Source organism: Oncorhynchus mykiss, chromosome 5, assembly GCF_013265735.2.
Source record: "Oncorhynchus mykiss isolate Arlee chromosome 5, USDA_OmykA_1.1, whole genome shotgun sequence".
NCBI classification, from domain to species: Eukaryota; Metazoa; Chordata; class Actinopteri; order Salmoniformes; family Salmonidae; genus Oncorhynchus; species Oncorhynchus mykiss.
The window spans coordinates 62,444,734-62,566,629 of NC_048569.1; the positions used below are offsets into that span (position 1 = coordinate 62,444,734).

The 121,896-nt window shown below is 42.3% G+C and overlaps 5 protein-coding genes across 7 annotated transcripts in view; all 5 read left to right on the forward strand.

The window, feature by feature from the left end:
- LOC100301654 (follistatin-like 3 glycoprotein) overlaps nt 1–5,027 on the forward strand; it is a 5,086-nt gene extending 59 nt beyond the window's left edge. Inside the window, 5 exon segments of the mRNA NM_001160487.1 lie at nt 1–17; nt 1,525–1,710; nt 4,234–4,449; nt 4,582–4,809; nt 4,975–5,027. The exon segment at nt 1–17 is cut by the window's left edge and continues 59 nt beyond it. Of these exon segments, the coding sequence (NP_001153959.1) occupies nt 1–17; nt 1,525–1,710; nt 4,234–4,449; nt 4,582–4,809; nt 4,975–5,027 (700 nt within the window).
- An 18,502-nt stretch (nt 5,028–23,529) lies between these two features.
- Nucleotides 23,530–29,412, forward strand: LOC110524267 (E3 ubiquitin-protein ligase RNF126). Its single transcript, XM_021603757.2, has 10 exons — nt 23,530–23,597; nt 23,851–24,025; nt 25,218–25,276; nt 25,467–25,527; nt 25,748–25,986; nt 26,806–26,874; nt 27,015–27,084; nt 27,244–27,337; nt 27,491–27,606; nt 27,834–29,412. The coding sequence occupies exons 2-10, from the start codon at nt 23,951–23,953 to the stop codon at nt 27,987–27,989; spliced, it is 939 nt and encodes a 312-aa protein (XP_021459432.2). The 5' UTR covers nt 23,530–23,597; nt 23,851–23,950; the 3' UTR covers nt 27,990–29,412.
- A 2,728-nt stretch (nt 29,413–32,140) lies between these two features.
- bsg (basigin) lies at nt 32,141–46,059 on the forward strand. Of its 2 annotated transcripts, none has more exons than XM_021603758.2 (8): nt 32,141–32,431; nt 40,621–40,789; nt 41,563–41,651; nt 41,844–41,986; nt 42,246–42,519; nt 44,002–44,026; nt 44,616–44,683; nt 44,826–46,059. In XM_021603758.2, exons 1-7 carry the CDS (start codon nt 32,368–32,370, stop codon nt 44,668–44,670), a joined length of 819 nt encoding a protein of 272 aa, XP_021459433.2. In that variant the 5' UTR covers nt 32,141–32,367; the 3' UTR covers nt 44,671–44,683; nt 44,826–46,059. The 2 variants fall into 2 exon arrangements, with proteins under 2 accessions (XP_021459433.2, XP_036833916.1); XM_036978021.1 differs by having other exon boundaries at nt 44,014–44,026.
- LOC110524269 (basigin) lies at nt 35,052–40,614 on the forward strand. Its single transcript, XM_021603759.2, has 2 exons — nt 35,052–38,308; nt 38,980–40,614. Exon 2 carries the CDS (start codon nt 39,009–39,011, stop codon nt 39,474–39,476), a length of 468 nt encoding a protein of 155 aa, XP_021459434.2. The 5' UTR covers nt 35,052–38,308; nt 38,980–39,008; the 3' UTR covers nt 39,477–40,614.
- Nucleotides 46,060–48,422: 2,363 nt separating the features above from the next.
- Nucleotides 48,423–115,818, forward strand: hcn2 (hyperpolarization activated cyclic nucleotide-gated potassium channel 2). Of its 2 annotated transcripts, XM_021601253.2 has the most exons (8): nt 48,423–49,529; nt 54,940–55,363; nt 57,989–58,150; nt 72,670–72,888; nt 98,601–98,747; nt 100,272–100,512; nt 102,412–102,576; nt 114,226–115,818. In XM_021601253.2, the coding sequence occupies exons 1-8, from the start codon at nt 48,643–48,645 to the stop codon at nt 115,200–115,202; spliced, it is 3,222 nt and encodes a 1,073-aa protein (XP_021456928.2). In that variant the 5' UTR covers nt 48,423–48,642; the 3' UTR covers nt 115,203–115,818.
- The last annotated feature ends 6,078 nt before the right edge of the window (nt 115,819–121,896 follow it).

The window sequence follows — 121,896 nt, forward strand, 5'->3', positions numbered from 1 at the left end:
AAGTTACCATGTAAATGGTGAGTAAAAGCTTTTCAAATGTATTTTCTAATAAATTATGTTTTATACATTATGATTCATTATGAACGTTTTTCTAAAAAAATAATAGTCTATGTTTAAACGTTATTCAAAGTTTTGTATCATTCAAAATTGATAGTAAAACAATGTATAATGAAAACAAACCAACTAAAGCCATAGTTTTGCTCGCTTGATACTGAGAATTCTGTATTTACAGAGTGCAGGTGCACATGGTGTTACTACAGCTTAATAATAATGTATGTATTACATACAGTTAGGTACTTCATCACTGGTTGGAATTAGTATACAGAACTGCATTTATGGATTCCAAAGTCATTTTAATGTCTCATTTTGGCTACTATTATTTTTTAAACAATATGAGAGATGTGTAAGTGATGAGTTCTAAAACCTATAAACAAAACTCTATGACAGTGCAACAGCAGGTCTCTATTCTCCTGTCTGAATTGGTGTATTAAATGCTGGTAAATTGTATTGTGTGTGGAGAGAGAGGTCAGCCAGGTCTGACTATGACTGGTCTGGTCCATTCAGCCCACTTTGATGTAGAGTAGACAGAGTCCTGAATATTGTACAAGTGGGCTCTGGCTCTGAAGTCAACTGAAGTGGGCTATTTGTATTTTCTGGAGGCCATTGTATACATTCAATTATAAACTGGGTGATTCGAGCACTGAATGTTGATTGGCTATCAGACCGTATACCATGGGTATGACAAAACATTTATTTTTAAGGCTCTAATTACATTGGTAACCAGTTTATAATAGCAATAAGGCACCTCTGTGGTTTATGATAAATATATATTAACATTTTTGGGGTTTGTTACTTTCACCCATTTTTCTCCCCATTTTCGTGGTATCCAGTTGGTAGTTACAGTCTTGTCTCATTGCTGCAACTCCCGTACGAAATTGGGAGAGAAAATGTTGAGAGCCGTGCATCCTCCGAAACACAACCCAACCAAGGTTCTTGACACAATGCTCACTTAACCCAGAATTCAGCCGCACCAATGTGTCGGAGGAAACACCGTGTACCTGGCGACCGTGTCAGCGTGCACTGCGCCCGGCCCACCACAGGAGTCACTAGTGTGCGATAGGACAAGGACATCCCTGGCGGCCAAACCCTCCTCTAACCCGGACTACCCTGGGCCAATTGTGCACCACCCCATGGGTCTCCCAGTCATGGCTGGCTGCGACAGAGCCTGGACTCAAACCCAGATTCTCTAGTGGCACAGCTAGCACTGCGATGCAGTGCCTTAGACCACTTAGACCACACTTGGGAGGCCTGGGGTTTGTGATGGCCAATATACCACGTGGTTGTGCAGAAAAACGGCCCTTAGCCATGGTATATTGGCCATATTCCACACCTCCCTGGGCCTTATTGCTTAAGTATGTCTACTTTAAGTATGTCAATCATGTGAAGTCATGTATGTCATGTATGTCAAGTATGTATGAAAAAATCCAACTAGACGTGTTTTTGTGTTTGTTGTGGTGTGTTCAGCGGGGATGTGCTGGCTGCAGCAGAGCCAGGAGCAGCGCTGTGACATGGTGCTGATGCGTGGGGTCAGCAGGGAGGAATGCTGCGCCGGGGGCCGTCTAGACACGGCCTGGTCCAACACCAGTCTGCCCATCAATGAGGTCAGCCTGCTGGGCTTCCTGGGAATCGTGTCCTGCAAACTCTGCAAAGGTAACTGCACACTACAGTTCCCACAATGACCTGCTGTGAACCAACTGTGTCAAAATGACAACATCAGTCAACCCTATCATCAATGAGGGTGTTTGGCTTTTTCTCAGACTATTTGACCTAAAAGTAGATGCTGATTTATTTTGATTATGATTCCCTACTATCACAGTCCTTGACGCTTTACCATTTTATTGCAAGCCACCATCCCAGGCAGTGTCCTAAAGGTACTTCAGACAAGTTAGGTTTGGTTTAAGCTTCTTCATATGGTCCCCCCTTGTTGTCAGCCTCTGACAAAGAAGTGGCGAAATGTAAGATTGGGTGCAGGTCTTCATTTGTCATTGTGGGGAAAACGTAGTCACTGAGAAGCAGTGGCCGATCTGAAATGAGAAACAGCTGCTCACATGTAGCACCAAAACCTTAACTTTGCGTTCCTCTCAAAACATTTTTCATACTGCCACATTTCATTTAGATGTGTTGGAGCCTATTTGGATGAATAAGAGATAGATCATATTTAATTCATAGCAACATAACTGGCAATGAATGAAGCAAAGAAGTTTAGGGCCCACATTTGAGTATAGCTCCAAATGGAAGCTCATATGGCCATAACCAGATCACCTGTCTTCTTCTTGGGATAACTTTGATCCAAATGGAATTTCCAAGCTAAGTTGATTTCCAGAGGTCTCTTATAAGTTTTTTGAAAACTTAGCTGTGGATCGGGGCCAGGCGTTCCATCTAACTCTGTCCAGCTGTCTTGAGTCGCTCCCACTATTGGAAGCCTTGGCCAGGTATCCAGGTTCACTCAAGGATATTTATTCCTGTTTTTAGGAACTAAGGCACCTGAACATGTGCATGTGATCTCTGGTCAGGGTATAGATTATTATTTTAAGCCATGTGAGAATGATTAGTATCAGCAAAGCTGAAGCCAAATACCAATTGCTACCAAATACCAATTGAATCGTAGATTCAAAATGCAGAAGCATCCCTGCCAACTAGTGTATGATGGATCATGTTTTTCTCTTTCAATGGAGATTAAGTCTATTCCAGCATGCTGTTTATTACCAAAACGGTATGAGCCAAATCAACAGCAGCATTAGAATGACATGTCAGCATAAGGAAACAATGAAAGGTTCTCATTAATAACATGACGCTTCAATGATAAGTGAATGAACTCAAGTGATCCAGAATGAGAAGCAGACAAGTTATAAAAGACAAGCTATAAAATTCAATCATTTAGCTGCATTTGTATCTCTCCATCGAGAGGCTGGTCTAGCACAATGGAATTGTTCACTAATATATCTCCTCAAAGTCGCAGCGCAAGTGAATGACATTGAAAAAATTGAATAAATGGGAAATAACCTTCCTCCTCCTCCCTCCTCTAATTCACTCTGCATGAATTATTTCCCAATGCTGGCTGGGACACAGGCCTGGTTTGCCTCCCCTCAGAGAAAAAAAAACACATTCCTGTTTACCACAGGAGAAATGTCTGCCACATGCCCAGACGTCTGTTCCTCATAATGTGGAGCACTATTTGGATCATTAGTCCAACTGAAAGAACAAAACTACAGCATCAATGTACATGTGATACTGTGGGGAAGTGCTGTTCTATTATCATACTGTAGCACTCCCTGTTAGACTCAGACTGAACCTCCACAGTGGGTCCTCTTGGGGCTACTGATTTCCAGTGGTTCAAAGCATTCCTGGGTGTTGACTAGAACTCCATGACTGGCCTATCTGTCTATCTGTATTGATTTGTGAAAATGTATAAAATCATAACCGGCTGCCAATAAAGCCGGACCAAAACACAACAGAAAAAGGGAACTGCTTGGATTCCCTGGAAGGGAGGGGGACAAATCTAATACTTGTGTGAGAATCCCAGAGGTAGCAGAGTTGGCCTCTTTGGAGATGGAGAATAACAGGATATTAAAGCAAGTGCTCGCGGAGAAAGGAAATAAAGTCCTGCTTTTTTACAGGATCTCAGGGATCAGGGCCGAACATCACTCTGTATCAGGATCAAACAGGTCCCGAGAAGCCTGTTGAAAAGTGACGATGGTATCTGTGTTGTTTTAGGGTTACAGTACTAGGAGACTTCCTATTGACCTGGCTGGGCCTTGGACAGTCTACTAGTGTCCGTTTAGCCTGCGTTTCCTCGTGCCACATCTGTCAGCCTGTAAACCCCAGTGACAGGCCTTTGAACTGGCTCGGTCTGCTCGAACACCCCTCCATCCATCTATGAGACTTAGCCCATTGCAGGGATCCATTCCACTGTCATGGAAACAGGCACAACCTCAGACACATTCCTACAGACTAGACATCCTCGAGCATGACCATAAACAAAATATGTGTTTATTGCAAATGTTTTGCTGGATGAATCATGCTGCGGTGAAGGCAACATTTTTCATCCATTTTATTCTGTTCTGTGGAGAATGAATCTTGAGCATCAGATGATCTGGATCACTTGATGACAGAACATTGAATGTAAGTTAACGCTTTGACAATAATACTGACTTTCTACTCTATGTTGGGCAGAGACCTGTGATGGTGTGAAATGCGGCCCAGGGAAGGTGTGTAAGATGATGGTTGGACGTCCTCAGTGTGTGTGTTCTCCTGACTGCACTAACATCTCCATAAAGCATGCTGTGTGTGGGAGCGATGGGAAGTCCTACCGTGATGAGTGTGCTCTGCTGATGGCCCGCTGTAAGGGCCACCCTGATCTGGAGGTCATGTACCAGGGAGAATGCAAAAGTGAGGACACCTGTGCTTCGAACAAGTTATCTTGCATATGTCAGCAGTTTGGTTATTTCAAGTACTCATTGTGCTACTGAAGCAATATTACACACAATATCGGATACAAATATGTGTCCATGTTCTGTCCAGAGTCGTGCTCCAACGTGGTGTGCCCGGGTACCCACACCTGTGTGACGGACCAGACTAACAGTGCCCACTGTGTCATGTGCCGCATGACCCCCTGCCCAATACCGCTGAAGTCCGAGTTGCCTATCTGTGGCAATGACAACATCACCTACCCGAGCGCCTGCCACCTCCGCAGAGCCACCTGCTTTCTGGGGCGCTCCATAGGAGTGCGTCACTATGGCAACTGCTCTAGTAAGTCCCCTTACCTTTCCTGATCTGTCAACACAGCCTAAGTATAGAAATGAATAAACAACCTCAATTAATTTTCTAGTGACTTTTTTAGATGTTTAGTACTTTGCATTGATTTGGCATGTGTTGGCTGTGCTTGATATTTTTGTCTTGGGTTCTCTCTCTCAGGTGTTCCGAGGAACAGTCTGGATTTGGAGGGCAGTGAGGAGAATTCACTCTAGAGGGACAGTTCTGGTGTGGTCCACCTGGTACTACAGTCCACCTGGTAAGAAGATTTCCAAGAGATCACCTTCGATAGGTTGTTGTCCCGCTGTTCACTCCCCAAGCTCTGATTGATGTTGACATCTTTTTTTACAATCACCTATCCCCTCCATCTCTACCACCTGTACATAGAATGACGATACATTTGATGTGGGAGAACCTGCTGGAAGAAACCATTTTTCTTCCAAAAGGAAACCAATACTGTATTTGTTGATGCATGCAATGTATGTTAAATGGGATGATTTGCTCGTAAAACTGTGGAAACAGATGAAAGGCGTATATCTTAAAAAATAAATATCTAGTCGACTTTGAGTAGAGGAAGATATGTGTATATTGTAAATAAATACCACTACTATTTATTGGAGAAGGTATCAAATCTGTTATATTTATGTTTTTACTCTGTATACAAATCCATATATCCATAGGTCAGCTTTTACAAAAAAATGTATTTATTGTATTTTTTTTCCAGATGTACATGTATTTCAATGGCCACTGACATTCTTTAATTTCATAGAGTTTTTTTTATTTTTGTGTTTTTTCATATCCCTAAATGAAGTGCATTAGTCCCCTAAAAGCAACATGGCAAGCAACCTCAATATGTTTGGTTACTGGATACCACATTTAGTATATGTCAATCATGTGAAGTCATGTATGTCAAGTATGTTTCAGTCTTTGTTTGGAGGTGAGGGAAGACTCAGCCAAAACAAAGTATACAGCATGTCTCCTCTTGCTCTGCCTACACAGAGTATGATACTGTTTACGCTGGAGCCCAATCAAAACTCTGAGCCACCCGCTGATTGCTGAAATTAAAAGTTTAGTTCTGTCTGCAGCAGTTTTATTAGGCTGTTTGTTTGACACCAAGCCTTTACAATACCTCCACTGTTGAAGTCTTGGCTTTGTTTATTTCATATGTTTGTAGGTCATACGAGTTCAATATAATGCCATTCGGGTTGTTGAATACACCATAACAGTGGAACTGAAAAATCGGACAAATGTTGTTAGCCTTATCAAATTGAAAACAGAATCAAATTTGTCTGGGAATGCCAAATGACCTCAAGTTAACTCACCGGATACCCAGACTTTGCAGCTGAATATATCTGTTCAATGTTGAAATACTGTCAACCATTTGAACCAAATGGGCAGAGAGCTATTTGTAAATAGCTATTGGTTATTGTAATGTGAGTGAATAGTACTTCCCATTTATCTAGATGATTTAATTGATTTTGGGATAAAAAATAAATAAATACATACTGTTGTTGAACAATTAAAGTACTTTATTGTAAATACAACTCCATTTCATGTACATGTACCAGTGTACCTACTGTGAAATTTAAATGATCAATGTATCTTCTTATTTTTGTATTTTTGTATTCTCAACATAAACTATACTATTTGTCATGAGGCCTCTTTCATTTCTGGTGCGACTTAAATTCAGCACAAATGAGTAACACCTGTTACACAAGTCAGAATTGTCTCATTGGCAATGACAAGGAGTGGAATGTTAGCTAAAGAAAATGGTACTCAGGCTATGGTCTCTCTGGTTTAGTGTATCATTCCAGAAAGGCTTTGTCCTACCCTCTGTTATTGACTCTCTGCATGCATAGTAATTACCATTCTATATGTAATGTTTACATGCCTTTTGCTAGTCTAAAAATACACACAATAGTAAAGAAATGTATCAATGGCAGTCATTGCAAGCCTCATGTGGCTGCGTGACAAGCTTATATGCACAGCATCTATCACTTACTACTAAAAGGAGGTCGCCTTTCATGATTATGAACTGTGGTGAACTGTCCACGTTAACTACCCTCACAGAAGAGCAGCAGGTGGGCTAGAGTGATGGACGGCTTTTACTATGCTGCAGCCTCTGTGCGTGCAATGGCCCTGGCGCCTGACAGCCCACTGACAGGCCTCAGAGGAGAGGAGAGGAGACCAGAGGAGAGGGGCGGTGGAGCATCAAAGCAGGGGGACAGGCCCCCGTTTCCTGTCCCTGTGGAGCCTCCTCTGGAGGGGAGGAGGTGGGTGAGGTGAGAGACAGAGGGCCACTGACTGACTCACTTTTCTGTATGAAATACCTTCCTTGTTTTCCTTACTCTGACTGAGAGCCACTCCTGGACCGACTGGGCCAGCATCTGGTTTAACTTTGGGAGATGTTTATATTCTGATCCAAGCACCCTTTTATTACATTGGGAAAGGACTTAAATGTTTGCTCGAACGGGCAATAACAATGCCATCGAAAAGTGGTTGTTTTTCTGATATGCATGCATCTTATTTCTTGTTCTACAATTCCTCTGCTCTAAATTATGTTCTTTCATTTTCTGTTTTCTAATGAAATGATACGGTATCAGATGGCATAGCGGGAAGAATGTGTGACGCTGCTAACCCATTCCATTTTGCCTAGTTTACTGAGTTCTGGTACAAACTTTAATGGCCTGATGATCTTGTCATCAGCAACCAAGACCTGACCTCAATGTGATCCAATGGCATGCACCACTCAATAATGCCAGCTCAGTTTTTCATATAGTGATAATTGGCATATAAAAGTTTTTTCCACAGGCTATTCTATATTACAGTTAAGTGCCAAAGGGCCTAAAATTGAAGGAATTTAAAGTAAAGTTTAATTATGGAGAGAGCATGGGGAAATGTAAACGCTTTAAGGAGGTGGTTTCCAGACCGTTTTGGGGATGTGACCCATCTAAAGCCTTTTCAATGCCTTGTGACCCACCCAATAAACAAAACCAATGTTTCTGGCACCAATCTAGAATAAACTGTGACCCAAAGGAATATCTGTGACCAAATAGTAGAACAGAAAACAAATTTATTGTCAATTAGTTGAAAAATAAATGTTTTTCAGCCTCTCCCAACACTTGAGATACCAGAGGAGGCTGGTGGGAGGAGATATAGAAGGACGGGCAATGGCTGGATTGGAATTAATGGAACGGTATCAAACACATCTAACATATGAAAACCACAGTTCCATTCCAGACATTACAATGAGCCTGTCCTCCTATAGCTCGTCCCACCAGCCTCCACTGCCGGACACACACACACGTCGAGAGGCACAGGGTCAGCAGCAGTACAGTGCCCCTGGATTGAGAGCAATTGTGGGGGGTTAAGTGTCTTGCTCAAGGGCACAACGGCAGGAAATGGTACATGGGATCAGAGACCAGCAGCCTTCCAGCTGCCAGTTCACATTCATTCACATAATTGTGTTGCCCGGCCTGGGGCTTGCGATTCGTAGCACACCATGATCACATACTCCACAGAGCAATCTGTTTTCTTCACATAAGGGGCTGTTCTGAAGGCCACTTCCTGAATGGAGGGAGTGGGACTGAGTGTGTAATCCTGCTGTAGATGATGCGTCATGCAAATCCGTGGGTTTTCCCAGAACACACTGCTCTGTTGCTCTGAATCTAACAGATGCACATGGCACAAATCCCTCTGTCAGAAGCTCCAACTGAAACTTTCAAACAAACACTTGTAGCAACTAAGTGTACACACTCAAGTTTGAGAGCTGTTGGGTCCATCCATTTTGATCATACACAAGTCCTCATAGCTCTTTCTCCATGCCTATTTTTGTGTTTTTCGTCGTCATGGTGCGTCATTTCCTACAGTCGACTGACAACTTCCAGTAAGTTACGCCCAAAAGTTTGATCGACATAGACGTCTTGACAAAAACATGCTGGAGCTCGCAAAGAGACCACCCACTCTCCACATCACACCACTTGATTTTAAACAGCCCCAACCCCACAGCTGAAACTAATTGATATACAGTGTCTTCGGAAAGTATTCAGACCCCTTGACGTTTTCCACATTTTGTTACATTGCAGCCCTATTCTAAAATGTATTCAATAAAAATGATTCCTCAGCAATCTACACAGAATAACCCATAATAACAAAGAAAAAACTGGTTTTTAGACATTTTTACATAAGTATTCAGACCCTTTGCTATGAGACTCGAAATTGAGCTCAGGTGCATCCTGTTTCCATTGATCATCCTTGAGATGTTTCTACAACTTGATTGGAGTCCACCTGTGGTAAATTCAATTGTTTGGACATGATTTGGAAAGGCACACACCTGTCTATATAAGGCCCCCCAGTTGACAGTGCATGTCAGAGTAAAAACCAAGCCATGAGGTCGAAGGAATTGTCCGTACAGCCCCGAGACAGGATTGTGTCGAGGCACAATTTCTGCAGCATTAAAGGTCCCCAATAACACAGTGACCTCCATCCTTTTTAAATGGAAGACATTTGGAACCATCAAGACTCTTCCTAGAGCTGGCCAAACTGAGCAATCGAGGGAGAAGGGCCTTGGTCAGGGAGGGGACAAAGAGCCCGATGGTCACTCTGACAGAGCTCTAGAGTTCCTCTGTGGAGATGTGAGAACCTTTCAGAAAGACAACCATCTCTGCAGCACTCCACCAATCAGGCCTTTATGGTAGAGTGGCCAGCCGGAAGCCACTCCTCAGTAAAAGGCACATGACAGCCTGCTTGGAGTTTGCCAAAAGGCACCAAAAAACTATCAGACAATGAGAAACAAGATTCTCTGGTCTGATGAAACCAAGATTGAACTCTTTGGCCTGAATGCCAAGCGTCACGTCTGGAGGAAACCTGGCACCATCCCTACGGTGAAGCATGATGGTGGCAGCATCATGCAGTAGGGATGTTTTTCAGCGGCAGGGACTGGGAGACTAGTCAGGATAGAGGAAAAGATGAATAGATCAAAGTACAGAGAGATCCTTGATTAAAACCTGCTCCAGAGCGCTCAGGACCTCAAACTGGGGCGAAGGTTCACCTTCCAACAGGACAACGACTCTAAGCACAGAGCTAAGGCAATGCAGAAGAGGCTTTGGGACAAGTCTCTTCATGTACTTGAGTGGCCCAGCCAGAGCCTGGACTTGAACCCGATCTAACATCTCTGGAGAGACCTGAAAGTAGCTGTGCAGCGACGCTCCCCATCCAACCTGACAGAGCTTGAGAGGATCTGCAGAGAAGAATGGGAGAAACTCCCCTAATACAGGTGTGCCAAGCTTGTAGCATCATACCCAAGACTTGATGCTGTAATCACTGCCAAAGGTGCTTCAACAAAGTATTGAGTAAAGGGTCTGAATACTTATGTAAATGTGATGTTTCAGGTTTTTATAAATTTACAAACCAGTTTTTGCTTTGTTAAAATATTGAGGGAACCTAATAAAATAGTCAAATATAATTTCTGTGCCTTAATAAATATATAAAATATGACCTTTTTGAATTAGTAACATAGTAGACAACTATTTTAGTATGTGATGAACACCTGTCTTTGAGTCTGTTTGCAATTGGCTTCAAGTACAGCAAGATATGTACCCTTTGACTCCATCATTACATTGTCAACATAAACTTGTCATCCACTGTGCCACCACTAGGCTAACATATCACTCCACCTGCACCATTAAACACCAGCAGTGCCCTGTTAGCAATTGAGGGCCATGCTTTCAATTGCGGGGGGATAATCAGACCATCAAGACAAGAGATCAACAGATTTGGGAAGTTGCGCAAAAAAGTTAATTGTCCCCAATTATGCAACTTTTCTTTTCCTGGATGCGTCTACTGGGACAGCCTGACCCCTGACCCCTGACTGTGTCTGTGTGTGGTCTGATTAAGTCAGTGGAGACGGCAGCTGGATTTGCTGGAGTGTGATTATTAGCGAAATATTACAGCTGTGACAAACAACCACTTAATTGTTTGGTCTAGGAATGGGATAGGATTATTGTTGATTGACCCTCTGCACCCTGTGATGACAAGGTCACTGATTGAACCCAGGTGCGGGCACAGGTTGAATGCGTCATTGGGGGAAGTTATGTTAACTGAATGTTCCCAGTCTTACCCAAAGTCAACTTACGCAACTGAGTAGATCTGTACATATGTTGTTTCTTACACCATCAGCAACATCACTGCCCTACATTCGGTGGGCTAATTTAGACACAGGTAGAAACTATTTTATAAACGTTGGCTCAAGAGAGGGCCAAAATGCCTGCATATTTGTCATAGATAGTTGGTTGTATTCATTCACAGAAGTCATGCATAACCTTTTGACAAGTGTACATTCAGCAGCATAAATTTACGTTTCGAAGATACAAGCAAACAGTGATAATGTATATCAACTTGATAGATTAACCACAAGGACCCAACTAGATAGCAAAAGTAACTGCAGAGAATTCCCTTCTCATCAGAAGGGAACAATGTACCCCCAGTGAACTCCTGTGGCCATATGGAATCTATTTCCTCTGACTATTACACACATCTCTGCAACAGACTTATGGTGAGGGAGTTCTAGACTGGAGGACTGCCTGCCTGCCTGCCTGCCTGCTTGCCTCTGCCCTGATAACATCTGTCCCGGCTCAGTGCAGGAGCGTGTCGACAATAACAGTCTGACGCACTAGCCCCACTATGTATCTCCTCCACCATCTACAGTACCAGTCAAAAGTTTGGACACTCCTAATCATTGAAGGGTTTTTATTTATTTGAACTATTTTCTACATTGTGGAATAATAGTGAAGAAATCAAAACTATGAAATAAACATATGGAATCATGTAGTAACCAAAAAAAGTGTTAAACAAATCAAAATATATTTTAGATGTTAGATTCTTCAAAGTAGCCACCCTTTGCCTTGATGACAGCTTTGCGCACATATGTATTAGTTCATAGTTTTGATGTCTTCACTATCATTCCACATTGTAGAAAATAGTCACAAGAAAGAAAAACCCTTGAATGCGTAGGTGAGTCCAAAGTTTTGACTGGTACTGTATATTGTTGTTGCTCTTTTGGAAATTGTATTGTTTTCACCTCACTCAGCCTTTTGACACATACTGTAGGCTGTGTCTAACACAGTGGACAAAATAAAGTTCTTAAATGGTTCTTCCTTAGCACTTGAGGTTCCTTGGAGAACTCTTGCCCAATAAGGAACCTTGATATGGCATCTACAGTTCTTCAGAAATTCTAAAAGGTCTTTGAAATGTATGGAAACCTGCAGATGTGTCCCTTTCATAGCACATAGCAAATTGGCCAGTGTTAAGGAGTGTTGATTTTTCCATGTAACATTTCTAGTGTTGATTCAGGAGTTAAATTAACACCGTAAAGAGTTAAATCAACACTCTTTGCTGTAAAATAACCCCAGTGTTGGTATTAATTCAACCAAAACCACGCCCAACATTAGCAGACTTCCCAGCATGCTCTATTGCAGGTAGATTTTTTTAATTGTTTGTTTCAATATCAGTGGCGATTTTAGTATGTGGGGCAAAAAAAAATAATAGATGCATTCCAGCATGTCACTACACAACACAACACTGAACAATTCATTAATTCCACTATAACGGTGACAAGCGGTGCCCACAAACTGTTAGGGCCGACATAAAGCGGCTACACCTGGCTATCAGTGCAGCCTCCTCTTGCAGCGAAAAAGTTCATTCAGCCTCATTTACTGCCTTTTTAAAAACCATAGCTGATATGGCTGACTTGCTTAAATTAATATGGTTTCTACTGACTTCTTGTGGATTTGTGTAACTCGATAAAAAACATTTTCTCCTTCAATAATAATGAATGCCGACATGAGTTTTGACTCTTGAACCATATACAAACATGATTACATTTATGTTCAGTAGATTCATAATGTTTGTTCTTATATCATTAACACTAAGCTCTAATTATAAGTAAGTGCAAGAAAACGAGCTGCGAAGAGTTAGGCCTTCGTTCAGCACCTTCAAAATGGACACAGACAGAGATTCAGGTAGGTGTTAGTTCAGATAAATTCAGCAGATGCTGAGGCGTTAATTTTACTCTTCTTTAAGTCACCAGAGAGAGAGAGAGCGAGAGAGACGCGGTTAGCCTACTATTTGAAGTATTTTATTAGGCCTATGTGGTCTAAAAAGGAAGGAAAATACAATCACAAGGATCCACTTTATAGAGAATAGGCTTATACCGAAGCACAGACAGCACATTGCGCAAACAAAATAATCCTTGCAATATCAACTGGAATTACATGGGTCTGTAACTGAACTTTCACTGGAAAACATGGTTACAGACCCAAAAACATTATAATATCACCTCCTCGTGGAGAAAAGCCCCACCTGCCCTGAATGACGGGTTGCCACTGTTCAATATCTATGTCTAGGCATGTACATTGATTGATTAATTAATCTTATTCTACACAAATATAAAGAGCATCATTTTTTTGAAACTAGTCCAATCTGACGGCGTTTAGACAGGCAGCTCAATTCTGATATTTTTTCCACTAATTGGTCTTTTGACCAATCACATCAGATCTTTTCACATCAGCTCTTCTACAGAGCTGATCTGATTGGTCAAAAGACTAATTTGTGAAAAAAAGATCCGAATTGGTCTGCCTGTCTAAACACAGCGTAAATTAGTTGGACTTATTGCACCCGTTAGTTACTTAAATGGTTATTCCAGTTTAGATGCTTTAGGTAGTCTCATATCTTAGTCTTCCCAACCATGGCAGTCATTCTGAATGCAGGTTGAGGGTGAAGATCTGAACTCTGGCTGGATTCCAATAGGAATTACACTTCACTTTGCAAGCCAACATAACATGACTTGCAGGCCCGATGTGGCCTAAAACCTATGAATTTCAGGCCACTGAATATGAGTAAAACTAGGCCATTATGTAAGGCTGTATTAAATATTGTAAGTAAATGATTGTCTTAAATTATTTTATTTTGATGATTACATATTCACCTAGGATATAATGGTGAAGGCCACAGAACTGAATCTGAATGACTACAAAAGCAATGTCTCTGTCACTAGCAAACAGAGTCATGGGTGGTACTGCTAACTATAAAATTCACTCCGAAAAGGCAACCTGGGAAATATGCAAATAGGGATCTGAATCTGTCTGCTGTGGCCCTCTGCCACCGTTCCTCACCATGGTGACCTGATTCCAAGATTAGGGATGGAGGCACACTTTGTGTTCACACTCATGTCTTAGACATGTCCAGGGAAGACTGTAATAATGTGTTAGTGAATCAATGAGTCATAAAGTCACTCTCAAACTACCATGATATCAAGATCTCTTGGGTATTGCAACAGCATGTGCAGAGAGTGACTAAGATCAAATTTACTATGACAGAGAAGATTGGATTTTTGTTGCTAATTGTGCACACATGTTATTGCAGACCACACTGACGTCTATATTTCCTTAGCTGTATAATGATGTAATTGCCAAAGCTAATGGACTATTGCAGTGTGGCCAGTGTGTATGACACAGAGTCTAGTCACACAATGGAAAACACTGGATGAGCTGAGAAAAGAGAAGATCTCATGGCCTGGAATTAGTTTGGCAGACAATCCACACTGCCTAACCTGTGTTTAAGTGGCACTTTAATTTATGTGTTGAGGAGTTTTATGTCTGTCTTGACTTGTTGGGCACAACTCTTTCCTTAACTACTGACATATTTCAACTCTGGGACTCACTTCTGGGATTTTACAGTGTGATGCTCAGCTCTTGTGACGCATGGCTACCGCCAGCATGTGTAGGAGAGGGATCTTGTTCAGTGGGAGCAAAAATAAGTGACGCATGCATGACTAAGAGGGCCAGGAAATGTGCTACTGCTGTGTGTCTAGGTATTCGGGGACCGAGAGGAACTGTGCAGGGCATTCCCTGCTGGAGTGTCTGGAACAACTCTTTGGGGTGACAGTCGTCCTACCAGCATGCCCGGGACAATGGCTGCCAATACACAAAATATTTTTCTGTTCCTCTGACTGTACCAGCGATGCTGTTCCTAAAGGACCTGTCTGGCGATTTCTATTACCATCTGTACTTAGATAAATGGCATAGAAACACACGTAAAGTACACTGCTGCCCTATGTGCCTTTAGAAAGTATTCAAACCACTTTACTTTTTCCACATGTTGATACGTTACAGCATTATTGTAAAATGGATTCAACAAATAAAAATCCACAGCAATCTACACAGAATACCCCATCATGACAAAGTAAAAACAGGTTTTTAGACATTTTTGCAAAGGTATTAAGTATTAAAATTAAAAACTGAAAACCATTATTTACATAGAGTTGAACTCAGATTCACAATTACTGACATTTAATCCTAGTAAAAATTCCCTGTCTTAGTTCAGTTAGGATCACCACTTTATTTTAAGAATGTGAAATGTCAGAAAAATAGTAGAGAGAATGATTTATTTCAACTTTTATTTCTTTCATTACATTCCCAGGGGGTCAGAAGTTTAAATAAACTCAATTAGTATTTGGTAGCATTGCCGTTAAATTGTTTAACTTGGGGCAAATGTTTCGGGTAACCTTCCACAAGCTTCCCACAATAAGTTGGTTGAATTTTGGCCCATTCCTCCTGACAGAGCTGGTGTATCTGAGTCAGGTTTGTAGGCCTCCTTGGTCGCACACACCTTTTCAGTTCTGCCCACACATTTTCTATAGGATTGAGGTCAGGGCTTTGTGATGGCCACTCCAATACCTTGACTTTGTTGTTCTTAAGCCATTTTGCCACAACTTTGGAAGTATGCTTGGGGTTATTGTCCATTTGGAAGACCCATTTGGAAGTCCGAAGCTTTAACTTCTTGACTGATATCTTGAGATCTTGCTTCAATTATATCCACATAATTTTCTTTCCTCATGATGCCATCCCTCCTGCAGCAAAGCACCCCCACAACATGATTCTGCCACCCCCATGCTTCACGGTTGGGATGGTGTTCTTCGGCTTGCAAGCCTCCCACTTTTTCCTCCAAAAATAACGATGGTCATTATGGCCTAACAGTTCTATTTTTGTTTCATCAGACCAGAGGACATTTCTCCAAAAGTACAATCTTTTTTGGTTTTGGAGCAGTGGCTTCTTCCTTGCTGAGCGGCCTTTCAGGTTATTTTGATATAGGACTCGTTTTAATGTGGATATAGATACTTTTGTACCTGTTTCCTCCAGCATCTTCACAAGGTCCTTTGCTGTTGTTCTGGGATTGATTTGCAAATATCGCACCAAAGTACGTTCTGTCTAGGAGACAGAACTCGTCTTCTTCCTGAGCGGTATGACAGGTCTGTGGTCCCATGGTGTTTGTACTTGCGTACTATTGTTTGTACAGATGAACGTGGTACCTTCAGGCGTTTGGAAATTGCTCCCAAGGATGAACCAGACTTGTGGAGGTTTACAATTTTTTTCCTGAGGTCTTGGCTGATTTCTTTTGATTTTCCCATGATGTCAAGCAAAGAGGCACTAAGTTTGAAGGTAGGCCTTGAAATACATCCACAGGTACACCTCCAAATCACTCAAATTATGTCAATAAGCCTATCAGAAGATTCTAAAGCCATGACATCATTTTCTGCAATTTTCTAAGCTGTTTAACGGCACAGTCAACTTAGTGTATGTAAACTTCTGACCCACTGGAATTGTGATACAGTGAATTAGAAGTGAAATTATCTGTCTGTTAACAATTGTTGGAAAAATTACTTGTGTCATGCACAAAGTAGATGTCCTAACCGACTTGCCAAAACTATAGTTTGTTAACAAGAAATGTGTGGAGTGGTTGAAAGCAATGACTTAATGACTCCAACCTAAGTGTATGTCAACTTCTGACTTCAACTGTAAGTATTCAGACCTTTTGCTATAAGACTCGAAATTGAACTCAGGTGCATCCTGTTTCCATTGATCATCCTTGAGATGTTTCTACGAATTGATTGGAGTCCACCTGTGGTAAATTCAATTGATTGGACATGATTTGGAAAGGCACACAACTTTCTATATAAGGTCCCGCAGCTGACAGTGCATGTCAGAGCAAAAACCAAGCCGTGAGGTCGAAGGAATTGTCCATAGAGCTCTGACACAGGATTGTGTCGAGGCACAGATCTGGGGAAGGGTACCAAAATATTTCTGCAGCATTGATGGTCCCCAAGAACACAGTGGCCTCTATCATTCTTAAATGGAAGACTCTTCCTAGAGCTGGCCGCCCCGCCAAACTAAGCAATCGAGGGAGAAGGGCCTTGGTCAGGGAAGGGACCAAGAACCCGATGGTCACTCTGACAGAGGTCTAGAGTTCCTCTGTGGAGATGGGAGAACCTTCCAGAAAGACAACCATCTCTGCAGCACTCTACCAATCAGGCCTTTATGGTAGAGTGGCTAGATGGAAGCCACTACTCAGTAAAAGGCACATGACAGCCCACTTGGAGTTTGACAAAAGGCACCTAAAGGACTCTCAGACCATGAAAAACAAGATTCTCTGGTCTGATGGAACCACAATTGAACTCTTTGGCCTGAATGCCAAGCATCACATCTGGAGAAAACCAGGCACCATCACAAACACCCCCAAAGCATGATGCTGCCACCACCATGCTTCATGCATGGTGGTGGCAGCATCATGCAGTGGGGGTGTTTTTCAGAGGCAGAGACGGGTAGACTAGTAAAGATCAAGGCAGAGATGAATGGAGCAAAGTACAGAGATCCTTGATTAAAACCTGCCCCAGAGCGCACAGGACCTCAGACTGGTGCGAAGGGTCACCTTCCAACAAGACAATGACCCTAAGCACAGGGCCAAGATAACGCAGGAGTGGCTTCGGGACAAGTCTCTGAATATCCTTGAGTGGCCTGGCCAGAGCCCGGACTTTAACCCGATCAAACATATCTGGAGAGACTTGAAAATAAAGGGTCTGAATACTTACGTAAATGTCATATTTCTATTTTTTATTTTTAATAAATTAGCAAACATTTCTTAAAACCTTTTAACCTTGTTATTAAGGGGTATTATGTGTACAGTCGTGGCCAAAAGTTTTGAGAATGACACAAATATTAATTTCCACAAAGTTTACTGCTTCACTGTCTTTAGATATTTATGATGTTACTATGGAATACTGAAGTATAATTACAAGCATTTCATAAATGTCAAAGGCTTTTATTGACAATTACATGAAGTTGATGCAAAGAGTCAATATTTGCAGTGTTGACCCTTCTTTTTCAAGACCTCTGCAATCTGCCCTGGCATGCTGTCAATTAACTTCTGGGCAACATCCTGACTGATGGCAGCCCATTCTTGCATAATCAATGCTTGGAGATTGTCAGAATTTGTGGGTTTTTGTTTGTCCACCCGCCTCTTGAGGATTGACCACAAGTTCTCAATGGGATTATGGTCTGGGGAGTTTCCTGGCCATGGACCCAAAATATCGATGTTTTGTTCCCCGAGCCACTTAGTTATCACTTTTGCCTTATGCTGTAAAAGGCATTGTTCGTCACCAAACTGTTCCTGGATGGTTGGGAGAAGTTGCTCTCGGAGGATGTGTTGGTACCATTCTTTATTCATGGCTGTGTTCTTAGGCAAAATTGTGAGTGAGTCCACTCCCTTGGCTGAGAAGCAATCCCACACATACATGGTGTCAGGATGCTTTACTGTTGGCACAGGACTGATGGTAGCGCTCACCATGTCTTCTCCAGACAAACTTTTTTCCGGATGCCCCAAACAATCGGTAAGGGGATTCAGCAGAGAAAATGACTTTACCCCAGTCCTCAGCAGTCCAATCCCTGTACCTTTTGCAGAATATCAGCCTGTCCCTGATGCTTTTCCTGGAGAGAAGTGGCTTCTTTTCTGCCCTTCTTGACACCAGGCCATCCTCAAAGTCTTCGCCTCACTGTGCATGCAGATGCACTCACACCTGCCTGCTGCCATTCCTGAGCAAGCTCTGTACTGGTGGTGTCCCGATCCCGCAGCTGAATCAACTTCAGGAGTCGGTCCTGGCGCTTGCTGGACTTTCTTGGGCGCCCTGAAGCATTCTTCACAACAATTGAACCGCTCTTCTTGAAGTTCTTGATGATCCGATAAATGGTTGATTTAGGTGCAATCTTACTTGCAGCAATATCCTTGCCTGTAAAGCCCTTTTTGTGCAAAGCAATGATGACAGCACGTGTTTCCTTGCAGGAAACCATGGTTGACAGAGGAAGAACAATGATTCCAAGCACCACCCTCCTTTTGAAGCTTCCAGTCTGTTATTCGAACTCAATCAGCATGACAGACAGCCTTGTCCTCGTCAACACTCACACCTGTGTTAACGAGAAAATCACTGACATGATGTCAGCTGGTCCTTTTGTGGCAGGGCTGAAATGCAGTGGAAATGTTTTTTGGAATTCCGTTCATTTGCATGGCAAAGAGGGACTTTGTAATTAATTGCAATTCATCTGATCACTCTTCATAACATTCTGGAGTATATGCAAATTGCCATCAAACAAACTGAGGCAGCAAAAAATGAAAATTAATATTTGTGTCATTCTCAAAACTTTTGGCCACGACTATAGATTGATGACGGGAAAACAACAATTTAATACATTTTATAATAAGCCTGGAACGTTACAAAATGTAGAAAAAGTCAAGGGGTTTGAATACTTTCTGAAGGCACTGTATATATGCATGGTATCACTGGTCACTTTAATAATGGTTACTTACTAATTTACTCATTTCATATGTATATAACACTCTGACATTGCTCAACCTAATATTTATATATTAATTTCATTATTTTACTTTTAGATTTGTGTGTATTGTTGTGAATTGTTAGATACTACTGCACTGTTGGAGCTAGGAAAACAAGGATTTCACTTCACCCGCAATAACTTCTGCTATATCTGTGTATGTGACCAATAACATTTGATTTGATATATTACAGTGTTAATCCATCCCATTTACTCTAGGCCCGGGCTTCTAATAATTAACTGGTTGATGAGCTGATGCAGGTTAGTTACAACTGTGGTTAGAGCGAAAAACCTACAGGAGGGTCGCTCTCCAGGAACAGCCCTGCTCTAGGCATACACACATTTTGAGCTATTCAGCATATTTCATATTGAACTGCTGCCTGTCACCATATCTTACTTCTACATGACTCAGGGACACGCTAAAATACTTGAATGGTAAGCTCAGTTCTATTTTCAACACTTATCAATTCAATATCTCAACCCCATATTGCTTCGGTGGCATGATCAGAGGGCTCGCTCAGTCTTGCATTGTTTCCAACAGCTCACATGACCTGTCTCTGACCCTGGTCTGCTCAGTCTGCTCACAGACACTCCCCAGATTTAAGTGCAACAATGAATATTGAATTGCAGCAATGGCACACTGGGGAGCAGGGAGGCAATAGCTTACCTCAGCAACTTAGACATAGCAACCTTAGTGCTATCAGACCTCTCTATTCACAGCCCATAGAACAGAAGTGCCCCTCCAGTTCCAACAGTGATCAGACACCACAGGATACAGGACCGGAGCTGTGGACTAACTGACTGGGTTACTATGTATTTCCTATGGGCAGAACATTCCATCCACATTAAATCCTATCACTGTAAAAATGTTCTCAGTTGATAAAGAGAAGCAGTCCTTGTATTAAACTAACTAATGTGATAGAAAATATTTTAAAAGGCATAACTACCCACAGGGCTGTAAAGGCCATGACAATTTGTATATTAGGCTAGGCAATTTATACATTGTGTTTACTATGCCATTTTTCTAATTAGTTTTAAAGGTATATTGGCAATAAAATGGCAACTGTATTTAGTCCAAATCAATCAAAAGTATCCTAGTTTGGCATAATTTAATGTTGATGTATTTTATTACAAGGCTTCATTCTGGGTCTATGGCTTTAAGACTTCTGTGTTTGCAAAACCATAATGGTTTCGGTATGGTAGGAGTATGAAATAACACATCAAATCAGCCGAGCAGATTGGAGAGCTGGGATTGGCTAGAGGACAGTCAGGCGGAAACTCCTACTTACTCTCAACATGTGGTGCCAAATACTGGAGATTTGTCTCAAGGTAGCACAGTAAACTCAATACCCCTGGATGCTGGAGTGATACAGTATCTTACAAAGCTGCCAGAGCTGACCATAAATCACTGCTGTTATGGCTCTCTGGAGATAACATTAAAGCTACCTGTGAAAGAGTGAAATATTAAAGGAGAAGTATTTTTCATCTCCAAAATAAAAACAGACCTGCATAGTGCCCTGGGTCTTATCAATCAAGCTCTCCTCTTTAACATAACTATAAGACCACCTGGGCAGTGCAATCTTGAAAATGCTTTAAAATTTGATGTTTGAATTACACTGAACAAAAATATAAACGCAACATGTTAAGTGTTGGTCCCATGATTCATGAGCTGAAATAAAAGATCCCAGAAATGTTCCATTCGCACTAAAAGCTTAATTCCCTCAAATGTTGTGCACAAATTTGTTTACGTCCCTGTTAGTGGGCATTTATTCTTTGCCAAGATAATCCATCCACCAGACAGGTGTGGCATATCAAAAAGCTGATTAAACAGCATGGTCATTACACAGGTGCACCTTGTGCTGGGGGACAATGAATTGCCACTCTAAAATGTGAAATTTTATCACACAGCACAATGCCACAGTTGTCTCAAGTTTTGACTGCAGGAATGTCCACCAAGCTGTTGCCAGAAAATGTCATGTTCATTTCTCTACCATAAGCTGCCTCCAACATAGTTTTAGACATTTTGGCAGTGCGTCCAACCCGCCTCACAACCGCAGACCACGTGTATGGCGTAATGTTGGCGAGCCGTTTGCTGATGTCAATGTTGTGAACAGAGTTCCCCATGTTGGCGGTGGGGTTATGATATAAGCTATGGACAACGAACACAATTGCATTTTATCAATGGCAATTTGAATGGACAGAAATACTGTGACAAGATCATTTTGAGGCCCATTTCTATTAAGGTACAGTATATGTGACCAACAGATGGGTATCTTTATTCCCAGTCATGTGAAATCTATAGATTAGGGCCTAACGAATTGATTTAAATTGGCTGATTTCCTCATATGAACTGTAAATTCTTGAGCATAACGTTTATATTTTTGTTCAGTATATTATGTACATTGACAACAGACAAATAGATCCAAACTATCAACTTTGTATATCTAAAATATCTCTGAAACCCACAGCTTGTCAAATCCAATTATGTGTATACATAAACCCTGGAACGAGTCATGCTATGCATTGGCCAATTAGAGGCTTTGAAGCCACTGGCCGCCATATTGGTACTGCCCAGAATGAGAAGTCTTCCATAGGAGTATTTCAATAAAATGTTTCATGGACAAAATTAAGTGTATTTTAGTATTTATATGATGAATTGGGGACAGTAACCAATGATGTGTATAAACCCTGGATAACTGACAGGTGGTGCTGAATTGAAGCCACCTCGGAGCCATCTTGGTATTCCATTGTCAAAAAAGATTTTGGAAGCTATAGAAATGCATTTGTTAATGTTTACATTAGTTTTTAACACGTTTATTATATTATAGACACCTTTAATGCATACGTTTAAATGATATGCGAGCTAAACATAAATGTAATAATATATATATTTTTAAATGAGAGTACTAATGTTACTGTCCCCTCTACAACAAAAAATACTTAAAGACACATAGTTTTGTCCTTGAAATACTGTAGGATTCCATTAATTCCTGTGGAGCACTGCTCCTACTGGGCAGTGCCAATATGGCCGACCGGTAGCTTCAAAGCCTCTCAATGACCAAAACATAGAAATAGCAACCCAGGGGGTATAGACATCACTGGCAGTAACATTACTACCACAGATAGAACAATTAGGCAGATATTTCACCGGATGTATAAATGTGAAGCATCCGGCTGGCGTTTCCACTCACTACCAAATATGGTGACAAGAAGAAGCCAATTGGCCGGCAGTGGGAGAAGATGGTATGAGATGGATTTTGGCCGAGATATTGCACATTTTCTCATCGATTAAACATTTGATCTCAATACAGTTTTCTGTTCCCAAAACTACAATCTGTTACGTACAGAGTAGACTAAGTTCTGTAGATTTTACCCTTCGACATAGTTAAAAACTTGCGTTGTTTAGAAGGAATGCAAGGATGAATTGAGTTATTGCACATGCGCACTTCACAGAGTAGGCGCTCCCTACTACGACAGGCTGTGGTCTATAAAGGGTTAGTTATAAAAAATATATACTTGTTAGTAGACCTATACTGTGAATAAATGCTATATTTTTATTTTATTTGTTTATGTTCCGTTCACATAATATAATTCAAACGTATGCAGTAAGGTGTCTAATAGAATATACTTGTCAAAAACAAATGTAGACATTAATAAATGCATTTATATAGCTTCCAAAATATGGCTGCACGGTGGCTTCAATACAGAGCCCCCTGTCAGTCAGCCAGGGTTTATACACATCAATTGTAAAATCCCCCAAAATATGTAATAGAATAGACCAGCATTATCTATTTTTTGAACTGGACTCTGGATATTTTAGTATTACATAAGGTGAAAGGAAAGTTGCCAATAGGTTCTCAACTGGTCACTAAATGTTCCACAATCTTGTACATTAATATGAAGAATACTTTACCTGCTGAGGGTCAATATTTGCTGGAGATCAGCAATAAAACAATATACTTAGGACACAAAAGCGCCACCATGTGGCAATACTGCGTAGACCCGCCATCAGAAAAGTGAAATAGAACATAGCGCTTCATTATTCCCCGGAATTTCTTTAGTTATAATGTATGTTGTTCATGTTATTATTATTATTATTATTTTTAACTATCAGAAATGCATATTGGCTTAGTATTGCTTCTTACCTTATCATTATACAACAAACATCAGTGAAGCACATGAAGATGTTTTGTATTGCTAATTTACTGGAAACTAAGTGCAACGAAAATGCTAATTTAGGCCTAAATAAATATGCCATTGTTTTTCTTTAGCTACCTACTGAATAATACAGATTTAAGACATGTGATGTATTTCATTATAGCGCGTCGTACATTCACTGAGACGTGATGCCTATATTATGGTGAGCGAATGATTATTGTCCCCTTCATTTCGCCGTACATTCTCCCTCTACAACCAAAAAGATGGCAGAAGCACCTCCATGGCCCAGACAGTTTTTCTGTCACAGATGTTCGGAAGAGATCAGCCCTCGCCTCCCGGTAAGTGACGTTGACAAGAAGCAAGAAGTTAAAGACAATAGTCGTGGAGAGTAGATACATTGATGTTGGTCTTGAACGTTTGGAGTCCTTCGCATTTCTAGCTAGCTAACAGCCACTCTGGCTAGTATCTAGCTAAGCAGTACGCTAACGTGAGCTAACTAGATTGTCCATGTCTGGCAACTGACAGTTATCTAATGAGAACTAGTTAGCTAATATTTTAAGCTGGAAGGATGGTGTGTGAAATCAGAGACTCGCTATCTAGTTAACCAACTAACCTAACCGTATCTGATATGGTTTTCGGTTAAGATGGCTAGCTAATTAGCCAGCCTGTCTAGAGTTGCGTCGGTTGTAACTAGCTACTGTAACTAGCTTGGCTGTGTACGTGCTAACTAGTTTACTTAGCTAGGACATTACATGTATGCAAGATATAAATGTGACTCACATATCTAGCTAGCAAGAAATCAGACATGATGGGACAAGCACTCTTAGCCAAGGAATGCATCAGAACGTCCTTTGATATCAGTCAGCAATGCTTGGCAATGGCATGTGATGACAGTTACGTCCAGATTAGCAATGAATGATTACTAAAGGATTTCATTCAGTGTCCAAACATCCTGTAGGCCTTATGACTACATCCAGATCAGCTGCAGCAGAGGAGGATTTGTATTTAGCTGGTCGTGAGATATTGATTTAATTAACCATTCTCTCCAAGGAACAGTTTATTGTAAATATTTCCATTATGGCATTAAGGTTTTCTCTAGAAAGCGTAGACATAGGTTGGTCATTTGCTGGCATATTCCAATGCCAAATGTAAAATATTATGTCTAGTGTTGAAATGCTAGTCAGTGACAATGGCATGTTGCATTCTTTCTGTGTGTGTGTGTGCCATTCAGTTAAATCACACCAGCATAACAGTCAGGGCCTGGAACAATCTGTCATAGAATACTAAAGGTGTGTCTCACAATGAAATGTTCATCTGTAGGCTTTCCCCAGTTTGGTGCTAATGACAACTGAATTGCATACTGAAAACATTTCAAGTCCTTCCAGGATTATTTGTTGATTATGCTTGTTCTTTGAAGCTGTCCACGTTCATAGTTGAATGTAGTGAAGTAGGACTTCAATAGCTATGTGCTCAATGTGTGGTAGTGAATGTGAAAAGGACATCTAAAGTCATTGTAATATTTGTTTGCAGGATTACACATGTCCACGGTGTGAATCTGGCTTCATCGAGGAACTGCTGGAGGAAAGAAGGTTTGTTAAATGTGTGATGGCAGGCATACTGTTGACATTCTGATTAAAGATTTCAATTGATTTTGTCACTTGGCATCACAGAACTTTTCACCTATGATTACATCAATCTGGTCAAGAGGGTGTGCACAAATATAAAAACATATTTCCAAAATTGCTAACTGTTATTTTCTATGTTTCTCTTCCTGAACAGCAGTGAAAATGGGTCCACATCCACCATCTCCAGCGGTGATCAGAACCAACAGTCGTTAGAGGTTTTTGCAGCTTATTCATTCTGCTTATTGATAAACCCAGGCTAGACCATGATATTATCTTATCAAACACAAAAGCACGCCTCTGTGCATTCTGGAAAGATTCCATCAGTTGAATTTTGATGTAGTTGGGATTTCTGTTGGCTATTAACATTGAATAATACAGAAAGAACTCCAAGTAATTTATGAATGTGGCTGTATGTTAAATGTCCTTTTCTTGTAGAATGTGGACTCTTCACACATGGCTACATTCCCATCGGGTTACGGACAATTTGCTCTGGGTGTCTTTGACGACTCCTTTGATTTTGGAGCGGGGCAGGGAACAGAGGACAACCGCGACACAGAGAACCGGCGGGAACAGGAGATGGCATCAAGGCAGCGTTACGGCGCCAGGCAACCTCGCGGCCGCCATGACATCCGGGGACAGGCAGGGAGACATGAGGGAGTGCCCACTCTAGAGGGGTAAGCTCAGTGACTTGTGGGACCTTTTTAACTTTATACGTGTCAGCAGTTCCCAGTGACAAGCTTGTCTCTTTTCATCTGAGCTTTGATGATTTAAATCAAATCAAATGTATTTATATAGCCCTTCGTACATCAGCTGATATCTCAAAGTGCTGTACAGAAACCCAGCCTAAAACCCCAAACAGCAAGCAATGCAGGTGTAGAAGCACGGTGGCTAGGAAAAACTCCCTAGAAAGGCCAAAACCTAGAGAGGAACCAGGCTATGAGGGGTGGCCAGTCGTCTTCTGGCTGTGCCGGGTGGAGATTATAACAGAACATGGCCAAGATGTTCAAATGTTCATAAATGACCAGCATGGTCCAATAATAATAAGGCAGAACAGTTGAAACTGGAGCAGCAGCACGGCCAGGTGGACTGGGGACAGCAAGGAGTAATCATGTCAGGTAGTCCTGAGGCATGGTCCTAGGGCTCAGGTCCCCTGAGAGAGAGAGAAAGAAAGGGAGAATTAGAGAGAGCACACTTAAATTCACACAGGACACCGAATAGGACAGGAGAAGTACTCCAGATATAACAAACTGACCCTAGCCCCCCGACACAAACTACTGCAGCATAAATACTGGAGGCTGAGACAGGAGGGGTCAGGAGACACTGTGGCCCCATCCGAGGACACCCCCGGACAGGGCCAAACAGGAAGGATATAACACATGGCTACATTCCCATTTAGCTTGTCAACCATGTTCTATGTAAGCAATGATGAAATTAGGTTTCATTTTTGGATGCATGCAGAACATAATCATGTTTTTTTTTGTCATCTTGTGTAGAATCATTCAGCAGCTAGTGAATGGAATAATCGCCCCTACGGCAATGCCAAATATTGGTGTGGGACCCTGGTGAGTATAATTAGTCTCAGGATACTGGGATGTACTATGCCCCCTTTTTAAATACATTTTTTATGTTAAACTTTGAGGTCAGCCAACTGACTCTTTTTCTTCCATCTGACAGTTGTTTTTTTTAATATTCATTTTTATAGGGGCGTGCTCCACTCAAACCCCATGGATTATGCCTGGGGTGCCAACGGACTAGATGCAATCATTACACAGGTACGTATTGACTGTTTACCACTCACATTATTAAAGTTTCTAAATTAACCGTCAAAAAGCACACAAATGCCTGCATATTTGCATTGTGAAAATGGTTGCGTTTGGACAGCAAGATCTGCGCGGTATGAAATAAAAATGTATTTTTTATGTGTCCCTTAGTTATTAAATCAATTTGAGAACACTGGCCCTCCGCCAGCTGACAGGGACAAAATCAAGAGCCTTCCCACAATCCCAATCACACAGGAGCATGTTGGTGAGTGACCCTGAACATTAACACACATGTACAGCACAGTCAATTGCATCACCTGTGGGCTGGACTTGTTGTGGTCTTGTTCTTTTTCTACAGAAGTATAGGGTTTGGTGGTGTTTTTAAGCCATTTACATCTTGAATTTGTTTTGTTTCCAGTCTCAGGTCTAGAATGTCCAGTGTGTAAAGAAGACTACAGTGCTGGAGAAAATGTTAGGCAACTTCCATGTAATCATTTGTTTCATAATGATTGCATAATACCTTGGCTTGAACAGGTAAGACCTTCCCACTCATATACCCTTCTTTTAGTGCTATCATTGACAAAACCTATATGACCTTACCCCCCCCACATCACCTAACCACAAACATATATTGGCCCACATATATTCTCCAAGGCAAGTTAAGTGGTCAGTAAAAACTACTGGCCCTACTTTAAATTCTTGAAGATGACTGATTTATATAGTGATGTCTTCTGTGTTTGTGCCACTGTGTGCTTCCACAGCACGACACATGTCCAGTGTGCAGGAAAAGCTTGAGTGGACAGAACACCGCTATGAATCCTCCAGGTCTATCAGGGATGAACTTTGCTGCGGCCTCATCCCCTACACCCCCGTCCTCCACTTCAACCAACAACGAGAACTCAGCCAACAACTGCTAAAAAAAAACATTCTCCACCTCACACCACCCTGTGAACTGCCCTGAGTGGGTGCCAGTCTCTGGCTGTAGAGGGGAACTAAGAGCACACCCCCAGTCTCATTCTCACTTGGAGCGCTGTCTCACACTGGACTGGAGCCAGCAGGAATCCAATCAAATGAAAGTCGATGCGTTTCTTCCCCACCTGAGGCTCTCCTCAAGCCTTCAGGAATGGTGCGCCTTGCCGGGTGGTTGACCCCCTGCCTGGGGGAGAATAGGAACATTAGGGGGGGGGGGGGGGGGGTCACTCTGGAAACCTCATCATGCAACAACAGATCAAGCCAGTTAGTCCTGCATTCTGAGGGCAGACAAGGGTGGGAGGTTTTTCTGGTCTCTTACCAAGACAGAGTTGTTTTACAATGAGAGGTATATTCATTTTAATACTTTGGATGCACAGCAATTTGTGAAAAAGGATAAATATATTGCATTCACTTTTTTTTAATTTTTAAGTAGCATCCATATCTGTACAGTTGTAGGCCTCAAAATGGAACTTTCAGGAGTGGAGGAGAAAGGAGGCTAAGTATAGGATGTCTACTTGGTTTGGATTCTGCATCTTGTTTCCATGGATTGGAAACATCTTATCAAATTTTAAGTGTAAGTTTTTTTTTAAACAAAAGTACGTATGAATTTATCATTCATACTTTAAAAAAACAAACCATTTTCTCAAACAATAACAACGCTACATAAACAAAAGACCAATAAACCGATGCACACACATTTCAACCAACATCGACGACATTACACCTGTTCCCACCGCAACCATACACATGACGTATGTCTCAACCATACACATCACGTATATATCTCAACTACACTCCCCCTTCATCCCCTGGAACTTTCCAGTGCTTGTAGCACTATGCCATATGGCCTCAAATTGCACTGTTCTGATTCTTTGTAGCCCACACCTTTTTAAAATATTTAAATAATTTGATTCATCCACTGTTGTAGTGATGGAGGATAATTTTATTTCCAGTTTGAGTATAAGTATGGTCCACCTGATTTGGGTATCTCAGTTTCTTACTGACTTAAGTTGCACTGATATCATTGTTTTGCTCTTTCAATTAAGAAACAAACTACATTTGGCTTGGGGCTTTTTGGAAAATTTATTTGGATGCTGGATTGTCAAATGTTACTGAATTCCTTTAACTACAGAGGGAAAATCCATTGTAGTTAACCTTCTAGACATTCTAACTCAGCCTTTTCTTATTCAATCATACATAATCAGTGAGTTTCAGTGCATTTTTTTTTATACATGAAGTTAAATGTGAAAAAAATCACAAAATAAAATTAAGTGAAATATTGATTTGCAGATTATGTAAACCCCTGAACAAAACAATCAATTTGAAAATAAAGATGTTTTGGGTGCTACCGCTCAATATTCAAGTGAATAATTCTATATTGGTTTATTTAAATATATAAGCTTATCATAAACATGTATGGATGGACATTTAGTGCTCGGTAGTTCAAACATCTATATATTGTCCCGGAAATGATAATGCTATCAGACCAATATCTTATTACTCATGGGTTATCTAGTAGATTTCAGTCACTCAGTGTCTATTACTTATGCATTTCCTCATGACGACATGGGTTTGACACTAGGTGGGAGTGTAATACAAAATGGCTACTGTTTGTCACGCAACCCTCTGATGTGGTTGCCTGAAACAACTATTCATACAGTTTGGAATTGTAGGTAATTGTTTTGTCACCCTATATAAAACAAAGCCTTGTTGCATAATGGACATAACGATTGTTTTCAAGGGCTATAATCAACAATTGTTCTGGGACGGTGTCTCATACTCCCATTTAGAGCAATGATATAACATTTACTACCCTGAGAAGTTGTGAACTCACCAGAGGGTAATACAATGAACTCATTAATGACCAACACTGGAAATTACACACCCCTCTTTGGCAAGGTGTTTGGTTAAGGGAAATAATTGTTGTCCAGTTTTTTTTTAACTTGTGAGATCCAACAAAGGGCATGTCTTGGATAAACTTTACACAACAAATCCAGTGCCTGCTGTATTTAAGGACCAAATATTTAATTATACGGTATCTAATGTACTTTAAGTATCATTGAATATGCCTATTGTACAATACACCCAATGCAACATTGGTACCTCTCTTTTAATATGAACATCAGGAATGAGTTCATATTTTTAGCTTCTAAAACTGAGTAATTTGTAAATTTGCAAGAGTAGACATGGCAAGTCTTATAAACTTATATTTGAAGAATTGCTTGCCACGATTCTGTTTATATTATAATACAAAACAATTGCTCAAGCTGTCAGTTCCTCCAAAGAAATGTAGTGGGTCTCTAGATTCATTGCCACTGATACACCTACCTATTAAGTGAGATTTCCTGAACCACTAAGAGTAAACCATATAAATGGTTGTCTGTTATTGTGCGAGAATAACATCCATGAGTAACATGCCCCAAAAAATGGAGCATTTGCTTTGTTGTCATTTTCCGAGGGGGGTTTTGTCAAAAACCGTATGAATTCCCAATCTGGCCCTCATACCATCATGGCCTCCTAATCATCCCCAGTTTCAAACTGGCTAATTCATCCCACCTCCTTTCCCCTGTAGCTATACCCCAGGTCCTTGCAGTAAATGGGAAATTGTTCTTAGGCAATTTACCTGGTTAACTAAAATAAATGAAGAAACTGCTAACTCGATAGGCGATGTCATGGCGACGTTGGCTAGCTAAACTCATGCGCAGCAACACGTCATCGGGTCTAACTGTGGCCTTACTGAGCATGTACAGGCTGTCAACTTAAAAGCAGTGGACGTTGAACACATTTATAGCGGCAAAAAAATATATAACCATGGTATGTATGAAATGGATAATTATCTCGGGGCTCTATGCGTTCTCTGGGGAATAATGCAACTCCGTGGAAGGTCAGTTCCACTCTGCTAACGTCGTGGAACACATCTTCCACGTCGTTCATTATTTTCCACGGAACGCATAGCCAGCCCTTCGTTGATTATCCCTTCCATCTGTACTGTTTTGGGTGGATGACTATTTAGAGTTTAAATACATCGTTATCTTTACAATCTAACTACATAGGCCTATCTGTGTGATCCAAATTTCCATAGAGTAAGATTTTTTTGTTGACTCCATGTAATCACATTTGTTACAATTCCATGTTGCACAATCACAAATAATAATGAGGAAGGTTCATGGGCATTACGAAAACCAACACAAAAATACAAAACAAGTCTAGTGAATGTTAGAAAGAGCTTGGGCTAGTATCTAAATTCCTTATCATCAGGATGTTCATTCATTGGAACATGTTGGGGCGGCAGGTAGCCTAGTGGTTGGTCAATAACCAAAAGGTGCTCAGATCGTATCCCCGAGCTGACAAGGTAGAAATCTGTCATTCTGCCCCTGAACAAGGCAGTTAACCCACTGTTCCTAGGCTGTCATTGAAAATAATGATTTGTTCTTAACTGACTTGCCTAGTTAAATAAAGGTATAAAAATTGATCATGTTCAGCTTTGTGCAGAAGTGGAATTTCGATAGCAGCCGCTTTCTTGCCATCACTAGCCTGCTTCCCCCCAGTTACGCACCCCTGCACCTTGGAGGCTGCTGCCCTATACACATAGACTTGGAATTACTGGCCACTTTAATGTCTACATACTGCTTTACTTATCTTATATGTATATACTATATTCTAATATACTGTATTTTCGTCAATGCCTCTCCGACATTGCTCGATCTAATATTTATATATTTCTTAATTCCATTATTTTACTATTAGATTTGTATGTATTGTTGTAAATTGTTAGATACTATTGCACTGTTGGAGGTAAGAACACTAGCATTTCGCTACACTCGCAATAACATCTGCTAAATATGTGTATGTGACCAATACATATTGATCTTATCAACAGTAACAGAGGAGAATGCCATTTTCACGTTTCCTAGAAAAAGCATAAGTTGTCCGACTTGCTGTTGGTGCACGTGTACCTCCATCCACTTTACTCTCCTGACTTTCGTCTACATTCGGCTACTTTCACCTTTACCACTCAAACGCGCCATTTGACTCCTCAAACCCTGGCCTTATCTGCTAACGGAAGTGTGAAGAGTCTGTTTCCGCAAGCGTTCCCGGAAGTGATGCTGCGCCTCTGGGTTTAGAAACTCTGTGGTTTGGTAATCAAATCTATTTTGGTCACGCCCGAGCGTCATGTCATGTGTACGTGCTAGTTCACGACGTGACTGATTGAATTGAGGAACAAGTAGAGGACGACCAACTCGGTCGATGGTGGAGCAGAGCTAACGTATTAAAAAAAAATTGTGAAAGTATATATCTGTGGTAGAAAAGGACATCGTCGAAATGAAATATCTGTGGGGTTTAAGTGCCCTCCTCTTGTGCTTGTACCGAGCCGATGCCCTGACAGGTAATATTTTTAGCTTGCTTTCTAGCTAGTTAGACATCATACAGTCATTGAGTTAGACTAACTCGGTTGTGTGTGCCGTGCTAACTCACTGGCTTGATAGCAAACAAGCTAACGTTAGCGCTTTTCAATTATTGATTTGATATAGTGCTTTCGTAAACGTAGCTAAGACATTATTTTTTACAGTTGAATGTTTTCCCAGCGTTTTTAAACCAGTCTGCCATCGAGCTACTTTAGAAAATGGACCAGTGGCTAGCTGGCTAGGAAACAACCTTCTTTTGTAATGCGTTAGCTAAGTTGGCTAACGTTAGCTAGTATAATGGTCCCAGCGTTCCAAGCGTAGGAGCCATTGATCATTTCTCACTCTGCTTCTCGGTAGGGTTTTCAGCGGTTTGCCTCGTCCACGGTTGGCTCCATGTGAACTACAATTCCGACGCATTTAGAAACGTCTATCATCCCTTGCTAAAATGTTTTATAAACATATGCTGATATGCCACTCATATCAGCGAGGAAGACTTTCAAATAAAAAATAAACACTTAGCTACTGTAGCAGTTTTGCACAGATCCATATGCTGTGTGCCAGAAAACAAATCAATCAAAATTATGTATATAGCCCTAGTTACATCAGCTGATATATAAAGTGCTGTACAGAAACCCAGCCTAAATCACCAGCAAGCAATGCAGGTGTATAAGCACGGTGGCTAGGAAAAACTCCATAGAAAGGCTAAAACCTAGGAAGAAACCTAGAGAGGAACCAGGCCATTCCTCTTCTGGCTGTGCCGGGTGGAGATTATAAGATACCATACCATTATGATTGTTTACGATGAGCTACACTGGGGTAGGAATGCAATGTGGAGCCGGTGTAAGATATAGGTCGGAAAACGCACCTCTTTGCAGGGATGGGCTATGCCACTGTGACCCAAATTGTACTTTCATCCGTAACTGATACAGCAAGAATATTGAAATAATGCTTGTTTTCCTGTAAAACTGTCCTTCTCGTCCTCATACTAGCTAGCGTTTTGGATGGTGTTAGCCAATCAGCTCCTTTGTTCTACGTGAAGTGCCATTACACAATGGCTGCCGTGGCTACAGCTCGCTAGCATGAGAACAAGAAGTACACTTTACCAGAACTAAATACAGTTGAAGTCAGAAGTTTACATACACTTAGGTTGGAGTCATTAAAACTTGTTTCTCAACCACTCCACAAATGTCTTGTCAACAAACTATAGTTTTGGCAAGTCAGTTAGGACATCTACTTTGTGCATGACACAAGTCATTTTTCCAACAATTGTTTAGACCGGGAATTATAAGTGAAATAATCTATCACAATTCCAGTGGGTCAGAAGTTTACATACACCAAGTCGACAGTGCCTATAAACAGCTGGGAAAATTCCAGAAAATGATGTCATGGCTTTAGAAGCTTCTAATAGGTTGATTGACATAATTTGAGTCATTTGGAGGTGTACCTGTGGATGTATTTCAAGGGCTACCTTCAATCTCTGTGCCTCTTTGCTTGACATCATGGGGAAATCAGCCAAGACCCCCAGAAAAAAAAGATGGATATCCACAAGTTTAGTTCATCCTTGGGAGCAATTTCCAAACGCCTGAAGGTACCACATTCATCTATACAAACAATAGTACGCAAGTATAAACACTATGGGACAACGCAACCATCATACCGCTCAGGAAGGAGACGCGTTCTGCCTCCTAGAAATGAACGTACATTGGTGCGAAATGTGCAAATCAATCCCAGAACAACAGCAAAGGACCTTGTGAAGTCCTATATCGATAACCTATAACCTGAAAGGCTGCTCAGCAAAGTAGCCACTGAGCAAAAACCGCCATAAAGCCAGACCATGGTTTGCAACTGCACATGGGGACAACGATTGTACTTTTTGGAGGAATGTCCTCTGGTCTGCTGAAACAAAAATATAACTGTTTGGCCATAATGACCATTATGTTTGGAGGAAAGGGGGGGGGGGGGGGGCTTGCAAGCTGAAGAACACCATCCCAACCGTGAAGCAAGGGGGGTGGCAGCGTCATGTTTTGGGGGTGCTTTGCTGCAGGAGGGACTGGTGCACTTGACAAAATAGATGGCATCATGAGGATGGAAAATTATGTGGATATATTGATGTAACATCTCAAGACATCAGTCAGGAAGTTAAAGCTTGCTCGCAAATGGGTCTTCCAAATGGACAATGACCCCAAGCATACTTCCAAAGCTGTAGCAAAATGGCTTAAGGACAACAAAGTCAAGGTATTGGAGTAGCCATCACAAAGCCCTGACCTCAATCCTATAGAAGATTTGTGGGCAGAACTGAAAAAACGTGTGAGCAAGGAGGCCTGCAAACCTGACTCAGTTACACCAGCTCTGTCAGGAGGAATGGGCCAAAATTCACCCAATTTATTGTGGGAAGCTTGTGGAAGGCTACCTGAAATGTTTCACCCAAGTTAAACAATTTAAAGGCAATGCTACCAAATACACTCAATTAGTATGTAAACGTCTGACCCACTGGGAATGTGATGAAAGAAATAAAAGCAGAAATAAATCATTCTCTGTACTATTATTTTGACATTTCACATTATTAAAATAAAGTAGTGATCCTAACTGACTTATGACAGGGAAGTTTTACTAGGATTAAATGTCAGGAATTGTGAAACTGAGTTTAAATGTATTTGACTAAGGTGTATTGAAACTTCTGACTTCAACTGTATTTATATATTGTGGATAAAGGTACAGTAGCATATCCCATTCTTGCATTAAGGTAAGTTTTTCGCCCCCCGTGCAGCTCACTGAAGTGTAACGGTGGGGTATTTTCTAGCAACCATCCGATTAACTATACTTTCGACACTGTTCGATCACAGTAGATGACTTATTAGCATAGGTGGCCGTGTCTGTCTTCGGTAGCGCCAGCGCTGTAGAATGGGAATAGTATGGCAGTATGGGAACACTGACCCTTTAAAGGTGTGTAGTATTTGAACCTTTTTGTTTTTTTGAACATAATTTCTCTCTGAGATGAAAGATGGCTACTTTCCTTGTGTTTCCAAAATTTTACCGCAAGCGATGCATGCTAATATTAAGAACGAGCGTCTGGGCTTTTAACCAAACTACGCCGGCAAGAAGATACTATGTTTAGTAGAGGTGCTAAAGGTAGTTAGCATCTATGAATGGCTTCACCGGGTAGTTAATTTAAACACATTGCGGTGATCAAAATCACTGCCTTGTAACGGTTAACGCTAGGTAAAATAGTTGATTTTTTCAATTGGAACCAGCCATCATAAAAATCGTTTTATTAAATAACTTGTTTTAAATGGGCAAACTAGTGTCAACATTTACAGATGGTATCTACTAGGTAGCTAACTTGCTAATTTTTCATGTGATCCAAACCCACCTTTGGCCAAATATCATAGATGTTTTATTTTTCATAAACCAGCCAATGCAGTTGCTTTTGGCTGGTTTATGAAGAAATAAACCAAAAATATTTTTTTTTGTGTTGTATTTGTAAATTAGCAGACTAACCGGACACTTGTGTTTCAAGTCTCAGCTAGTTTTGTGTGAGAGCCAAAGCTTGTGCTTCTGGCTTGTTTTAGCTGCAGTCTTTAAACTGGTGTAGACCAGTTTGCCTGCCTGAATCATTGGACATTAACTAGCAGGTTAGCTGCTGTGTCCTATATAAAGACATCCCATTTTTAAAAAGTAGGCCTATATTTGACCTCAAATCAGGTGTAATCTTTTCTATGGAGATTAATGGCATGCAGTTGAGGTACAACATGCTACCACATTTAAATTCACACCATTTTAAATTGATTACAAATGTATGTGAATGTGTTACATGAAATGTGTCAAACAAGCAAGAAGCTTTATTTACACGATTGTTGTGGGGGTTTGTTTTTAGCGGAGACTGCAACACATTTAGATTACCTTAATCTCATTATAACATTCCGTCACAACCACTGCCTTGTCTATTTAAGATTGTGCTGACTTTCTAAGCCAGGAAGAGCCTCAAGCCATGGCAGTATATATACATTACGCAACCTTGAGTACTTAATAAAGCATTGCATGCAGCGCATGATGCACTCACAGTTAATTTAGCCAATTGAGAGTGAGGGTCCAACATTGTATTAACTTATGTTCAGTGTCAAAGAAACAAGGCAGTATGTGGATTCATTATGATGATTTCATGTGTTTTGAACCAATTAATGACACTAAAACATTCTAAGTAAGGAGCGATGGGGATGATGTATAATCTTATTGAGAGTAGATTGCTAGCTCACTTAATTTGGTGTGAAAAATGCTCAATTTTTAGGCCTAATGGTTTTGGTTAATCCTAAAAACCGTACCAAATGTTTGAAACTTGCCTCGTATTTTGCTTTTTTAAAAGCAGATTTTATAGAAAAGTCCTACACTATAACCTGCCCTATTTGCTCCAAACGATTTAAATTGGTAAACCTAACAACAAAAATATTGATTTTCGCCAGGACAGTCAGGGGAGACTGGACTTTGCATTGGGCCTTGCGAGGTCCTCCATTGACCTAGATATACAGAGTGGCATGAAAGCTTTAGAGGGCATGTCCCAGAGGACTGCAGATGCCTCTGAAGATACAGCACACAGGCAGTCCCCATGCTGGACGGGCAGTTTTCCGCTTTGGCAACTCCAGATCATTAATACAATTATATTTCTATTGCGCTCCAGCTTCGTCTTGAGCAAAACGTTGGTTGGAGAAGTAGGTTATAGAAAGCAGGCAGCCATTTTCCCTTCGGTTAAACGAGGTCAGGAAAAGCAGGTTTTGAAGCATTTCCTATGCAAATGAGCGGAGGAGTCATGAAGTACGATGGGCTCATAAAAGACCATTGATTTATGTAACAGAATATTAATACATATATGACTCAGATAAATCTTTATTGCTAGTAGCATTTGTTTCCCTGTCTGCCCCGAACAGTGTGTTCAGGATTCATGTTGGTTTGCTATTTTGATTGTGTGCCCATTTTCTGGGTGACCATTTTATGTCGGCATAATTGATCACTGGGTAGGCTAAATGCTGCATACAAACAACTGTAATGACTATGATCACTCTTTCTCTCACCTGTTGCAGGACATTTTTTGTGTTCATCTTTTATATTTTGCAGTCACATGCCTATCACACCTGCTTTTGAAATGTCCTATTTGTCCCCAGCTAACATTCACACAAAATATAAACCTAGTTGTTTACACTGAGTAGGTGGCCTGTGGAGCATGACCCTATGTAGTTAGTAAACTGTAGCACATTAACTTGACAACCACTCCAAGCAGTCAGGCTTCTGTCTTTTTGCTATGCTAGGCCGGTTAGGACTACATGTTGCCTACAGTACTGGTGAGTCACACTGATTCAGGTCAGGTCTCTTTCCCCCCTTTGCTGGTGTGTTAGGTTTGATACAAGCTAGAGTAACAACTAATTTTAGTTAGGCCTGAACGAAAGTCATATGTGAAGTCACTCTGCATTTACTTGGGTTTGTTTTGTACAGCATTTGCTATGAAGGTGACCTCTTTGTTATGGTTAAAATGATCCTGTCAGACTTAGCTAAAAGGTCACATGATTTTTAGAGCCAGAGGCAGCCGTGCCTCCAATCCACTTCACAAGTTTGACTTTGGACATGTTAATGGGTACATACTGTCTCTGGTCTTTAGGGAGCCAACTATTCAGAAAATGTCCACCTACCACCATGCCTTGTTGTCCTACTATGCAAAAATGCAATAGAGAAAGAGGGTGTGGCTCAGGCGTTGTCTGAACATGGTTGTCTTTGTTCAAGCGGCGTTACATAGGGATCCCTGAGTTTGTTCTGAAGCATTTCTCATCATTGATCTCCTGGGTTGTTTATTCAAGTGGGCCTGGATGTTGAAGGTATGCCAAGGTTTTGTTCTCCTGTGTTGATTTAAGATTGTTCCGTGGGCTTCGATAGAAATAACCCTACAGGGGGCTAACTCTACAGAGTGCGCCTCGAGCCTTGCAAATGTTATTCTTCTGTTGCTCCTCCTGGGTATTAAATCCTGTACAGAATGTCCTCAACGTCAGATCAGGTGTTTCGTTTAATAACTAAGCCCTGCACTTCTCAACACAATGACAAACGGACAGAGAATGTAATAGATTTACAGACACAATTTTGAATCATATCTGACATTTTAAATTTCATCCATCTGCTTAGTCCACTCGTGCGATGAATAACAAACATATTTTCACTTGCCCTTCATGAAATGTATCTGTTTTTATTAGTTGCTTTTGATTTTAATGCATGTCATTCAACTTGTCTATATCTGCAATGGGTCTGAGTATCAAGTACTCTAAAAAGCCATTTGGCATGAACTATTTTGGTTAATAATGATACTCAAACCCCTACTCTTCATGTGCCTTCTCTCATTCTTGTGTTTTATTAATCTTTTGTTTCTTTCTTTTTTGCCTGCTTGCCTTTTCCATCGCATTTTACTTTCACCTCCATAAAATTGTCGGATTTGCTAAAAAACCAATCTGAAACCAAATCAATGTAAACCACCCCTCCCCCACAATGGCCTGATCAGCTGGTTTTGTCAAGTCGCCCCTGTCCCAGATGAAACTGATAGAGGACATTGCAGAGCTGCACTGTGAGGTGACGGGGAACCCCATCCCAGAGGTGCAGTGGTGGTTCATAGAGGGCGAGGAGCCCGACGAGACCATGACCCAGCTGTTCGATGGGGCTCGGCGAGACCGTGTCGAGATCAACGCCACCTACATCCTGCACGCCACCAGCTCCATTCACCTCTTAAACCTCACGCTCGATGACTCCGGCACGTACGAGTGCCGCGCTTCCAACGACCCCGACCGCAACGAGCTGAAGAAGGCACCCAAAATCAAGTGGATCCGCTCACAGGCTAACGTTATAGTGTTTGAATGTGAGTGTTGGGAGGCCCTACGTACAGCCAGGCAGCGGCTCCCTGTAGAGGACAGCGAGTGGTCCAGCTCCTGTCCCACACCTTCTCCTGCCCTCTCCCCTGTTTCACCCAGACTCCCCTACTCTCCCCTCACTGAGCTCCCATGATGTCCAGTAGTGGAGAGCCAACCTGACCACAAGGCGTGGCCGGGCCTCTCCTTAGACGTGTCCTACCTGCTGTAGCACTACCCTCAATCTGATGCCTTTTTGTTTTGCTGGGCCTATGTCAAATCCTTATTTTAAATGAATTAGGAAAATATTTCACATAATACTGGTCATAAGGTCTGAAACCTGCAAATGGCTACATCTAATTTTTGAATCATAAAATGTTAATTTTGTTTTTAAAAGGGTCAGATTATGGGTTGGTCAGCTTCTTGTTGGCTTCCATTTGGTCTATTTTGCTGTCTTGTCCAAGGTATAGAATGTGTAATTGATACTAACATATTGACACTGTCCTGTGGTGTTTACACTCTTTAGACCTGTTAGGCCTGACTAGGCTCTTTAGGAGTACTAAATCTATCTATAGGAGACAGCAACCCAGCTTTCTGATTCTTAGCCATAGGGCATCTTTCCAGTATTTGTTTTCTCTACCTGAATCAAACCAAAATATCCTCTTATTTGTTCCTCTTCTCTGTTAGTGGAACACCAACCTACCATACCTTGCCGGTTGCTTCTTCTGCATGTGTTGATTACAAGCTCCTCTCCTCATGGTCTCCTAGATTAATTTCCCTGTGTAACCCCTCTTGTATTTAACTCTTGGTTCAGCCCGAGCTCTCCATTTTTAGGTGCCTGCCCATGTGATCTGCCTCTTCTTGGAAGAGGCGCTGCCTTTTTTATATTGAGCTGTTCTTGGCCAGTTCTTGGCTTGATTTTGAAAGTAATAACATTTGACAAGCTAAGCTAGACCTTATCAGTTGTCACTATGAAGTTTAGGCTAAAGGATAGTAAAGCAATGTCAAGCCCTGAACAGTCAAGGTTTGTGCTGCAACATGTTGGTATCAAGAGAGCCATTTATCCTGTAAACCCAATACATGCGTACCTTTTAAGTTTGGATTAAATCCACTACTTGGATATAAAATATTTTTTTGTCTTTAGTTACCCTAAAGTATTTTAGCAATATCCTGTACGTGATAAGACATGCAATAATTAGTTACACTTGGCTTGTCGTCGTGGTAACGTTACTACGGTAATGATCCTACTAGAAGTGGTCATGTCAAAGGACGGCTTATTAATATGTTGACTTTGTCTACAGATCCCTTAATTGTGTCTTCACCTATGGAGGTGAACAACCAGACCTCTGCCATTCTCTCGTGCAACCTGACCAACCCCCCGTCCACAGTCAAAGGTCATTACTGGATGAGGAATGGCAATGTGATCGAGTCATCCAAGCAGGACTCTGCTGCTCTCTACACCGAGTACATGTAAGTGCCTGCCAGGCAGGCAGCGTGTGTTTGCATGTTTGAGCCACCAGATGGACAGGAATCCCTCTGAGCTATAGAACGATTTCCCGGAGCTGGGCTCGCTGATTTGAGATTCAGCTGTTGTCCTGAATCTAGCAGTCATTGCTTGTCATTATTAGTGACCATGCCTTTATAATGTTTGGTCAGCAGGGCGGTAGGTCATAGATTTGACCGCACAGCAACACTGAATGAAAAACCACGCCAACCTTTCCTCCATGTATTTTCTACATGTTAGCTCTCCCTCATTCTATTGCTCACACACACATACACATACCATCCATTAATGGTAACACTCCAGGCCCTGCTCAGGCATTCCCTGCCATTAATTAGTAGCGAGATGGACTGCAGCTTTGGTTGTAGCCTTGGCAGCAGCATGGATAAGCGCCCCCTAGCACTCCCATTCTTTCACTCTCATAATAACCATAATTCCCCATCAGACGTAAAGAGCAGGGAGGGTTCCAGTGCCGACACAAGTCCGATTGTTGTTACCAGGGGGAAGTAGAAGCGTCTGTAACAAGGAGAGAGGCAGTTTATTTTCATCTGGTTGCTTCTCATTCTCAACAGCAACAGGGAGCCATTTGAAGTTCAGCCTGTTGGTGCAGCATCTTTTGTAGTGTGTTTTTACAGGCAAAGTGACTTCATGACTGAGATGTGTTTGAAGCCATTGAGTGAAGTCTGTAGGCCTGCGTTTCTCATCCTCAGGGCTTACGTTGTTGTTTTTTTCCCCCCATTAGCTTGGCTAAAATTGATTTCCATTCTGGTGGAGTATATGACTGCGTCTTCCTGTCTGATCCTGTGGTGAAGAAATCCATTGCAGTCAAAAGTAAGTAATGCGTTTGAACTTTTAAAGTGAAGTCTCTACTGTCATTAGCTATGCCGATGAATGTTACTACCTTAGTGCACTTTGAGTATCTGAAAGCTGTAATGGGCTTCTATAGACAGTTTTAGACAACTGCAGGTGTTGGATGGATCGCGGCTATCCGATAAATACCTGCATCCGTGTGTTTGTCACTAGCTGCTATCCATGTCTCGGCCTACAAACGCTCTGAGCATGGAAACGAGCAGGACAAGGGTGTGCTGGTGTGTGTCAGTCATGGATATCCACTGCCTACTGACTGGAAGTGGTACAAACTGGAAGGAGAAGAAATGCTGAAGAAGGTATGCGTTTACCATCATTGATGCACCATTAGGCTTAACCACGATGAGTTTCACAGAGCCAGAATAACCCCTGATGCTGAACTGAGTGAATGAAGTCACATGCTGCAGTTATTTTCCAATGTTAGGAATCGTTGACTAAATCAATATCTTGATTGAAGTCACAGTAATGCCACATGCACTAGTACTATCCAAAGAGGTCTCTGCCCTAGATAAGAGTTGAGTATTCAATTACTTTTTGCTCCCTATTTGTCATTCTCAGGCCATCACCAACGGTACTGACAGGTATGAGATCAAGAGCACCCCCAACAGGACCACCCTGACCATCAATGACCTGGACATCGCCATGGACATGGGCGACTACATGTGCTACGGTGCCAGAGAAGTGGACTCGGCCTTCGACAAGATCCACCTGCGTGTCCGCAGCCGCCTGGCCGCCCTCTGGCCCTTCCTGGGCATCGTGGCAGAGGTCATCATCTTGGTCAGCATCATCTTCATCTACGAGAAGAGGAGAAAGCCTGATGAGATCAACGACGGTACGTAGGAACACCCACAGAGAAATGCAGAAACGAAGTACTCTTGTTTTGCCATTCATGATTTCTGAAGTAGCATACCTCGCTAAGTCCATATGATTTAGCTGTGAGTGTCTGCTGCCCTCCAGTGGCAGAACAGTCTTAGTTTCAGATGTACTGTCATTCTCCAAAGATTGCTGTGCATTAGCTGCCATTTTAATGATATCTCAACACGTTGTCTTTTCTTAATGGTTTGGATATAGCAGGTTTACTGTTATTTACTTGGTCTTCTTGATTTGCAATTTAAATGTTTTTCACTTATGATTTTAGTCATTTCATTTGATCAAAAGCAATTGGTTTTCTATTAGAACACTTTTTTTTCTTCTCCGTTTTGTATTTCTCTGTTCGCTGCTGCGTTTGCGTTTTGGTAAGTGATCAAAACTGCATGTCAGACGGAAGTGGTTGACCTGAGATGACCGTAACTGAGAAGCTATAGGAATGCACTGCGTTCACTTGTTAAGAATGTATCTAATAAGGAACTCTTCCACTGGCCTTGCATTCATATATTGGACCTATTTGGGCCAAATTTGAAATACATTTTCAGACTGCTAAAACTTAGCCACATTTTTATGCCCACCAATCAATGTGTTTTTGTCATGCCAGTAAAAGGGTAAAATAGCCCAAGTCATGTGATTTGTGGAGATGGAAATTAGGCCTAATGTCATGGTTTGTAGTGTTGGAAACACCTAAGGGTTTAGGGTTTTTAAAGGTACACACAGCAGTATGACATCACGGGGCAACTTCCTGCTTGCATACAGTTGTTGACGTCTGTAAGCAGGAAGTTGCTCTGGTTATGTCATATTTCTGTGTGTACCTTTTATAATATCTTGTCTTGCATGCCATCTGCATCTTGATCTCATGCATGACAAGTCATTTTCTTTTTTTTATAATAGGGATATCATTTCATTGATCTCATTCATTGCCTGAGGGCACCTATTCTTTGATTTTAACCGGTGACTGAACGGTCATGTCCAGACCTTTTTAATCTGCAGTATACCTGTACGCTTTGTTTAGAGCTGTTTTCGGTGTTGCATTGTCCCTTCAATTTTTCACTTGGTTATCCTGTTTGCGTTATTTTGAGATGTTCAGAACAGATTGATACCATATCTTCTAATCAGGAACATAGAGTTGGGATACAGTGTAGGTAGATTTGTCATAACTGCAGTTTTCTTTTTAAATGAAATGATTAAGTTCAAGCGATGTAACTGTATTTGCTTATTGCAGATAGAATTATGGCAGTGTATGCTTGTTTTGCAGAATTGACTGCAATCATTTGACAATGGCCTACTTAAAGAAATACTTGGAACTTTGTCACCATTTCCTTCATTGTCTGTGGAAAGAATTTTCTCCATGCCTTGCTCTCATTAGAATGTCTCCCTACCAGACAGTCTCTGACCAATTCAGCTGTTGACACATCTTTTCTCTTGTCCCTGTGCTGCTTTATAGATGAGGACTCAGGTTCTGCTCCCCTGTAAGTACACATTTTACACTGACATGTAAAAATGCAATACATTTAATTTCTCATGAAGAAAATATATAAATGGGCCTCCCGAGAGGTGCAAGGGTCTAAGGCACAGCATCGCAGTGCTAGAGGCGTCACTACAGACCTGGGTTCGATCCCATGCTGTCGCACGCAGGTGGCTGTGACCGGTAGACCCATGAGGCGGCGCACAATTGGCCTAGCGTCGTCCGGGTTAGGGGAGGGTTTGGCCGGCCTGGATGTCGTTGTCCCAGCGTGCTCTAGCAACTCCTGTGGCGGGCCGGGCGCACACAGGCGACTTCGGTCGCTAGTTGTACGGTGTTTCCTCCGACACATTGGTGCGGCTGGCTTCGGGGTTAAGCGGGCGGTCTGTCAAGAAGCAGTGTGGCTTGGCAGGGCTGTGTTTCGGAGGACACATGGCTCTCGACCTTCGCCTTGCCCGAGTCAGTTCAGGAGTTGCAGCGATGGGACAAGGCTGTAATTACCAATTTGGATATCACGAAAAAGGGGTAAAAACTTTTTTTTTTTAAAGATATACATTGCTGTGTTTGTAAAGTTCTGGATGGAAAATGTCTTTCAGGAAAAGCAATGCTGCCACAAACCACAAGGATGTCAGGCAAAGGAACTCCAACTGAGAGAAGATGAGAGGTGTGTGTGCTTTTGAATCAACCCACTCGACTGGATGAGCCTATTTCAAATTAATTTATTCTGATTGCAAAATCAAAGCAGTAAACCTCCCGTAGAGGTTGAGCTCTCAATCTAATTGTCAGTCCCCTTTCTTTCCTGACAGATATCCTGATGACTATCTTCCAGGATGAAGAGCATTTGCTGAGCGTCACATAATCTAGTGCACCCTGCAAATTTTAAACAACTTTAAATTTAAATTCTTGAACGTTAATGTCTTGAGAAATGGACTGAATTGTACTTCTATATTTCTCTCCATATTGTGCTTTCGGCTTAAGGCCATTGGCAAAAAAAAAACATGTTTTTGCATGAGTTTTATTGCCGTTCTAGAAGTGTTTGTTCGTAGTGAAGTCCATTGTAAAGGTTTACGTGGGAATGATCTATTGGTGGTTTTTCTATTTGTGCTTATAGCTTCCTCCACTGTCCTTCACGTCTAAATATCTGCTCTTATATTTGCAAGCATGAACAGCCTGTTAAGCAACATGGATCTTACTACGATTGTGAAACGTTTGGACACTGACATGCTTTTTCCCCAGGCCCTATTACCACACCTGACTCCAATAATCAACTAATCATTGTCTTTAGAATGCAATTAGTTTAATCAGGTGTGTTTAGATATAGGGCTGGGGACAAATGACATGAATCAGGCCCCTGAACTGGAGAGGCCCATCCATGCATCCCTCACATAGTTGGCTGAGTTATAGGATACACCTTAACACAGTCCATTTGACTTCCTCCACTGTATTTGATTTTCTGCAGAGGAAGTTATAATACTGTAGGTAGTTCCTAAATTAAACGCAGCAGGTAGGATTATAATGCAATTTCGTCTGAGTTCCTGCTGTATTTAATACATGCGCTGTTGAGATTTTAAAAGGCTAATCATTGCAAAATAAAACCCAAGCTTTTTGGAGTTTTACTACTATGTTAAGTTGTAGTTTTGAATTTTCTATGCTTTTGTTGCCATAGTCACATCCATAGTAATACTTCCTGAAAATGGACCAAGTGTAAGAGATTGGTTTTCTGCTTCTGAACAACGACTAATACTAATGTATTAATCAGAATGGAAGGTGATTTTTAAATGGCTTGTTTTCTTGAAGGGTACATGGAACCTAAACAGGATTGACACTATTGAAGCATTGTCCTTTTTCTAACCTCCATTTTGTAGACAACTCAGATGCCACATGTTGCACTAACTTGATTTAGTATTGTGACTGGATGTGCACCGGTAGTTTAAGACGTACACGTGAAAATGACTGTCATTTATTTTGCTTAAAAGTAACTAATTAGATTCAACACAACTGTACCAATTTGCACAATCTCAATAAAGTGATCTGATTTAAGAGATGTGGTCTGTCGTTACTGCTTGAATAAGATGGACATTTTGGTTCATTTCCTCTGGGCAATAAAATGCTATAGGTCATCCCACACAAAGCTTTGAAGTTACTGTTAAGTGCCCTGGCTAGTCGTTGGCGATGGGTTTGTAGAGCAAAGGTGTTGGTCCTCTGGTAAATGGCATGACTTGAAGCTGGCATACATACAGGAGGAGTTACCCAATGGTAACGGAGTAGTCTTGGAAATTCCAGACCTATGACAACAACATTACATACAGTTGTGGCCAAAAGTTTTGAGAATGACACATATAAATTTTCAGTCTGCTGCCTCAGTTTGTATGATGGAAATGTGCATATACTCCAGAATGTTCTGAGTGATCAGATGAATTACAATTAATTGCAAAGTCCCTCTTTGCCATGCAAATGAACTGAATCCCCAAAACATTTCCACTGCATTTCAGCCCTGCCACAAAAGGACCAGCTGACATGTCAGTGATTCTCTCATTAACACAGGTGTGAGTGTTGACGAGGACAAGGGTGGAGATCACTCTGTCATGCTGATTGAGTTTGAATAACAGACTGAAAGCTTCAAAAGGAGGGTGGTGCTTGGAGTCATTGTTCTTCCTCTGTCAACCATGGTTGCCTGCAAGCAAACACGTGCTGTCAATGCTTTGCACAAAAACGGCTTCACAGGCAAGGATATTGCTGCCAGTAAGATTGCACCTAAATCAACCATTTATCGGATCAAGAACTTCAAGGAGAGCGGTTCAATTGTGAAGGCTTCAGGGGGCCCAAGAAAGTCCAGCAAGCGCCAGGACCGACTCCTGAAGTTGATTCAGCTGCGGGATCGGGGCACCACCAGTACAGAGCTTGCTCAGGAATGGCAGCAGGCAGGTGTGAGTGCATCTGCATGCACAGTGGGGTGAAGACTTTGAGGATGGCCTGGTGTCAAGAAGGGCAGCAAAGAAGCCACTACTCTCCAGGAAAAAATCAGGGACAGATTGATATTCTGCAAAAAAGTACATGGATTGGACTACTGAGGTAAAGTCAATTTCTCTGATAAATCCCCTTCCCGATTGTTTGGGGCATCTGGAAAAAAGTTTGTCCGGAGAAGACATGGTGAGCGCTACCAACAGTCCAACAGTCCTGTGTCATGCCAACAGTAAAGCATCTTTCATGTGTGGGGTTGCTTCTCAGCCAAGGGAGTGGGCTCACTCAATCAATTTGCCTAAGAACACAGCCATGAATAAAGAATGGTACCAACACATCCTCCGAGAGCAACTTCTCCCAACCATCCAGGAACAGTTTGGTGACGAACAATGCCTTTTCCGGCATGATGGAGCACCTTGGCAAAAGTGATAACTAAGTGGCTCGGGGAACAAAACATCGATATTTTGGGTCCATGGCCAGGAAACTCCCCAGACCATAATCCCATTGAGAATTTATGCTCAATCCTCAAGAGGCGGGTGGACAAACAAAAACCCACGAATTCTGACAATCTCCAAGCATTGATTATGCAAGAATGGGCTGCCGTCAGTCTGGATGTGGCCCAGAAGTTAATTGACAGCATGCCAGGGCGGATTGCAGAGGTCTTGAAAAAGAAGGGTCAACACTGCAAATATTGACTCTTTGCATCAACTTCAACTTCATTGTCAATAAAAGCCTTTGACATTTATGAAATGCTTGTAATTATACTTCAGTATTCCATAGTAACATCTGACAAAACTATCTAAAACACTGAGGCAGCTAACTTTGTGAAAATTAATATTTGTCATTCTCAACTATTGGCCACGACTGTATACTGGAACATTGCTAACGTTGTGGGAGGCAATTTATCTACTTAGGTCCTAGGGAGACTAGTAAATGAGTGGACTAAAAGTCTGATTTCATAGTCCAAACCGATATAGACTCACTGTACAATATTACATCAGTCGGCCTACACATCCAAATCATTGAGAAGATTCGACACCAGAGGGTGCCATTTAATCATCAGTGGAGGAACCATTGTGATTCCATGTGGCATGGTTGACGTAGCCTATCAAGGTGTCTTGAATAAATCGACATCTGGACTGGTGAATATTGTAGCCTATATTGGCACATATTCCATTTCTCAGGTGAAGTAATCCACCAGTATTATTTGGGGATTACACATGCGTGCTATGCATAAAATTGAGTAAATTTGCCAATGTGCTTATCGATTGACCTTTCAAGGCTACTATTGCATTTGAATGTTTCACAAACTATTTGTATTGAAAATACAATATTCAAAACAGATATATAAAATATTTCACGATTGTATTACTTTTTTTCCATCTTTCTTTGGTCCACCATGCTGTCATCTCACATTGGAAACTTCCCTTGGATGTCATTCGTGAGGAGGAGAGGAGGGCTCTGAGGTTATAGGTAATAGGACGGGCTCTCCGTTTCACTGTGACATGAAACGAATAGCCTGATTGCAGCCATAGCAACGCCACTGGTGCTGTATCCTAAAGTGGTTTCCACTGGATACAATAGGCTGGGGCTGCTTTGAACTCGTCGCCGCCCAGCCACGCAAAGGTTCCGAAGGCGCGCACTCTATTCCCAGGCGCTGTCATGGACGAGGCTGAGGATGGAGAAGATGAGTCCAAATTCCAGCAGCCTTTATTGTGCGGAACCGGCTCCGTTGGTGGCGGAGGCGATAGGAACGGTCTAAGTTTGAAGATGAAGCAATTTACGCCAGGAGGGGGAGCATCATCAACAGCGCGCAAGAACTCCAACAATGAGCTGTGGTTCATGCAAGGCGAAGAGTCCGCACCTTGTGCTCCTACAGGCGCCACAAGCTGTGCTCTGTTATGCCAGGGAGATGCTACTGCCCGTGGCGGCTCATACTATAGGGCTGGAGGGGACTTAGCCCCAGGGTCAGCGGTAACCGGGTTGGCTACTTGTTGGACAGGTGAAGGCACTACCGGTGTGATATGCAACAACAACGGAGATTGCAGAAGGGACCCCAACATTTCAGGGAGCCTGTCCTCCATCGTCTCTAGGCAGGAGAAACAGACCGGTGGAATAGTTGCAGCGGACAACGGGAAAAGGCCAACTAGATGTAATTCCAGAGTCGCCAGCATGGACGGTTCGATCACCTCAGTACAGGGGCAAGGGCCCGAGGTGGCCGGGGCCACAACTACTGGCAATGAGAAAAAGGACTCCAGAGTTTCCTTCTCAAGTGCCCCTAATAGAAAAGCATCGTCCTCTGTGCAGAACCAACAGAACAGGAATTCTCTCGCATTTTTTAAATCTGAGGATGGACCCCAGATTGTGCCAGATGATGGGGAACCGCAGGACAATCGGACTTATATGCAGCGCCAATTTAGTTCCATGCTTCAGCCTGGAGTTAATAAATTTTCCCTGCGTATGTTTGGGAGCCAAAAAGCGGTGGAAAAGGAACAAGAGCGCGTCCAATCGGCCGGTAATTGGATTATTCATCCATACAGCGATTTCAGGTATGGGTTGAGTGAAGTGCCACTCTGAGGTGGGCGCAAATTGTTAATGTGATCTATGGGCTAAACAATTTACCCAATAAGTAACTTGAATATAAATTAACATAACCAATTTGATATTAAGCATTGGAAGTAGTTTATGAGTTGTTGTTAAATTATAAGATTTGTTGACATCCATTTTGATGTTTGCTGTCAGTGCGGTCTGCTGCTTTTCATGAGTAATGCATTGCCACTAAATGTCAAATTAGGCAACATATATTGGGAGAACAACACCGAATCTAAAAGCTGAAAAGGTATGTTGCACATTCTCATCATTGCGCAGTTTTGATTCATTGGGGTCGAAAGACCTATTCCATGGAAAATACTTGATTTAGGGATGAGAGTTGCGTTGCTGAAACCTCTGTAGTTTACAGGAAATGCCTATTTATGTCTCGCGATTTACAGTGAAGACGCGTGTGTAAAACAGCTGACCACAAAGGCCTTGTTGTTGGTGAAGTTACTTGGCAAACATATACCGCATGAAATCAATCTAAAACACCCACGCAGTTGATAAAATGTGTCCCAGGTTATCACCTTCATGAAATGCTACATGCGCTTTTTATTAAGCTCTTAATGGTAGCCTACTATAAAGCGTTTTTCTCAGATTCCCTAATAGTATAGCCATATTTCAAGCAGGGATGGGCAACTTTGATGGGGGTGGGGACCACAAAAAAAATCTGAGCTCATCATGAGAAATGGTTGCTGTTTTTAAAATGATATCTGAGTGAGACTAACAAAATCAATGGTGGGGGCCGCCATTAATTCGACGATGATAACAAGCTTAGATAGCTGGCTTCTAAATTAATTTGGCAATCTTTTTTATTTTTTTTATTTTTTAGCTGACATGGGCTAATTGACTGACTGTAAAAACTGCTGCTGCACAGCAAATTGTACCTTGTGTAGTTTACTACTCGAAATCGCAACAGTAAATTGAGACACTGACCGAGTTCTTAACTATATATATATATATATATATATTTTTTTTTCAAGGGTTTTTCTTTTTTGACTATTTTCTACATTGTATAATAATAGTGAAGACATCAAAACTATGAAATAACACATGGAATCATGTAGCATCCAAAAAAAGCTTTAAACAAATCAAAATATATTTGAGATTCTTCAAAGAAGCCTCCCATTGCCTTGATGACAGCTTTGCACACGCTTGGCATTCTCTCAACCAGCTTCACCTGGAATGCTTTTTTCAACAGACTTGAAGGAGTTCCCACATATTAACAGCACTTGTTGGCTGTTACTTGGTGTCCTTTAGTAGTGGTTTCTTTGCAGCAATTTGACCATGAAGGCCTGATTCACTCAGTCTCCTCTGAACATTTCATGTTGAGATGTCTGTTACTTGAACTCTGTGAAGCATTGATTTGGTCTGTAATTTCTGAGGCTGGTAACTCGAATGAACTTATCCTCTGCAGCAAAGCTAACTCTGGGTCTTCCTTTCCTGTGGTGGTCCTCGTGAGAGACAGTTTCATCATAGCGCTTGATGGTTTTTGCGACTACTCTTGTGGCCTGATTGACTGACCTTCATGTCTTAAAGCAGGGGTGGGCAACTCCAGTCCTCGAGGGCCTGATTGGTGTCACACTTTTCTCCATCCCTAGCAAACACAGCTGATTAATCAAATTGCATTCTAAACTGAAGATCATGATTAGGTGATTATTGGAGTCATGTGTGTTAGATGTGGCTGGGGCAAAACATTGACACCAATCAGGCGCTCGAGGACTGGAATTGCCCAGACCTGTCTTAAAGTAATGAGGGTGTTGCTTATTTGAGCTGTTCTTGACCTAATATGGACTTGGTCTTTTACCAAATCTTCTATATACCACCCAGAAGATCTATACCACATCTTCTGTATACCACCCAGAAGATCTATACCACATCTTCTGTATACCACCTACCTTGTCACAACACAACTGATTTACTAAAACGCAATAAGAAGGAAAGAAATTCCACAAATTAACTTTTAACAAGGCACACTTGAAATGCATTCCAGGTGACTACCTCAAGAAGCTGGTTGAGAGAATGCCAAGAGTGTGCAAAGCTGTCATCAAGGCAAATGGTGGCTACTTGGAAGAATCTCAAATGTAAAATATATCTTGATTTGTTTAACACTTTTTTTGGTTACTACATGATTCTGTATGTGCTATTTCATGTCTTCCCTATTATTCTACAATAATAGTAAAAATAAAGAAAAACCCTTGAATGAGTAGGTATGTCCAAACTTTTGACTGGTACTGTATATATTTTTTGGGGGGTGGGGGTATTGATCCGAGGGCCTTCAAAAGGGGGTGTGTGGGCCGCCAGTTGCCCATCCCTGGATTACATTATCATACACAGACATCTGATATTGTTTTGTCACATAACTTGGTCAAACATGTTTCATATTTATTTTGTCAATGCTTATTCATAAAATATGAACGTTACATGAATGGAACCATGCATGCATTGACAGGATATTATTCCATGCAAATATATTCATATTAGATTTCATATTGAAAATACTAAATGTACCAATCTAGTTTGATCTTTTGGATTTCGTTATGGGTAGGTGTCGGTGTTAATTTAATACTCTGTAATTAAAATCGGGAACAATTTCTTTCATGAATGCAAAAACAGCTTGAGCTATCTCACTGTAGCTGCTTCGTCCCTATCCCTCTCTATTCTCCTCCCATTTCCTCACATCGCTCTACAATAGATTCCCATAAACATTTAGGCTTTCCCCCGAAATCAGACGCTTCGGTCTAAGACAGACTCTCCCTCGTATGGTGACAGCTATTTTAAGCCGACTGATAATCAATTTCATTACGTGCACGTGTAATTATAAGAGGCACCATGATTTTTTATTAAGTCAATTCCAGGTCTTGATGTCAAGAAAGAGTTAAGGTATCATCTCTCTTCTAGGGTTCAGGTTGGAGTGGTTTTTAAAGTGAATGATGAATTGTGTTATAAAGCAGCACCCTGTCCCATTGCTCCCTCTTTCCGAAACATGACCTTTTAGAGAAACAAACAGGCACGTACACTGACCCATTACTCAGTAACACAAATGTAAAGTAGTACTGTTATGTATGTTTGTTAGGTAGCCTTCAGTTTGCAGGTTAGGTTCACATAGGGTGAGATACGCTACATGACCAAAAGTATATGGAAACCTGCTCGTCGAACATCTCATTCCAAAATCATGGTCATTAATATGGAGTTGGTCCCCCCTTTGCTTCTACAACAGTCTCCACTCTTCTGGGAAGGCTTTCCACTAGATGTTGGAATATTGCTGCGGGGACAAGCTTCCATTCAGCCGCAAGAGTATTAGTGAGGTCGGGCACTGATGTTGGGCGATTAGGCCTGGCTCGCAATTGGCGTTCCAATTCATCCCAAAGGTGTTCGACGGGATTTAGGTCAGGGCTCTGTGCAAGCCAGTCAAGTTCTTCCACACGGATCTCAACAAACCATTTCTGTATGGATCTTGCTTTGGGCATGGGGGAATTGTCATGCTGAAACAGGACACAAATGGCTTCACCAATCTGTTGCCACAAAGTTGGAAGCACAGAATCATCTAGATTGTTATTGTATGCTATAGCGTTAAGATTTCATTTCACTGGAACTAAGGGGCCTTGCCCGAACCATGAAAAACAGCCCGGCATTCAAAACTGTCAACATGACAGCATACTGTCACATACTGTGCGTTTAGACAGAGAGTGATTTTTAGGCCTATTTCACAACCAATAACTTCTCCGATACAGTAAATTTGAGCAATTTGCAAACTTCACGGCAACATTTAGGGCATTTTTGTTATGTAGCCTACTGTAGCAATTTCTCGTTGGAAGGATGATCACTCACTCAGTGGAGTCATTGATGTCCGTTTCCGATCAGTCAATCAAGACATGACTCAGCGTCCCACCTATCAGTTACACTCTTTCCAAATATTACCTTGGGTTGATTAGACAGCAATATTGATAGCCACTGATATTACACTAGGTGCACAATTCAATATGTATTTTCAGTTGAGCTCTTCAATATTAATCAATCTCTTACCTCACATGTTATTGTCAAGTGTAACATTCCATATGCAAAATTCCATAAACTTGTAGTGTAACTATCTTACATAACCTGGCAGTCACAATAATTCAAATATACCGATATAGGCCTACTATTCTGGTTTCACCTATGCCACCCTTTGTCCTTGTGGCAAGGATTTAGAATCAATTCACCATCCAGCTGTACCCTCATATTACCCTCTTCCCCCATCGCCTCCCCTCCTGTCCTTGACATGACCTTGTCATGCATGAGCAGGAGGATGGACTTGATTTCTGACAGGTTGCAGTGATATGACTGTTGATTGTTAACTGTTTTGCGGTAGGCTATGCCACCAGCCTTGTTGTGTGTGAGCTTGCATGCACATGTTTGCTTGACTCTGTGTGTGTGTGTGTGTGTTATTGTCAGTGTGGCCCTTTCTGACAGAGGGTGTTGTGAGATGTGGACAGTAGAGAGCAGGCTGCAGTAAGTCGAGAGGGTACTTGTCAGAGTGATCAGCAACATCAGCAACTTTTTAGTGATTAGAGGGAAAAAATCCATACAGTTACATATCGTGATATTATTTTTAGATGATACTATATTGATATTTGTCTCCAAGTATCGTTTATTTATTTGTGCCACTGTAGGTAGCATCAGCTTGTACTAGTCGGCTGTACCTGCATCCAAACACCAGTACTTTTCCTTCATAGCTTGTTCTCCATCTTTAAAATAAAGAATAGGGAGCCAATTTCTTTTCAGCACTTATATTTCCCGGACTGATGATAACTTGTTTTCTCCTGCTCTCTCTTGTCTCTGCAGCAGACATATAGTGAGAATATGTTTGGAACATCAAATCGCAATAAATGTAGAATTGTGATTCGTGAGAATGGTGGGAGTCGTGAGAATCGCAGTACATACAGTATCTTATCAGCTCCTCGGTATAGTGATAATGTATTGCGACGTTCCTGGCCATTCCCTACTACTTGCATGTGATATGCACAGCAAACAGAAAATAAGAACATTTGCTCATAATGAAAACAATGATACTACAGTTTCTACTTGAACTAGTACTCATCCTACCCTAGTCACTTACTGTACTGTTATTGTAGTATTCTTACTAAGTAAAAGCACCTGTCAATTGGTCCCGCATTGATTATGTGATGACAAGAAGCCCTGTCTCCGAGGATCTTCCCTCGCGACAAGACCATTCCCCAAACAATTTAATAAAATGTTATATTGCATTCTTTGTTTTTAATTTAGTTAAGCCTGTACTCGATTGAACAGGAGTTGAAGTTCAGGTGTCCCGAGTTCTTCCACCATAACTGTCTCTCAGTCCCCTAACCTCCTTCTCCTGCCCTCTAGGTTCTACTGGGATTTCACCATGCTGATGTTCATGGTGGGCAACCTCATCATCATCCCCGTTGGGATCACCTTCTTCAAGGACGAGACCACCGCGCCCTGGATCATCTTCAACGTGGTCTCTGACACCTTCTTCCTCATGGACCTGGTCCTCAACTTCCGCACAGGCATTGTATTTGAGGACAACACCGAGATTATCCTGGACCCCAGGAAGATCAAGAGGACGTACCTGAAGACCTGGTTCTTGGTGGACTTTGTCTCCTCCATCCCTGTGGATTATATCTTCCTGATTGTTGAGAAGGGGATCGACTCTGAGTTGTATAAGACGGCCAGAGCCCTGAGGATCCTACGCTTTACCAAGATCCTCAGTCTGCTGAGGCTGCTCAGGCTGTCCAGGCTAATCCGCTACATCCACCAATGGGAAGAGGTAAACTGGGCTCTAGAACTTACTTTGACCTAACATAGCAGGCGTGAAAGAAATGCCTGAAACTAGATCTCCTACATACTGGTCTTGAGGAGAAGAAAAATAACTGGGGAGGTTCTCTTCTGCACTGTTCAACTAATCCAGTAAATGTGGAGGAGGTTGTTGATGACTCGGCAGAGTCTAACTTTGACCAGTGGCAGGAGGAGATGGGATTGGCAATGTGTTTCTAGAATTTAAAATGAGAGGCTACACACTATAGGTTAAGTACTTGCATCGACCAATGGAAAGAGGGGGTAGGCCGCAATAATGCCCCTATGATACAAAGGCAGCAGTAGAAAGAATAAGCTCTTTTAGTTTGTCAAATCAGGGCAAGTACAGAAGGGAGTCAGATATGAACATCATCAGCCCAACCTACTTCAGAGTAATGTCCTTCCAATAATAGGCTAGTCTCACACTATCACAGGCCTTCAACACTGTTTTCTCTCTGTATCTGTAGTGATATACATCAGCAGGATGCTGAGATTCACAGCCTTGCTTTCTCAGTGACTGTGTTGGCCAGTTAGCCTCATCATCACAACCTTTGGCTGTGGTGTGCAGCCAGTCACAGTGGCCTGTTTTACCCTGATGTGACTGGATGTGTAAAGCTGTACTGGCCAAACAGAGGGTAGGATGGCTATACATACATTTATGCCCCTTCTGTGCTAGCTAAGATATTCCAGAAAAGGCTCTGAGCTGACCCAAGTCTGATGACTCATTTGTGTGTGTTCTGTACTCTACTTAATGGGACAATTATTTTCTTGATTCCAGAGTGGTAATTTGAGCCAGACACAACCCCCTAATTATTGAATCAACCCCTTGCGTAACCGAGTGCCTCTCACCCACTGCTCAGCTCTGCTCTGCACAGGGCAGCTGCTCACCTCATCTGGAGCATGAGAGGGCCAGTTAGACAAGTCACCGAATAAAGGAGGAACCTGAACTGCAATATTTTTCACAGCTGTTGTCATATAGTGACTTGATTTTCTTAGAGAGCAATGTGCTCATCAAGATGTACCTGGGAACACGGTCTTCTTTACTACTGCATGTAGCTGACAGCTGTTTGGAGCACTTCTCTGATACCCTATCTAGGACCCACGTATTCCCTGAGTGTCATCCCCTCTGCATTGGGCTGTTTGTGTGTACGTGCTTGTTAGTTTGTGTTCTAGGTGCTAGACAGGATGCAGCGGTAAAAACACTGAGGCTTTCTGGGAATAGGAAGCTTGTATCAACCTCTTCCATTTGCAGTCACGTCCAGACTGAGTGGATGTTACCTTTCTCATGAGCTGGGCTGGCCAGGCAGCAGTGCACTAGGCACTCTGGGATTGCGTTGTGGGTTCAGGAGGACTTTCACTTAGCATGCTCTCATTTCTGATTCCCATCTAGAGCATTATGATTGAATCAGAATCCTTAAACAATTACATTTTAATTGAATTGATACAGTATTTCCATATTAGTGGCTGTGGAACTGTTGTGTAATGTGTTAGAGTGGATTGCGTAATGCTTTGTCCTGCGTTTCTATTTGTGTAATGGGCTGCAGGCCACAAGGTTCTTGTTACATCTACGCTATGTGCCCTGGCCCTTCCGGCCAACTGACAGTGACACATGTTACATGTCATAGTTCTGCTAGTTAGCTGAAGACTTAGTTTTAGCCCATGATTGGATCCTAATCAAAATGCAAGGCCTTCAAGGCCTTCTCCTCCTGTTGCTTGCGGGCAGTGAGTCTGATAGCAGAAGCATGGAGGGGGAGTTGAGAGATGGCGAGCAACTGCCTGTGAGGGCACCGCGATACGCTAAACGCACCAATCTGAGCCCTCTGACCTTAATGGTGTAAGACAAGCGAATTGCATTTATGTAGGTGTGTGTGTACGCTGCAGGTAAATTGTCCATAAACAGATACAGAAATAGCTGTACAGGCACCGTGAAAATAACCCAATACCACCCAAACTCAGTATTACAGGGATTTTGTTTTTAATTTTAGGGCTTTTGAGACAGATAGAAAGAGGTCATGCAGAAGGAGGCTTGTTTGGCCTTTTTCACCACAGATATTCCAATACAGTCACTTACAAACAGCGGAAGGAGGCACTCCGACCTTGTGTTGTCTATCAGAGCTGCTTTTCATTTTGTGTCCGGTTAAGCTTTAAACCCATGGGTTTGCGTGAGGTCTTGTGAGGTGACTGAATCACCTGGCTCACACTTCGATGGAGATACTCCAGGCTTATCCCTCTCGGTCATATTTGTCTCATCAAAGCTTTCAGTGCCTCTGATGAGTGCAGGAAAGGAGTGCCGTCATCACTGAAGTTATTTGATGTACTTCATTTCTCAAGGCAAACTACGTTCAACTTCTGTGTACAGAAAAGCAACTGTGCATTTTTTGGCACCGGTAAACTTACTTACTTAATTACAATAACTAATCCGATCATGAATCCAAATCCTGTTGTAACCAGATAATGCTTATAATGGAATCGGTTTCAATTTTTTTTTTTAATCATGTGTTCATTGGCTATGTTAACAGGCTAAGTCTATGTGAAATGGTGAATGAATGAGGTGTGTAACACACCACTTACTCCTCTCTCTCTGACCCTCTCATGACAGATCTTCCATATGACCTATGACCTGGCCAGTGCAGTGATGCGTATCTTCAACCTGATTGGTATGATGCTGCTGCTGTGTCACTGGGATGGCTGTTTGCAGTTCCTGGTTCCCATGCTGCAGGACTTCCCCCAGGACTGTTGGGTCTCTCTCAACAAGATGGTGGTAAGTGCTGCTTAATACACACTCTAGAGTGTAGTTCGATCCGGTACTCTAGGGGCCAATTCCTGGACACCAGACTGGACTACCGGGCAGACGTTTGGTATTTTATGTAAATATTAGCATTTCCAATAAGTCTTATATGTTACATTTGGTATGGTTACTTAAGACAGAAACGATCGGAGGGACGTTGGACCGTGACCGTCTAGCAATCCAAAGGTTGCGTGTTCTAGACGTGTCAGGGACAACCGTAGCATTTGAGCTAATCCATATTCTAACCTTAGCCCAATTCATCTAACTTTTTTACTTCATTTTCTGAACCTTTGTCGTTTTAGTTCCCCTGACTTTTTACATAAATTATCCTAACCTTTGTTGATATTTATCCACCAATGCAAATTCTCCCTGTAATTCTCCTTTGTTGTTACCATGCAACAAGCAACTTGGTTTCAGAGAAGAACGTATAATACTATACGTCCTTTAATTCGTATGATATATATATATTGTACGACTGCTATTCCATTTGTAATGTAACCTAACGTAGTGTAATGTTTCGTACTAAATGGAGGGGAACAGATTTACATTCCAAATCTTACGAATTGCCCTGAGGCTAGGCTGCGGACACAGATGAAGCCTATTCCTGGACTAAAAACACTTTCAGTGGTGATTCTCCACGGAGCATGCTTTATAGTCCAGGAGTAAGCTTAATCTAGGTCCGTAAAATCAACCATTCAAGTGCTGCCGTGAAGGAGCATTTCCTACCTCAAAAGAGGTCTGAGGTAGACGCTCATCCAAAATACCAGTGCTGGGAAAAGCAAGAATCCCAAGGCACAGACCGTATTAGAGTGAATATATTGTCTTTACTGAGACAAAAATATTAATGGACCAACAGGTGTTTTCTAACCAGCTCCTGCTAAGAACGACACACTCACCCAGGCCTGCAGTAAACAAGCAATTATAGTAGTACTCAAGAGGCTTGTTGAAGGTTTGTTCTAGTCTCAGGCTCTCTCTAGGCTCAGGCCCGGACCCCAATCATTCAGCACACGACGCTTTCTCGCTGTCAGAAAGGAAGATAAAAAGGCCCTGTCATTCTCTCTGCACTCCGTTCCTTTTCTTTGCTCTGATGTCTGTGGACTCACAGATGATTCGTTGCTTGTGTCCACCTGCAGACTCCTCATAGAGAGAGGAGGCTGACAACACTACAGAGAGAATAAAGACAGAAGACGTGAACAGGCAGGGGGGCACGTTGCAGCAGCACACCGGTCTTCTCCTTCTCTTTCTCCAGATATCATAGTGCTAGCAATCCATCAGCCCTCACAAGCCATAAATATCTGGCTGAGTGCTCACAGACAAATGTGTTTTGAACAGGCTGAGGGCTAGCATGACTGAGGATCAACATAGATGCACCTGACTCAGAGATTCAACACATTGCTTGGTTCTGAGGTCCTTGATGATCTTCTTGGCTTTCCTTTGACACTGGGTGCCATGGATGTCCTGGAGGGCAGTGTGTCCCCAGTGATGTGTTGGGTTGAACCAGCCCGACAGGATGCTCTCAATGGTGCATCTGTAGAGGTTTGTGAGGGTCTTAGGGGCCAAGCTGTTGCACCCTCTTCATCACACTGTCTGTGTATGTTCCCGCTGGCATCTAGCCCTCTCTGGCCTATACAACCCCTCCCATCTGGGAACAAAGTCTTTCTGGGGTCTGGGGCCATACCGAGTTAAAAAGGCATTTTTCAGCCCTACTCTCTGTCCAATAAATTGCAGTGATCCGATATGTTTAAACGTGTGTGTATTGATGAGCCCCGTGCCTCTCCTGTGCCCTCCTCTGGGGTTGAGGAATAGAGTTCACCTGAAACGGAGGAGCTTTAGCAGACAAGTGGTGTGACTGACTGGGACTCCCGTACAGCTGAGAGAGTAGCTGGCAGCCCCAGAACCACCACCCCAGGTCTTCAGGACCTTTACTGCCATGCCATTACAACTAACAGCCATGCCATAAGCACTGTCATGCCATAAGCACTATCTAACAACACAGGAGACACATTTATGTTCTACAAGCATAGAGTAACCTGCAACCTGTTGAGTTGCCTTAATGATAGTGCTGTGCTGTAACATAAAACTCCAATGGGTAAAAACACAAATGCTTCTGCACATGCTAATTCCAAGTCCAAATAAGGAAGTATTGAGACATGTTCATGTGAAAACAAATAGTTCAGGCAGGAACTAAAAGAGCCACCCAAGCCACAGCCTGTTCATCCTGCTACCATGTAGAAGACAGGGGCAGTACACGTGCATCAAAGCTGGGAACGACAGACTGAGAAATAGCTTCTATCTCCAGTCAATCAGACTGTTAAACAGTCACCACTAGCCGGCCTCCGCCCAGTACCCTGCCCTGAACCTTACTGTTCTAGTCGGCTACCACCCAGCACTCTACCCTGCACCTTAGAGACCTTAGAGGCTGCCCTATGTACAGAGTCATTGGGAAAGGGAAAGGGGGATACCTAGACAGTTGTACAAATTAATGCCTTCAACTGAAATGTGCCTTCCGCAATTAACCCAACTCCTCTGAATCAGAGAGGTGGGGGGAATTGCCTTAATCGACATCCACGCCTTCGGCGCCCGGGGAACAGTGGGTTAACTGCCTTGCTCAGGGGCAGAACATCAGATTTTTATATTGTCAGCTCGGGGATTCGATCCAGCAACCTTTCGGTGGTCACTTTAATAATTTTTACATACTATTTCACCAAATGTATATGTACAGTACCAGTTAAGTTTGGACACCTACTTATTCAAGGGTTTTTCTTTATTTTGACTATTTTCTACATTGTAGAATAATAGTGAAGACATCAACACTATGAAATAACACATGGAATAATTTAGTAACCAAAAAAGTGTTAAACAAATCAAAATATATTTTGTATTTGAGATTCTTCAAATAGCCACACTTTGCCTCGATGACAGCTTTGCACACTCTTGGCATTCTCTCTCAACCAGCTTCATGAGGTAGTCACCTGGAATGCATTTAAATTAAAAGGTGTGCCTTGTTAAATGCTCATTTGTGGAATTTCTTTCCTTCTTAATGCGTTTAAGCTAATCAGTTGTGTTGTGACAAGGTAGGGGTGGTATACAGAAGACAGCCCTATTTGGTAAAAGACCAAGTCCATATTATGGCAAGAACAGCTTAAATAAGCAAAGAACATCATTACTTTAAGACATGAAGGTCAGTCAATCCATAAAATGTCTAGAACTTTGAAAGTTTCTTCAAGTGCAGTCGCAAAAATCAGCATTCTGCAGCGATACGCCATCCCATCTGGTTTGCGCCTTAGAGGCGCTATATTTGTTTTTTAACAGGACAATGACCCAACACACCTTCAGGCTGTGTAAGGGCTATGTGACCAAGACGGATAGAGATGGAGTGCTGCATCAGATGACCTGGTCTCCACAATCACCCTACCTCAACCCAATTTTGATGATTTGGGATGAGTTGGACCGCAGAGTGAAGGAAAAGCAGCCAACAAGTGCTCAGCATATGTGGGAACTCCTTCAAGACTGTTGGAAAAGCATTCCAGGTGAAGCTGGTTGAGAGAATGCCAAGAATGTGCAAAGCTGCCATCAAGGCAAAGAGTGGCTACTTTGAAGAATCTCAAATATAAAATATATTTTGATTAGTTTAACCCTTTTTTGGTTGTAACATGATTCCATATGTGTTATTTCATAGTTCTGATGTATTCACTATTGTTCTACAATGTAGAAAATAGTAAAAAAATAAAGAAAAACCCTTGAATGAGTAGGTGTGTCCAAACGTTTAACTGGTACTGTATATGCTGTATTCTAGTCATGGCTTATACTACATAATTTATTTTTGTATTTTTCTGGATTATGTGTGTATGTTATTTTTTTATTGCTAGATATTACTGCACTGTTGAAGCTAGAAACCGATGCATTTCGCTGCAATTGATTTGATTTAAACTAAAAGAGCTGTAGGTTCCAGGTCTCTAGTTCCAGATGGCCACCATTACCCCATAGTAGAGAGCAGTGAGATGGTGGAGGGTGGCTCTATCTCTCCCACATCTCCCCTCAGACTGGCCTGGGTCTGGGTGGACTGTGCCTGCCTGGGTAGACTGCTCCACTACTACGTGCCAGCTCTACATCACTGTCTCTGAACCAGGCCCAGGATTATGGCAAGCGCAGACGTTGACTCAGTGTCTCTTACTGTGCAGTAATTGTGTTTGGCCCCCTCCCTTACCTCCCTCCTTGATTTGGGATGATGGTAGGTAGGGTGCAGTGCTGTGTGTATGCCACACACACACACACACACACACACACACACACACACACACATACACACACACTCTGACACACACACACTCTGACACACACACACTCTGACACACTGTGAGTGTACGTCGCGTACGCCTCGTGCACAAACATACACACGAACCCATGCCTCTCGGTCCTGTTGATGTTCTGTTCCTCTGAGCTGGGCCCCTACTCTGTGTACTCCATGCCAATTTCCCTGAGAACAGTCGTCCTGGGCGATCGGGTGCAGGCAGGCGCAGGCTGGCTGGCATCTCCCAGCAACCAAGGTCAGCAATTCTCTGGAGGCGGATGGCTTCAAATGAGAGACGCAGCGTTAAATGATCCATCTCCCTGCCACTCGAGACTTGTTCACTTCGAGTGGCTGCTTGTCTACTCACTGCATCCTGGTCTGCATCCTTCATGCTGCTCAGAGAACAGAGACACACACATCTCTGTGGCCACAATACTTTTCACATTTTTGAAAGTTTGACTGTATTTTCTGTTTTTGAATAATAGTTCTACATTTGCTTTATGAGTAGTCTATGATCCTATGGTGGCAACACATACAGTTGAATTCGGAAGTTTACATACACCTTAGTCTAATACATTTAAACTCAGTTTTTCACATTTCCTGACATTTAATCCTAGTAAAAATTCCCTGTCATAGGTCAGTTAGGATCATCACTTTATTTAAAGAAAGTGAAATGTCAGAATAATAGTAGAGTGATTGATTTATTTCAGCTTTTATTTCTTTCATCACATTCCCAGTGGGTCAGAAGTTTACATACACTCAATTAGTATTTGGTAGCATTGCCTTTAAATTGTTTAACTTGGGTCAAACGTTTCAGTTAGCCTTCCACAAGCTTCCCACAATAATTTGGGTGAATTTTGGCCCATTCCTGACAGAGATGGTGTAACTGAGTCAGGTTTGTAGGCCTCCTTGCTCGCACATGTTTTTTCAGTTCTGCCCACAAATGTTCTATAGGATTGAGGTCAGGGCTTTGTGATGGCCACTCCAATACCTTGACTTTGTTGTTCTTAAGCCATTTTGCCACAACTTTGGAAGTATGCTTGGGGTCATTGTCCATTTGGAAGACCCATTTGGAAGACCCATTTGCGACCAATCTTTAACTGATGTCTTGAGATGTTACTTCAATATATCCATACAATTTTCTTTCCTCATGATCTATATTGTGAAGTGCACCAGTCCCTCCTGCAGCAAAGCACCCCCACAACATGATGCTGCCACCCCTGTGCTTCACAGTTGGGATGGTGTTCTTCGGCTTGCAAGCCTCCGACTTTTTCCTCCAAACATAAGGATGGTCATTATGGCCAAACTGTTCTATTTTTGTTTCATCAGACCAGAGGACATTCCTCAAAAGTATGATCTTTGTCCCCATGTTGCAAACCATAGTCTGGCTTTTTTTTATGGCGGGTTTGGAGCAGTGGCTTCTTCCTTGCTGAGAGGTCTTTCAGGTTGTGTTGATATAGGACTTGTTTTACTGTGGATATAGATACTTTTGTACCTGTTTCCTCCAGCATCTTCACAAGGTCCTTTGCTGTTGTTCTGGGATTGATTTGCACTTTTTGCACCAAAGTACGTTCATTTCTAGGAGACAAAACGAGTCTCCTTCCTGAGCGATATGGCGGCTGCATGGTCCCATCGTGTTAATACTTGCGTACTATTGTTTGTACAGATGAACGTGGTACCTTCAGGCGTTTGGAAATTGCTCCCAAGGATGAACCAGACTTGTGGCGGTCTACAATTATTTTTCTGAGGTCTTGGCTGATTTCTTTAGCTTGACATCATGGGAAAATCAGAGGCACTGAGTTTGAAGGTAGGCCTTGAAATACATCCACAGGTACACCTCCAATTGACTCAAATGATGTCAATTAGCCTATCAGAAGCTTCTAAAGCCATGACATCATTTCTGAAATTTTCCAAGCTGTTTAAAAGCACAGTCAACTTAGTGTATGTAAACAAAGTAGGTGTCCTAACCAACTTGCCAAAACTATAGTTTGTTAACAAGAAATTTGTGAAGTGGTTGAAAAAAAGTTTTAATGACTCCAACCTAAGTGTATGTAAACTTCCGACATCAACTGTACATTCTAAGTGATTTCAATGGCTCTGTCTCCTTTCTGATTGTTTTATACTGTTCAATTTAATTTCAACCCCCCCTAAGCATTTTCATAAATTTCTGCATTCCCTGCACTCATTTGAGATTATTTCCACACTGCCATGTTGGTCTGCACAATATGTGCAAAACATAGAGTCCGAACTATTGAAATTGCGATTTGACTTGCAATTTAGATCAAAACACTTGGGTAAACTGTTGGAAAAGGGGGAATACAATGATTATTATAATTCTATAGTTAGAATATAACAATAGGCACTTTGAATACAGTGTAGTTTGACATTCGTTTGACAACGAATGAAAAAGCCAGGGTGGCATTATTGTGACAGGGTAGGAACCAAAATGTTGGTCAGTGTTTCCAAGGAGACCCTTTAATCTTTGTCTTCATTAAATGTAATACAGCTAACATATTCATGCTTTGCCTATTTCTCTCTGATTTAGAAGATACTAATGCACAAACAACCAGCTAGCCAGCTAACTAGCGTAAAGCAATTGGAGCAAACATGATTTATTGTAGCCACAACTTGCTAAGAAAATACAAACTAGCTGTTTGCAGACAGTAAGATACACAAACTAAGTGTAATTATAGAATGCTTGTGGATTTATATTTGGAAGCAAAGTGGAGCAATGTTGTCAGTCTTGAACATGCAGACTGAAGAGTGAACAGCAAATGGTCGAGAAACGACAACTGCGCTCCTCGAGTCACGTGGCAGGGTGGGGCTTGTTGTATGAGAGAGCGAGAGAGACAAATTAAGTATAGCGAAGTAACCTATACAAACGGTCTTTACACGCGGCAGAGTGGCGTATCACATTTAACAAACCAAACAGTGAAATACCGTTATAGAAGTAAAAACACAAGCCGGTCCTTGCATCAATACAAGTCTTCAGTATAGTAAAATATGGTATTCCGCCCAGCTGTAACACACACACAAACACACAGGAAGCCACTTCTCCAGGTCCCTACTGGGCTAATTCACTGAGCCAGAGCATCAGGTGTGGGAGAGGCTTTCCTCCAACTATCTTAAGGCCCCGTGGGAGAGAATTACCAGGAGGTCCCTTCATCAAACAGCCAGTCAAATCACATTTATTTATATAGCCCTTCTTACATCAGCTGATATCTCAAAGTGCTATACAGAAACCCAGCCTAAAAACCCAAACAGCAAGCAATGCAGGTGTAGAAGCACGGTGGCTAGGAAAAACTCCCTAGAAAGGCCAAAACCTAGGAAGAAACCTAGAGAGGAACCAGGCTATGAGGGGTGGCCAGTCGTCTTCTGGCTGTGCCGGGTGGAGATTATAACAGAACATGGCCAAGATGTTCAAATGTTCATAAATTACCAGCATGGTCAATTAATAATAATCACAGTAGTTGTCGAGGGTGCAGCAAGTCAGCAAGTCAACATGTTATAATACCTGACCCTCCCTGATCTGACCACTGATACGGGGCGACAGGTAGCCTAGCGGTTAGAGTGTTGGGCCAGTAACCGAACGGTTGCTAGTTTGAATCCCCGAGCCAACTAGGTCGAGCAAGGCAATTAACCCTAATTGCTCCAGGGTTGCCATTGGGTGTCTCGGGGAGTTGGGATTTCCAATTCACACATGAGTATGACACACACTTGGTACATGTCTGAAATAGGACAAATATAAGCACCCACCTCATTGTTATTAGATACAGACTGTTCTGCTATAAGCCAGGATTTAAGTTTATAGCACCTGATCAAATTAAATAAAAATGTCCCCTCTGTTATGAAGCCCAAGTCAGGGCCAGGTGCTTTCATCTCATATACCTTATCCTGTATGGCTCTTAGATCAATAGAATTATAATAAAGCCCTGGATCATCTCATTATCCATCTGTCCTTTATGATCTTAGACCTGAGGTAGAGTAATCCGGCTCTCATGCCAGGGTTCATCTGGCTAGAAGATGCAGGGCAGCCAGGGAAAATACAGTTACTAAGACGAGACGTATATCTCCCTCTCTAACTTTAAGCATCAGCAGTCAGAGCAGCTTACCAATCACTGTACCTGTACACAGCCCATCTGTAAATAGCACACCCAACAACCTCATCCCCATATTTGTATTTTTTGTTGTTGTTGCTCTTTTGCACCCCAGTATCTCTACTTGCACATCATCATCTGCACATCTATCCCTCCAGTGTTAATGCTAAATTGTAATGATTTTGCCTCTTTGGCCTATTGATTGACTTACCTCCCTAATCTTAATACATTTGCACACATTGTACATAGACCTTTTCTATTGCGTTATTGACTGTACGTTTGTTTATCCCATGTGTAACTCTGTGTTGTTGTTTTTGTCGCACTGCTTTCCTTTATCTTGGCCAGGTTGCAGTTGTAAATAAGAACTTGTTCTCAACTAGTCTACCTGGTTAAATAAAGGTGCAATATATATATATATATGTATTTTATTTATTTATTAAAAAAACACCTATACATACACACACATACAGAGCCTTCAGACGGTGTTCACATCCCTTTACTTTTTCCACATTTTGTTGTGTTACAACCTGAATTTAAAATGTATTAAATTTAGATTTTGTGTCACCGATCTACACACAATATCCTATAATATCAAAGTGGAATTTTGTTTGTAGAACATTTTCGAAGTTAATAAAAAATGAAAAGCTGAAATGTCTTGAGCTGATAAGTATTCAACCCCTTTGTTATGGCAAGCCTAAATAAATTCAGGAGTTAAAATGTACTTAACATATCACAAAAGTTGCATGGACTCATTCTGTGTTCAATAATTGTGGTTAAAGTAATAATGTAATATATTAAACTTTTATCCAAAGCAATTTAGTTAAAAAAATATATTTATATATATTTCACATTTATTTAACCAGGTAAGCCAGTTGAGAATAAGTTCTAATTTACAACTGCGACCTGGCCAAGATAAAGCAAAGCAGTGTGACGCAAACAACAACACAGAGTTACACATGGAATATCCCTGTACGCATGGTGAAGTTATTTGTTAGGCTTTGAATGGTGTATCCATACACCAAGTCTCTAAAGATACAGGCATCCTTCCTAACTACGTTGCCAGAGAGAAAGGAAACCACTCAGGGATTTTACAATCAAGACAATGGGGATTTTAAAACAGTTAAGAGTTTTTAATGGTTGTGATATGAGAAAACTGAGGATGGATCAACAACATTGTAGTTACCCCAAAATACAAACCTAAATGACAGAGTGAAAAGAAGGAAGCCTGTTACAGAATACAAATATTCCAAAACATGTATCCTGTTTACAACCAGGTAAAACATTGCAAAAAAATGTGGCAAAGAAGTTAACTTTTTGTCCTGAATGCAAAGCGTTACGTTTGGGCCAAACCAACACAACACATCACTGAGTACCACTCTTCATATTTTCAAGCATGGTGGTGGCTTGCATCATGTTATGGATATGCTTCTCATCGGCAAGGAATAGGGATATTTTTTAGGATAAAATGAAACGGAATGGAGCTAAGAAGAGTTAAACCTAAAACTCAAGGCCAAATCTAAATTGGAGTTGCTTACCAAGACGAGACCTAGTTACTTACATTTTTGTCTTAAATTGGCGTGAAAATCGATGGCAAGACTTAAAAATGGCTGTTTAGCAATGATCAACAACCAACTTGACAGAGTTTAAGGAATAAAAAAAAGGGCAAATATTGTACAATCCAGGGGTGCAAATTTCTTAGAAACTTACCCAGAAGACTCACATCTATAATCACTGTCAAATGTAATTCTAACATATATTGTCTCAGGGGATTGAGTACTTATCGAATCAAGATATATTAGTGTTTTATTTGACACAATAAATTTTTTTTAGGATTTTTCTTCCACTTTGACATGTTGTGTAGATCGTTGGCCAAAAATGACAATGAAATCCATCATAATCCCCCTTTGTAAGACAACAAAATGTGGAAAAAGTCAAGTGGTGTGAATACTTTCTGAAGGCACTGTATGTGCGCGCACACACACACACACACTCACACCCCCACCCACAGAGCCACAGGAAATACCCTTGTTTCAATGGCTAATAAGGATATCCTCCCTTTATTAAATGACTGAATCCATTAGAGTGGCTCAGCATCTCAACCCTCCTTTCATGCCTACCCATGGCCCTTAGGGATGGTAAAGATGGCTGTACCAGTTTAGGCATCTGACATGGTGAATGTAGCTGAAGAAAGAGCCTTTTACTCAGCTCTCACTGTTATCCATCTATGAAGGCAGGCCACTCAGAGGTTAAACGTAAGCTCCGAGGCACAGCGCAGAAGTGAGGGAGCAATAGTGACAAAAAGTCCACAGACACACACACACACACACACACACGCCTGCACACACACACACATGCACACACGTACACACACACCACAACCCCTCCTCCCTTCTCCTTCCACATCTTACCTCCCTCCAGGATCTTGGAACAAATCTGCGTTTATCTCTGATTATGCCATCATAGATCATGCACAACCCATACTGCATGAGTGCTCCTCTCTGTAAATGGATTATGTACAATTAGGCTTTGCCCCTGTTCCTTTAGCTGGGGAATGACTAATGCAATGGATGGGGGAGATTATCCTCTGTATTGCTGCTGAATTGTGAATAACAAAACAGAGCTCAGTGGCGTGCATCATGTAGTGAAAGGTGTAGAGTTTGATCCTAAGTGACGGTTGCACACTAGACTGGGGGATTTGATTTTTCTCTAGCATTTGCACCTTCTCCTTGGCAGAGAATGTTGGGTTGTAGCCTGCTTCAATGGAGCTGTGGTGTGTATTCCACACTATCCCTCAGAGCCAATACCTTATGAGCTGGGTCCACATGTCACCCATTGTCATTGTAATAGTTATTTTTAGTGGAAAGTGTATGCCTATATCATATCGGTGTGAGAATCAGAGTACAGAACAGAGATGATTCACCTGCTCCTGTCTAAACACCAGGCTGTCTGTTGACGTTATTGCTGTGGGGATTGGGGACTATGTTTCATCATTTAATCACAAATCTGAGCTCCCGTACCTGTAGGATGGATGCATGTTCTAATAGATTAGCATTTCTGTCAACTCCCTGTCGCTATGGAAGCAGTAATGGCGCGGTGCGACACACACAGGCACACATACACACACAGTGCAGTGGGTAAAATATGGTATTGTCCTACCGAGACAGAGAAAATGGATGTGTCAGTACTGTGGAGGATGTTCAGTCATCTGCACTGGGGATTGGGTCTTTAGATCACAGGCGATGTGTGTGTGTGTGTGCTGTGCTCAGTTCCTCAAACTCGGGGTGCAGTGAGGCAGCATAGAGACGTTAGTATAAAAGCCTGGGTGAACATTGTAAATTCAGATAAGCTACTGCAAGCAGGCCGAGCCAGAGCAGCTAGCTACATCTCCCTGTCACATTTCTTAAAGGCATGACTTTATCTGAATGTATTATTTTTTCATCCATGTTGGACAGTTTCTCTGGCTCTGACAGAGTTATTGTAGCTACCTGCACATGTCAGTCAAACAGGCCTGGTGGTAGGGAGTACACATATCCGGGCTGTATCACATCCGGCCGTGAGTCCCATAGGGCGGCACACAATTGGCTCAGCGTCGTCCGGGGTAGGCCGTCATTGTAAATGAGAATTTTTTCTTAACTGACTTGCCAAGTTAAATAAAGGTTAATATAAATATATATATATATATTTCAGCTCAGTCTTGAGACCACAGTCCACAATAGAGAACATTTGCTGCTAATTCTGTCCTGATCTGGCATTGGATGGGTGCGTGTGTTTGTGTGTGCTATTTCCGGCTCAGAGTTTGGAGCTCAGGGTGACGGGTTGCTGCTGCTGTTTGCCTGGCGGGCATGCTCTGTAGGCAGCATGCTGATAGACCAGGGGGACAGAGAGAGAAAGAGAGAGAGAGAAGGAAAGAGATGCAGCTCTGCCTCTATTGCACACCCAAGGTATTGGGACCAGGTCTGAGGCTAAAGCTGCCCCTAGCAAAGAGAGAGAGAGGGAGGGAGGTTCCATATGAGGACACACAAATACATCTCCATCTCTGTTTTGGCTCTTTACTGGCAGTCCCTCCTCAGTGCTGACTGCTGAGTGCTCCCAAGATCTCATCTCATCTCATCCCCATGCAATTCCACACAGTACCTATCTGTCCTCTTCCATTATTCCTTTCCATCCAATTCGCTCTGTCACATTTCAAAACAATCTAATGGTGCCTCGCACTCATTTCTCCTGATTTCCACCCCAACTCCTCTCCCAACTAAAGCATTTTGAATTGAATGCAAATGGAGTTCAAAGAAATTCAAAACAGATACAATCCGATCCAGAAGGAGTCAACCGTTGATAGTGGAGACTGCTCTGTTCGGCTCGGCTCTCTACGGCATGCAGATAGCCGATCCAGAAGGAGTCAACCGTTGATAGTGGAGACTGCTCTGTTCGGCTCGGCTCTCTACGGCATGCAGATAGCCGATCCAGAAGGAGTCAACCGTTGATAGTGGAGACTGCTCTGTTCGGCTCGGCTCTCTACGGCATGCAGATAGCCGATCCAGAAGGAGTCAACCGTTGATAGTGGAGACTGCTCTGTTCGGCTCGGCTCTCTACGGCATGCAGATAGCCGATCCAGAAGGAGTCAACCGTTGATAGTGGAGACTGCTCTGTTCGGCTCGGCTCTCTACGGCATGCAGATAGCCGATCCAGAAGGAGTCAACCGTTGATAGTGGAGACTGCTCTGTTCGGCTCGGCTCTCTACGGCATGCAGATAGCCGATCCAGAAGGAGTCAACCGTTGATAGTGGAGACTGCTCTGTTCGGCTCGGCTCTCTACGGCATGCAGATAGCCGATCCAGAAGGAGTCAACCGTTGATAGTGGAGACTGCTCTGTTCGGCTCGGCTCTCTACGGCATGCAGATAGCCGATCCAGAAGGAGTCAACCGTTGATAGTGGAGACTGCTCTGTTCGGCTCGGCTCTCTAAGGCATGCAGATAGCCGATCCAGAAGGAGTCAACCGTTGATAGTGGAGACTGCTCTGTTCGGCTCGGCTCTCTACAGCATGCAGATAGCCGATCCAGAAGGAGTCAACCGTTGATAGTGGAGACTGCTCTGTTCGGCTCGGCTCTCTACGGCATGCAGATGGCCGATCCAGAAGGAGTCAACCGTTGATAGTGGAGACTGCTCTGTTCGGCTCGGCTCTCTACGGCATGCAGATAGCCGATCCAGAAGGAGTCAACCGTTGATAGTGGAGACTGCTCTGTTCGGCTCGGCTCTCTACGGCATGCAGATAGCCGATCCAGAAGGAGTCAACCGTTGATAGTGGAGACTGCTCTGTTCGGCTCGGCTCTCTATGGCATGCAGATAGCTCTGTAAAGCATGTTTTTTTAAATGTCTGTACTTAATGTTTTCATGTTTATATGTTCACCTGCCAGGGGACTGCAGGTGTAAATGTCTGCTAAAGCTGGTGCAACGGATCACTTCTCTTACTCTGAGACGTATGTTTTGTTGTACATTGTACCTGCCAAATAAACAGAATAACTAATACCGCCAGGCCAGTCTAACTCTGAACCAAAAGCACTGTAGATGGCAGAGGAGAAGATTAACAGTGACATTTCCCTGGATGAGCAAACCTGTAGCCAGGCAGCGTTTCTCAGTCAGTGTTGCTGTTTACGGCTGAGTAGACAGTGTTTATAATGATTCTAACATGACTAGTCTCACTGTATACACAAATCAAAGGCAGAGTGGAGGAGGCAGACGTAATGGCTCCTCATTAGAGCCCAGTCTGAAGAGGCCTTCTATACCTGAGTCAACAACACTATGGTGGAGTGATTAGGCCTTCAACAAACAGCAAGCTAGTACAATGGAGCCAAACTCCTTACCTTCTCCAGAGGAGAGATCTCAGCTTTCTTCCAGGAACTTTCTCATACCCCCCCCCCCCTCTCTCTTTCTCTCGCTCTCTCTTTCTCTCTCTTTTTAAAGGCTTTCTATTTTAGACTTTTAGGTTGGTATCATAGTCATGTTTTTTTGTACAGTGAGATTGAAAATGTGGTTTTAATGCAATGTTATTCTTTCTATATAATATCCTTTTTTGTAACAAAAACCCTGTTTTTTTCTCTCTCCCAACAGAACGACTCGTGGAGCGAGCTGTACTCCTTTGCCCTGTTCAAGGCCATGAGTCACATGCTGTGTATCGGTTACGGGCGCCAAGCCCCAGAGAGCATGTCTGATATCTGGCTGACCATGCTCAGTATGATCGTGGGCGCCACCTGCTATGCCATGTTCATTGGCCATGCCACTGCCCTCATCCAGTCCCTGGACTCATCCCGGCGCCAGTACCAGGAGAAGGTAAGACCGCCGTCGATGAGGACCAAGCCACGTGACCAGGAGAAACTCAGAGCCGTAGACACAGGTTATTAGTACGGCCTAGAGTTTTCCCTGGTCAAGTCACATAGTCAGGAAAATCCCTGTCCCTACCGGCATCCACCAGTCTGTGTCGTCAGATCAAAGCATGTGGTCAAGTCTCTTAAGAAGGAGAACACTGCTCTATAAGGACATTGCAGCTGAGTCTCCATAGAGTTCTTAGATACTGGGTGATCTGGTGGAGTATTATTCAGTCTGTCAGCAGCATGTCCCCCTGGCCTGCAATCATTTGCCAGGCTTTGTTGTCTAATTGCAGCATCTGGCTAATGTTGAGAACAGAGGAGAACAGTGCCTCCGACTCCGCTTCTGTCATCTACTGTTTGGCTTCTCTTCAAGACCTGAGACAGGATTCCATCCTGTCTCTAGTTTCTGCCCTCTGTCTCAGTCTCCAATACCTTTTTGTTATTATCTTGGAGAGATAATCATCCTGTTTTCTGGTTCACAATACTAGGGAGCGACGAGGGGAAATTGTGTGCTTGAAACAGAATGAATTTGCATTTGAATGAGGGATTATATAAACCAAGTCTCCGATCAGATAACATTAAGTCGGCTAGTACAGTAAGATAAAAGTTAGACTAAATTCACAGGAAAGGGTTTCCCTGAACCAATTTGACATGATCTGTATCCACTGCATACTATCATTCATACACAAGTGCACCCGCTGTAAGTAATTTCCCCTGCATGGGATAATGAATACAAACGTTCAATAGAGATGTGCTTCTCCCTATTCCTTACTCCCTAGTGATGGAGATGCAACAGTTAGTGCTATGTAGCAATTTGTACCTACTCTGTAACTACACTACCTCTTTATGTAACTTCTCAAAAACATACATTTAGGCCACTTAATGTAGAGTGAAACCACACTCTCTGTTCCCTAGCTAAATATATGCCCATTACATTATCTCAGGACTGTTCGGACCGGTTACAACAAGTATGCTCCTGACACAGCACATCAATCCCTACTACTCCCTACTCGGTGACCGAGATGGAGAGAGATCTCTAGCTGAAGAGATGCACACGCCTCCTATCACAGGAAGAGCACGTAAAGCCAGGAAGGCCCCGTTATTCCTGGAACTGCTCTCTCTCATGCTCCCCTTCTTCCCTAATGTCAGAACTAACGATGTGACTACCGTGATCCAGCGAAGACAGCTCATCACATCTAGATCTTCCTCAGGCCATCACTCATGAGGGTGTTTTATTCATCATCAGCTACTTGAGATACAGTATACTGGGATACACACTGAGGCAGGAATCCGATTACACAGTGATAATGGCACAATGAGTCTGAACCCTCGCCTCCGATCCCCACAAAAGTGTTTCTTTGTACAGGGTAGTGTAAACACAGGCGTCAGTGCGTGGTCGTATTGACAGCGCAGTGTAAAAAGTTAGCCGTGGTTTCTGTGTTGAAACAGATTAGTCATGATACACTATATATACAAAAGTATATGGACACCCGTTCAAATTAGTGGATTCGGCTATTTCAGCCTCACCCGTTGTGTATAAAATCTAGCACATGGCCATGCAATCCCCATAGACAACATTGGATGTAGAATGGCCTTACTGATGAGCTCAGTGACTTTCACCGTGGCACCGTCATAGGATGCCACCTTTCCAAAAAGTCAGTTCGTCAAATTTCTGCCCTGCTAGAGTTGCCCCGGTCAACTGTAAGTGCTGTTATTGTGAAGAGGAAAAGTCTAGGAGCAACAACGGCTAAGCAGCAAGGTGGTAGGCCATATAAGCTCACAGAACGGGCCCACCAAGTGTTGAAGCGCGTAAAAATCGTCTGTCCTCGGTTGCAACACTCACTACCGAGTTCCAAACTGCCTCTGGAAGCAACGCCAGCCCAATAATTGTTCGCCGGGAGCTTCATGAAATGGGTTTCCATGGTTGAGTAGCTGCACACAAGCCTAAGATCACCATGCGCAATGTGAAGCATCAGCTGGAGTGGGGTAAAGCTCTCTGGACTCTGGAGCAGTGGAAATGCGTTCTCTGGAGTGATGAAACACGCTTCACCATCTGGCTTTCCGACGGACGAATCTGGGTTTGGCGGATGCCAGGAAAATGCTACCTGTCCGAATGCATAGTGCCAATTGGAATGTTTGGTGGAGGAGGAATAATGGTCTGGGGCTGTTTTTTCATGGTTAGGCCTCTTGGTTCCAGTGAAGGGAAATGTTAACGCTATAGCATACAATGACATTCTAGATGATTCTGTGCTTCCAACTTTGTGGCAACAGTTTGGGGAAGGACCTTTCCTGTTTCAGCATGACAATGTCCCCATGCACAAAGCGATGTCCGCACAGAAATGGTTTGTCGAAATCGGTGTGGATGAATCACCTTTGGGATGAATTGGAACGCCGACTGCGAGCCAGGTCTAATCCCCCAACATCAGTGCCCGACCTCACTAATGCTCTTGTGGATGAATGGAAGCAAGTCCCTGCAGCAATGTTCCAACATCTAGTGGAAAGCCTTCCCAGAAGAGTGGAGGCTGTTATAGCAGCAAAGGGGGGCCCAACTCCTTATTAATGCCTATGATTTTGGACGAGCAGGTGTCCACATACTCTTGGTGATGTAGTGTACTTCTGACACCGAGAAAATCCACTTTTACGTTGAGAGAAGGTATTGTCATTGTTTGCAATGTCCACACTGTTAGACAATGCGTAGGCTACTGATTTATCAGAGTGTGGCGTCTGGGCCTTAGGCGGTCAGAGTTTCTGTTTCTCATTAGACATTCAGCAGCTCATTCTCAATGGCTCTCTAAAGGTACACATTGTCCCTCTCCATGTATCTCACCCGGTCACACATTCCATGTACACTCTTAGAAAAAAAAGTTCCAAAAGAGTTCTTCAGCTGTTCCCATAGGAGAACCCTCTGGGGAAAGGATTCCACACGCACGCACGCACGCACGCACACGCATGTCTGCTGGGTTTTCTCACATAGGAGACAAGGAATACCATCAACCTGTGTCCTAATCGTCTGATGGTGTTGAGTAGAGGGCACAGATACACTGTCGTAACGTGTCTGTCTCTCATATTGAGGACAGTGTGGCAACAGATGAAGCAGCAGCAGCATGTCCCTGTGTCCTCTCTTCCTCTGAGGTGACACAACCCCCCCCCCCCCCCCCCCCCCCATCCCTCTCTCACCTCCCTCCGTCTTTGACATCTAACTGGGTGAAACATCATCTGCCAGAGGACACAGCGTGCAAGTGGCCCCGCCGCCCAGATCTTTAGGCTTTATGTAACTGTTACTACTGTCCTTCTCCTCCTCCAGAGGGATGCAGCAACGCTGCTGAATAGGCTCTGAAGAAAGATGTGACCCAAGGGGCCTCTAGGGCAGAACAGTTCTCCACTGGGGTCCAGTCAACCTACTGTCTTCGTTGACTCAGCACAACCCCTGTGGTCTCTCTGATACATGAGTCAATATTTCCATAGTGTGATTGGTATTTATTTGCTTCTTGTGAAAGCTCATTGGATTAAGACAAATCAAAAGAAAATCCTATGGAATGTGTAATGGGAAATGATGGTGTAGAAACACTTGTACAGTGGTTCCTCCTTTAATAGTTGCGAGCTTACAACCATGGGACTTAGAGGTCATTTGTGGTTTAGTACGTTACCCTGCATCACCACTTCATTGCTCCAGACCAGCGCAGGGGGGGAGTTAAAGCACTGATTATGATTTTGGGTCCTACTGAGTCTCTAACGGACTATGAATCGGCAACATAAACCTAAATAGAAACTGATAATTGTGCACGACTTCAGTATTACTTACTAAAACTGTTGTTACACTAAGGTTTTTATTATTTTATTTTGTTAGGAGTATTTTGCTCTTACTGTAGCACAACGCCTGAGTGGTGCAACTGTCTAAGAAGCTGTGTTGCTATAGATGCTGGTTCAATACCCCTGCCAGCCTTAACTGGGAGACCCATGAGATGACTGTAGGTTTTTGTTTTTTCTCCCTCTAAAAACAGAAATAAATCATTCTAAATAACAAACTGGATTTATTTATAAATTAGTAACAATGTCTCACTATGTAGGCGACATGAATCTCACTAGTGTTGAGTAACGTGCTGTTAAAAGTGGTGTAGGTCTTATTTATTTAAAGAGCATATTGAAGTTCGAAGCAAAAGCCTACAACTATTTTAGCACCGTTTCGTGCTGCTCTGAGATAAGCATGGGGACTGGTCGGGATAAATCAATGAGATTTTTATTTTCACTGAATCTCCATTTGGGTTTTTGGTTAGACTAGAATTAGAAAATTAGGGTGCAGATGTTATGCTCTTAGTTAAGAACAGGGACAGCCTACTCCTTCCTCCCCATTGGGGAATTGAACCCCGGTCTCCCTTGTGCCCTGCCCACACGACACAGGGATTTAGCTAAGTAGCCCAGTACTGTACTCCCGACCGTCATATTGTACAGCGCCAGATTTTCCGTTCCATCCTAACGGAAACCCTGAGGGTTTTTAATTTTTCTTGGAATAGAAACATAATATTCATCAAATTAATTAAATTAAGCAAGTAACAGTCAAAAGTTTGGACACACCTACTCATTCCAGGGTTCTTTATTGTTACTATTTTCTACATTGTAGAATAATAGTGGAGACATCACAACTATGAAATAAGACATATGGAATCAGTTAAGAACAAATTCTTATTTACAAGGACAGCCTACTCCTTCCTCCTCGTCGGGGAATTGAACCCCAGTTTCCCGCGTGCCCACGTTCTCTAGTTCAGCCATTATTGAAGGCTATCAAATGCTTCTCAAAGATGCCCTCTGCTGGTCAAACTAGCACTAACTAACATTAATGGTACCAGTGGTTTACACTTAAATAACGTGCCATAGAATTCTGCCGCAACATGCAAGCTGTGCCACAGTACACTGCAACTTTTAAAGTGTTAGTTCACTGTGTTAGCTCATGTATATGACTTTGTCCCTATTCAGGTCCCCCTTGTCCTTCCTTTTGAGCAGCATGCTTCATTGGGGGTGTAGCACGAGTCCAGGACTCTTACATTCCCGGCTCGTTGAGTTTTATCCTGCATAAAACTTCTTATGGCTTGGGGGCAGAATTTCGGTGTCTGGATGAGAAGTGTGCCCAAAGTAAACTGCCTGTTACTCAGGCCCATAAGCTAGGATATACATATAATTGGTAGATTTGGATAGAAAACACTCTAAAGTTTCCAAAACTGTTAAAAAATGTCGGTGAGTATAACAGAACTGATATGGCAGGCGAAAACCTGAGGACAATCCATCCAGGTAGTGTTTTTTGTTTGTTGATGTGGGTATTTTTAATTGAAATCCTATAGAGTATCTAATGGGTTAGGACCCAGATTGCAGTTCCTATGGCTTCCACTAGATGTTAACAGTCTTTAGACATTGTTTCAGGCTTGTTTTCTGAAAAATGAAGAAGAATGAGACCTTTCTGTCAGTGGACTGTAGAATCATGCAGCGCTGGTTAGCACGCTTGACCGAGTGCGAGCCCTTCTTTGCTTTTCCTTTCTTTTTGAATACGCTATTGTTCGGTTTAAATGTATTATTGATTATTTAGACAATTGACAACCTGAATATTAATTATAAACTTCGTTTGACATGTTTCAACGAACTTCACCGGTACTATTAGGATGTATTCCTCTGCATGTTTTGACCGCCTTTGAGCCAGTCGATTACTGAACAAAACGCGCCAACAAAACTGAGATTTTGGGATAAAAAAGGGACTTTATCGAACAAAAGAAGTTCATCTTTAAACCGATGTATAACACTTGTATTTTTTATGAATGTTTATTATGACACTTTCTGTATTTTGAATTTGGAGCTCTGCAATTTCACCGGATGTTGTCGAGGTGGGTCGCTAGCGGAACGCCTGCGCCAGAAAGGTTAAGCTACGTCAGTTCTGATGTGATCCACCTTTGACACCCCCTCTCCACACATCCACACACAAGTCATTGAGCCCCACCTCGTCCTACCTGCCTACGGCATCCTGTGTTAGTTCAAGGGACAATTTAATTTCCTCCTCTGGTTCTGTGGCAGCTCCCACTCCTAATGACAGCCATGCATCATGCCAGTACGCCACAGACCAGTGGCTTTATGTCCTATAAAATGTATAAAGGAACTCTGAACTCTTCCTCCCCTAAGTCTACAGGCTGACGGGAACAGATTGGATTTCAGAAAATGTAATGCATCTTTATATAAGTGCAGGAAGAGATATAGCCCCGGCTCTGCCTGTATCTCTGCTCTGAGCCTAATTTCATAAGATGGACAGTGGGACAGAAATATGACCTTGGAGGACAAGCTGTATTGTAGCAGACATGGAGGGTCACATGTCAGTGGAGCTTTAAAGAACTACACTTTCTGTCTGACTTCTAGTGAAGCGGAATATCCAATGCAGTAACTATTGTATAACTGACTCTCCACAGACTCACATAGGTGTCTGTCTTACACAGGTATTGTATGGGGGGGGTCTTTGTCTTTAAACACAGTGCACTGACTGTATGTTCTATGTGTGTGTTTGATTGCCATGGGGGTCCCTTTGTCAAATACTGTACTTCCTCCCGGAGCTTTGTGACAGAGTGTGTGTGCTCAGTGTGATGTGGTGTCAGAGCTGCCCTTTGGCCTGCAGTGATACAGTGAGTCAGAGCTGTAGAGAAGATCAGAGCTACTGACATTCAGCCACCGACGGTCTGGCAACTTAGTGGTAAAAAAATATATACTTTTCCGTGGCGTATGTCTGCCCTAAATCTCACAATTCACCATTGTACCAAACACCCTGTGCCTAAAGTGACAGTGGCAGGGGTTTTGGTAGGAATGTACACTACTGTTCAAAAGTTTGGGGTCACTTAGAACTGTCCTTGTTTTTGAAAGAAAAGCTAATTTTTTGTCCATTTAAAATAACATCAGATTGATCAGAAATGCAGTGTAGACATTGTTAATGTTGTAAATAACTATTGTAGCTAGAAATGGCAATTTTTTAATGGAATATCTACAAAAGCGTACAGAGGCCCATTATCAGCAACCATCACTCCTGTGTTCCAATGACACGCTGTGTTAGCTAATCCAAGTTTATCATTTTACAAGGCTTATTGATCATTAGAAAACCCTTTTGCAATTATGTTAGCACAGCTGACAACTGTTGTCTTGATTAAAGAAGCAATAAAACTGGCCTTCTTTAGACTAGTTGAGTATCTGGAGCATCAGCATTTGTGGGTTCGATTACAGGCTCCAAATGGCCAGAAACCAATAACTTTCTTCTGAAACTCGTCAGTCTATTCTTGTTCTAAGAAATTGCTGAAGGGAGCAGTACACAACGCTGTGTACTACTCCCTTCACAGAACAGCGCAAACTGGTTCTAACCAGAATAGAAAGAGGAGTGGGAGGCCTCAGTGCACAACTGAGCAAGAGGACAAGTACATTAGTGACTTGTTTGAGAAACAGACTAGTTGAGAAACAAGTCCTCAACTGGCAGCTTCATTAAATAGTACCCGCAAAACACCAATCTCCATGTCAACAGTGAAAAGGCGACTCCGGGATGCTGGCCTTCTAGGCAGAGTTGCAAAGAAAAAGCCATATCTCAGACTGGCCAATAAAAAGAAAAGATTAAGATGGGCAAAATAACACAGACACTGGACAGAGGAACTCTGCCTAGAAGGCCAGCATCCCGGAGTTGCCTCTTCACTGTTGACATTGAGACTGTTGCAAAAATTAGAGTAGGGTAGTTGGTCAGGGTGGATGGGTAGGTTTCTAACGCAAACATCTAGCAACCCAAAGGTTGCGAGTTCAAATCACATCACGGACAACTCAAGCATTTTTGTTAATTAGCAACTTTTCAACTACTTACTACTTTTTAGCTACTTTACATCTACATAGCATGTTAGCTAACCCTTCCCCTAACCCTAAACTTAACCCTTTTAGCTAACTCCTAAACTTAACCTTAACCCCAATCCAATTGGGGTTAGGGTAGTGTGGATAGGCTCAGATATGGATTTGGTAAGGGCTTTGTACAAATGTAGCATAATGTGTTGAGATTGGCTGGGGAGTCCATACGTGGTTGTTAGGCAATAGATTGGAAATGGCACAAAACCCTTTTCAATCCAACTTGAGATTTAGAGTAATGATTGTAAGGGCGAAATTGTGGTCGTATATCGAAATTGGATGTCATAGATCAATTACGGATGAGACCAAATCTGATCTACTAACGTGGCTCCATAAGGCACCCCCAGCATCATACTTGAGTAAGCATATATGATAAAGTTGGCCTCAGGCCCTTTCAAAATCCAAAATAGGCCAAGGCCACACCCCCCCAACATGTCACATGACTCCTCGGTCAATCGGAGCAATATCAGATTATAATTGTACTAAGCCCTTACTAAGTCCATCCATATACCTACTATATGCTCAGTTTGGCCGGGCGGCCAGCTCTAGGAAGAGTTGGTGGTTCCAATCTTTGGTTTTGTACCCATCTCTAGATCTGTGCCTCGACACAATCCTGTCTTGGAGCTCTACAGACAATTCCTTCAACCTCATGGTTTGGTTTTTGCTCTGACATGCACTGTCAACTGTGGGACCTTATATAGACAGGTGTGTGCCTTTCCAAATCATGTCCAATCAATTGAACTTACCACAGGTGGACTCCAAGTTGTAGAAACATCTCAAGGATAAACAATGGAAACAGGATGCACCTGAGCTCAATTTCGAGTCTCATAGCAAAGGGTCTGAATACTTATGTAAATAAGGTATTTATGTTTTTAAAAATGTATAATACATTTGCAAACATTTCTAAAAACCTGTTTTCACTTTGTCAATGTGGGCTATTGTGTGTAGATTGATGAGGAAAAAATAAGTTTTAATCCATTTTGGAATAAGGCTGGAAATGTAACAAAATGTGGAAAAGGGAAGGGGTCTGAATACTTTCTGAATGCACTGTACTTACAGAATAATAAGAAATGCTCTGAGACCAGGGTTGGTTGTGGTATTTTATGTTTTAGGGTGAATTGTTTGATTCAAGTGATGCCACTGACCTTCATTTTCTCCACTCTTTATTCTATTCCAACTTCCAGTTTTCAAAACATCATAAAACTGGTAGTTGATAAAAGACAATGTCCTACAAAGCCGTGGAATAGCGATAGTAAGGCGAGTGTATTTGTGGATCCATCACTTTAACGGAATTCACCAGCTTCTCCCTAGGTTGATGGAATGAGGGACTCCTGGGTAATTCTCCCACTGTGAGCTAACAGGATGCATGTTTTGGAATATTTTTATTCTGTACAGGCTTTCTTCTTTTCACTCTGTCATTTAGGTTATTATTGTGGAGTTACTACAATGTTGTTGATCCATCCTCAGTTCTCATATCACAGCCATTAAACTCTGTAACTGTTTTAAAATCACCATTGTCTTGATCCCTGAGCTGTTTCCTTTCTCTCCGGCAACGTAGTTAGGAAGGATGCCTGTATCTTTGTAGTGACTAGGTGTATTAATACACTGTCCAAAGTGTAATTAATAACTTCCCCATGCTCAAAGGGATGTTACTTCTGCTTTTTTTTTTACCCATTTACAAATAGGTGCCCTTCTTTGCGAGGCGTCGGAAAGCCTCCCTGGTCTTTCTGGTTGAATCTGTGTTTGAAATTCCGTTCTCGACTGAGGGAACTTACTATTATGTGTGCAGTACAGAGATGAGGTAGTCCTAAAAAATATATGTTAAACACTTTTATTGCACACAGAGTGAGTTTATGCCATTTATTATGTGAGTAGTTAAGCAAGCTTTTACTTCTGAACTCCTTTTGCCATAACAAAGGGGTTGAATGCTTATTGACTGAAGGCATTTAGCTTTACATTTTTAATTTGTAAACATTTCTAAAAACATTATACCACTTTGACATTATGGGGTACTGTGTGTAGGCCAGTGACACAAAATCTAAATTAAATGAATTTTCAATTCAGGCTTCAGGATTAAAATCGGATTACGTGGAAAACAAAAGGATTTGACTGAATTTTTTGAGGGGGATTTCCACACGATTAATAAATGATTTCAACATTCACATATCCAGATTGTGTGTGGGTGTGGATGTGTGTGTGGATGTGTGGGCGTGTGTGTGTGTGGACGTGTTGGTCCCCACAAGAATAGTAAATAAACAAAAATTTGACCAACTAGGGACATTTTGCTACGGGGTTAAGGTTAGAGTTAGATTTACATTAAGGGTTAGGAGCTAGGTTTATGGTTAGGAGCAAGGTTTAGGTTTCGGAGCTAGGGTAAGAGTTAGGGTTAGGGAAAATTTGGATTTTGAATTGGACTGAATTGTGTGTCCCCACAAGGTTAGCCATACAAGACTGTGTGTGCTTGTGGGTGCATGTACTCATGGGGGTGGGGGTGTTTTTCTATTTGGCTATGAGAATTTTCTGTTTTACCAACCTTTTAATATTTCTTGTTTGGCAGATGCAGTGGGGCAAAAAAGTATTTAGTCAGCCACCAATTGTGCAAGTTCTCCCACTTAAAAAGATGAGAGGCCTGTAATTTTCATCATAGGTACACTTCAACTATGACAGACAAAATGAGAAAAAAAATCCAGAAAATCACATTGTAGGATTTTTAATGAATTTATTTGCAAATTATGGTGGAAAACGAGTATTTAGTCACCTACAAACAAGCAAGATTTCTGGCTCTCACAGACCTGTAACTTATTCTTTAAGAGGCTCCTCTGTCCTCCACTCGTTACCTGTATTAATGGCACCTGTTTGAACTTTTTATCAGTATAAAAGACACCTGTCCACAACCTCAAACAGTCACACTCCAAACTCCACTATGGCCAAGACCAAAGAGCTGTCAAAGGACACCAGAAACAAAATTGTAGACCTGCACCAGGCTAGGAAGACTGAATTTGCAATAGGTAAGCAGCTTGGTTTGAAGAAATCAACTGTGGGAGCAATTATTAGGAAATGGAAGACATACAAGAACACTGATCATCTCACTCGATCTGGGGCTCCACGCAAGATCTCACCCCGTGGGGTCAAAATGATCACAAGAACGGTGAGCAAAAATCCCAGAACCACACGGGGGGACCTAGTGAATGACCTGCAGAGAGCTCGGACCAAAGTAACAAAGCCTACCATCAGTAACACACTACGCCGACAGGGACTCAAATCCTGCAGTGCCAGACGTGTCCCCCTGCTTAAGCCAGTACATGTCCAGGCCCGTCTGAAGTTTGCTAGAGAGCATTTGGATGATCCAGAAGAAGATTGGGAGAATGTCATATGGTCAGATGAAACCAAAATATAACTTTTTGGTAAAAACTCAACTCATCGTGTTTGGAGGACAAAGAATGCTGAGTTGCATCCAAAGAACACCATACCTACTGTGAAGCATGGGGGTGGAAACATCATGCTTTGGGGCTGTTTTTCTGCAAAGGGACCAGGACGACTGATCCGTGTAAAGGAAAGAATGAATGGGGCCATGTATCGTGAGATTTTGAGTGAAAACCTCCTTCCATCAGCAAGGGCATTGAAGATGAAACGTGGCTGGGTCTTTCAGCATGACAATGATCCCAAACACACCGCCCGGGCAATGAAGGAGTGGCTTCATAAGAAGCATTTCAAGGTCCTAGAGTGGCCTAGCCAGTCTCCAGATCTCAACCCCATAGGAAATCTTTGGAGGGAGTTGAAAGTCCGTGTTGCCCAGCAACAGCCCCAAAACATTACTGCTCTAGAGGAGATCTGCATGGAGGAATGGGCCAAAATACCAGCAACAGTGTGTGAAAACCTTGTGAAGACTTACAGAAAACGTTTGACCTCTGTCATTGCCAACAAAGGGTATATAACAAAGTATTGAGATAAACTTTGGTTATTGACCAAATACTTATTTTCCACCATAATTTGCAAATAAATTCATTAAAAATCCTACAATGTGATTTTCTCCTCATTTTGTCTGTCATAGTTGAAGTATTCCTATGATGAAAATTACAGGCCTCTCTCGTCTTTTTAAGTGGGAGAACTTGCACAATTGGTGGCTGACTAAATACTTTTTTGCCCCACTGTATATCATATTTCATAAAAGTTTCATAAATTACTGATTTATCTTTTTGTATTTATGTTGACTTATTATTATTCTAATCACTCTCTTAATACTGTCCTATAATGTGTATATATATCAAAGCCTACCTTGGTGTTTTTGTAGAAGTAAAAATAAGTCTAATTATTATACAGTTGAGGGAGAAATTACATTTGTAGTCTCATGCTAAGTGTGATTGAAAGTGTTTCTGACACAGCTTTGAATGCATGTACACTGAGCTTTTCTTGGAGCTTCGTTAAGAAGAGGTTGTCAAATACATAGCCATATCATATTTTATCTCTATTTTCTTATTAGATGATATAAAAGTGAGAAGGGTTATGCCAGATAACCCCACAAAAAGGACTACAGCCCAAAGGGTCACAACTCTGTTTCTGACATTACGCTCTTCTCTGTAAGGGACAGATCGAAATGTACTGGGTGGAGGGTTGTCAAACTTATTTTTTTCTGCTTTGGAAAGGGTTGTGTGTTTTTTTTTTTATTGGGCACAGGAGAGGTAGTGTGTTTTTTCCCCGGTTTACATTCGCTCTTCTGCTTGTATTTTTCCTATCAATAATGTCTTGACTTTTGATATTACCCTAATAAAGTTTATGTACCAGCATTCATTAGAAAGTGAGGACCAAGGAGCAGCGTGGTACGTGTTCATCTTGTTTATTTAACTGAACACTGAATGACCAAAACAACAAAGAGAACGACCGAAACAGTTCTGTCTGGTGCAGACACAAAAACAGAAAGCAACTTCCCACAACAACCCAGTGGGAAAACGCTACCTAAGTATGGTTCTCAATCAGAGACAACGATAGACAGCTGCCTCTGATTGAGAACCACACCCAGCCAAACAACAAAGAAATCCAAAACATAGAAAATGAACATAGAATGCCCACCCTAGTCTCACCCTGGCCTAACCAAAATAGAGAATAAAAGCCTCTCTATGGCCAGGGCGTGACAGTTTAGAAACATTTGTGAAGGTGTGGTTATTATTAAAATGTAGCTACTGCAGGACTATGATATGAAGGCGGTGTGCCCCGGCGCACTGACTCAACACTTGAGGTGAGGAAGTCTGTTTCAGGTCTACCAGAGTTACTCCTATAATCCAACAATAAAATGCTTATCTTTATAAAAAAACATTTTGATAAAAACGTACGAGTTACCCTCCTTCTGTACTTCTATATTTGTATAGCAGACGCAGTAGCCATCTCACATAAAGAAATACATGACGGTGTCGTAGGATGCCACCGTCATACTGTATCTTTATATCTCTGGGGTTAGGCCTAAACTTCTCTTCCTTTCATATAGGCATTATATATAGTACCAGTCAAAAGTTTAGACACACCTACTCATTCAAGGGTTTTTTTATTTATTTTTTTACTATTTTCTACATTGTAGAATAGTAGTGAAGATATCAAAACTATGAATAACACATAAGGAATCATGTAAGTAACCAAAAAAGTGTTAAACAAAAATATATTTTATATTTGAGATTCTTTGAAGTAGCCACCCTTTGCCTTGACAGCTTTGCACACTCTTGGCATTCTCTCAACCAGCTTCATGAGGTAGTCACCTGGAATGCATTTCAATTAACAGGTATGCCTTGTTAAAAGTTAATTTGTGGAATTTCTTTCCTTCGTAATGCATTTGAGCCAATAAGTTGTGTTGTGACTGGGGTGGTATACAGAAGACAGTCCAATTTGGTAAAATAACAAGTTCATATTATGGCAAGAACAGCTCAAATAAGCAAAGAGAAATGACAGTCCATCATTACTTTAAGACATGGAGGTCAGTCAAGTGCAGTTGCAAAAACCATCAAGCGCTATGATGAAACTGGCTCTTATGAGGGCCGCCACAGGAAAGGTACACCCAGAGTTACCTCTGCTGCAGAGGATAAGTTTATCAGAGTTACCAGCTTCAGATTGCAGCCCAAATAAATGCTTCACAGAGTTCAAGTAACAGACACATATCAACTGTTCAGATGTGAATCAGGCCTTCATTGTCAAATTGCTGCAAAGAAACTACTACTAAAAGACACTAATAAGAAGAAGAGACATGCTTGCACCAAAAAAAACACAAGCAATGAACATTAGATCAGTGGAAATCTGTCCTTTGGTCTCAGAGAGATTATTGGTTGGATTATTGGTTCCAACCGCAGTGTTTTTGTGAGACGCAGAGTAGGTGAACGGATGATCTCCGCATGTGTGGTTCCCACCGTGAAGCATGGAGGAGGTGTGATGGTGTGGCCATGCTTTGCTGGTGACACTGGGATTTATTTAGAATTCAAGGCACACTTAACCAGCATGGCTGCCATAGCATTCTGCAGTGACATGCCATCCCATCTGGTTTGCGCTTAGTGGGACTATCATTTGTTCTTCAACATGACAATGACCCAACCCATCTCCAGGCTGTGTAAGGGCTATTTGATCAAGAAGGAGAATGATGGAGTGCTGCATCAGATGACCTGGCCTCCACAATCACCCGACCTCAACCCAATTTTGATGGTTTGGGATAAGTTGGACCGCAGAGTGAAGGAAAATCAGCCAGCAAGTGCTCAGTATATGTGGGACCTGTCACATCTGCTCCTGCAACGCCCTCTACTGCTCATCCTGTGTCTCCTTGACCTGTCGCCACTACCCCAGTACTCCCTCTCTCTGTTTCTCTCTCTGTCTGTGTGATTATGTGGGCAGAGACATGTATGCTGGAGTCAGCGTAGATCCCCACCAGCTGCCACCTGTTCCATAATCAAGACCTCTAGAAATACTCAACCTTGTCACTTCCACGCTGCCAGATCGAAATCTCTGCTCATTCTGCCCGCTCTGACTCTGGTCCCTGTCTCCAGTCCCACGTCTCCTCATCCTGATACTCTCTCCTGGATTCCCCACTCTACTACTCCCTTGGATTCCCCTCAGGACCTGCTTTCCCTGTCTCAACCCCCCTCGCTCCAGCCTCAGCCTTCGCACCTGGTTTCCAGCAACCCGCCCGAGCTTCCCTTGACTTGCACTCCATCTCACCGTGTGTCAATAAATACCTTGGTTACTTCATCCCAGTCTCCTCATCTGAGTCTGCTCTTGGGTTCCCCTGTTCCACTCCGCATAACAGTAACTCCTTCAAGACTGTTGGAAAAGCATTCCAGGTGAAGCTGGTTGAGAGAATGCCAAGAGTGTGCAAAGCTGTCATCAAGGCAAAGGGTGGGTACTTTGAAGAATCTCAAATATAAAATATATTTAGATTTTTCAACACTTTTTTTGGTTACTACATTGGTTACCATATGTGTTATTTTATAGTTTCGATGTCTTCACTATTATTCTACATAGTAAAAAATAAAGAAAAACCCTTGAATGAGTAGGTGTGTCCAAACCTTTGACTGGTACTGTATAACTCATACAGTGGACACCTACAGTGCCTTGCGAAAGTATTCAGCCCCCTTGAACTTTGCGACCTTTTGCCACATTTCAGGCTTCAAACATAAAGATATAAAACTGTATTTTTTTTGTGAAGAATCAACAACAAGTGGGACACAATCATGAAGTGGAACGACATTTATTGGATATTTCAAACTTTTTTAACAAATCAAAAACTTAAAAATTGGGCGTGCAAAATTATTCAGCCCCCTTAAGTTAATACTTTGTAGCGCCACCTTTTGCTGCGATTACAGCTGTAAGTCGCTTAGGGTATGTCTCTATCAGTTTTGCACATCGAGAGACTGACATTTTTCCCATTCCTCCTTGCAAAACAGTTCGAGCTCAGTGAGGTTGGCTGGAGAGCATTTGTGAACAGCAGTTTTCAGTTCTTTCCACAGATTCTCGATTGGATTCAGGTCTGGACTTTGACTTGGCCATTCTAACACCTGGATATGTTTATTATTGAACCATTCCATTGTAGATTTTGGATATCTTTTTATGGATATCTTTAAGAAATGGCTTTCTTCTTGCCACTCTTCCATAAAGGCCAGATTTGTGCAATATACGACTGACTGATTGTTGTCCTATGGACAGAGTCTCCCACCTCAGCTGTAGATCTCTGCAGTTCATCCAGAGTGATCATGGGCCTCTTGGCTGCATCTCTGATCAGTCTTCTCCTTGTATGAGCTGAAAGTTTAGAGGGACGGCCAGGTCTTGGTAGATTTGCAGTGGCCTGATACTCCTTCCATTTCAATATTATCGCTTGCACAGTGCTCCTTGGGATGTTTAAAGCTTGGTAAATCTTTTTGTATCCAAATCCGGCTTTAAACTTCTTCACAACAGTATCTCGGACCTGCCTGGTGTGTTCCTTGTTCTTCATGATGCTCTCTGCGCTTTTAACGGACCTCTGAGACTATCACAGTGCAAGTGCATTTATACGGAGACTTGATTACACACAGGTGGATTGTATTTATCATCATTAGTCATTTAGGTCAACATTGGATCATTCAGAGATCCTCACTGAACTTCTGGAGAGAGTTTGCTGCACTGAAAGTAAAGGGGCTGAATAATTTTGCACGCCCAATTTTTCAGTTTTTGATTTGTTAAAAAAGTTTGAAATATCCAATAAATGTCGTTCCACTTCATGATTGTGTCCCACTTGTTGTTGATTCTTCACAAAAAAATACAATTTTATATCTTTATGTTTGAAGCCTGAAATGTGGCAAAAGGTTGCAAAGTTCAAGGGGGCCGAATACTTTCGCATGGCACTGTAAGCCCATAGGCCTTTGCATACAATGCCCTGATACATTTAGTGCTCAAATATCTGACAGCTGAACCGTGAGGTGGACATTTATTACTTTAAGAAAGTAGCCAAAAAATACAATAAAAACAGGCTACAAAGTTTTGTATATGGTACACATTGAAACACAAGTAATAGTGTTTTTGTAATTTGTTAAAGCCATGTAAATGTAGCTCATTTAGCCAACATCACTGATTTATTGATGGAGCTGGATGCGCCAGGTTGGATCTGAATGCATATGGATGTGCGTAGAATTTCTCAAATGCCCGGTAAAGTTAAATCTTCCCTGTCATGTTGTCCGGCGCCAAATTTCGCTAAAGGAAACTCTGAAGTGGCATATTGCTTTTCATAAAGATTTTAGAATATTCACATGAAAATGTGTCTCCAATTGGATGGAATGTAGTGAGGTGTGTACTGGCGGCAGAGAAGTCAGGCGCAGGAGAGCAGAAACTGATTTACAACGGTGTCGTTTAATATCCATAAACCACCGTCAACAGAACAATACATAAAATGGGTCAAACAAAACCCGGTAATACCAGCATACCGTGCACAAGCACTACAAGAAACAATTACGGACAAGGACATGGGGGGGAACAGAGGGTTAAAAACACAACATGTAATTGATGGAATTGGAACCAGGTGTGATGGAAGACAAGACAAAACCAATGGAAAATGAGAAGTGGATCAGCGATGGCTAGAAGGTCGGTGACCTCGACCGCAGAACGCCGCCTGATCAAGGAGAGGGACCAACTTCTGCAGAAGTCGTGACATGGAAACCAAGCTGTAGACACCCTAAAGACTGACACGTGCATTAGTCTAGTGTCACTTTGAACATGCCTGCACATCATGGTTCACTAGCAGCCCCAAACATCTAAATAATAAGTTACCAGCCCAACAAGCTTGTAAGAATTGTACTTAAACTCCCCCCTCAGACTTATCTGGAGGTTAAGCATATTTTTGTCTACAGTGCATTGTTGTGTCTGTATCTATGTAATTGTATTTATGTTAAAAATAGGGACCACTGGAAAAAAATCCCTGAGTTCATTGTGCAATCCCGGTACCTTAAAAGTATTTGTGTATATATATATTTTTCTTTCGGACCAATAAAATCAATCAATCAATCAATCAATCCGAACTGTGCAGTGGCCAATTGGTGAATGGAAAGAGAGATCTGTTACGAAACACAAATGTTTAATAACATTTGAAGATTGTCAAACCAAGCCAAGATGTATTTTCTGTTTGTTGAGATTTACATTTATTGTGGTGTTGAAAATGCTAACCATGATATTGCTCCCATCTTCCCATTCATCCATTCATATACATCATGAATGTTGGGATGGGCCATTGACATGCATGGAACACATCAGCACCATCAATTATTAAAGAATGGAGTTTGCATGTATGACACGTCTGATGCTGCACTGAATTCCCCAACTGCATAACCACAAACACGTGGAGATAATCACATAATTGCATAATTAAACTCTTCTCATCAGCATGGCCTTATTTCTATTACAGCATATCGGATGACTGTCATTCATATTCCATTCACCCAGTTCAATGTAACATCGATAGTTTCAGGCTACTACATGATACTAAAACTTTCCCTATACCCATCATGAGGTTGCTACAACCTAGCCTATGAATGAAAGTTTACAATGTAGGTGTACACAGGTAGAGAGAAAATCTTTATGTGACGAACTGTGACACATTCAAAACTCCCTTGCACACTCTTGCCCGCATCTAGCTGATCTAGGGTGTAATAATTAGTCCAACAGTTTCTATTGGACAAATCCAGGTATGTTTATCCCTGTTTCGTTCTGTTTGCTTCTGTTTAAGAAACGTTTTACAACAGAATTGGTGGAAGGACTACACCCCTGATCACATGGTAACACAGTTCACTTCATAACAGCCACGTTGTATTCCTTCTCGCATCTATGCGATCCCCTCCGCTCACCTTTTCCCTTCGTTTGTGGACTTCAGCTGTATGTGTATAGGCGAAAAAAACTTTCCAAGCAAAACCATATCATAACCGTCACACAGCCTACATAGTTTTCATCATATTAGCTAAAGTAACGTCATAGTCAACATAGCTAATAGAACTAACACGTTAGTGAACCCGCTACAATCATACAGTAATGTTACAGTGTACAGTTAGTAAGCAGTTCAATAAGCAGCTTAGCAGTTACACTGGCAGGCCCAGGTGGCAATACATTTGTAAAACCAAAAGCTTACCTTGATTTGGAAGATTTCCAGTGTTGTGTTGGATAGTCATAGCCAGCTAGCTACCATAGTATCCCTCTGTTTGAGCCGAGTCTTTGAGTAGGCTAAGTAGGCTAAGCTAGCGGCAGGGTAGCCTAGTGGTTAGAGCGTTGGACTAGTAACTGGAAGGTTACAAGTTCAAACCCCCGAGCTGACAAGGTACAAATCTGTCGTTCTGCCCCTGAACAGGCAGTTAACCCACTGTTCCTAGGCCGTCATTGAAAATAAGAATTTGTTCTTAACTGACTTGCCTAGTAAAATAAAAAAAAATAAAATAAAAAAGCTGCATTTGTTTGCTAAGTAGGTAAAGTGACAGCGAAAATAAATGACAAAATATAGTTCTCTCTCTCTCTTGCTTCTCCTTCATTTTTGAAGAAATTAATTTGTTGTTAACTGTTTAACTATTGTCTTTCTCTCTCTGAGTCAACTACTCACCACATTTCATGCACTGCAGTACTAGCTAGCTGTATCATATGCTTTCAGTACTAGATTCATTCTCTAATCCTTTGACTAGGTGGACAACACCTCCAGAAGTAGTCATAATTACTGTGTAAGTCTATGGAAGGGGTGAGAACCATGAGCCTCCTAGGTTTTGTGTTGAAGTCAATTTACCCAGAGGATGGAAGCTAGCTGTCCTCCGGCCATATCATGGTGCAGCCCTAGAGAGTGCTGTTGAGGCTAATGTAGACCTTCATTGCAAAACAGTGTGTTTTAATCAATTATTTGATGACGTGAATATATTTAGTATAGTTTTATCTGAAAAGGATAACTTTTTAGATGTTTCACTACTTTTATGAAATTGACTACAGAGGATGGTCCCCTTCCTCCTCTGAGGATCCTCCATTGGTGGAGATAGTCTTCTGTGATGCATATTGTATTTTTCATCCACACATGACACCGCCCTGACAATATTATACGATGGGAGTGGCCATGTGACGTGTGTAGCTATGATTCATTTCCTGCTTGACAGCTGACTTGACAGGAACAATCAATTTCAGCACACATTTCATATTGCCAATATAAAGTGGTGTGAAATATTTACAAGCAAAGTAGTCATATTAGTAGGCTTGTGAAAAGTCCATAAAATAGTTTTCACATTCAGAGCTAATCACTATAAATGATAATCAGTATTTTTACATGTTTTATTTCACCTTTATTTAACCAGGTAGACTAGTTGAGAACAAGTTCTCATTTGCAACTGCGACCTGGCTTAGATAAAGCAAAGCAGTTCGACACATACAACAACACATAATTACACATGGAATTAACAAACACACAATCAATAATCAATAATACAGTAGAAAAATCTATATACAGCATGTAAATGAGGTAGGATAAGAGCGGTAAGGCAATAAAAAGGCCATGGTGGAGAAGTAATTACAACATAGCAATTAAACACTGGAATGTTAGAATGTGCAGAAGATGAATGTGCAAGTAAAGATACTGGGGTGCAAAGGAACAAGATAAATAAATAAATACAGTATGGGGATGAGGTAGATTGGATGGGCTATTTACAGATGAGCTATGTACAGGTGCAGTGATCTGTGAGCTGCTCTGACAGCTGGTGCTTAAAGCTAGTGAGGGAGGTAAGAGTCTCCAGCTTTAGTGATTTTTGCAGTTCTTTTCAGTCATTGGCAGCAGAGAACTGGAAGGAGAGGCGGCCAAAGGAAGAATTGGCTTTGGGGGTGACCAGTGAGCTATACCTGCTGGAGTGCGTGCTACGGGTGGGTGCTGCTATGATGACCAGTGAGCTGAGACAAGGCGGGGCTTTACCTAGCAGAGACTTGTAGATGACCTGGAGCCAGTGGGTTTGGCGACGAGTATGAAGCGAGGGTCAGCCAACGAGAGCATACAGGTCGCAGTGGTGGGTAGTATATGGGGCTTTGGTGACAAAACGGATGGCACTGTGATAGACTGCATCCAATTTGTTGAGTAGAGTATCGGAGGCTATTTTGTAAAGGACATCGCCGAAGTCGAGGATCGGTAGGATGGTCAGTTTTACGAGGGTCTGTTTGGCAGCATGACTGAAGGATACTTTGTTGCGAAATAGGAAGCGGATTCTAGATTTAATTTTTGATTGGAGATGTTTAATGTGAGTCTGGAAGGATAGTTTACAGTCTAACCAGACACCTAGGATTTGTAGTTGTCCACATATTCTAAGTCAGAACCGTCCAGAGTAGTGATGCTGGACGGGCAGGCAGGTACGAGCAGCGATCGGTTGAAGAGCGTGCATTTAGTTTTACTTGTATTTAAGAGCAATTGGAGGCCACGGAAGGAGAGTTGTATGGCATTGAAGCTTTCCTGGAGGGTTGTTAACACAGTGTCCAAAGAAGGGCCAGAAGTATACAGAATGGTGTTTTCTGCGTATAGGTGGATCAAATAATCACCAGCCGCAAGAGCGACATCATTGATGTATACAGAGAAAAGAGTCGGCCCAAGAATTGAACCCTGTGGCACCCCCATAGAGACTGCCAGAGGTACGGACAACAGGCCCTCCGATTTGACACACTGAACTCTATCAGAGAAGTAATTGGTGAACCAGGCGAGGCAGTCATTTGAGAAACCAAGGATGTTGAGTCTGCCAATAAGAATGTTGTGATTGACAGAGTCGAAAGCCTTAGTCAGGTCGATGAATACGGCTGCACAGTAATGTCTCTTATCGATGGTGGTTATGATACCGTTTAGGACCTTGAGCGTGGCTGAGGTGCACCCATGACCAGCTCTGAAACCAGATTGTATAGCAGAGAAGGTGCGGTGGGATTCAAAATGGTCAGTGATCTGTTTGTTAACTTGGCTTTCGAAGACCTTAGAAAGGCAGGGTAGAATAGATATAGGTCAGTAGCAGTTTGGGTCTAGAGTGTCTCCCCCTTTGAAGAGGGGGATGATCGCGGCATTTTTCCAATCGATGGGAATCTCAGACGATACGAAAGAGAGGTTGAACAGGCTAGTTAATAGGGGTTGCAACAATTTCGGCAGATAATTTTATTAATATGACTATCCACTGTATGTCTAACTGCTATGTTCAATGAAAAAGCTAAATATTTATAGATTTCCAGTTTTCGAATCAAAGGCAGACAATATTATATTGTGTATGTGTAACAGTATAACTTTAGACCGTCCCCTCGCCCATACCCGGGCGCGAACCAGGGACCCTCTGCACACATCAACAACAGTCACCCTCGAAGCATCGTTACCCATCGCTCCACAAAAGCCGCGGCCCTTGCAGTGCAAGGGGAACTACTACTTCAAGGTCTCAGAGCAAGTGACGTCACTGATTGAAACGCTATTTAGAGCGCACCGCTAACTAAGCTAGCCGTTTCACATCCGTTACATATGTTGTCAGAAACTGCGATTTATTTGGATTTTATCACCATGGTTTACCCAAGTTCCCCATTATATAATAATCTGAACTGTTTATGATGTTGTACTTGGCACCAACGTAATCCCTGACCATAAAAACATAGCTGTAGACATCACCTTTTCTGTGGTGTCATGTTTGGTTCAGCAGATATGAAGAAAAATGCATTTTCCAGCTATGGCGGAAGAGCAAAATGGCCGTCAGAGCTGCCAGGGGGGGGCGTTTTTTCGGTTGTACATGGCAAAATTGTTAACATCCTTTTCACGTATAGCCTGGACTAAAACACATATATACCCCCCCCCAGACCCATACATAAAGGCAACAAAATGCCTGTTCCATGTTGGGGCAGAGAGGGAGAGAAACCAAAGCCCTTGAGGTGGGAGGTGGCTGGATTGGTCCTTGATCTCCTCCTTGGTGAGTCCAGTAGTGAGTACTGAATCTGTACTGCAACAATTTATCACAGCTGAACCCAGTCAGAGAGAAAAGAAAGGGAAATGGGATACCTAATCAGTTGCACAACTCAATGCATTCAACCGAAATGTGTCTTCTGCATTTAATCCAACCCCAGAGACAGAGAGAACAATATGGAGAAGGACAGATAAAGAGAGAAAGATAGAGAAAATGAGAGAGTGAAAGAGAGATAAAGAAAGGAAGAGAGAGCTTATGCAAAATCTTCCTCCTTCAGATGTGGCTAGCATTATCAATCCATGTGGCTTGTCAATTAGTCACTATGACTCTATAGGACCACAGCTTCCTGTTCATTCATTCACGTGTGGATTCATTGACACTTGATGTAATGATGGGTGGGGACCGGTGGTATGAAAACCAAGGTTGTTGATTACAAACGCAACATATTTCACCATTGTTTCTGTCTGATTCTGCATCTTTACAGTACTCTATTCACGTTTTATAATTAAATGGAAGCTGAAAAGATTGTCCGTGGTTGGGGCGTTCACTGTATTGGTTTAATACACAGCTAAGTCACATGATTAAGCTACCTTCCTCTTCTCTGTCCACGTGTTTCGCGTTGTGTGTGTGACAGGTGTGTGCATTGTTAACTGAAATCCAGTGATGCTTGAAACAAGAATAAAACCCAATTCTATGCTCTTATATCAAGGGATGAGCAAATACCCTGCTTATTCTTCAGTTGCAGCAACAGACTGTACACATGAAAGGGCACCATTTTACACTACTGTCTCTTCATGAAAGGGCACCATTTTACACTACTGCCTCTTCATGAAAGGGCACCATTTTACACTACTGCCTCTTCATGAAAGGGCACAATTTTACACTACTGTCTATACATGAAACGGCACCATTTTACATTACTGCCTCTTCATGAAACCCAGCGTTAAATATGTTTTGATGAGGCAGAATTGACACATTTCGATTGGCAGCTACCTCAAAGAGAGAAGGAAACACTGGATTTTAACACTGAATATGGTTTGAATCATTGAAATTCCATTTGAGCAGGGACCTTCTCTCTATGAACAAGCATAGAGTAAACTTAGAGTACTACAGTCCAGCCACCACTTTACAAACATCAGATCAGAATGGTAAACTACCCCTGTGCATATACCCATCAATTCCACTGGAAGTAACTTACATCTATGCCTCTTAGAATAGTACCCAAGTACAGGAATGCATGATGCTCCAATTAATACCCTGTCCTCCACTGAATACAGTCATCATCATCATGCCAAAGAGTGGTTCCATGTCCAATAATATGACTACTGTTGCCAGATAAACAGTTGTGGCAGGGTTATATTGGCGTGTGTTGACTGAGAGCAGGCCTGTGGTTTAATATATGTCAAATAGAGCCTGGTACACATCTGACATACTCTGACACAGTCAATGACTCAAATGTAAATGTGGGAAATCTCTGGGGATTTCTGGAGCTGTCACTTTTCCTCAACAACTAAATGTTTTCCCTCTCCCACCAGCTCTGTAGCATAAATAGGTCAGGTGAGTGCTGTGAACGTGTCTTCCTTGTCTTCCCTATGTATGTTTATGTTCAATGTACAGTAAGAGGTATAGGACCACATATGTTTAGCTCATGGTTTCATGGATATGCAATAGTTTGTTTATTGTGAATGGTATTGTATGAGAATGCATACAACAACCACAATGCATTGAGTACTAGTGTGAATATCCTCATGACCTTAAAATAATAGTTAGGTTAAATATACATTTATCAAACGTTGTCTAAGCATCTATCGGAGTCCAACACGTGAATGCGTACACACAGCAGTGTTCTAGAATATTGGACTGTTGGCTTTCATACTTTTCAAATTCTCAGCGCTGCTAGAGCAATTTCTCCAACCCTCACCCCATTCAAATGGATGGCTGATGAGTACGTGGAGCCGCGTTGCTTGTGAATTTGGGGAGTTGCACATTCGGGCTGTGCATCGCCTGAGGACGTTGGTCTCAGAGCCGCATTGCTATGTCTGCCAAACATATTTATTTTGACAAACTGTTCCTTTAATAAGCAGGTGCTAACTCCAGTCCATGAGTGCCCCCAACAGTACATATTGTTGATGTGGCCCCGGAAATGCACACCTGATTCTACTTGTTAACTAATCATTGATCCCGTGACAAGTTGAATGTGGTGTTTTTGTCCGCGCTACAACAAAAATGTGTGCTGTTGCCTCGAGGACCAGAGTTTGGAGACACTGCTGTAGAGCGTATTCCACATTCTACATTTATATCAACCTGCACTCAGGGGTAGACGTAACATTGTAAATGAAAATCCAGGACACTCAAATTAGTATTACATACCATACCAAATGTAACATTCATTTATGGATGTCCATCATCCATTTCAAATGATATGTTACAAATTCCAATTCATGATATGTTACGAATTTGTAATAGGTATGATATGTTACAAATTACAATTACATTAGCTAGGTGGCTAACATTAGCTAGGCTAGGGGTTAGGTTTAGGGGTTAAGGTTAGGGTTAAGGATTGGTTTATGGTTAGGAATTAGGTTAAAGGGTTAAGGTTAGGGAAGGGTTAGCTAACATGTTAAGTAGTTGAAAAGTAGCTGAAAAGTAGTAAGTAGTTGTAAAGTGGCTAATTAGCTAAAATCCATGATGAGATTCGAACGCGCAGCCATTGGGTTGCTAGACGTTAAAAGCCCAATCAACCACCCTCCTTTCATTTTTCAGTAATCTTCTGTCTTATGTAACCAAACCAAACGTAACATATCATGCTAATTTGAGTGTCCCCTCTTTCTTCCCTCTTTCTTTCTCTTTCCCTCTCCCTCTATTTCTTGTTCTCTAGTACAAACAAGTGGAGCAGTACATGTCTTTCCACAAACTGCCGGCTGACTTCCGACAGAAAATCCATGACTACTATGAACACAGATACCAGGGCAAGATGTTTGATGAGGAGAGCATCCTGGAGGAGCTTAATGAACCACTGCGGGAGGTAAAACAACCAAACACACCATTAAAAACCCTGACAAGGTCTTACACTTAAAGGAACAAAGGAACTGAAAAACAATGTCTCTGCCCCAGATGTCTTTTGCAAACATGCCCACTGAGAACTTCTGAAGTTCTGAACCACTTCTTTAAAATCACAATAAAAACCATAACAAGGCTCTACACAAGGAGTACCAGTACCAGGTCAATGTGCAGGTGTACGAGGTAGCTGAGGTAATTGAGGTAATACAGTATTTACATGTGGGTAGGGATAAAAGTGACTAGGCCATCAGGATATATAATAAACAGAGTAGCAGCAGCGTGAGTGAAAGTGTGTCTGTGTACGTGGTGGTGTGTGTTGGAGTGTCAGTGTAGTATGTGTGTGGGTAGAGTCTAGTAGGTGTGCAAGAGCCAGTGAAAGGGGGTCAGTGCAAAACCATCAAAATAAATGAAGAAGTTATAAAGGTGGTCAATTTAAACTGTCTGGGTGGCCATTTGATTGATTGATTGTTCAGCAGTCTTATGGCTTGGGGGTGGAAGCTGTTCAGGTTCCTTTTGGTCCAAGACTTAGCGCTCCGGTACTGCTTGCCGTGCGGTAGCAGAGAGAACAGTCTATGACTTGGGTGGCTAGAGTCTTTGACAATTTTTAGGGCCTTCCTGACACCGCCTGTTATAGAGGTCCTGGATGTCAGGAAGCTTGGCCTCAGTGATGTACTGGGTCGTACGCACTACCCTCTGTAGCACCTTGCAGTCAGATGCCGAGCAGTTGCCATACCAAGCGCGGGTGCAGCTGTAGAACTTTTTGAGGATCTGAGGACCCATGCCAAATCTTTTCAGCCTCCTGAGAGGGAAGAGGCATTGTCGGGCACTCGTCACGACTGTGTTTGTATGTGTGTGGACGATGATAAATCCTTAGTGATGTGGACACAGAGGAACTTGAAGCTCTCAACCCGCTCCACTGCAGCCCCGTTGATGTGAATTGGGGCGTGTTCGGCCCTCCGTTTCCTATAGTCCACAATAAGCTCATGGTGATTTTAGGCTTGTGTGATGCTGCTCGGCCCATTTCCTGAAACTCCCGACGAACAGTTCTTGTGCTGACATTGCTTCCTGAAGCTCCCGGCGCTTCAGCACTCGGCGGTCTCGTTCTGTGAGCTTGTGTGTCCTACCACTTCGCGGCTGAGCCGTTGTTGCTCCTAGATGTTTCCACTTCAGAATAAAAGCACTTGCAGTTGACCGGGGCAACTCTAGCAGGACAGTAATTTTACGAACTAACTTGTTGTAAAGGTGTCATCCTGTGACGGTGCCACGTTGAAAGTCAGCTCCTCAGTAAAGCCATTTTACTGCCAATGTTTTCCTATGGAGATTGCATGGGTGTGTGCTCAATTTTATACACCTGTCAACAACGACTGTGGCTGAAATAGCCCGAATCCACTCATTTGAAGGGGTGTCCACATCATTTTGTGTATGTAGTGTATGTTAGTCTTAGACTTAACAATTCAAATTCAGTTACATTAATTATATTTTCCCTCAGGAAATTGTCAACTTCAACTGCCGTAAGCTGGTGGCATCCATGCCCCTGTTTGCCAATGCCGACCCCAACTTTGTGACAGCCATGTTGACCAAGCTCCGCTTCGAGGTCTTCCAGCCCGGAGATTACATCATCAGGGAGGGCACCATCGGCAAGAAGATGTACTTCATCCAACATGGTGTGACCAGCGTGCTGACCAAAGGAACTATGGGCATGAAGCTTTCTGATGGATCCTACTTTGGAGGTATATATAATATTTTATGTGAAGGAATACTTGGGAACAGCTTTTTTTAAGTAAAAATGACTTGGAGCTGATTTCCTGGTGTTTTTACATTCTTTTATGTCCAACAATACAATTTAATTTATTTTCTTAAAAAATAAAACCACCTGTGGCCCACCAGTTGGGGAACCCTGCCCTAAATCCTATGATCCAAACCACCAATGTCTCAACTATGTTAATATAAAAATTGTAGCAGGCAAGATAATAAAATAAAAACACCCTGACATTTGACTTATTCTCACTAGTCTTTTCGCCCTGCAGACAGTTTTGTCCCCATTTCCCATGCAGTCTGTCCTCTTCCCTGCCTGTTTTCAGATGCATTGCTGCTGTTGATCCACAAAAAAAGCACAACTTTTCCCAATGTGTCTGGGCCATGGTCTGGGGGCATTCTTCACATCCGGCTCCTCTTCAGAAGAGCAGCACCCACGGCTCATAAATAACAGCTAATTAGTCCACAGAACACCAATGACAGAGCAATTAGGAATGTCAACCGTCGGCGTTCAAAGCCAAGCCATTATATTTTATGCCACCAGGAGGCCAACCCTTTTCTACATGGCATGGGCTAGGCACAACCTTGAATCAGAATGTCTGTTGGATTTGTGGTGGCATTTGCCGATTCATCTGCTATTATTTACAATTAATAATATTACTGGAGAAGATACCGTATTTTGGCCATGTTGTTGTAGTATGATGAGGCCATATGGAAAGAAGGTAGAAACTAGGTACTGTAATAGTTGCCCTGAGATAAATGAAATGTGGGCATAAGGGAAACGACATGGCCCATATTTGCCGTAATTTGTTATTAAAGGAGGAAATACCGGAGTGGGTAAATGGGTGTAGTAGAGTCAGAATCACATCCCAGCATTGTGTTCTGCTGCTTGCCTCTGCAGCACTCGGCACAGCAGAGAGAACGGAATCTCATTAATCTTGTGAAGAACTGTAAATCCCCCATCAGATAGCGGAGAGACACAGGGCCGCGCTGACACCCAAGGTCACACTTTAATACCCTGTGAATAAGGAGCCATTTTGAGAGTGGGAGGGGAGCTGGGGTGGAGAGGGTTTGTCACTGCGGCTTACTGACAAGATTATTATGTAAATGTATAACTCATGAATGGAACATCCCTTTGTTGCTCTTTAATGGTATGTGGGCCTCTGTCCAGCCGGCAGTAGCTGATCTTTTACTTGACTGCGCTTCTTGTTAAATCCTATTTTTCCATTGTCCCCGGGGGGCTGCCTACCACTGTAAAAGCTGATATGTAGAGTGGAGCCAGTGCAGTTCCCCCATGCATACAGTAAATACTCCCCCCCCCCCCCCCCCCCCCTTTACTGAGAGCCAGAGGATACCCTTCACACGCGACAGCAGAGCGAGGGGGGAGAACGGGGAGGCAGCAGAGTAAAAAGAGCATATGGTTGTCAAGACAACCCTCAGTCACAGGCCAGAGCAGGAAGGGTAACACCTGAATGTAATGAACCTTGGCTCTACTACGTATCCAATCCTGTAGCTCCCTCCATACACTAAGTAGTCTCAGCAGGGTCTTTGGTTTAAATGCCTTTCTCCTCTCTGTATTCATGCTCTGTATCCTCTCTGTAAATGACCTATGTCCACATGTGATACATTGATACTGTAGGATTGTGTGTGCATTGTATTTGAATCATAGTGTAGCAGTGTTTTATAAGATAGAAATAAGAAGAATAACGAGTGTGACATGTCCAAGGGAACTTTGCCATGGGGACCATGACATTCGAATGGCTCATGTTTCTTTGACGTGTTTTCTGTAGCTGAGTTACAGTAATGATGCTCCCTCTGGCCGTGTAGTAATTGTGTCTGTCTCTGATCGTCCTGTCTTTCTCTCTCTCCCTCAGAGATCTGTCTGTTGACCCGAGGCAGACGGACGGCCAGTGTGCGGGCGGACACGTACTGCCGTCTCTACTCCCTGTCTGTGGATAACTTCAATGAGGTGCTGGAGGAGTACCCCATGATGAGACGAGCCTTCGAGACTGTGGCCATCGACCGACTGGACCGGATAGGTGAGACCAGCCCACCCACTGACCAGTAAATAAGCCACTGACCCATACAGGATTAGCTATGCGCGTAGTTGAGGCATTTTGTCATTCACAGAATCAGCAGAACAAAAACAGACATACTGTATTCTATCAATGGAACCTACTGTAACTATGCCACTAATCATTTCTCTTTGACTTCCCTGGTTCCTTTGATTTAGATGCAGCTGGTGTATCTTCAGCATATGATTTTCACAAGATATGATTATTATCTCAAAATGACTGTGTGTGCCGTCCTCCCCTGGGTTTACTGTAAATGTGCTCTCAAGAGGAGTGATGCTCATTTGTGAAAGGGACTGCTCAGCACACTGTCTAAACAGCTTCCTTATGCTCTCCTCTTCTGTGTGGAAGGGAGGAAGTTACCGTATTCTCTCTTGGTTGCTGCGTTACCTCCAGTGTTGCTACACTGTCAGTCACTCAGCTATCATCAGAAAGCACCTGGTTAGTGAATTCCGAGCTTTGAGTGTAAACATATAAATTATTAAACAGTGAAGGCAAGGTCAATGTGATGCTGATGTCACCGCTCAGTGACGTGCAGGGGCCCTGCATCCACCACCTGCCAGCGGTTGCCATAGCAGCCAGATTCCACATCAAGTACGAGACATTCGGTTTCACACATTCAGATGAGATTGAGTTGTCTTTGATCTTTGACAACAGATTAATACCTAACCTGAATAGAGCATAGGGGAGCAAGAAAGGTTTAATATTCTGTTTAACCCATTCATGTCTGTAACAGAAATGTAAAATGTATTTTAGTACACTTGTTCTCTGAGCTTACTGATGGATGAATCTGAAGACATCTTTTAAATCAGCCAAAGCATTTGTCTACAATGTGAGTTGTTGATATTGTACTATATTTTGTCTCCAGAGACATGGGGTTACTGTTTTTACACATTTCATGAATCACGTCATGTGAATGAATACATGTTTAAATGATTCGATCTTTAAAAAAATGTTGGTATATAGATTGTCCAGAACAATATATACAGTGCATTCGGAAAGTATTCAGACCACTTGACTTTTTCCACATTTTACAGCCTGACACTAAAATTGATTAAATCATTTTTTCCCCCCTCATCATCTATACACAATACCCCATAATGACAACGCAAAAACAGTTTTTAGAAATGTCTGCAAATGTATAAACCCCCCCCCCCCCCCCCCCCCCCCCCCTGAAATATCACCTTTACATAAATATTCAGACCCTTTACTCAGTACTTTGCTGAAGCACCTTTGCCAGCGATTACACCCTTGAGTCTTCTTGGGTATGATGCTGCCAGCTTAGCACACCTGTATTTGGGGAGTTTCTCCCATTCTTCTCTGCAGATCCTCTTAAGATCTGTCAGGTTGGATGGGGAGCTGCACAGCTATTTTCAGGTCTCTCCAGAGATGTTTGATCAGGTTCAATTTCGGGCTCTGGCTGGGCCACTCAAGTACTTGTCCCAAAGCCACTCTTGCGTTGTCTTGGCTGTGTGCTTAGGGTCATTGTCTTGCAGGATGGTGAACCTTCGCCCCAGTCTGAGGTCCTGAGCACTCTGGAGCAGGTTTTCATCATGGATCTCTCTGTACTTTTCTCCATTCATCTTTCCCTCAATCCTGACTAGTCTCCCAGTCCCTGCCGCTGAAAAGCATCCTCACAGCAAGATGCTGCCGCCACCATGCTTTACCTGTAGGGATGGTGCCAGGTTTCCTCCAGACGTGACACTTGGCATTCAGGCCAAAGAGTTCAAACTTGGTTTCATCAGACCAAATAATCTTGTTTCTCAAGGTCTGAGAGTCTTTAGGTGCCTTTTGGCAAACTCCAAGCAGGCTGTCATATGCCTTTTACTGAGGATTGGCTTTTGTCTGGCCACTACCATAAAGGCCTGATTGGTGGAGTGCTGTGGAGATGATTGTCCTTCTGGAAGGTTCTCACATCTCCACAGAGGAACTCTGTAACTCTTTCAGTGTGACCATCGTGTTCTTGGTCACCTCCCTGACCAAGGCCCTTCTCCCCCAATTGCTCAGTTTGGCTGGATGGCCAGCTCTAGGAAGAATCTTTGTGCTTCCAAACTGCTTCCATTTAAGAATGGTGGAGGCCACTGTGTTCTTGGGGACCTTCAATGCTTCAGAAATGTTTTGGTACCCTTCCCCAGATCTGTGCCTCGACACAATCCTGCCTCGGAGCTCTACGGACAATTCCTTCAACCTCATGGCTTGGTTTTTGCTCTGACGTGTACTGTCAACTGTGGGACCTTATACAGACAGGTGTGTGCCTTTCCAAATCATGTCCAATCAATTGAATTTACCACAGGTGGACTCCAATCAAGTTGTAGAAACATCTCAAGGATGATCAATGGAAACAGGATGCACCTGAGCTCAATTTTGAATCTCGTAGCAAAGGGTCTGAATACTTATGTAAATAAGGTATTTCTGTTTTTATTTTGTATACATTTGCAAAAAATTCAAAAAAATTGCTTACGCTTTGTCATTATGGGGTATTGTGTGTAGATTGGTGAGGAAATTGTTTTATTTTAGAATAAGGCTGTAACGTAACAAAATGTGGAAAAAGGAAATGGGTCTGAATATTCTCCGAATGCACTGAGTATACCAAGCATTAGGAACACCTTCAGAACAGCCAATCCAAACACGCTCTCTTATACACACACACCGCTAGAGTACATAAGGAAATCCAGTGCAAGTCAATGGAGACTACAGAGTGAGTCATTTTACAGCAATTTCCTTAACTCAATATTAGGAAGGTTTTACAGAACATATATTGTGTTGCCTTCAATTCATTGGGGCATGGACTCTACAAGGTGTCGAAAACATTCCACAGGGATGCTGGCCCATGTTGGCTCCAATGCTTCCACAGTTGTCAAGTTGGCTGGATGTCCTTTGGGTGGTGTACAATTCTTGATACAAACTCAGCAGAGTTGCTGTTCTTGACACAAACTGGTGCGCCTACTACCATCCCCCGTTCAAAGGCACTTAAATATTTTGTCTTGCCCGTTCACCCTCTGAATGGCTCACATAAACAATCCATGTCTCAATTGTATCAAAACTTCAGAATCCTTCTTTAACCCGTCTCCTCCCCTTCATCTACGCTGATTGAAGTGGATTTGACAGGGGACATCAATAAAGGATCATAGCTTTTACCTGTGTTTTTAATGCTTTGTACACTCAGTATATACAAAACAAATATCTAAACAAATCCACACACACACACTCTCTCTCACATACACATACATATCTCTCTCTCTCAGGTCTTAAGAATTGTTGGTATGTGTGTATATATACAGTGCCTTGCGAAAGTATTCGGCCCCCTTGAACTTTGCGACCTTTTGCCACATTTCAGGCTTCAAACATGAAGATATAAAACTGTATTTTTTTGTGAAGAATCAACAACAAGTGGGACACAATCATGAAGTGGAACGACATTTATTTGATATTTCAAACTTTTTTAACAAATCAAAAACGGAAAAATTGGGCGTGCAAAATTATTCAGCCCCTTTACTTTCAGTGCAGCAAACTCTCTCCAGAAGTTCAGTGAGGATCTCTGAATGATCCAATGTTGACCTAAATGGCTAATGATGATAAATACAATCCACCTGTGTGTAATCAAGTCTCCGTATAAATGCACCTGCACTGTGATAGTCTCAGAGGTCCGTTAAAAGCGCAAAGAGCATCATGAAGAACAAGGAACACACCAGGCAGGTCCGAGATACTGTTGTGAAGAAGTTTAAAGCCGGATTTGGATACAAAAATATTTCCCAAGCTTTAAACATCCCAAGGAGCACTGTGCAAGCGATAATATTGAAATGGAAGGAGTATCAGACCACTGCAAATCTACCAAGACCTGGCCGTCCCTCTAAACTTTCAGCTCATACAAGGAGAAGACTGATCAGAGATGCAGCCAAGAGGCCCATGATCACTCTGGATGAACTGCAGAGATCTACAGCTGAGGTGGGAGACTCTGTCCATAGGACAACAATCAGCCGTATATTGCACAAATCTGGCCTTTATGGAAGAGTGGCAAGAAAGCCATTTCTTAAAGATATCCATAAAAGGTGTTGTTTAAAGTTTGCCACAAGCCACCTGGGAGACACACCAAACATGTGGAAGAAGGTGCTCTGGTCAGATGAAACCAAAATTGAACTTTTTGGCAACAATGCAAAACGTTATGTTTGGCGTAAAAGCAACACAGCTGAACACACCATCCCCACTGTCAAATATGGTGGTGGCAGCATCATGGTTTGGGCCTGCTTTTCTTCAGCTGGGACAGGGAAGATGGTTAAAATTGATGGGAAGATGGATGGAGCCAAATACAGGACCATTCTGGAAGAAAACCTGATGGAGTCTGCAAAAGACCTGAGACTGGGACGGAGATTTGTCTTCCAACAAGACAATGATCCAAAACATAAAGCAAAATCTACAATGGAATGGTTCAAAAATAAACATATCCAGGTGTTAGAATGGCCAAGTCAAAGTCCAGACCTGAATCCAATCGAGAATCTGTGGAAAGACCTGAAAACTGCTGTTCACAAATGCTCTCCATCCAACCTCACTGAGCTCGAGCTGTTTTGCAAGGAGGAATGGGAAAACATTTCAGTCTCTCGATGTGCAAAACTGATAGAGACATACCCCAAGCGACTTACAGCTGTAATCGCAGCAAAAGGTGGCGCTACAAAGTATTAACTTAAGGGGGCTGAATAATTTTGCACGGACAATTTTTCAGTTTTTGATTTGTTAAAAAAGTTTGAAATATCCAATAAATGTCGTTCCACTTCATGATTGTGTCCCACTTGTTGTTGATTATTCACAAAAAAATACAGTTTGCATTCATACCAAACATAATTTGATTTGTGGCACGTTTTTGATATTGTGCTAAATATTGTACAAGCACGCGAATGGGTTCATTCGTCTGCTGTTTTAGCTATTCTCTAGATTTACTGACAACAGAAGCATCCTGGATCAAAGGCTTAGTGTTGTAAGTGGCCAGACTAAACAGTCACTGGCGGGTAGGAAGCTTATGAATTCCAGATCTAAACAGTAATTCAGAGGATGGTAATTATCTGTTAACCGAGTTATTTTGGTATTTTTCCGACACCTTCACCTAAAGCATCCAAAGAAATCATGTTTATAAAGTCTTGTAGTTTACACAATGTCAGGACAGGAGACTATGATCCTTCTGTTTAGCAGATCAGGGTGTGTACTACAGTGCTCTGGCGCCTTTAGATGTCTATGGAAGAGATAGTAGACTAGACTCATTGAACTCTATCCTGACCCTAAGGAAACATAATAGACTTGGCCCTTTTGGCCTGGGGCCTATAGCAGCCAACCACTCTGCAGTCAACTGGACTGTGTTGTACCATGCTAGCTAGTTATGCAGCTTGAATTAGAGTTAATGTCCCTGTCAGACTGTATTTTCCATGTTCTTCCAGTCCCTCAGACTCATGTTTCAAATCCACCTGATGTTTTCATGTGGGTGTCACTCTATTTGTTTTTAAAAGCCCGATGGAGACGGACAAGTTGAAAGTCCCCTGCCGATGGGGAGAAAAACAGAGAGTAGTAAAGATGAAACTCTGAAACTTGAGAGGGGGCGGAAGTAATAATCCTAATAATCCTTTTAATGCGCGTTCAACTAGAAATGTTTTGAACACTGGAGAGATGAGAGAGATGGATCTGTGATCTTACTTGGCGGCCTGCGTGAGCTCCGTGAAGGAGGCAATTTCAGCTGCAAATTGGTTTCTCCCCCAGCACCACCACCAACCCAGGCCCACACAACCACTACACACATGCACATGTTGATCCACCTCATGTTTGAGAAAACACAGGCCACCCATTCTCACACCCTTGTGTTTACAATTCAGGTGGTGCATGCTAGAGATGGGACGATTAACTGATTAATTGCCTGCCTCTTACCAAAGCATTTTGCTTACGTCCATAAACTGGTAATTAGGCTACACAATGTGTTTTAGGGTTCTATTCAAACCATTATTTGGTCAACTGTAATGTGCATTAACCTGCTTCCTGCAAGTAAAGTATCTGCCCCTCCGCCCCTGTTTCGCTGCCCGCTCTCAATCCCTCCCCCCACCTTGTGTATGGAGTGAAGAAAATGTAATTGCAGGAAAAACACTTTTTGTCTAATGTTACTGTTGTTAAAGAGAAGAGAGTCTCAGCTTTCTGTATGTATGAAAAACATTTCTCAACACTAAATATTGAGAAATTACCAGCGCTTTACAAACGGAGTATATAATTGAGGTGATGCGTTGGCGGAACCGAGCGCACCATTTGTGGTGAATACATCATCAAGTGCCTACATAGGCCTAACCAATGGAACGTGTTTTGTTGGATATTAATTATATCAATTACATGGCTATCTAGCAACAATATCATATTTAGGGTTGGCAATCTAGCTAATATGTTTTGACTTCCACTTCCTTAGGTGTTGAATTATGTAGTATATAGCCTAAGCCAATATGCACAAAAGATGCAGGTAACTTCATCTCTAAAGAGCCCCAAATGAATCTGATCATTCTAGATCCTGTTTTGACTCTGTCACGTCTGTCACATGTGCTCAGTGTGAACCTGCTTTAATCTGTGAAGAGCACAGGGCGCCAGTGGCGAATTTGCCAATCTTGGTGTTCACTGGCAAATGCCAAACGTCCTGCACGGTGTTGGGCTATAAGCACAACCCCCACCTGTGGACGTCGGGCCCTCATACCACCCTCATGCAGTCTGTTTCTGACCGTTTGAGCAGACACATGCACATTTGTGGTCTGCTGGAGGTCCTTTTGCAGGGCTCTGGCAGTGCTCCTCCTGCTCTTCCTTGCACAAAGGCGGAGGTAGCGGTCCTGCTGCTGGGTTGTTGCCCTCCTACGGCCTCCTCCACGTCTCCTGATGTACTGGCCTGTCTCCTGGTAGCGCCTCCATGCTCTGGACACTACGCTGACAGACACAGCAAACATTCTTGCCACAGCTCGCATTGATGTGCCATCCTGGATGAGCTGCACTACCTGAGCCACTTGTGTGGGTTGTAGACTCCGTCTCATGCTACCACTAGAATGAAAGCACCACCAGCATTCAAAAGTGACCAAAACATCCGCCAGGAAGCATAGGAACTGAGAAGTGGTCTGTGGTCACCACCTGCAGAACCACTCCTTTATTGGGGGTGTCTTGCTAATTGCCTATAATTTCCACCTGTTGTCTATTCCATTTGCACAACAGCATGTGAAATTAATTGTCAATCAGTGTTGCTTCCTAAGTGGACAGCTTGATTTCACAGAAGTGTGATTGACTTGGAGTTACATTGTGTTGTTTAAGTGTTCCCTTTATTTTTTTGAGCAGTGTATATATATATATATATATATAGATATTAATTTCCTGAACATGTTAGATGAAATAGCTAACGTTTTTCATGTCTTACTTGGCACCTTAAAAGTCCTGCCGCTAACGGAAAGTGACTGTGCATAAAAAAAATATACAGTACCAATCAAAAGTTTGGACACACCTACTCATTCGAGGTTTGTCTTTATTTTGAATATTTTCTACGTTGTAGAATAATAGTGAAGACATGAAAACTATGAAATAACACATATGGAATCATGTAGTAACCAAACAATTGTTAAACAAATCCATATATATTTGAGATTCTTCAAAGAAGCCACCCTTTGCCTTGATGACAGCTTTGCAAACTCTTGGCATTCTCTCAACCGGCTTCATGAATGCATTTCAATTAACAGGTATGCCTTGTTAAAAGTCAATTTGTCAAATTTCTTTCCTTCTTAATGCGTTTGAGCCAATCAGTTGTTTTGTGACAAGGTATGGGTGGTATACAGAAGATAGCCCTATTTAGTAGAAGACCAAGTCCATATTATGGTAAGTACAGCTCAAATAAGCTTATCATTATCTTAAGACATGAACGTCAGTCAGCCTGGAAAATTTCAAGAACTTTGAAAGTTTCTTCAAGTGGAGTCGCAAAAACCATCAAGGGCTATGATGAAACTGGCTCTCATGAGGACAGCCACAGGAAAGGAAGACCCAGAGTTACCTTTGCTGCAGAGGATAAGTTCATTCGAGTTACCAGCCTCAGAAATTGCAGCGCAATGCTTCACAGAGTTCAAGTAACAGACACATCTGAACATCAATTGTTCAGAGGAGACCGCATGAATCAGGCCTTCATGGTCAAATTGCTGCAAAGAAACCACTATTAAAGGACACCAATAAAAAGAAGAGACTTGCTTGGGCCAAGAAACATGAGCAATGTCCCTTAGACCGGTGGAAATTTGTCCTTCGGTCTGATGAGTCCAAATGTGCGATTTTTGATTCCAACCACCGTGTCTTTGTGAGACGTAGGTGAATGGATGATCTCCGCATGTGTGGTTTTTCAAGAGGACAATGACTCAAAACACACCTTTAGGCTGTGAAAGGGCTATTTGACCAAGAAGGAGAGTGATGGAGTGCTGCATCAGATGTCCTGGCTTCCACAGTCACCCGACCTCAATCCAATTGAGATGGTTTGGGATGAGTTGGACCGCACAGTGAAGGAAAAGCAGTCAACAAGTGCTCAGCATACAGTTGAAGTCAGAAGTTTACATACACCTTAGCCAAATACATTTAAACTCAGTTTTTCACAATTCCTGACATTTAATCCTAGTAAAAATTCCCTGTCTTAGGTCAGTTACCACTTTATTTTACGAATGTGAAATGTCAGAATAATAGTAGAGAGAATGATTTATTTCAGCTTTTATACCCTTCATCACATCCCCAGGGGGTCAGAAGTTTACATACACTCAATTAGTATTTGGTAGCATTGCCTTTAAATTGTTTAACTTGGGTCAAACATTTTGGGTAGCCTTCCACAAGCTTCCCACAATAAGTTGGTTGAATTCTGGCCCACTCCTCTGACAGAGCTGGTGTAACTGAGTCAGGTTTGTAGGCCTCCTTGCTCACACACGCTTTTTCAGTTCTGCCCACAAATGTTCTATCGGATTGAGGTCAGGGCTTTGTGATGGCCACTCCAATACCTTGACTTTGTTGTCCTTAAGCTATTTTGCCACAACTTTGGAAGTATGCTTGACCTATTTGCGACCAAGCTTTCTCTTCCTGACTGATGTCATGAGATGTTGCTTCAATATATCCACATAATTTCCCCTCCTCATGAAGTGCACTAGTCCCTCCTGCAGCAAAGCACCCCCACAACATGATGCTGCCACCCCCGTGCTTCACGGTTGGGATGGTGTTCTTCAGCTTGCAAGCCTCCCCCTTTTTCCTCCTAACATAAGGATTGTCGTTATGGCCAAACAATTTACAATTTTTGTTTCATCAGACCAGAGGACATTTCTCCAAAAAGTATGATCTTTGTCCCCCTGTGCAGTTTTTTTATGGCGGTTTTGGAGCAGTGGCTTCTTCCTTGCTGAGCGGCCTTTCAGGTTATGTCGATATAGGACTCGTTTTACTGTGGATATAGATACTTTTGTACCTGTTTCCTCCGGTATCTTCACAAGTTCCTTTGCTGTTGTTCTGGGATTGATTTTCACACCAAAGTATGTTCATCTCTAGGAGACAGCGTCTCCTTCCTGAGCGGTATGACGGGTCTGTGGTCCCATTGTGTTTATACTTGTGTACTATTGTTTATACAGATGAACATGGTACCTTCAGGCGTTTGGAAATTGCTCCCAAGGATGAACCAAACATGTGGAGGTCTACAATTTTCTTTCTGAGAGGTCTTGGCTGATTTCTTTTGATTTTCCCATGATCTCAAGCAAAGAGGCACTGAGTTTGAAGGTAGGCCTTGAAATCCATCCACAGGTACACTTCCAATTGACTCAAATGACGTAAATTAGCCTATCAGAAGTTTCTAAAGCCATGACATCATTTTCTGGAATTTTCCAAGCTGTTTAAAGGCATTGTCAACTTCTAACTTCTGACCCACTGGAATTGTGATACAATGAATTATAAGTGAAATAATCTGTCTGTAAACAATTGTTGGAAATATTACTTGTGTAAAGCACAAAGTAGATGCCCTAACCGACCTTCCAAAACTCTAGTTTGTTAACAAGAAATTTGTACAGTGGTTAAAAAACAAGTTTTAATGATTTCAACCTAAGTGTATGTAAACTTCCGATTTCAACTGTATATGGGAACTCCTTCAAGACTGTTGGAAAAGCGTTCCTCATGAAGCTGGTTGAGAGAATGCCAAGAGTGTGCAAAGCTGTCATCAAGGGTGACTACTTTGAAGGATCTCAAATGTAAAATATATTTTGATTTGTTTAACACTTTTTTGGTTACTACATATTTTTGGTTAACACATATGTGTTATTTCATAATTTTGATGTCGTCACTATTATTCTACAATGTAGAACATAGTAAAAATACAGAAAAGCACTTGAATGAGTGTCCAAACTTTTGACAATTATTTATTTATTGTTATCGAGCAAAATGGGTCAAGAATTCAATTGATCACAATATGACTTTTTGCCCAGCTCTAGTACACAAAAACACACAGTTAAAACATCTACAGTGAGACCACTGACACATACGGAGGCTCAAGCTTATCTTCCCTTCTCAGTGAAAAATGACTGTCTGTGAATTCAGTAGCGAAGGTGCATAAAGATAGCGGCCCCCGTGTACTTACCACAGACACCTAATTTGCTAAGCTTGCTGTATTGTACAATGCTGTCCAATACTATTTGTTTTGTATTGGCATTAGCACAGTATACATGATCCCAATTTTAGCCCCAAGAAGGTGGCAATTAAAAAAAACAAAAAGTAGATTGTGCTGATTTACACATTAAACGCGTTGATTTACACGTTGCACACCGTAGATTAAAAAGTCTGTGGATAGTGCAAGAACAATGGCGTCATATCTTTTTTAAATTTAAATTTTATTTTTACCCCCTCTTTCTCCCCAATTTCGTAGTATCCAATTGTTAGTAGTTACTGCCTTGTCTCATCACTACAACTCCGAAGGTTGAGAGTCATGCGTCCTCCGAAACACTACCCAACCAAGCCGCACTACTTCTTAACACAGCGCGCATCCAACCCAATGTGTCGGAGGACCTAGCGACCTGGTCAGCGTGCACTGCGTCTGGCCCGCCACAGAAGTCGCTAGTGCGCGATGAGACAAGGATATCCCTCCCGGCCAAACCCTCTCTAAGCCGGACGACGCTAGGCCAATTGTGCATCGCCCCATGGACCGCCCGGTCGAGGTCGGCTGCGACAGCGCCTGGGCTCGAACCCAGAGTCTCTGGTGGCACAGCTAGCACTGCGATGCAATGCCTTAGACCACTGCGCCACCCGGGAGGCCCGAATTCCTCCACCTTTATGCACCTTAGCCATTACAGACAGCCTCCAGATAGGCAGACTGAAAGGAGATGTGAATACATGTCTGTCCTGATCAGGTTAACTGCTTCCAGCTGCCCCATACTCTGTTCTGCTATGCCAGCAACTTCTCTAATACCAACTAATCAGGGGGGAGAATGCTATTACTGTCGGGCACTGTTAGGAGTATTCATTGGACCATTTGGCTGTTTATTACTTTGTATAATGTATTGATTGTGCTGATTCTACAGTGGAACTGTGTCTGCTCAGGTAACAGAGTCTCATCTCTCCTCTTCTATTTTCCGTCCTCAGGGAAGAAGAACTCTATCCTAATGCACAAGGTTCAGCATGACCTCAACTCGGGTGTCTTCAACAACCGAGAGAATGAAATTATCCAAGAGATTGTGAAATATGACCGTGAGATGGTGCAGCAGGTGGACATGCAGAGGCCTCGTGCCATGTCCATGTCCAACCCCCCCACGCACGGGGGTATCTTCGCTCCTCCAGCCCCACCTCAGAGCTCAGCCATCGCCACCCTCCAGCAGGCTGTGGCTATGAGCTTCTGTCCCCCCATGGCAGGCCCCCTGGTAGGGGCCGGGGCCCTGCAGTCACCTCGGATGGTACGGAGGTTCCAGGTGATGCAGAGCATGTCAGCCTCCCCTCCTCCCCTGACTGAGCAGACCATGCAGCCCCAGCTACACGCCGGTGGTGCCTTCGCCTCCGCCCTCTCGAGCCCCCCCATCCAGAGCCCCCTAGTTGCTGGGGGACGGACATTCCAGTACGGCCACTCTTCTGGCTCCCAGCTCTCCCTGGTCCAGCAGATTGTACCCAGCCCCCCACACCGGCCCAACACCCATAACAGCACCCGCTCTCTGCACATGGGCAGTCTGAGTCAGGACGCCAGGGCACTGTCTGCCTCTCAGCCCTCTCTGCCCCAGGGAGGGGCTCAACCCATGGCCCCGAGCCCATCACAGTCCAACCGTGTTTCCTCAACCTCCATTGGGCCACCTCAGACCCCCCCGGGTTCTGTGGGGCTCAGGAGCGCTGTGACTCATAGGATGGTTCTGCCCCACCAGATGTCTGTGGGGGCGTTTCCTCTAGCCTCCCTCCCGGGGACTCTGACATCGCTGGGGACAGGCATGGGTGCGGGTATGGGAATCGGCATGGGAGTGGGCATGGGATCAGGCTTGGCGCCAGCCCTTCCGGACTCGGGTTTACCCAAAAAGGACTCCAAAGCCAGCCACCCTGAGACAGACCATGTCAGATCGAGGCTATCTTCCAATTTGTGACCTTTATTAGATTTCTGCAGAGCCAGGAGTTTTTGGTTGTGGGAACTGTGGAAGGTTTTGTCCTTAGACCCCATAATCTCCCCTCTCCCTGTCACGCGGGTCTGAATATGACTATAAGAATGTATGCTGTGGGACCTTGGAGAGGGAGACCGTAGCTGGAAGACAATGTATGACTAACAATATAGTTATTATCAGAGGTGGGATGTTTCTACTCCACCCACAGACATAGATAGTAGATACCGGCCGTACGTAGTAGTAGCACCTTCTCCCCACATCTCTCCTTTATTTACTCTCTTTACTGTAACCATATTCAACATAAATAGCACGCATCTCTCACCCATTATCTATATAGTTGAACAATACAAACTGGCAGGGACAAGAAGAAAATCAGGAACCTGCTTCCGATGACAACGATGACATCAACACTTTGCAGAAGTTCTTCTGGGATTTCATCTTTTCTCTACGGACTGGTTTTAACAAAAGTTCTACTCACGTCACTGTAATATTGTTTCAGAAAACAAGAAAATGTTTTTTTTAGACCATGTCTTAAATTATTGTTTTTTTTTTGTTTTGTTTTTTTACAGGTTGGGCTTAATAAACAAAATGTTGCATTGCATTAATGGGATTAATAATATATTTCTGAAAAAAATGAGTGGATAGATCATTTCACTGCATTGATTTCAACATTTGAAGCCATATCCTTTGTGTGTGTGTGTGTGTGTGTGTGTGTGTGTGTGTGTGTGTGTGTGTGTGTGTGTGTGTGTGTGTGTGTGTGTGTGTGTGTGTGTGTGTGTGTGTGTGTGTGTGTGTGTGTGTGTGTGTGTGTGTGTGTGTGTGTGTGTGTGTGTGTGTGTGTGTGTGTGTGTGTGTGTGTGTGTGTGTGTGTGTGTGTGTTAATAAGGATATAAAATATATCTTCCCCTGTCCTCAAATTGTATTTGCAGATGACAGTGTAGGTATCATTTCAGTATTTTTCTTGGAGTCTACAGCCTACATTTCATTCTGGCTTGGCCAGAATACAGCTAGGGTGCAAGTGATATACACTACATGAGCAAAAGTATGTGGGCACATACTCGTCGACCACATCTCATTAGAAAATCATGGGCATTAATATGGAGTTGGTCCCCCCTTTGCTGCTATAACAACCTCTACTCTGCTGGGAAAGCTTTCCACTAGATGTTGGAACATTGCTGAGAGGTCTTGCTTCCATTCAGCCACATGAGCATTAGTGAGGTCGGGCACTGATGTTGGGCGATGAGACCTGGCTCGCAGTTGGCGTTCCAATTCATCCCAAAGGTGTTCGATGGGGTTGAGGTCAGGGCGTTTCAACTGCTCCAGTATCCAATGGCAGCAAGCTTTAAACCACTCCAGCCTGCGCTTGGCATTGTGCATGGTGATCTTAGGTTAGGGTGCGGCTGCTCGGCTATTGAAATCCATTTCCTGAATCTCCCGATGAACAATTATTGTGCTGACGTTGCTTCCAGAAGCAGTTTAGAACTCGGCAGTGACTGTTGCAACCGTGGACAGACAATTTTTACGCTCTATGTGCTGCAGCACTCGGCAGTCCCATTCTGTGAGCTTGTGTGGCCTACCACTTTGGGCGGAGCCGTTGTTGCTCCTAGACATTTCCACTTCACAATAACAGCACTTACAGTTGACTGGGGCAGCTCTAGCAGGGCAGAAATTTGACGAACTGATTTGCTGGAAAGGTGGCATCCTATGACGGTGACACGTTGAAAGCTCTTCAGTAAGATCATTCTACTGCCAATGTTTGTCTATGGAGATTGCATGGCGGTGTGCTCAATTTTATACACCTGTCAGCAACGGGTGTGGCTAAAACATCCAAATCCACTCATTTGATGGGGTGTCCACATACTTTTGTGTATATAGTGTTTAAACCAAGTCATCCATCCCCATTGGCTGCTCGGCTATTGAAATCCATTTCCTGATTTGAGTTATGAATCACATGAATATATCAACATACTGTATCTCATTCAACCCTGATGGAAATGCGTATCAGTTTTTTTGCATAGCTGAAGTTTAGAATAGACAGATCATAGTTTTATATTTTATAGTCTGACTGATGTTCTGAAGGCACTGTGCAGTGTAATTGATTACGCTAATATGTATTCTTATACTGTACAGACTGATGCACCCTGGTCAGATCCACACATTACACCATTTAATGAATACATTGAACTTTTCATCTCATCTTCATTTTCCCATCCATTACAAGACTTTTTTGATTATTTGAAGTTTAAAACGAATCCATTTTATTTTTCCTTTCCTCTCAAATTCTAACAGTAATATTGCATCAAATTGAGGTAGATTTTGTGTGCATAAATGACATAATGCTTCTGGAATGCTGAAATCTAAATGACTCCCATTCTATTCTAATCTGCAGCAAGGACAGAGCAGACATTTTGGAGGGTGCATTTCAATGATGTGTCTCCTACCATAAGTGATGCCACTGAATGTGTGTACCGGCCTCCACTGATTAGTGTCCAAAAGTATTAGTGGAAGAGGCTTTCCAAGCGCTGATATCCACTTCATCTGCTGCTCAATAACCCCCGCACCACCACCACCACCACCACCACCATTACTATGTAATGAGAGAGAAGATTGGATCCCCTCAGGCCCCATTTATTTTGGACTGTTATTACTTTCCATTGTGTTTCATCATAAGTTTTACTGTATTATCCACCTTGTCGGTGGCGCCAAGGTTGTGGGTTTGGAAGGGATTTGTTGCTGGAAATTATGCCCAATGAAACTTCTTTGGGAACTTTCATGTGTTTGAAGGTGGTTTTAATGGCCAAATTCCTTTTAGATTGCTGAGCAGGTTTTGAGACTATTTGTCTAGCAATAAATTAGGACATTTAACAAACATGTAATAAATACCATACAATACAGTGTAGATGAAAAGCCAAAATTTGAATAAAATGTCAATGTTTTTGAATTGCTTAAGATTTGTTTATGGGAAGCGTTTGGAAGTTCTTATATCTACTGTACATGACACACTTAAGATGGTAAATGGTGGGAATATTTCATGCAATCCATATACACTGAATAAAAATATAAACGCAACATGTAAAGTGTTGGCCCCATGTTTCATGAGCTGAAATAAAAGATCCCAGAAATGTTCCATACGCACAAATAGCTTATTTCTCTCAAATGTTGTGCACAAATGTATTTACATCCCTGTTGGTGAGCATTTCTCTTTTACCAAGATAATCCATCCACCTGACAGGTGTGGCATATCAAGAAGCTGATTAAACAGCAATATCTTTATACAGGTGGACCTTGTGCTGGGGACAATAAAAGGCCACTCTAAAATGTGAAGTTTTGTCACACAATACAATGCCACAGATGTCTAAATTTTTGAGGGAGCGTGCAATTGGCATATTGACTGAAGGAATGTCCACTAGAACTGTCGCCAGAGAACTGAATGTTAATTTCTCTACCATAAGCCGCCTCCAACATCGTTTTAGAGAATTTGACAGTACATCCAACCGGCCTCATAACCGCAGACCACGTGTATGGAGTCGTGTGGGAAAGCGGTTTGCTGATGTCAATGTTCCTAGGCATGTGGAATCCATAGATTAGGGCCTAATTTATTTATTTAAATTGACTGATTTCCTTATATGAACTGTAACTCAGTAAAATCTTAGAAATTGTTCCATGTTGCGTTTATACTGTATTTGTGTTTAGTATACAATCCATTTACAATCCTATCTGAAGCATGTTCATTTTGTCAGGTTAGAATGACAGTTATCCTCTCCAATAGCTACATTTGTTGTCATGTGGTTAGCCTTTACCCAGCATTTTTCTTGGGATGTTTCCTTGCCAAATTGTGATTTAAACTGTAACTTGAATAAATATATGACGCAATAACAAGCAGCATAAGAAAGAGTCCTTGATGTTTTGGCTTACATTTCCAGGAAGAGGCGGAAATAACTTTTTAAACCCTTATATTTACTGTACGTACTGTATAGGTCATATTCTATAACAATTAGTACGTTTTGTTCTATTCAGAGGAACTGAAACAATGAAACGTGTGGTACTGTTTTATTCATCGCTATACACAACAGAAGCTCTATCAAGAATTTGAATGAAGTGTTTATTTGCTCAATAGATGTTTCCAGTGCTATACAATTACATGAAATATCTATCAACACTATCTTCAGGGCATTGTTGTCTCTCAGCTCTGCAAACATTCCTAACCACTTTTCCTGAAGTATCCTCAAACCAATTATCAATTTAGCCTTGAATCCTGACACTGGTGTAACCCTTTCTCTCACACTGTCAGAGAAAAGCTCTTTTTCTGTAAAAAAAATAATGCGCCTGAGCTTTTTACAGAAAAACACAGAACACCCCTGGGCCAAGTTAGGCATCTGCGTTTGTCACAATCCGCAGCATCTGTGTTTTCCAAATGCTTTATTAGCCCCCCATATGTCGTTCCCTCTCTCCAAATATAGTGTACTTTACAGAAACTGTTGCAGTTTTAGAAATGGCTTCAGCTCAGTGAGTTAATTTAGGGAGACACTGATGGCTGTTTTTTTGTTGTGTTGCCGAGCAGGTGATTGTGGAGAAATATCATGTAAAGCTGGGACATAAATCAGGGAGAACATGGATTAGAGAAGGGCTACAATTTAATACTAATCAACCTTGGAAAGAAAATATTCAAATAGCTGCGATGGGGAGAGAGGTCATTTTGAAGTGGCCAGTCATGGTGGAGAGAGAGGGTTTGGGGTGACTGTTACGTGAGCTGACATTTCACAGGCTTTGTAGTCTACCAGAAAGCTTGGCCCAGTCTTCAAACTCACATTTTAGGGGAGTTCCACAAACATCGTAGTGCCTAATCCTAATTTAAGATTCAAACTTGAACAGAAATCCCATTGACACTGCATGATCTGGAATAATCACTCCACCAAATCAAATTAATGATCAGTTAGTCCTTTCAGTTGAGCTTTGTCTGACGTTATATTTCAAGTGTTGCTGTGGTCGGACAAACATCTTTGACATTTGAACAAAATCCGTTTCTGTTGGTTTATTACCAATATCCTAAACTGTAAGCAATGAGATAGATGGTATATTCATGAATGTTATTCCCCCCAAAAAGTGTGAATTCATTGCTTACAGCCATAGACGTGTATAATGACCGATGTGATGTGAGCATATGTACAGTATGCTGCACAATATAGTCTTTGTTGTTGTTCCTCTCTAATGCTGACCCCATTTAACCTGTAATGTTTTTAGCTGCGTCACAGACTATATGATTCAATTTGAGTGCGTCTTTGAGTGGGTGTGGACAGTGAGAGAGATTGGAGGGAGGTGACTGTATACAAATGGTGCTTTGAGCACAAAGTGGCAGAGTCAGCTGTTATCGCCTAACATTGTTCCTAAACTACAGCACTCAATTGACTTAACAGCTGATGGTCTCTTTTCAGAGCTGGTTGGAAACTCAGCCATGAAGAAAAAAAATATATATATATACTTACAGCTAGTTAGAGCAACAGAAACAATAAAGGTACACATGCTAATCAGAATTGGGAGCTGGTTCTTTTAAAGAGCAGTAAATGTCTCATCTCTCTTGAAAAGGGATCCCCATAGCACGTGTACTGTATATACCTAGTGCCTAGCATACCTAGTTTCCACATACTACATAGAGTTAATTGTCTCTGTGGCTGTAAAACAAAAGCTCCCCAAATGCAAATACATTCAGTTGTGATGTACATCTAACTACAATACATGTAATAAGGAAAGCTAATCAATACCATTTGGATTACTAATGTCTGTTGTTGGCTGATCAGCTATTACATAATGCACATTGCACTTCTAACAAATGTTAATAGGGATTATATCATACATATCCTTATAGCATTATATAATCAACTGGTGTTCCCCTGTTCTCTGCACTCAACCTTTTGATTGGATTTTCCATCACCTTTGAAATACACCATTTACTGTGCAATAAAGCATTCACTCATAAGGTTACTTTTTCCTCCATTAGTGACACTTGCTGCAGCAATATGACTAAGTGGTCATGACCCTTGACATTCATTGCCAATGTCTGTAATGATGGAACATCCTCTTGACTGTTCTTGATTCAATTGTAATTGTACACAGGGAAAAATTGACATGGTTGTCAATACATGACCTTATTGTTATTCTTCCAAGGTTAATTTGCTCAATGCAATGACGTCCCAGCACAGTAATCTCACTCACTCACTCACACGGCGTGCACTCGCACACACACACAAGCACGCGCACACACAAACACAGACAGTGACAATAGCTAGGGCCGCTGCATCAGTGATGAGGTGTGTGTGACAGTCAGTGAGCCACGCCACCCATTAGTGTGCGTCAGAGCTCTAGGTCAGAGTACCCCCTAACCCCCCTCTGGGGCTGCCAGTGGCCAGCGCCCCCCCTGCCGGCTCTGCTGAGAGGTGGGCACTCATCACGCCACGGGGCAGCAGATACGCAGCGATACTGGGAGAGCTTGGCAGATGACCCAAAGAGCTCGCTCAGTGAGTGAGTGTCCTGGCTAACACATGGAGACATTTGGATCCCTTACAGCTTGAGCCATGCTAAAACTCCTCACACTAGGTTGCTTCAATAGCTAGGATACCCGCTACTGTGCACATTATGTACCATGACATCAGATAATTAGTTAAGTGTTTATAAATCCCTCAAA

Coding starts and splice junctions, on each gene's coding strand:
- LOC110524267 (XM_021603757.2), top strand. CDS start 23,951: ATGGCAGAAGCACCTCCATGGCCCAGACAGTTTTTCTGTCACAGATGT. Junction 25,987..26,805: donor GGAGTGCCCACTCTAGAGGG/GTAAGCTCAGTG, acceptor CATCTTGTGTAG/AATCATTCAGCAGCTAGTGA. Junction 27,338..27,490: donor AATCACACAGGAGCATGTTG/GTGAGTGACCCT, acceptor TTTTGTTTCCAG/TCTCAGGTCTAGAATGTCCA.
- bsg (XM_021603758.2), top strand. CDS start 32,368: ATGAAATATCTGTGGGGTTTAAGTGCCCTCCTCTTGTGCTTGTACCGA. Junction 41,652..41,843: donor GAAATCCATTGCAGTCAAAA/GTAAGTAATGCG, acceptor GTTTGTCACTAG/CTGCTATCCATGTCTCGGCC. Junction 44,027..44,615: donor GACTCAGGTTCTGCTCCCCT/GTAAGTACACAT, acceptor AATGTCTTTCAG/GAAAAGCAATGCTGCCACAA.
- LOC110524269 (XM_021603759.2), top strand. CDS start 39,009: ATGAAACTGATAGAGGACATTGCAGAGCTGCACTGTGAGGTGACGGGG.
- hcn2 (XM_021601253.2), top strand. CDS start 48,643: ATGGACGAGGCTGAGGATGGAGAAGATGAGTCCAAATTCCAGCAGCCT. Junction 49,530..54,939: donor CATCCATACAGCGATTTCAG/GTATGGGTTGAG, acceptor CCTGCCCTCTAG/GTTCTACTGGGATTTCACCA. Junction 100,513..102,411: donor TGATGGATCCTACTTTGGAG/GTATATATAATA, acceptor TCTCTCCCTCAG/AGATCTGTCTGTTGACCCGA.